This window comes from Amblyomma maculatum, chromosome 8 (genome assembly GCF_055883805.1).
Source record: "Amblyomma maculatum isolate TAMU_Amacu chromosome 8, ASM5588380v1, whole genome shotgun sequence".
Classification (NCBI taxonomy): Eukaryota; Metazoa; Arthropoda; class Arachnida; order Ixodida; family Ixodidae; genus Amblyomma; species Amblyomma maculatum.
In genome coordinates this window covers 81,798,582-81,942,760 of record NC_139351.1, presented here as the reverse complement: position 1 = coordinate 81,942,760, position 144,179 = coordinate 81,798,582, and the positions used below count along the sequence as shown (strand labels likewise).

General features: G+C 43.5%; 6 protein-coding genes and 1 pseudogene across 6 annotated transcripts; 1 reads left to right on the top strand and 6 right to left on the bottom strand.

Moving 5' to 3' along the window:
- Positions 1–69: 69 nt before the first annotated feature.
- LOC146181627 (uncharacterized) lies at positions 70–11,454 on the bottom strand. The gene is made up of 5 exons (XM_084575821.1): positions 11,420–11,454; positions 9,782–9,882; positions 7,912–8,499; positions 4,773–4,803; positions 70–3,740 (listed from the first exon to the last, which is right to left on the bottom strand). Exons 1-5 carry the CDS (start codon positions 11,452–11,454, stop codon positions 2,999–3,001), a joined length of 1,497 nt encoding a protein of 498 aa, XP_084431947.1. The 3' UTR covers positions 70–2,998.
- Positions 11,455–22,991: 11,537 nt separating this feature from the next.
- LOC146181626 (uncharacterized) lies at positions 22,992–46,426 on the bottom strand. Its single transcript, XM_084575820.1, has 4 exons — positions 41,502–46,426; positions 39,058–39,127; positions 28,202–28,208; positions 22,992–24,996 (listed from the first exon to the last, which is right to left on the bottom strand). Exons 1-4 carry the CDS (start codon positions 41,995–41,997, stop codon positions 24,199–24,201), a joined length of 1,371 nt encoding a protein of 456 aa, XP_084431946.1. The 5' UTR covers positions 41,998–46,426; the 3' UTR covers positions 22,992–24,198.
- A 593-nt stretch (positions 46,427–47,019) lies between these two features.
- On the bottom strand, positions 47,020–59,539 carry LOC146181625 (uncharacterized). The gene is made up of 4 exons (XM_084575819.1): positions 59,432–59,539; positions 56,340–56,432; positions 51,693–51,721; positions 47,020–47,192 (listed from the first exon to the last, which is right to left on the bottom strand). Exons 1-4 carry the CDS (start codon positions 59,537–59,539, stop codon positions 47,060–47,062), a joined length of 363 nt encoding a protein of 120 aa, XP_084431945.1. The 3' UTR covers positions 47,020–47,059.
- A 2,796-nt stretch (positions 59,540–62,335) lies between these two features.
- On the bottom strand, positions 62,336–81,720 carry LOC146181624 (uncharacterized). The gene is made up of 3 exons (XM_084575818.1): positions 79,288–81,720; positions 67,301–73,605; positions 62,336–64,889 (listed from the first exon to the last, which is right to left on the bottom strand). The coding sequence occupies exons 2-3, from the start codon at positions 67,971–67,973 to the stop codon at positions 64,183–64,185; spliced, it is 1,380 nt and encodes a 459-aa protein (XP_084431944.1). The 5' UTR covers positions 67,974–73,605; positions 79,288–81,720; the 3' UTR covers positions 62,336–64,182.
- Positions 81,721–85,131: 3,411 nt separating this feature from the next.
- Positions 85,132–110,132, bottom strand: LOC146181623 (DNA polymerase eta-like). Its single transcript, XM_084576626.1, has 11 exons — positions 109,944–110,132; positions 106,397–106,556; positions 105,223–105,357; positions 101,687–101,889; positions 99,896–100,047; positions 97,847–97,950; positions 93,864–93,983; positions 92,684–92,807; positions 92,353–92,418; positions 90,805–90,974; positions 85,132–87,255 (listed from the first exon to the last, which is right to left on the bottom strand). The coding sequence occupies exons 1-11, from the start codon at positions 109,969–109,971 to the stop codon at positions 86,157–86,159; spliced, it is 2,361 nt and encodes a 786-aa protein (XP_084432752.1). The 5' UTR covers positions 109,972–110,132; the 3' UTR covers positions 85,132–86,156.
- Positions 110,133–110,487: 355 nt separating this feature from the next.
- On the top strand, positions 110,488–133,772 carry LOC146181622 (uncharacterized). Its single transcript, XM_084576625.1, has 4 exons — positions 110,488–110,732; positions 123,793–123,954; positions 124,133–124,322; positions 129,200–133,772. The coding sequence occupies exons 1-4, from the start codon at positions 110,554–110,556 to the stop codon at positions 129,278–129,280; spliced, it is 612 nt and encodes a 203-aa protein (XP_084432751.1). The 5' UTR covers positions 110,488–110,553; the 3' UTR covers positions 129,281–133,772.
- A 6,392-nt stretch (positions 133,773–140,164) lies between these two features.
- On the bottom strand, positions 140,165–141,138 carry LOC146181621 (uncharacterized; annotated as a pseudogene).
- Between the last annotated feature and the right edge of the window lie 3,041 nt (positions 141,139–144,179).

Genomic DNA, 144,179 nt, shown 5'->3' with positions numbered 1-144,179 from the left:
AGCGTGGCTCTCCGCGAGCGCGGAAAAAAAAAAAAAAACGGTCGAGGGAGCGCGCACCGCTGGATTCAGTCTGGCCGTGGCGAGGGAAAAGCGCGCTGCGAGCAGTAGACACCCATCCTTTTCCCGTCAGTCAGCGAGACGGACCAATGGACGTCGTTCGCGGTACGTACGTCATTATCGGGGCCCGTCGGGCCAGCGCAGGAAACGGTGAAGCTGGCTTCTCAAAGGAGAGCATGAGGGAGCTTTGAATTGTATTTTCGATGCTTTGCGGCGCGCATGTCGCCGTAGAATTTTGCACAGACTATCTCCGGTACCTGATCGAAACACTGGGCTCCTTTTCTTAAAAGGGCCTTCCCTGGACAGTGGCCCTTTAAGAGACATTGCAACGGGCAAGGGTATTCCCTTTCACTCTGGCTCTGTCATTTTATATCAACAGCAAAATTGCACACCACATCTAGCTTTCATTCAACAGCAGCCAAGCACCACACATCAAAGCACCTCAGTACATCAGGCAGAAGAGCAAGAAAAGACAAAGCAACTTCTTTTACAGAGCAACTGTTATCAGAAAGTGGCAGGTACAATATGGGAAAAAAAATTAAGAGTTGCAACGCTAAAGCATCACAGCTAGACATTTAAAATGAGTGTAGGCATAATAGCACAAGATATACCATCATAGAAAAAGCAGCAATGGGCAGGCTAATAATTAATGCGTGCTTTTTTTCTAGAGCGTCCAGTGAAACTTATTACGCTTATTGCTTGATGTGCAGACAAACTGCCCCTAAGAGCACCACCAGTGTCTGTCAGGAGAAGACAAGCAAATGTTTCTGATGACAACTCATTCAGAACTAATTATTATTTTGGCAGTTTCTAACAAGCCATGTGCAGGCAAAGTTTAGATGACGGAGGTTTAACGTTCCTAAACGGCTCAGGCTACAAGGCGCTGTAGTAGAGGGCTCCAAATAATTCGGCTACCTGGGATTTTCTAAAGTGAACTCGCATCGCACAGCATACACGCACCTAGCTTTTCGTCTCCACTACAGCCTCTTGTAGCCTCAGTCGCTTAGGGGCGGCTGAGATTCGATCCCACATCCCTGCGCACAGCAGTCACGGACACAAACCACTGCATCACCTTGGTGGGGCCCATGCACGGCCAAAAGTTGCGGAGTACCTGCCACTGTCAATAGTCGCATGAGCTGCGATACCTGCCGCCCAGCTCACACAAAGTATTATCACACTTTGTGACCAACCATTCTTAAACCCTGCAGTGCATCTTATAATGCTGCGATGACATCAGATCACCATGCACGTTAATGTGCCACTCTGGTTACATTCATGTCCAATCTGTCAGCCAAACTACTACAAATGTCACATCCGTCTGTGATATGACAGAGAAGTGGTATTCTACCAAAGCATTTCTATGCTCGACTAAAATACGCCTGTTGTCACAGTTCCAAGGTTTTGCATCTCAACGCAAAATGAGACAGATCAGTGCTCATTCTACCAGAGATCAGCCAAAGCAAAGCATTCATTTTAAACAATGTTGCCAATGGAAAAGTGGCCACAAAGGTGCAAGAAGCATATGGAGTGGGAGTGTCTAAACTTTTTGTTAGTGGTAACTGCGACCAAGCCAGCAAGATATGAAAATAGAAAAATTGGCGTTATTTTATTTAGTTTACTCAGAAGTTTCCACTTCTTTCATGATATATATAGAAAAAAAAAAAATGGCAAGTCTAAGTTGATGAGGAAATGTGCTAAATTTATTTCGTAAATAAAAAAAAATTCTCACTCATCATTTTGACATCAGCAAAAGAATTCCACCGCAAAGAATACATTTATATTGTGCAATGCAACACCAAGTACTGAAAACACAAATGGCAAGAAATCTAATTTTTGGATGCAGCTGTCTTTGGTTTCAAGACATAGGTGGCAAGACTAATGGAGACAAGACATAGTATTGGTGATGTATAACAAAAGTGATGAAACAATCACAAAAACCAGATTGTTAAAATATACTAAAAAAATGCAATGTGGTCAAATGAACTAACAATTTGACAAGACAGCAGAAAATGAAAAGAAAACAAGAATGCACTAAAGATATTCGACATTGCATTGCAGTGAATGCATTAGCAAGAAGGCTGAAAAGACACAATCTTTTATAACCCACAGCAATAAATGTATAATTCATTGCAGCTCTCGCAGCCCTAAAAACCATTATCTAGACAGGATCTGAAGTATGAGGTATCCATTCAAGAACTTGCTTATAACCTCGTAACCCCTCCCCCCACCACACAAAATACGAAATTCAACTCCAGCACACTGGCAGTTCTTTGGTAATGCACACAAGTGAACACTCAAATTGTGTTTTGCTAAAATTACATTTAAAGCAACAGGTTACTCACAAAAGATCCAAAATAGGCAAGAAATATTTGCATCAGAAAACTTTTTCACAACAAATACTTCAGCTAACACATAACATGATTAAAAACATAAATGCAGCAGGTCTCCTCCATTGTCTGCATACAACTAGAGGTGATGCCATATTTCCATAACTGATATAAAATGTATCTAATACACTCAAAATACAAAAATAAAACGTTACGTCCAACCTCACCATTTTTCCCGTAACTCTAAAAAGGAGCACGCTCTGAAACAACATCAGTATTAAATAATATTTCATTGTCAAAAAGTAGTTAACAAAAGTAATTCCAAAATGAATGCCACTAAATAATTTACAATTAAGGAAGAATGACAGCTCAGTTTGCTCCTAAACTACAACGCTTAAAAAGCAATATGTTCTATGTTATTTGATGTTCTCTAAATACTTTTTAAGAAGGTTAGTGCCCATAAAAAAAATCCTGCAAATTGAACACATTTCACGTAGGTTAAGTAGTTACACTTGTTACAAGTAGTTAGCACATTGCTCGCTCGTAAAGCCACGAAAGCTAGCAAACCATTTTCCTGATGGGCTTCACTGAAAACTGCTCTGGCCCTAATGTTTTTACCGTTTGTGACCTCTTAAAGTATACAATCTTGCGAATGACTTTGAGCACAATTCACACCGATATGGCTTTTCCCGCTTGTGGCATTTCACGTGTCGCACGAGAGAATTATTAGCGACAAAGGCCATTGGGCACAGCTGGCACCGATAAGGCTTGTCACCAGTGTGGGTACGGACGTGTGTGACAAGGTCAGTTTTTTGTGCAAAGGTTCTTCCGCAGTGATCGCAACAGTATGGACGCTCACCTGTGTGAGTCCTCATGTGGACAATCAGGGTTGTTTTTAGAGCAAATTTACAGCTGCAATGTTCACAACGAAATGGACGTTCTCCCATGTGAGTTATGATGTGTCGTTTCAGGTGGCTTTTTCGCTTAAACCTGCTATTGCAAAAGTCACAATGGAATGGACGCTCGCCCGTGTGGGAACGGAAGTGCATATCCAACAAGGTTTTGGAGGTGAAGCTCTTGCTGCATTGGCTGCATTTGTGCAGCTTCTTGGGTGCGCGTTTGCCCTGATGAGAACTGGTAGAGCTGGTGCATTGGCTTGTTGGAGGCTTCTGATCTGGTGAACCTTGCCCAGGAAGGGTGGTGAAGGCTGTGGCAACTGGATCTGCATTTGAAACCGAAAATGGTTTCAATAAGAGGAGAGAACATTGCAACATTTCATTTGACATTGGGCAGAAATGGTAATGCGTGTTAAAATCCATCTCAAAAGCTATGGAAATCAGTTTGATGCAGAATTTCCTTCATTCTTGAAAACAGTGCAAAACAGAGAAGGATGACATAGAACCAGACTTGTCTCTTTGTACAATATTTACATTGATATTAATCGAATTAGCCAAAGCCACAATTCTGCTTCAAGAATGTTAAATTCAAAAGGTTATTAAAAACATTAGCTGGCTGAAGCAACAAATTGTCTTTTTGAACTGTGGATGCAGGTTTAGGCTTTAATATCTCATTGAAAATATCACATAAAAGTTCTGAACTACAAGAATCTTATTGTTCCTGAAAAAGGCATGGATATTTAACATTGCGAAATTCATGTAGGAAAAACAATGATGGCAGCACAAACAAATTGACCAAGTCTAGATAATATTTGGCTTAGGATAAAAAAATCTGCAAGTACCCTGGCACATGCCACAAACCCAGAGCAGAAGTCAATACTTCACCTGTAGCATTACGTTATGACCAGATAGTTTTCATGCTGTTTTGCCACAAAGGTTATTACTAAATGAATTTCTAGTTTAGGATTCCTGCACAGCCACTAAATATTTCTAGGACAGTTACCCCAAATGTGCTAAATATTCAAGAACTATGCCACCAAATAAAAAATTGTTTGTGGTTTTATGCTCTGGATCACATTTCACACCCTGGTGATGTGAGGTTGAGCTTATGAAGGCCACGATAAACAAAAATCGAGTACCTGCAAAAACTCTGCAAAATACTAGCCTCAAAACACACAAATAAATAAATAAATATGCACAATTACCGGCTAAATCACAGATTCAAGTTGAAGCAGACTTAAGCAATAATTAGTGGCCGTAAGTTATGCTTAGCGATGAAGCTCAACAAAAACTTCAGAAAGCTACTTTTTTAAAATGTTTTCAAAAGAAAGCTAAACACACATAGAAGCCATTCAAGGTACATATCACTGTCCTTGCCCCTAATGAAGGATACATTTCCAAAGAGAAGTTTGCACTTTAAGAACAGCAGATGAAAAAAAAAAAAAAAAAAAAAAAAAAAACAATTTTGCAAGTCAATGCTTCCAAATTTCACCTAGCAAATTGCCCCAGCTGTGAATCAAAGTCTGAAAATGGAATGAAAGGGTTCAAGGTGCAAGATAAATGCCCAAAGCAACAAATAGCTTGAGAGCTTGAAAGAGTAATTAATGTTATGTACCTACATAATGAAAAGATCAGTTACTTCCAGCCAACCACAAGGAACGAGAATACTGGGTGCATAGGAAAAAGCATCATGAAAGGGAACAGAGGTGCTTTAGGTAATAGAAGGACTGCTACCTGCGGCCGTTCTAGGCAATAAGGCATGCTTTCTCATGCTTTTAAATGATCGCCTTTAGAGTAATGGTGCAGTAACTATGGAAGTCAAAGTGCCTGTTAAGTCCAGATTCTGCTTTAAAAATGACAGTGCTGCAAAAAAAAATTTACCATTCCCAATCTCAAGGTACATCTTACCATGCCCGAGACTGGGAACGCCTCCAATTTTTCGGGCAGGTAAAAGCACATTAAGAGACACTGCCATGGGCAAGGATATTCCCTTTCACACTGGCTCTGTCATTTTATATCAACAGCAAAATTGCACACCACATCTAGCTTTCATTCAACAGCAGCCAAGCACCACACATCAAAGCACCTCAGTACATCAGGCAGAAGAGCAAGAAAAAACAAAGCAACTTCTTTTACAGAGCAACTGTTATCAGAAAGTGGCAGGTACAATATGGGAAAAGAAATTAAGAATTGCAGCTCTAAAGACTCACAGCTAGACATTTAAAATCAGTGTAGGCATAATAGCACAAGACATACCATTATAGAAAAAGCAGCAATCGGCAGGAAAATAATTTATGCTTGCTTTTTTTCTAGAGCCTCCAGTGATACTTATTATGCTTATTGCTGATGTGCAGACAAACTGCCCCTAAGAGCACCACCAGTGTTTGTCAGGAGAAGACAAGCAAATGTTTCCGATGACAACTCATTCAGAACTACCAATTATTTTGGCAGTTTCTAACAAGCCATGTGCAGGCAAAGTGTAGATGACGGAGGTTTAACGTTCCTAAACGGCTCAAGCTACAAGGCGCTGTAGTAGAGGGCGCCGAATAATTCGGCTACCTGGGACTTCCTAGAGTGAACTCGCATTGTACAGCATACACGCACCTAGCTTTTTGTCTCCACTGAAAAGCAGCAGAGGTAGCCAAAATTTCCACAAGCCTCCACTACAGCATCTTGTAGCCTGAGTCGCTTAGGGACGGCTGGGATTCGATCCCACATCCCTGCGCACAGCAGTCACGGACACAAACCACTGCCTCACCATGGTGAGGCCCATGCACGGCCAAAAGTTGTGGAGTACCTGCCACTACCAATAGTCGCATGAGCTGCGATACCTGCCGCCCAGCTCACACAAAGTATTATCACACTTTGTGACCAACCATTCTAAAACCCTGCAGTGTATCTTATAATGCTGCGATGACTTCAGATCACCATGCATGTTGATGTACCACTCTGGTTACATTCATGTCCAATCTGTCAGCCAAACTACTACAAATGTCACATCCGTCTGTGATATGACAGAGAAGTGGTATTCTACCAAGGCATTTCTATGCTCGACTAAAATACGCCTGTTGTCACAGTTCCAAGGTTTTGCATCTCAATGCAAAATGAGACAGATCAGTGCCCATTCTACCAGAGATCAGCCAAAGCAAAGCATTCATTTTAAACAATGTTACCAAAGGAAAAGTGGCCACAAAGGTGCAAGAAGCATAAGGAGTGGGAGTGTCTAAACTTTTTGTTAGTGGTAACTGTGACCAAGCCAGTGAGATATGAAAATAGAAAAATTGCCGTTATTTCATTTAGTTTACTCAGAAGTTTTCTCTTCTTTCATGACATATATAGAAAAAAAAAAATGGCATGTCTACGTTGAAGAGGAAATGTGCTAAATTTATTTCGTAAATAAAAAAAATATTCTCATTCAACATTTTGACATTAGCAAAAGAATTCCACCGCAAAGAATACATTTATATTGTGCGATGCAACACCAAGCACTCAAAACACAAATGGCAAGAAATCTAACTTTTGGATGCAGCTGTCTTTGGTTTCAAGACATAGGTGTCAAGACCAATAGAGACAAGACATGGTATTGATGATATATAACAAAAGTGATGAAACAATCACAAAAACCAGATTGTTAAAATATACTAAAAAAATGCAATGTGCTCAAATGAACTAACAATTTGACAAGACAGCAGAAAATGAAAAGAAAACAAGAATGCACTAAAGATATTCGACATTGCACTGAAATGAATGCATGAGCAAGAAGGCTGAAAAGACACAATCTTTTATAACCCACAGCAATAAAAGTATAATACATTGCAGCTGTCTCAAGCCTAAAAACCATTATCTAGACAGGATCTGATGTATGAGGTATCCATTCAAGAACTTGCTTATAACATCGTAACAGCACAAAAAATATGAAATTACCTTCCAGCACACTGGCAGTTCTTTGGTAATGCACACAAGTGAACACTGGAAATTTTTTTTGCTAAAATTACATTTAAAGCAACAGGTTACTCACAAAAGCTCCAAAATAGGCAAGAAATGTTTGCATGAGAGAACTTTTTCACTACAAATACTCCAGCTAACACATAACATAATTAAAAACATAAATGGAGCAGGTCTCCTCCATTGTCTGCATACGAGAGGTGATGTGATATTTCCATAACTGATATAAAATGTATCTAATACACTCAAAATACAAAAATAAAATGTTACGTCCAACCTCACCATTTTTCCCGTAACTCTAAAAAGAAGCACGCTCTGAAACAACATCATTATTAAATAATATTTCACTCTCAAAGTAGTTAACAAAACAAGTTCCAAAATGAATGCCACGACATAATTTAGAATTACGGAAGAATGACAGCTCGGTGTGCTCCTGCACCTAGAACACTTAAAAAGCAATATGTTCTATGTTATTTGATGTTACCTAAATACTTTTTAAGCACGTTAGTGCCCAAAAAAAATCCTGCAAATTGAACACATTTGACGTAGGTTAAGTAGTTACACTTGTTACAAGTAGTTAGCACATTGCTTGCTCGTAAAGCCACGAAAGCTAGCAAACCATTTTCCTGATGGGCTTCACTGAAAACTGCTCTGGCCCTAATGTTTTTTTCCTTTTGTGACCTCTTAAAGTACACAATCTTGAGATTGACTCTGAGCACAATTTACACTGATATGGCTTTTCCGCTTGTGGTATTTCACATGTCGCACGAGACCCGTATTAGCAGCAAAGGTCATTGGGCACAGCTGGCACTGATACGGCTTGTCACCAGTGTGGGTACGGACGTGTCTGACAAGGTCAATTTTTTGTGCAAAGGTTCTTCCGCAGTGATCGCAACAGTATGGACGCTCACCTGTGTGAGTCCTCATGTGGACAATCAGGGTTGCTTTTAGAGCAAAATTACAGCTGCAATGTTCACAACGAAATGGACGCTCTCCCGTGTGAGTTATGATGTGTCGTTTCAGGTGGCTTTTTCGCGTAAACCTGCTATTGCAAGAGTCACAATGGAATGGACGCTCGCCCGTGTGGGTACGGAGGTGCCTATCCAACAAGCTTTTGAAGATGAAGCTCTTGCTGCATTGGTTACATTTGTGCAGCTTCTTGCGTGCGCGTTTGCGCTGATGAGAAATGGTAGAGCTGGTGCATTGGCTCGCTGAAGGCTTCTGATCTGGTGAACCTTGCCCAGGAAGGGTGGTGAAGGCTGTAGCAACTGGATCTGCATTTGAAACCGAAAATGCTTTCAAAAAGAGGAGAAAACATTGCAACATTTCATTTGACGTTGGGCAGAAATGGTAATGCACGTTAAAATCCATCTCAAAAGCTTTGGCAATCAGTTTGATGCGGAATTTTCTTCATTCTTGCACACAGTGCAAAACAGACAAGGATGACATAGAACTGGACTTGTCTCTTTATATACAATGTTTACAAGAATATTAATCAAATTAGCCAAAGCCACAATTCTGCTTCAAGAAAGCTAATTTCAAGAGGTAATTAAAAAAATTAGCTGGCTGAAGCAAAAAATTGCCCTTTTGAACTGTGCATTCCGATTTAACTTTTTATATCTCATTGAAAACATCACAAAGAAGTTCTAACTTCAAGGATATTATACCTTATTGTTCCTCAAAAAGGCATGGATATTTAACATTGCGAAGTTCATGTAGGAAAAAAATGATAGCAGCACACATAAATTGACCAAGTCTAGATAATTTTTGGCTTAGGATAAAAAAATCTGCAAGTACCCTGGCACATGCTACAAACCCAGAGCAGAAGTCAATACTTCTTCACCTGAAGCATTACATTATGACCAGATAGTTTGCATGCTGTTTTGCCACAAAGGTTATTACTAAATGAATTTCTAGTTTAGGATTCCTGCACAGCCAATAAATGTTTCGAGGACAGTTACCCCAAATGTGCTAAATATTCATGTACTAGTATGTCACCAAATAAAAAATTGTTCCCATTTTTATGCTCTGCCTTACATGTCACACCCTGGTGATGTGAGGTTGAGATTATGAAGGCCAGCAATAACGAAAATCGAGTACCTGTAAGAAGTCGGTAAAAAACTAGCCTCAATCCACACAAATAAATAATTGTGCACAATTACCGGCTAAATCAGAGATTCAAATTAGAGCAGACCTAAGCACTAATTAGGGGCAGTAAGTTATGCTCAGCAATGAAGCTCAACAAAAAACTTCAGAAAGCTACTATTTTAAAAAGTTTTCAAAAAAAGCTACACACACATAGAAGCCATTCAAGGTAAATATTACTGTCCTTGCCTCTAATGAATGATACATTTCCTAACACAGAAGTTTTCACTTTGGGGACAGATGATGAAAAAAAAAAAAATTTCCAAGTCAATGCTTGCCATATTTCATTTAGCAAAATGTCCCAGCTGTGAATCAAAGTCTGAAAATGGAATGTAATGATTCAAGGTGCAATATAAATGCCCAAAGCAACAAATATCTTGAGAGCTCGAAAGAGTCGTTAATTTTATGTACCGTCTTTGCCAAAAGTAACCGAGCAGCCCAGCTGGCCAGCGGAGCAAGCGCAGGCCCGATCGGTGGCATGGCAGTCGCCGTCGGTGGCCGCTGCTGGCCGGCTGCGAATGTAAGCTTGCTGACATAAGGCTGCTCCCTCGCTATCTTATCTGGGATGATAAAATGAAAGCGGGTACCATGTGCCGCGTCTGATTTCATTTCTTTAGAACGCTGGGCTAGTCACAGAATGCGCTGTGCACAGCAAAATTTGCTCAACGCTGATTTTTGGCTGGCGTCGTGAAGTTGGGCTCTTCGTTAGAACGCCTTGCATGTTGAATCCCAGAACACAGATCCCGTAGATGAAGTGATTCGAAAAGTAGTTATTTTTGTGTCGTTTGGAATATTAGCACTGTCTGACAGGACATGATAGAAACCTGAGTTTGGATTTTCCCGCGATTTCTAGCCTGCGATGATGACACTTCGCCGGGCTAGCGAGAATTGAAAGAAATTAAAACAAGGCAATATTTTCCGCTGTTTCTAGTGCGGCTATTCGTGTTCACATAATGAGGCGAATCCGTTAATGTCGCATTTGCCGCCGCTTGTTAATGCACAGAAGTGCGCAATGGTTTTCACGATTGCAATGCCAAACTAATGTTGAAAATCTGAGCAGAGGTTGCAACTGCTTGAAACAATATTTGGCGATACCGAATGAGTGATGTAAATGCTCCCTAGCATATGATCCCCCAAGAAAGCCTTGCTATTGAGAAGGATGCCTACGAAGGCGTTTTTTTTCATTTCCATTTGAAATTCGGTCTGAATTAAGCTTCCCCTTTTTTGCAGCCAGGGAGTTCCGTAAAGACGGGAGTCAAAGGATTGCAAGTTTCATCTTGTGTTGCAGTTGGAGGTTCTATTGCAGTAGCTTATTTATCGAATCACCGAAGTACCACTCTACCAGCGGGCACTAAACAACCAAACAAGTCGCTAGCTAATATAGACAGTAACGCAAAAGTATTTCGCAGTCCAAATCAAATGCTGCGTGTCCGGATTTCTTTTCACTTCAGAACATATCCCTGTTCGGCTTGTCACATTGTTTTTCCTCGTAAAAGAAACAAGCAAAAAAAAAAAAAAAAATGCCACACTTCTTGAGAAAATGGGCGACATATGTTATGCTATGTTAGAATGATTGTTATGCAGTTCACTCATTGAACGAAGAGATTAGCAGCAGGCTAACACATGCACGTAATTACCACCGCGGAAAACACTACGCGCATTTTGTTTGTTACCAAATAGCGGGAAAGAAGGTATGCAGCAAGAGGGGCATATGAAACAGTTGGAAGTCTTATTTTTCTCTCAACTTAGCGTCACAGCAAATCCGGTAGTAGTCACAACAGACGACTAGGAACCGCCGGAAAAGGGCATAGAGTTTTCCAATCCAATTCCTCGCCATGCTTTCCGGACAATCCAAATGCGTAGAAAAGCATATATTTGTCCATTCGTTGCAACTACGGGAGCGGGAAAAGGCATTCTAACGAAGAGAGCAGCTTCACAGCGCCAGGCAAAAAAGAGCATTGAGCGAGTGATGCTATGTGGAGCGCCCTTTTTCAGTAGCGCAGCGTTCTGAAGGCGCCAAATTAGGCACCGCTCATGACGCTCGCTTACTTTTCATCATCCCAAGAAGGAGAGTGAGGGGGCATGTTTACGTCAGTCAGCTAACACTCACCACCGGAGAGCAGCAGTCAGCAACGGCGATCGTAGCGCCACAGCTCGGCCCCGTGCCTGCTCCGCCGGCCGGCTGGGCTGCTCGGTTACTTTTGGCAAAGACGGTACATAATGAAAAGATCAGTTACTTCCAACCAAGCACAAGGAACGAGAATACTGAGTGCATAGGTAAAAGCATCATGAAAGGGAACAGAGGTGCTTGAGGTAATAGAAGTTAGACTGCTGCCTGCAGCCATTCTAAGCAATAAGGCATGCTTTCTCATGCTTTTCAATGATCGCCTTAATGGTGCAGCAACTATGGAAGCCAGAGTGCCTGTTGAGTCCAGATTCTGCTTTTAAAGTGACAGTGCTGCAAAAAAAATTTCACGATTACAAGTCTCAAGGTACACCTCATCATGCCCGAGGCTGGGCACGCCTCCAATTTTTCAGGCAGGTAAAAGCACATCAAGAGACATTGCCATTGGGCAAGGATATTCCCTTCCACACTGCCTCTGTCATTTTCTATCAACAGAAGCTTTCATTCAACAGCAGCCAACCACTTAAGATCAAATCATCTCAGTACATCAGGCAGAATAGCAAGAAAAGACAAAGCAACTTCTTTTACAGAGCAACTGCTACCAGAAAGTGGCAGGTACAATATGGAACAAAAAATTAAAGAGCCACAGCACTAAAGCCTCACAGCTAGACATTTAAATTGAGTGTAAGCATAATAGCACAAGACATACCATCATAGAAAAAGCAACAATGGGCAGGCTAATAATTTGTGTTTTTATCCAGAGCCTCCAGTGAAACTTTAGAAAATTATGGCTTTACTAGCACAGTTCTACAAATAGCAAATGTTTAGTACAGTGACATTCTTGTATAACATGTCATGATGCCACACACAAAATCTCCAACAGTAACTATCACTCGACCTTTATAGCTCCTCAATTATCTTCAGGTGCACAACTTCACATCAGAAGGAAATGCCTCAAGACAAAGCTTTCAGCACAGGCAATAAAAGAACCAGAAATACCAAAGGTATAAGAGGAATAATTCAAATGCACATAATAGACAGCCTCTGTCAAAAGTGTAGAGCCCATGCAGCCTGCTTATGAGTCATGTAGTGGCACTCCTTCCCACTGGAGTGGATGGCACAAAAAAATCTTACCATCAAGATTCGGAGCACTGGAAAAGCAATGACAATCTGCACAATGTGGCTCAGAAGCAAACCCCCTGAGCTCTACACTTTTTGACCCTCTACCTGCCCCCACACTATAAAAGGTGCAACAGTAATTGTCATCATCCCCACCTTAGACTCCCAACCCTTAAAACCTGTCACTTTCTTTAGCTTCTTAATAAAACTCAGGCAGGTAGGTAATGTCCAGAAGCATTCAATGTCCAGCCATGTGCATAATCGCCTAGCATCGAGATCAGAGGACATGCTGTTTGCTGTGCTTTGAACATGAAGCAACTGAATAAGGAAAGGTTGGCAGGTGTGGTACGGAAGTCTTCTTCCCATGAAATCTTTCACTCCTTGGCTTAGCAGTAAGAGCCTGCAAAATAAACCAGAGAAAAGGGGTGTCAATATCAAGAATCGTCATGAGTAGCATTGCTAACCTGCTAGAATCAATAAATATGACAAAGGACATTGCTCCTGACGAGTCATTTTCCACGAGGCAAAAAAATTGCTACAGAACATAAACACACTAGTAACATTGTGCTCTGTAATATTGTTATGGGGCAGCAAGCCAGTGAACACAGGAGAAAGAACTTTTGAGAGAAGATGTCCATTGGCGACGATAAATGATGTTTAATGAACGTTGGTGGGCCTAGGACAGGCACGCCTGCCCGTGCCACTGCCCGCTTCTTCCTCGTCCGTAACAATATGACTGCACACACTAAAAAACAATTCTTGTATATGCTTAAAACACAATGCAGCAAAATGGTATCTTATCTTAGTTTTACTTTTTTTTTTTTGGCCAACCTAAAGGGAGCAAAAAAAGGATATAACGCTCCCCGCATTCTGATCAGCAGCCGCACAGGTTGACAGCAGTCTCTTGTTCATTGTTCTTGTTCAAGTTGTTCATTGGGCAAGCTGTGTGCTGTCCACTCAAAACCTGCTGCCTACAAAACAGAACACAGCAAAATTAGACAAAGCTCCAGGAAAACACAAAAGCTGCAAAAAAATTCTGCATATACGCTAGGTTTTATAACACATATGAGGGCAACGGGCTACCATGTGCCAAACACAGGGTTGGAAAGTCTGAAATATTGTGCAGAAGGCGGTGTTAAAATTCAATTATTAATTTATGTAAAGCATATAAATTGGATAACGTACCAGTTACTGTGAGCCCTTAGCCACACAGTTCGCAAACAGGATTTTTTTAGTTTGTGAAAATAAGCTTCTGCTGCATCCCATGAACAGCGTCATTTTGATGTCATACTCGATCAATCTGCACCAGCATCGAGAGCAACAACAGACTTTTCCTGTTATGCCACCGACGATACCTGCTTCATTAAGTAAGACAGCACTGCTACCATGTGGCCACAAAGTAATATGTTCTACATAGTGCAGAAAGTCTTCCTATGCTCAGTTCAAAATGAGTTTCTGCTGCTTGGTGGTGCAACCTTGTGTAGTGGCTCTTTTAAAGCGTTGAGTGCATCGATATCCTGTGCACGTGTGTACTTCTCGTTACGGGTGATACAGAATTAAATCCAGGCCCAAATACTTTTAACGTTCAGGTGCTGCTGACTGAACAAAAAGCGATAATGGAATAGACTGAGTTAGTTATTGCAAAGTATGTTCACATCATGTAAACATGCAACCAAGAGTACCTAGCACACGAAATGAAAACTTAAAATTGGGCAGCACTTCTAGCTGGAGTGCGCGAAGGTAAGTTCATACATGCATCAAGAGAATGCACACCTCACCGATCTAACTGCTGGGTTTTTGGTGCTCACCAATTTCAAACAGGCGGGAGCAAAATTTTACGTTTGTTATGATCATGCTGTTTGTAACAGAACATGGAGAACAGACTACTAATATATTGTGCTCTATAATATGATTGCAGATATTCAAATGTGATTATTATTGATGCACAGAAAAAAATGCTACAAAATGACATCTCTTATAATGCTTGCCATCTTAGTTCTATTTCTCTGGCTGGCCCTCAGAGCACCAATGGATGGATATAACTCTGTAAAAATTCAGATCACCAGATGTGTAGTTTGACAGTATTGGTTTGGTTTGTGGGGTTTAACGTCCCAAAGCAAGTCAGGCTATGAGAAATGCTGTAATGGAGGACTCCAGAAACTTCGAGCACCTGGCTTTCCTTAACGTGCGCTGACATCGCACAGAACATGAATGCCACTCCATTTCACCTCCATTGAAACACAGCCACCAGCGGTCAGGTTAGAACCCTGGTACTCTGGCACTGTAGTCGGGCATCTTAACCACTGCACCACTGAAGCAGAGGCACAGTTTGACAGTAGTTGCTTAAATACAACGTTCATTAGGCAAGCAGTATTCTGTCTGCTCAATAACAGTTGATGCCTGCACAAGAGAACAAAGCAAAATTAGTCAAAGACCTTGAAAAACACTAAAGCTGCAAAAGAATTTTGCATGAATGGTCAGTTTTATGAAGCATATGTGGACTACCAAAAAGCATTTGACACTGTATGTCACTGAAACCTGTTAAAAAAAACTTGGTAGCCTAAACATCAATATTTACATGAAAAATGGATCAGACTACCTAATGTAGAAAAAACACTGGGTATTAGTAAATGAAAAGTGCTCTATTCTTGTGAAGAGTGCCCCAGGGTTCTCTCTTGAGTCCACTGTTTATTTTAATAAATGACATGAATGATGGGATTAGGTCACAAGTGCGGTTGTTTACAGATAATTGTGCTTTGTCATGTTAAAAAAGATTACAACCAGCTTATGGATGATCTCAGACATACTGAGACCTTGTGTTATGCCAACAGAACGTCTCTAAATGCCAAAATATATGTGCACCTAGGCTTCACCCGAAAAAATTAAAAACATTTGCTTTATCACTATTCCCTCTACGGAGAAATTATCCAACCAGAAACTACATGTAAGTACCTAGGTGTAATTTTTTCCCAGCAGAATACATGGTCAATGCATGTGAGTAATCTACCAAGAGAGGCAGGTAGATCCCTCAGTATTTAATTTAAAACATGCCCACAGGGAGGCAAGAGTGATGCCCTACGAAACATACGTCAGGGTCACCTTGGAGTATGCCTACCCTGTGTGCGATACAGGTTATAATATACATCTACAAATCTTGAGTGCATACAACCTGCTGTTATGCAATCTCTCCTTGACATGTACGATCGCTTCCTTAGCACAAGCAAAATGAAAAGCTTGATTTTTGGACCAAATCTGGCACCAGTAATAAAGTGGAGATCCTCTTTTGCCCGAGACTCATTTTTTCAACCTGATATAGGTGAGGGCAGCCATATATTTGTTGCAAACAATCGGTTTTGCGCGGCCATGAAAACTAGGTGAAGCACAGTCTGGACTAGAGATGGGCAAAGTGGCTCACTTTAGTGAGCGGCTCAGAACGGCTCAACTCACTGAAGTGAGACAACTCATTTGAATGGCTCACCGGCTCATTTGAGTCTGGGTTGTTCAGGAGTGAGCAGTGATTCTATTGAAGAGAGAGAAAGCCAGTTCTGTCTCTCACTCTCTCGTTTACTGATCCGCGCCCATTTGAAATCCCGAACCGTTCCGTTGAAGCCGGTGGCTAGGCGTGACTTCCCCGCTTCTGTTAGCGATGCGACAAAGCAACTGCTCTCCCGCCCTTCCCCGTAACAGTCACAGCACTCTCTCACTGGAGCACTGTACCCTCCTCGCCTTCGGCTGTCTTTTCAACCGCTCTTATTAAAGAACAAGTGAGCAGAAGTTAAGTAAAAATGAGAGGTGGTTCTTTTTGACTTTGGGGAGCCGGTTTGCCTCTCCGTTCAGTGAGCCATGCCTGGCATGTACCTATTTTTTTAAATAACCACTTTGTAGTGCAAGGCATGCTATCACGTACACACACACACACACACACACACACACACACACACACACACACACACACACACACACACACACACACACACACACACACACACACACACACACACACACACACACACACACACACACACACACACACACACACACACACACACACACACACACACACACACACAAAAGAAAAAAAGACTGAGCCATAAAATCGAGGAGGTTAATTTTTCAAACATCAGGGTGTGATTAAAAATTTTATAAAAAAAAAAGCTTGAGAATATGTTTTTTTTTCCTGTAGTCACGTGGGATCTTGCGCGTAGATTCAAAAGTAAACACAGAAAAAGAGACAGAAAGAAAAGAAAAACAGCGACCAATCGGAGAAAGGGCAAATGCCGAAAGCAGGTAAGAAAGTAAATAATCAATTAGAACTGACGAGCAAGCATATCTTCAGCCCATGATTTCTAGGGGCTGGCTATGACTCAAGGTATTAGGTTATATATTTCATGCACATTTCATAATACGTTTGTGTTTTGGCTGTGCTTACCACCCTGCCGCAGCCTAACACACGCAGACCTGTCATGGACCTATCATGATGCCGTCACGTAGTCTATCGCCTGATGCTGATGCGGCCATTCCTCTTTGCGCCACTGTACTATTTTACGCAGTTTCACGTTGCACTACCGTATCAACTTCGATTTGGCCACATCTGTCTACTGCTACGACAAATACGACACCGCATGGCTTCGCGTGCTGCTAGTAACGTTGTCGTAGTGAACATGCATCTAACGTACACTGTGCAACTTTGCACGAACGGTAATTGGTCCTACGCATCAACGGAAGATATTTCGCGCATCCGTGCGGCTTTTCCGGTGTATACCGGTGAAAAACACACGGGTCCGTCCGACGAACTTTTTGAGTGACGATCAAGCATATCAACGACGGCTCCGGTATAATGTTCAGGGAACGTTTCTCATCGGATTGTTCGTGATATCTGCGTCACGAGTATCGCGATGCATGTGGTGAAGTGGTGTAATGTGTAAGGTCTTTTCCCTGCAGAATAGCTTCCAGTTCCACCCTGCTGTCAAACAATGAAGTTAGGCCCGCACATGGATACAAGGGCCCGAACCACCGTGTCTGCGCACAAGACGCTTCGCGAGCCGCACGTAATAGCTTCTCGGCTAGATTTTCCGCTCTTAACCTTTGCAAAGAAAAATAAAAAAAGTAGAAAATGCCAAGCATGCATTTGCATAGCGCACGACAAACATACCACTTGCCGCCAACGACGTTCTGTTTTTCCTCGTGATTTTCAACGTGACACCTATTGATGCGCCCCGCAATGATGTTTGCTATACTGTTACAGTTTCCAATTTCCGTAACATTTTGCTCAGAACAATCAATGAAACGCCTGTATAAACCATGGAGCTAATATTTTGCGCCACAATTAACAAATTTGTAGCTGCGCACAACCTAAAAATTCTGAAAACTGCTGTTTAGTTGGTTGCAACCATCCAACAGTTCAGCACAATCAAAACCGAAACGCTTGCTTTGCTGATTTCGTTCCGGTTTCGTTATAGCTTCCAGACGCGTTGGTGTTAATTTAGACAGTGCGTGGCGTTGTGGTCATGATCGTTTTCGCAAATACGAGCGTGTACTGCGCAAAGGGCAATTAGGGGGAGGCATTTCTTGTCTCTTTAAACAAATAATTAGAGGGTCTCTAAGATGTCTCTTTCGAGGAGAATGACGAAAGCCCGACCTTCCTATCCTATAATTTGCCTCCCATCGTTAGCCTCTTGTCGACATTCGTTGCAGTGCTGCATGTAATTATAATTGGTTTACAGGAAAGGAAAGGCGCAGTATCTATCACACTTTCTCCGGCAAGAGTGAGTTTGGACGGCACACCATCGCTCCTGTCGCATGGCGTTCCTTGGCGCGTGTTCAAATGTGGCATTGCAGATGGCAAGGACCCATATTCCGCATCGGCCAATCAGAACGCCGCAAAAGCGGGACACACTTTGTCCACGACAGCATGAGCCATTAAAGGCTTTCGCATTAAAATTTAGCAGATACGTCAGGCAGATTTGCTTCATACGCAACTGTACACATGCGCTCTGGAGCTCGATCATTCGACTGAGACACGCGCAATCTCATATCAGTGGTCGCTGCTTTCGCACTCCGCAGCGGCAGCTAGGTGTAAAGTGTCAAAATCTGCCACATATTCACCGAAAACGTTGGTTTTTCCTGCAAAAAGCCACGCACAATATCCCAGTTCAAATTCACAGCGTCCTTCCAGTTTACAACCTCGATTATAAGTGGAACAGAATTTTCTAGCTGGAACATGGTGTGTCTTTAAACTTGAATTAATGTGCAGCGTGAACCCATGTAAATAATGTTGCACCGTTTTCACTGCTACACGAAACAGACAATGAACCGCACTGTACCGTGCGTGTGACACGCAGGCTTTGTGCAGACATGCAGGACTGTGCAGATATGTCTGGTTCGGTTTGGTTTTGTCTGTGGGGTTTAACGTCTCAAAGCGACTGAGGGAGAGACGCCGTAGTGGAGGACTCCAAAAATTTAGACTACCTGGGGTTCTTTAACGTGCACTGACATCGCACAGCACACGGGCGCCTTGCTTTTCGCCCCCATCGAAAAGCGGCCTGCCGAGGCCGGGATTCGATCCCGCATCCTTGGAAACAGTAGTCGAGCACCGTAACCACTGTGCCACATAGGATGCGTATTTGCTTTCAACGTTTAAAGCATACGAACGTTCCTGCGGTCATATTCATTCATAACCGAAATACAAGTGGATACATTCTTCAATTGAGCAGCTAAAATTCACAATTACAGAGTGCAAGTGAACTTGAGAAACAAAAGGATTGTGAGCTCATATAATAGTTTCTATGTATGACTGTGGCAAGTGTCCTGAAAAAAACAAAAAAAAAAAACAAAAAAAGACAAGGAAAAAAAACACTACACAAGCTACAATTTCTTGCCGCCTGCCCGTACGATGTCACTCCTACAGCGATCAGCTTTAGGCTTGCAAGTGCACGGAGAGGCAGCTGCCTCGGTAGATGCGATTGAGGCTACGAAGAGACGGTTGGAGTTTTTGTGGCGAGCAGCAGGGAGTAACATCCCTGTACGTGGCCGCAACTACAGCAATTTTTTGTGTGCTTTTCTTTTTTTTTTCTTTTTCTGGCCACGCCTTCAGCTTCGTCAAGTTAAACCAGAGACCCGCTATAAAGGGTGGGCCACCATCATCATCATTAATGGCAACAAAATTCACTGCAGCGATTCACTTAACAGTATGAGGCAAGCATGCATTCGAGCATCCACTCAGGTTCACACTTTTCCAGTGCAAAATTGTGCGCTCTGGACAGTGCACCATGAAAACAACTCATTTCTTAGCTTAGAATTATAATATTCAATTATACAATACCAATTCACTAGGAGGTGACAAAAATAAACATGGAAGAACATAATTACGTGTTATTTTCGTTCGTGAAGCATTACCAAACTTTGAACCTTTAACGTCTCAAAAGGTAAAAATGCCTAAATGGAGGCTCCAAAGCAATGAGTATGCAGTTCACTGCTCTAAATTTTCCCTAGTTACTAAGAATAAGATATTTCTATTTGCATAATTTGACAAAGTAAATAGTGAGTAATTTTTACAATAAAGAAAAATAATCTTTAAAGAAGAATGGCAAAAAAACAACTTGAGCACACTGCATTCCCCAGTGGATAGTTGTTTGGTTTATAAGTTTTTGTCCCGAAGCGGTTAGGAGAATGAGATACAGTATAGTGGAGGGCAAATATTCATATCGCTATCTTTCACATTGAGCCAGTTGGTAAAGCAATTACTCCATATATATATATATTTGCACTCAATACATTGTATACATTCATTTACTTTCCTTGATTCATCATGAAGGGTACAGAACAGTGGACTCGGTCTGTATTCCAAGTCTGCGTCGTTATCTAAAGTGTCACTACTTCCCCAACCTCGAGTCATCCGATATGTGCAAACACCAAAATCGGAAGTGGTATTGATATCCAGTTCCCATGTTTCCACCAATCAGACGATTCGATGCTGGGAGAGATAGCGACATTTTCGATAACATCACAAATATGGAATGTGTATTTTTGTCTACAGATTCGAGGAAAATACGCAAACATCTGATGAGGGCAAAAAAGGTTTGCTTTAGTTTGTGGGGTTTAACGTCCCATACTGACTAGGACAAGAAAGACGAGTGAAAATGTATCGTTCTTCCAATGCAATAGGGGTGCATTTAATTACGCTGATAATAAATGTATCATGTAGTAAGCCTGCAGGCAAAGCATTTCACTCTACACAAGAAATGCACTTTTTGGCTGCAGATGAGGGCCACTAGCTTTGACAGTCAAGACTCGAGAGATTAAAAAAATTAAATATTCCAGCCAGACTGAATGATGTTAGTACACTGTAAGCTAGAGTAAACTGGCAGTCTAAATTGAACACTGAAGTAAATAATAAGTTACACCTAGTAAAGCCTGTCATAACAGAATGGGAGTCATGCTCACATCAAGAACGATTCATCAAAATCATTTTATGTTGTCTTCGCATATTGGACATACACACCTAGCTCACTCACGGTTTTATTATTGCAAAACACACTAAAATATCTGTGTGGTGAACTACTTACTAATTCACATATTATTTGCAAGCATAACACTAGTCAAAATATGGAAAAAACACTTTCCACTGCTTTATTCTGAGTACATACCATTTCACCCTTATTTGCACTTTGAGCAAATTTACTCGTGGAAATATCTTGTGTGTTTACATTTTTATAAGAAGCATGCACAACAAGCTCTAAGATTTTAAGCATAATTTAAACATTTCTTATGAAGCAAATGATTTCTACCTCGCATTTAGCGCATGATAGCCTCAGTTGCTTAAGCACCATAAAATACAACACAGCACAAGATGCCAGACCTCACATATGCTGCTCAACATTGAGCTGGGGTGAATCCTTTTGCTATGTGTGCAAGGCAATGTTGAATGACAGAATTTACTCAGTGATGGCTTCTCGGACACGACTGCAGAAGTATATGTAACTACTAAATTTATAGTTTCACATTTTGTCCACTGCACTTGAAGCGCAGTATGAAATAATGCAAATCAACATTGCAAATTAGGTCCCTACTTTCCACTAGCAGAGGCAATATTCTCTAAAAGAAACCACTATTGCACCTTTGGTGTATAGGCAAATGTCAATCTCGATACTGTAGGTGAAGGTGGTGTGCAGAAACTGATAGCTATAAGGAGTAATGCCTAAATAATGAAAAATAACTCAATAACAAATTAAAAAAACATCCACTTATGTATCTCACCTGGTTTAGTATAGTATTTCTTCCATGAGTTTTTCAAAGTGTGCAGAAGCATTCACAGTTGCTTTCTCTAATGTAGGCCCATTGGATGAATGCTTATGTCTGACATGCAGACAAATCGTCACTAAGAACACCACCAGTGTCTGTCACGAGAAATGAAACAAATAAACGCAGCGATGACAACTTGAGCTGAAGCGCCCACCATTTTGGCAGCTTCTTACCAGCTGTCCGTGTGGTCAAAAGTTGCATACTTGCTGCCACTGCTAACGATTGCATGAGGAGCTGCAATGCCTGCAGCCCAACTCACACTGAGAGTCACACTTTGTACACAGCCCTTCTTTGTACAGTCTGCAAGCCAAGCTGATACAAATGCCACAGCTGGCTGCGATATTACGTAATCAGATAAGTGGCCCCACAGCAAGGCCTGCACTATTTTTCTAGTGCAACTAGATGAAACTACCAGCAAGCTACAAAACCAATTTGCCACGTTTATAATGCCTTTTCATTAACGACTGCTAGAAACCAAAGATTTCATTTGGGGCCATGAAGTTTGAAATTCTTAAAAATACACCTTTTGTAACGGCTCAACAGGTTTTGCACCTCAAGGCAAAATGAGACGGGTCTGTGCCAGATTTTTGAAAGGTCGGCCAAAATAAAGCATCATCCACTTGAAATATTGTAGCCAGAGGAAAAGTTTAATTTATGGGGTTTAATGTTTCAAGCTGTCTCAGGCTATGAGAGATGACCCAGTGGAAGACTGCGGAAATTTTGACCACCTGCAGTTCTTTACCGTAAACTGTAATTGATTTATTTTATTTTCAATACTCTCAAGTCCCGGAGGCATTACAGAGAGAAGGGGCATACAAAATCAGCCGTAGCCTTCTTAAAATTTTCGACATCGGTGATGGCAGTGACGTGGTTCCAGTCATTCGCAGTTCGAGGAATCACTGAATTCAAACAAAGTATGGTTCGGCAGTGCGGGATCCCTACCTTGAGGCTGTGTTTAATGCGCGAGGATATACAAAAAGGAGGAAGAAATAACTGATCTTTGAGAATAAGATTAGTATAATAAATTCGGTGAAAAAGACAAGCGAAAATATTTGCGACGCAGAGAAAGCACAGTAAGACCAAGGGTTGATTTTATTGCAGATACGCCTGCAGTTCGTGAAAAATTGCACAGCACATGGGCGCCCTGCTTTTCGCCAGAATGGAAAAGCACCCTGTGACCGGGATTCAAACTCTCATCTTTGGTCAAAGCAGTCAACAGCCACAACCACTGCACCACCTCGGTGGGGCGCCAATGAAAAAATGGCTACAAAGGGGCATGTGCATATTATATTAGTGCTAAATGTGCACAAGCAAGCATGATGCAAAAATAGAAAAGTCGGCATCATTTCATTTAGTTTGCTCAGACTTTTCCTCCTCATTAAGAGATTGAAAAATGAAATGGCATGCCTAAGTAAACATGTGGTGATATAGAAAACCAAACGTGCAAAATTTGTTCCCAAACAAAACATTTCCTGTGCACTGTTGTGCCATCAATAGAATTTCACTGCAAATAATAGCTTTACTGTGAGATGCAGCAGCGACAAAGGATCGCAGAAAATTTCTAATTGGCAGAGGCAGCCATGTTTTTATGACCAAAAGGAACATGGGGAGCTTAGCCTATGGACTAACTTAGAGAAGACAGCATTGGTTTTAAATTACACACAGAACAAAAGTGATGAAAATGAGAATCACAAGACCAACATGTTGCAATTAACTACAAGATACACAAAATAAACTAAAATGACCAAAGCATTGACATGTAAAACAGACAAAGAATGAAGGATAAAAATGGATAAAATATATTCGGCACAGCACATTGAAATGAACACATCAGCAAAGAGCTTAGAAGAATACAACCATGCCTGACTGGGCACGCCGCCAATATTAAAGGCAGGCATGATCAAGAGACATCGCCACAGTCTAGGACGTTTTTTTGCCTCTGCCATATATATCAACGGCAAAAACATCCGTACCACGTCTAGATTCATTTAATAGCAGGCGATCACTACATATCAAAACACCTCAGTATATCAGGCAGAAAAGCAAGAAATGGTAAAGAGCGACTGTTATCAAAAATTGGTAGGTGAAATAAACAAAAAATAGAAACAAAAAAACTTCGTCACAGGTTTAAATTTGACAGTGGCAATGAAAAAATTCTACAAATTGAAAACCTTTGATGTAGGTTAAGTTGCTAAACTTGTATATTAGTTTGTATGTTGCTGGTTCGCAAAGAACAGGATAACTAGCAAACCATTTGAGGGCTTCACAGAAGACTGCTGTTCCCCTAATGTTCTCTCTCTTTGTGCTTTTTTAAACTGCGCATTTCTGTAAACGCCTTTGGGCACAAGTCGCAATGAAATGGCTTTTCACCCTTGTGGGATCTCACATGTCTCAGGAGATCTGCTTTCCTCGCAAAGGCAAATGGGCACAGCTGGCACTGATATGGTTTTTCACCTGTGTGGGTACGCATGTGCAACACCAGCACACATTTTTTTGCAAATCTCTTTTGACAGTAATGACAAAGATAGGGACGTTCACCCGTGTGAGTCTTCATGTGGTCAAGCAGATTATATTTTGCAGCAAATTTACAGCTACATTGGTCACAATGAAATGGACGCTCTCCCGTGTGAGTCCTGAGGTGGGCATTCAGGCGGCCTTTATGATAAAACTTCCTAGTGCAACAGTCACAATGGAATGGACGCTTGCCCATGTGAGTCGTGATGTGCATCTTCTGGTCGCTCTTGTGTACAAACTTGCTATCACCGTAGGCACAATGGAATGGATGCTCGTCCGTGTGTGTGCAGAGGTGATTATCGAACAGTGATTTGAAGCTGAAGCTCTTGTTGCATTGACTACACTTGTGCAGCTCGTTGCCCAAGGCTATGCCCTGATGAGAGCCGGTAGGGGAAGTATCCATGCAGTGGCTCATCAGATGATTTTGATCTCGTGAATTTTCTCCATAAAATGTGCTGTACATGATGGCAACTGGATCTGCACGTGAAATTCCAAATGTTTTTATTAAGAGGTGAGAACACTGCAACATTTCATTTGGTATTAGCAAGAAAAGAATGCACACGAAAATCTATCTCACCAGTGTGGCAGCTAGTTTGAGGTAAATTGATTTTCTTAATTTTTGTAGCAGTACAAAACGAATACAAGAACGGCACAGAACTGTATTGGACCTGTATTCCTCTCTGTCCAAAGTTTATTGGAAATGTCAGCCAATAAGCCACAACTCAGCTTTTGCAACAGCCAAATTCAATAGGTATTTTCACCTCATAGTGGCAAGAGTGAAAGTGTCATACTCTTGAAGCTGCATCTTTCAGTCTTTTTCTTCTTTTAACAAAAGTTCAGACGACGTCTTTACCCTACTAAGCTTTGAAGATTTCAGAGCACACGGGAGATGGCACGGTCGCTCCGGTGAGGTTGCTGACTTAATGGCATGCAGATGAGATGGAAAGCTGAGGCTGACTACTCTTTAAGCCAGATGACACGCTGCACACAAGCTCCTTTATCTCTTTTTGACAACCATCTGTTCAATAATCTCACCTAGATCTTCGGCAAAAAAAAAAAAAAGATATGGCTTGAAAAAAAAAGCACACAATAAAAGGCAAAAAGTAGACACCACCTTCTTCCACAATGGGTGTTTCAAAGACCCGAGACAGACGTAGACCCAGGAAAAAAACAAAAATACTTCACTATTGGAGCTATGTTGAAGATGTGACGAAAAAAACGAGCTTTATGATTTTTGTTTGTTTAAGGTACAGCTACTAATGTTAACCTGGGGACTATATTCAGCTGTGTAGGGAGATTATGCGTGTTAGCCCGATAACTTTCCAAGCACTGCCAAGAAAAGTTGTCGTGGAGTATATATAATCTTCGGCCATTCAAGGGCAGCAAAATCCACAAGTACCCAGGCCCATGCAGCAGACCTAGAGAAAACTTCCACATAATCTATCTGTGACTGCAGCAATTATGACCAGATAATTTTCATGCTGTTTTTCCACGAGGGCTATCTTTTGAAAATCTATTCAGGGCTCCTGCATTGTCAGTAGCTCGCAACTTGGCTTGCAGACATTGCTAGGACTATTACTTCAAGTGCGCAATATATTAAGTACTATGTGAGCCAAATAGAAAATAATTCACATTTTTATGCTCTGCATCGCATTTCAATCTTTAGGTGTTGTGGGTTGGGCTTGAGGACAGGCCATGACTATAAACAAAAACTGATAGCACCTGTTAGAGCTCAGTAGCGCTATAGCACCGATCTGTGCATATGCATGATCACCGGCTTAATGACGAAGACTCAATTTTATGCAGACTTAAATAACTAGTGGCAGCTAGGTATTTTAGCAATGGGCCTCTACAAAACTTGGGGACAATTACTTTTTTTTTAAACAGTTTCACAAGAAATTTAAGCACATTCGAAAATCATTACATCTATATTACTGTACTTGGGCCCAGTGAAAATATAATTTCTAAACTACATAGAAGCTTTCAGTGTTGCTGACAGATGCTAAAAAAAAGAAAGCCTCACATCAATGCTACCACATTTCATACGGCAAAACGTCTCCAGCCATGAACCAATGCCTGAAACTAGAATGTGATAATTCGAGGTGCAAGCTAAATGAACAATGCAATAAATATCTTGAAAACTTGACAGAGTTAGCAACTTTACACACGTAAAGAAAATACTAGTCGCTTTTAACCAACCACAAGGAACCAGAATACTGGACACATATAGCTAAAAGCATCATGTAAAGGAACAGAGGTACCTGAGGTAATGTGAGGCTGTGTGCCTGTGGCCATTATAAGCACTCAAGGCATGCCTTCTCATACTTTTGAATGATGGCAGCAGCTATGGAAGCAAAAGTGTCTGTTCAGTTCAGATTCTCCTTTTAAAATGACAGTGCAGCAAACAAAATTTCACCATTCCAAACCTCAAGGTACATCTTACCATGCCTGACTGGGCACAGCGCCAATATTAACGGCAGGCATGATCAAGAGACATCGCCACAGTCTAGGACGTTTTTTTGCCTCTGCCATATATATCAACGGCAAAAAAATCCGCACTACGTCTAGATTCATTCAATAGCAGGCAATCACTACATATCAAGACACCTCAGTATATCAGGCAGAAAAGCAAGAAATGGCAAAGAGCGACTGTTATCAGAAAGTGGCAGGTGAAATAAACAAAAAATAGAAACAAAAAGACTTCGTCACAGGGCTAAAGCATTACAGCAAGACATTTAAAAAGCATGTAGACATAACAGTACAAGTCATGGCATCATGAAAAATGAATCAAGGATGCAGCTACTCATTTATGATTGCTTTTCCTCTACAGCCTCCAGTGCAACTCTGGAAATATTATGGCTTTAACAGTACAATTCTAAAGACAATAAATGTTTTGTACAGTCCCATTATTCTACAACATTGATATCACACACTGAAGCTCTCATAGTAACAATCACTCGAACTTTAGACCTTATAGACCTTTTTCTTCATCTTTGGGAGCGACCTTTTACATGAGGAGGAAATGCTTCAAGAGAAAGCCTTCAGCACAGGAAAAGGAGAACCGAACATGCCTGAGGTATCAGTAAAATACTATGCTTCCATTCAAATGCATATAATGTACCTGCCCTCACACAATAAAAACTGCAACAGTAGTTGCCGTCACCACCATCTTAAACACTCCGAACCATCAAACACCTCACTTTCTTTAGCTCTCTTTGATCATAATAAACATCATCAAGGAAGAGACATCGGTGCCATGAGGCAGGTAAGTAATCTCCTTGAAGCATTCAATGTAGAACCATAAACCCCAGCACTGAAATCACGTGACATGCTTTTTCCTATGCTTTGAACTTGAAGCCACTAGACCAGTGGAGGTTGGCAGATGTAGTATTGAAGTTTTCTTTGCATGAGACCTTTCACTCCTTGGCTTGGATTAGCAGTAATAGCCTTGTAAAATACTGTCAGTACAAAGAATCAATGTCATGAGCAGCATTGCTAATGTGCTTGAATCATTAACTATGCTCAAAGGCAAATAATTTTACCTAAGGTGAAAAATTCCTACTGAACATGAAGAACACACTGCACATATTCAAAAATGATTATTGTATATGCCCAAAGCGCAATGATGCAAAATGGTATCTTAGTCCTTTTTCGGCCAGCCCAGAATGCACCAATATAACTCTGCATGCAGTCTGATCATCAGGCACACAGGTTGATAGCAGACGCTTCAATACGTTGTTCATTGGGCAAGTTGTGTTCTGTCCGCTCAATACCTGTTGCCTGCAAAACAGAGCACAGCAAAATTAGCCAAAGCAACAGGAAAACAAAAAAGCTGCCAGCAAATTCCGTATGTATGTTTGGTTTTATGACCCATATGTGGGCAAGGGGCTACCACATGCCGAAAATGGGGTTGGAAAATCAAGCACTTTGCGGAAGGTTGGTGTTTAAATTCTGTTATCAATTTACTAAAAAATAATTTATGTACGACCCTAACAAAGCACAACAAATTTATTGTTGCATTCTCTCCTAGGAGTAAGTTAGATGGAAAAGAATGTGTCAGGTAAAATTACTAAGAAAAACTTTTTTCTCATTCCAAAAGCTCTCAAATCAGATAAAGTACAGTTACTATCAGCCCTTGGCAGCACAATTCACAAACAGGCTTTTTTTGGTTTATGAGTAAGGTCATGTGTAAGATGTGTATGTCCTATGAAAAGGCAGCACAGTTCAGTTCTTAAAGCATATCTGGTGGTGAAGTGCCATTAATCAAGGAATGGTTTCACCGGATGCATTTTATAGCGGGAGAGTGTGCATCCTCACTGAATAACAATGAGACGGCCCATTCGGCGGCGTGAGCGCTTACCTCCCATGCCCCCGAGAGTGACCGTTCCAAGTGGTGGTTCGAAACAAAAGACCGCATGACCAGTTACGAGGAAGTGACTAAGGGTTACCACCTAGCTGGAGGAACAATGCCGCCACCTCACCCGGCACTTAGTTGGGAGGAGGCGGTCATCCTAAGGCAAATACAAACCGGGTCACTCCTCGCCTTGATATGTGCAGTGTATGTCAAGTGGGTCCGGCGGACAAATGGCACATCATGTGGGACTGTGCGCCAAGATATACCGACCCGAACTTTAAAGTGCTGTGCAAAGTACAGACAAGGACATTCAACTATGGGCCTTCCAGCAGGCCCAGGGCACGCTCGAAAAGCACAAGCTTCACAGCCCACCACAGTCTAACCAAAATAAGTTAATGCAGAGTAGGGCACAACCTCGGGTTGACGGTTGGCCAGCGTCACGACGCATTACACCGTCATTCATTATTCAAGCTGTATTCTGTCTGCTCAATAACAGTTGATGCCTGCACAAGAGAACAAAGCAAAATTAGCCAAAGACCTTTAAAAAAATTAAAGCTGCAAAAGAATTTTGCATGAATGTTTGGTTTTATGAAGCATATGTAGACTACCAAAAAGCATTTGACACTGTATGTCACTGAAACCTGTTAAAAAAAACTTGGTACCCTAAACATCAATATTTACATGAAAAATGGATCAGACTACCTAATGTAGAAAAAACACTGGGTATTAGTAAATGAAAAGTGCTCTATTCATGTCAAGAGCGCCCCAGGGTTCTCTCATGAGGCCACTGTTTATTTTAATAAATGATATGAATGATGGCATTAGGTAGTTTGCAGATGATTGTGCTTAGTCATGTGAAAAGGATTACACGCAGCTTATGGATGATCTCAGACATACTGAGACCTTGTGTTATGCCAACAGAACGTCTCTAAATGCCAAAATATATGTGCACCTAGGCTTAACCCGAAAAACATAAAAACATTTGCTTTATCACTATTCCCTCCACGGAGAAATTATCCAACCAGAAACTACATGTAAGTACCTAGGAGTAATTTTTTCCCAGCAGAATACATGGTCAACACATGTGAGTAATCTAGCAAGAAAGGCAGGTAGATCCCTCAGTATTTAATTTAAAACATGCCCACAGGGAGGCAAGAGACATGATGCCCTACGAAACATATGTTAGGGTCACCTTGGAGTATGCCTACCCTGTGTGCGATTCAGGTTATAATATACACCTACAAATCTTGAGTGCATACAACCTGCTGTTATGCAATCTCTCCTTGGCCTGTACGATCGCTTCCTTAGCACAAGCAAAATGAAAAGTTTGATTTTTGGACCAAATCTGGCACCAGCAATAAAGTGAAGATCCTCTTTAGCCCGAGGCTCATTTTTTCAGCCTGATATAGGTGAGGGCAGCCATATATTTGTTGCAAACAATCGGTTTTGCGCGGCCATGAAAACTAGGTGAAGCACAGTCTATCTACGGACTAGAGATGGGCAAAGTTGAGCCGTTCACAACGGCTCAACTCACTGAAGTGAGCCGGCTCATTTGAATGGCTCACCGGCTTATTTAAGTCTGGGTCGCTCAGGAGTGAGCAATGATTTTATTAAGAGAGAAAGCCAGTTCTGTCTCTCTCTCTCGTTCACTGATCCGCGCCCATTTGAAATCCCGAACCGTTCCGTTGAAGCCGGGTGGCTGGGCGCGACTTCCCCGCTTCTGTTAGCGATGCGACAAAGCAACTGCTCACCCCCCCTTTCCCGTAACAGTCGCAGCCACTCTCTCACTAGAGCACCGCACCCTCCTCGCCTTCGGCTGTCTTTTCAACAGCTCTTATTAAAGAACAAGTAAAAATGAGCAGTGGTTCTTTTTGACTTTGGAAAGCCGGTTTGCCTCTTCGTTCAGTGAGCCATGCCTGGCATGTACCTATTTTTTTAAATAACCACTTTGTAGTGCAAGGCATGCTATCACGTACACACACACACACAGACAAAAGAAAAAAAGACTGAGCCATAAAATCGAGGGTAAGTTTTCAAAAATCAGGGTCTGAATAAAAATTAAAAAAAAAAGCTTGAGAATAGGCTTTTTTTTTTCTTTTTTTCTTTTTTTTTTTTTCTGTAGTCCCGTGGGATCTTGCGCGCAAGACTTCTAAAACCATGTTTTGCTGTCTACGAAATACACAGCTGCCATGCCGGGCAGCTCCAGAAGAGCCCAATTCGAAGCCGTGACTGTGCCTGTGCCCAAAAGCGACCGCAGTACAAAAACAAAACTGATTTATTTATTGGAAGGGAAAGGCGCGGTAACTGTCTCGCTTTCTGTGGACACCTCAACCGCGCCGTAAGGTAAGGGAGGAAGTTGGCAGCTAAAGTGGAAAGGGAGAAGCCGTAGTGGAGGGCTACGGAGTAATTTCGACCACTTGGGGATCTTTAACGTGCGCTGACATCGCACAGCACACGGACGCCTTTTCGTTGCGCCTCCATCGAAACGCAGCCACAAAAACAAAACAAAACGTTGATTCAAAAGTAAACACAGAAAAAGAGACGGAAAGAAAAGAAAAACAGCGACCAATCGGAGAAAGGGCAAATAGAACTGACGAGCAAGCATATCTATAGCATATCTTCAGCCCATGATTTCTAGGGGCTGCAGCTATGGCTCAAGGTATTAGGTTATACAGGGTTTTGAATATTTGGGGGCTGGGATTTAAAACATTCCTATGCAAAATCTACTACCCCATTCGAGCTGAAATAACCTTCACAAAGTAGCAAAATATCGTCTACGTTATCTGGTAAGTGATTCAACATTGGTACTTGCCTAGATTTTCCGAAATCGAGAAAAATCTGCTCTCGGTGGCGTGCACAATTTTCGCAGAAGAGAGTCGAAAAGCTATTTTGACATGGTGCGTCATCTGTCGGGCAGCGAGGCAAGCGCGCCAACGGCCGGGATGGAGCTTGCCTCACTGCTCGACAGATGACGCACCATGTCAAAGCAGCGTTTCGACTCTATTCGGCGAAAATTGTGCACGCCGCCAAGAGCAGTTTTTCCTCGATTTCGGAAAATCTAGGCAAGTACCGATGTTGAATCACTTACCAGATAACGTAGACGATATTTTGCTACTTTGTGAACGTTATTTCAGCTCGAATGGGGAAGTAGATTTTGCATAGGAATTTTTTAAATCCCAGCCCCCAAATATTCAAGACCTTGTATATTTCACGCACATTTCATAATGCGTTTGCGTTTTGGCTGTGCTTACCACCATGCCGCAGCCCAACACACCCATACCTATCATGATGCCGTCACATAGTCTATCGCCTGACGCTGATGCGGCCATTCCTCTGTACTATACTATACTGTACTATTTTACGCAATTTCACGTTGCACCACCGTATCAACTTCGATTTGGCCACATCTGTCTACTGCTACGTCAAATACGACACCGCATGGCTTCGCGTGCTGCTAGTAACGTTGTCGTAGTGAACATGCATCTAACGTACTCTGTGCAACAGTTTGCACGCACGGTAATTGGTCCTACGCATCAAAGAATGATATGTCCCGTGTCTGTGTGGCTTTTCCGGTGTATACCGGTGAAAAACACACAGGGTCCGTCCGACGAACTTTTTGAGTGACGACACACCAACGGCGGCTCCGGTATAATATGTTCAGGGAACGTTTCTCATCGGATTGTTCGTGATATCTGCGTCACGAGTATTGCGATGCATGTGGTGAAGTGTGTAAGGTCTTTTCCCTGCAGAATAGCTTTCAGTTCCACCCTGCTGTCAAACTAAGGAGTATACGCCCGCACATGGATACAAAGGCCCGAACCGCCGTTGCCCAAACCACCGTGTCTGCGCACAAGACGCTTCGCGAGACGCACGTAACATCTTCTCGGCTAGGTTTTTCGCTCTTATGCTTTGGCAAAGAAAGATAAATAAAGTAGAAAATGTCAAGCATACATTGCGCACGACAAACATACCACTCGCCGCCAACGACGCTCCGTTTTTCGATGCGATTTTCAACGTGACACTATTGATGCTCCCCGCAATGCTATTTGCTATACTGGTTATAGTGGTTTGGTTATAGGGCTATAGTGCTATAGTTTCCAATTTCCTTAACGTAACATTTTGTTCAGAACAATCAATGAAACCCCTGTATCAACTATGTAGCTTATGTTTTGCGCCACATCAGCAAAGTTGTAGCTGCGCACAACGGAAAAGTTCTGAAAACTGCTGTTTAGTTTCAACCATCCAACAGTTCAGCACAGTCAAAACCGAAATACTTTGCTGATTTCGTTCCCGTTTCGTTATCGCTTCCAGACGCGTTGGCGTCAATTTGGGCAGTGCGTGGCGTTGTGGTCATGATGCTTTTCGCAAATACGAGCGTGTACTGCGCAAAGGGCAATTAAGGGGAGGCATTTCTTGTCTCTTTAAACAAAAAATTAGAGGGACTCTTAGATGTCTCTTTAGAGGAGAATGGCGAAAGCCTGACCTTCCTATCCTATAATTTGCCTCCCATCGTTAGCCTCTTGTCGGCATTCGTTGCAGTGCTACATGTAATTATAATTGGTTTACAGGCAAGGAAATGCGCAGTATCTATCACACTTTCTCCGGCAAGTGTGAGTTTGGACGGTACACCATCGGTCCTGTCGCGTGGCGTTCCTTGGCGCGCGTTCAAATGTGGCATTGCTTCATACGCAAATGTACGCATGTGCTCTGGAGCTCGTTCGATTGAGCAACGCGCAATTTCATATAGTGGTCGCAGCTTTCGTCCTCCGCAGTGGCAGCTAGGTGTAAAGTGTCAAAATCTGCCACATAATCACCGAAAGTGTTAGGTTTTCCTGCAGAAAGCCACACAATATCCTAGTTCAAACACAGTGTCCTTCCAGTTTACAACCTCGATTAATTATAAGTGGAATAGAAGTTATTTTCTAGCTGGAACATATGGTATGTTTTTAAACTTGAATTATTGTGCAGCGTGAACCCATGTAAAAAAAAAAAAAAATGTTGAGCCGTTTTCACTGCTACACAAAACAGACAATGAACCGCACTACCGTTGACCCTATTGACCATGTCACGCCACGCTTTCCGGTCTCTCACTATCTTCCTAACATCACATAACTTAATCTGCAGTGCCTCGAGGATGCCATCTAACCATCGCGTTCGCTGCCTACCCCTTCTCCGGCAACCCTCAACCTTTCCCAACATCAAATCTTTCTCCAGCGACTCCTCTCTTCTCATCAGATGACCAAAGTAGTTGAGCTTTAACTTTAGAATTTGACCCTCCAATGAGCAGTCAGGGTTTATGGTCGACAATATTGACTGATTTGATCTTCTGGCAGTCCAGGGAACTCTCAAGAGTCTTCGCCAGCACCACAATTCAAACGCGTCAATTCTTCGGCGGTCAGCCTTTTTCACAGTCCAACTCTCGCATCCATACATCACAACTGGAAAGACCATAGCACGAGTTATACGGATCTTGGTTGGCAGACAAATGTCTCTGCTCTTTACTAGGCGGTCAAGGCTAACCATTGCTCTCTTTCCCAGAAGCAGGCGTCTCCTAATTTCATGGCTGCAGTCTCCTTCCGAGGTAATCTTGAAGCCCAAGAAGAGAAAATCTGTCACTGCTTCCACTTCTTGTCCCTTGATGCTCCAGGACTTGATAGGGCAAGATGCCATGATCTTTGTCTTTTTAATGTTCAGTTTAAGCCCAAACTTCTCACTCTCTTCTTGTACGCGCATCAGAAGTCTCTTGAGTTCCGTTTCACTTTCTGCAATTAAAGTGGTATCATCCGCATATCTAAGGTTGTTGATACGTTTTCCAGCAATCTTCACTCCAGCTGAAGACTCGTCCAGACCGGCCTTCCTCATGATGCACTCTGCATATAGGTTAAATAGGCAGGGCGACAGTATGCAGCCTTGCCTCACTCCTTTCTCAATCGGAAACCAATCAGTAAGACCATGCCCAGTTCTGACTGTGGCCTCTTGCCCTTCATACAGGTTCCTGAGGAGACAGATGAGGTGAATTGGAACTCCCATCTCTTGAACAGCTTGCCACAATCTGCTGTGATCTACGCAGTCAAACGCTTTCGCATAATCAATAAAGCAGAAGTAGATGGGTTTCTGGAACTCTCTTGCTTTTTCCATGATCCAGCGAAGGTTGGCAACTTGGTCTCTAGTTCCTCTGCCCTTGCGAAACCCAGCTTGCACGTCCGGAAGCTCCCGATCCACATACTGCTGCAGCCTACCTTGGAGGATTTTCAACATCACCTTGCTAGCATGCGAAATAAGCGCGATCGTGCGGTAGTTGGAACAATCCTTGGCACTGCCTTTCTTTGGAATGGGGATGTAAACTGACCTCCTCCAATCCTGTGGCCACTGCAGGGTTGTCCAAATCTTCTGACATAATGTATGCAGAATGTTAACAGCGTCATGGTTGAGGTTTTGAAGCAACTCAGCTGGAATGCTATCAATTCCGCTAGCTTTGTTCTTAGCAAGGCTGGCTAAGGCCCATTCAACTTCACTCTTCAGGATGCCCGGCTCAAGATCAGTTATCACAACCGTCTTATGTTGGGTTTGCACATTCGAGTCCTTCTTGTACAGTTCTTCTGTGTATTCCTGCCACCTCTTCTTTATCTCTGTGGCTTCAGTGAGGTCCTTGCCTTGTTTGTCCTTTATCACGCCCATCTTAGCACAGGAGCTTCCTTTGATATCTTTGATTGTCTTATACAGAGCTCTTGTGTTCCTTAATTGGCTGTTGTCCTCAACTGCTTGGCACTGTATGTTCAGGAAGGCATTCTTATCTCTCCTTGCTATTTTCTGAAAATCCGCATTGAGAACCTTGTATCTTTCTCTTTACCCCATAACTTTTGCCATCCTCCTTTCCTCAGCTATTTGCAAAGCCTCTTCAGATAACCAGTTTGCTTTCTTGCATTTCTTTTGCTTTGGAACTACCTTAGTAGCAACTTCTTGTATTATATCACGAACATCAGACCACATCTCTTCGGGCTCTTTGTCTTCTAGATCTAATTCTTGAAATCGATTCCTCACTTCCACAGCGTATTCTAATGGAACTTGATCCAGATTATACCTGAAAGGCCTTCTAGTTTTCTGCGTTTTCCTCAATCGAAGCTTAATCTTGCAACAAGAAGCTGATGATCGGTGCCACAATCGGCCCCAGGCCTTGTTTTTACTGCTTGTATAGCGCTTCTCCATCTCTGCCGGCAAATAATATAATCGATCTGATTCCTGTACAGACCGTCCGGTGAAGTCCATGTGTACAGGCGCCTCTTGTGCTGTTGAAAATGAGTATTTGCTATGGTCAGGTTGTTTTCTTGACAAAACTTTACTAGCCTCTGCCCAGCTTCATTTGGCTCACCAAGACCGAACTTGCCTGTAATTCCGGATATTTCTTCACTCCCTACCTTGGCATTCCAATCTCCTATGAGAAAAACGACGTCTGATGATGGGGTGCGGTCTAAAAGGCATTGTAGGTCCGTATAAAATCTCTCAATGTCAGCTTCTTCAGCAGTAGTGGTCGGTGCATATACTTGGATAACTGTTATGTTGAAAGGGTGACCTTGGATCCGAAGTGAAATCATTCGGTCGTTTTTGGGGTTGTACCCTAGCACTGCTTTGCCCATTCTTCTGTTTACTATGAGAGCGACCCCATTCCTTCTCTTGGATTCGTGCCCACAATAAAAGACATAATGGTCGCCGGAGTTAAATTCTCCCATTCCGGTCCACTTGAGCTCGCTGATACCCAAGATATCAGTGTTCAATCTGTCCATTTCTCGCTTGACGATATCCAGCTTACCTTGCGTCATAGATCTTACATTCCATGTTGCTATGTGATACATCTCCTTGCAACATCGGACTTTCCGGTCGCTTCCCGACACATGCACAACTGAGCGTCCTTTTGGCTTTAGCCCAGCCGCTTCATTCGTCCTGGAACTACTAGGAATCGCCCTTTGTTCATCCCCAGTAACATGTGGGACGCCTTCCAACCTGGGGGGCTCATCTTCCGGCGCCATATCATTAATGGTATTGTGACTGGCCATAGGGTTTTCTTGGCAGGAAATACTGGAGTGGGTTGCCATTACCTTCTCCAGTGAATCACATTTTGTCAGAACTCTCTGCCGTGACCTGTCTATCTTGGGTGGCCCTACACAGCAGAGCTCACGACTTCATCGAGTTTCGCAAGCCCCTAGAGCAGGAATATTCAAGTTTCGGGCGGACAAGAGATAAATAGGGGGAACGTTTTACGGAATCAGAAATAAAAGGCACCTTTCATTTTGAATAACAAACTAGACGGCTAGCTTCTATTGTGACATTCAGAATATGGGTGGTTCAGTGAAGACACTGTGTTCAGCTGATACCTAAGTATTTGTATGTAAATGCGTGGATCTCGTGGCGCCACAAACAGTACAGTTTAAAGTAGGATATCATTGACGGCAATGACATGAGAATAAAGGGATATTTTTTACACTTAAAATATTAGCCAGTTATCCCCCCACTTTTCCACAAGTCATATGCAACATTGCGAATAGTAAGCGTCTCTGCTGATACTGATACTCCGGTAAATAAAGCAGTTGTCTGCGAATACACGGGTACAGAACGGTGGACTCGGTCTGTATTCCAAGTCTGCGTCGATATCGAAAATGTCACTACGTCCCTGACCTCGAGTCATCCGATATGTGCAAACACCAAAATCGGAAGTGGTATTGATATCCAGTTCCCATGTTTCCACCAATCAGACGACTCGATGCTGGGGGAGATAGGGACATTTTCGATAACTACACAAATATGGAATGTGTATTTTGGTCTACAGATTCGAGGAAAATACGCAAACATCTGATGAGGGCAAAAAAGGTTTGCTTTAGTTAATGGGGTTTAAAGTCTCAGACTAAGTAGGACTAGAAAGACGAGTGAAAATTTATCGTTCTTCCCATGCAATGGGGGGCATTTAATTACGCTGATAATAAATGTATCATGTAGTAAGCCTGCAGGCAAAGTATTTCACTCTGCACAAGAAATGCATTTTTTTGCTGCAGATGAGGGCATTAAAAAAAGAAGGGCACTAGCTTTGACAGCCAAGACTCGAGAGATTAAAAAAATTAAACATTCCAGCCAGACTGAATGATGTTAGTACACTGTAAGCTAAGAGTAAACTGGCAGTCTAAATTGAACCCTGCAGTAAATAAGTTACACCTAGTAAAGCCTGTCATAACAGAATGGGAGTCATGCTCACATCAAGAACGATTCATCAAAATCATTTTATGTTGTCTTCGCATATTGGACATACACACCTAGCTCACTCACGGTTTTATTATTGCAAAAGCACCAAAATATCTGTGTGGTGAACTACTTACTAATTCACATATTATTTTCAAGCATAAGACTAGTCAAAATATGGAAAAAACACTTTCCACTGCTTTATTCTGACTACATACCTTTTCACCCTTATTTGCACTTTGAGAAAATTCACTCGTGGAAATATCTTCTGTGTTTACATTTTTATAAGAAGCCAACATGCACAACAAGCTCTAAGATTTTAAGCATAATTTAAACATTTCTTATGAAGCAAATGATTTCTACCTCGCATTTAGCGCATGATAGCCTCAGTTGCTTAAGCACCATAAAATACAACACAGCACAAGATGCCAGACCTCACATATGCTGCTCAACATTGAGCTGGGGTGAACCATTTTTCTATGTGTGCAAGGCAGTGTTGAATGACAGAATTTACCCAGTGATGGCTTCTCGGACACGACTGCAGAAGTATATGTAACTATTAAATTTATAGTTTCACATTTTGTCCACTGCACTTGAAGCGCAGTATGAAATAATGCAAATCAATATTGCAAATTAGGTCCCTACTTTCCACTAACAGAGGCAACATTCTCTAAAAGAAACCATTATTGCACCTTTGGTGTATAGGCAAATGTCAATCTCGATAGATTAGGTGAAGGTGGTGTGCAGAAACTGATAGCTATAAGGTGTAATGCCTAAATAATGCAAAATAACTCAATAACAAATTAAAAAAGCAGCCACTTATGTATCTCACCTGGTTTAGTATAGTATTTTTTCCATGAGTTTTTCAAAGTGTGCAGAAGCATTCACAGTTGCTTTCTCTAATGTAGGCCCATTGGATGAATGCTTATGTCTGACATGCAGACAAATCGTCACCAAGAACACCACCAGTGTCTGTCACGAGAAATGAAACAAATAAACGTTGCAATGACAACTTGGCCTGAAGTGCCCACCATTTTGGCAGCTTCTTACCAGCTGTCCATGTGGTCAAGAGTTGCATACTTGCTGCCACTGCTAACGATTGCATGAGGAGCTGCAATGCCTGCAGCCCAACTCACACAGAGGAGAGTCACACTTTGTACACAGCCCTTCTTTGTACAGTCTGCAAGCCAAGCCGATAAAATGCCACAGCTGGCTGCAATATCACGTAATCAGATAAGTGGCCCCACAGCAAGGCCTGCACTATTTTTCTGGTGCAACTAGATGAAACTGCCAGCAAGCTACAAAACCAATTTGCCACGTTTATAATGCCTTTTCATTAACGACTGCTAGAAACCAAAGATTTCATTTGGGGCCATGAAGTTTGAAATTCTTAAATATACACCTTTTGTAACGGCTCAACAGGTTTTGCACCTCAAGGCAAAATGAGACGGGTCTGTGCCAGTTTCTTCAAAGGTCGGCCAAAACAAAGCATCCACTTGAAATATTGTGGCCAGAGGAAAAGTTTAATTTATGGGGTTTAATGTCTCAAGCTGTCTCGGCCTATGAGAGATGCCCCAGTGGAAGACCGTGGAAATTTTGACCACCTGCAGTTCTTTACCGTAAACTGAAATTTATTTATTTTATTTTCAATACTCTCAAGTCCCGGAGGTATTACAGAGAGAAGGGGCATACAAAATCAGCCGTAGCCTTCTTAAAATTTTCGACATCGGTGATGGCAGGGAGGTGGTTCCAGTCATTCGCAGTTCGAGGAATAAATGAATTCAAACAAAGTATGGTTCGGCAGTGCGGGATCCCTACCTTGAGGCTGTGTTTAATGCGTGAGGATATACAAGAAGGAGGAAGAAATAACTGATCTTTGAGAATAATATTAGTATAATAAATTCGGTGAAAAAGGCAAGCGAAAATATTTACGACGCAGAGAAAACACAGGAAGACCAAGGGTTGATTTTATTGCAGATACACTTGCAGTTCGTGAAAAATTGCACAGCACATGGGCGCCCTGCTTTTCGCCGGAATGGAGAAGCACCCTGTGACCGGGATTCAATCTCTCATCTTTGGTCAAAGCAGTCAACAGCCACAACCACTGCACCACCTCGGTGGGGCGCCAATGAAAAAATGGCTACAAAGGGGCATGTGCATATTATATTAGTGCTAAATGTGCACAAGCAAGCATGATGCAAAAATAGAAAAGTCGGCATCATATCATTTAGTTTGCTCAGACTTTTCCTCCTCATTAAGAGATTGAAAAATAAAATGGCACGCCTAAGTAAACATATGGTGATATAGAAAAACAAATGTGCAAAATTTGTTCCCAAACAAAACATTTCCTGTGCACTGTTGTGCCATTAATAGAATTCCACAGCTGTCTTTGGATGCAGCTGTCTTTGGTTTCAAGACATAGGTGGCAAGACTAATGGAGACAAGACACTGTATTGGTGATGTATAACAAAAGTGATGAAACAATCACAAAAACCAGATTGTTAAAATATACTAAAAAAATGCAATGTGGTCAAATGAACTAACAATTTGACAACACAGCAGAAAATGAAAAGAAAACAAGAATGCACTAAAGATATTCGACATTGCATTGCAGTGAATGCATTAGCAAGAAGGCTGAAAAGAAACAATCTTTTATAACCCACAGCAATAAATGTATAATTCATTGCAGCTCTCGCAGCCCTAAATACCATTATCTAGACAGGATCTGATGTATGAGGTATCCATTCAAGAACTTGCTTATAACATCGTAACCCCTCCCCCCACCACACAAAATACGAAATTCAACTCCAGCACATTGGCAGTTCATTGGTAATGCACACAAGTGAACACTCAAAATGTGTTTTGCTAAAATTACATTTAAAGCAACAGGTTACTCACAAAAGTTCCAAAATAGGCAAGAAATATTTGCATCAGAAAACTTTTTCACTACAAATACTTCAGCTAAAACATAACATGATTAAAAACATAAATGTAGCAGGTCTCCTCCATTGTCAGCATACAACTAGAGGTGATGCCATATTTCCATAACTGATATAAAATGTATCTAATACACTCAAAATACAAAAATAAAACGTTACGTCCAACCTCACCATTTTTCCTGAAACTCTAAAAAGAAGCCCGCTCTGAAATAACAACAGTATTAAATAAGATTTCACTGTCAAAAAGTAGTTAACAAAAGTAATTCCAAAATGAATGCCACGAAATAATTTACAATTAAGGAAGAATGACAGCTCAGTTTGCTCCTACACCTACAACACTTAAAAGGCAATATGTTCTATGTTATTTGATGTTCTCTAAATACTTCTTAAGCAAGTTAGTGCCCATAAAAAAAATCCTGCAAATTGAACACATTTCACGTAGGTTCAGTAGTTACACTTGTTACAAGAAGTTAGCCCATTGCTCGCTCGTAAAGCCACGAGAGCTAGCAAATCATTTTCCTGATAGGCTTCACTGAAAACTGCTCTGGCCCTAATGTTTTTTCCGTTTGTGACCTCTTAAAGTATACAATCTTGCGAATGACTTTGAGCACAATTCACACCGATATGGCTTTTCCCGCTTGTGGCATTTCACGTGTCGCACGAGAGAATTATTAGCGACAAAGGCCATTGGGCACAGCTGGCACCGATAAGGCTTGTCACCAGTGTGGGTACGGACGTGAGTGACAAGGTCAGTTTTTTGTGCAAAGGTTCTTCCGCAGTGATCGCAACAGTATGGACGCTCACCTGTGTGAGTCCTCATGTGGACAATCAGGGTTGTTTTTAGAGCAAATTTACAGCTGCAATGTTCACAACGAAATGGACGTTCTCCCGTGTGAGTTATGATGTGTCGTTTCAGGTGGCTTTTTCGCGTAAACCTCCTATTGCAAGAGTCACAATGGAATGGACGCTCGCCCGTGTGGGAACGGAAGTGCATATCCAACAAGGTTTTGGAGGTGAAGCTCTTGCTGCATTGGCTGCATTTGTGCAGCATATTGCGTGCGCGTTTGCCCTGATGAGAACTGGTAGAGCTGGTGCATTGGCTTGTTGGAGGCTTCTGATCTGGTGAACCTTGCCCAGGAAGGGTGGTGAAGGCTGTGGCAACTGGATCTGCATTTCAAACCGAAAATGCTTTCAATAAGAGGAGAGAACATTGCAACATTTCATTTGACATTGGGCAGAAATGGTAATGCGCGTTAAAATCCATCTCAAAAGCTATGGAAATCAGTTTGATGCAGAATTTCCTTCATTCTTGAAAACAGTGCAAAACAGACAAGGATGACATAGAACCGGACTTGTCTCTTTGTACAATATTTACATTGATATTAATCGAATTAGCCAAAGCCACAATTCTGCTTCAAGAATGTTAAATTCAAAAGGTTAATAAAAACATTAGCTGGCTGAGGCAAAATATTGTCTTTTTGAACTGTGCATGCAGGTTTAGGCTTTAATATCTCATTGAAAATATCATATAAATGTTCTGAACTACAAGAATATTACACCTTATTGTTCCTCAAAAAGGCATGGATATTTAACACTGCGAAATTCATGTAGGAAAAACAATGATGGCAGCACAAATAAATTGACCAAGTCTAGATAATATTTGGCTTAGGATAAAAAAAATCTGCAAGTACCCTGGCACATGCTACAAACCCAGAGCAGAAGTCAATACTTCACCTGTAGCATTACGTTATGACCAGATAGTTTTCATGCTGTTTTGCCACAAAGGTTATTACTAAATGAATTTCTAGTTTAGGATTCCTGCACAGCTACTAAATATTTCTAGGACAGTTACCCCAAATGTGCTAAATATTCAAGAACTATGCCACCAAATAAAAAATTGTTTGTGGTTTTATGCTCTGGATCACATTTCACACCCTGGTGATGTGAGGTTGAGCTTATGAAGGCCACGATAAACAAAAATCGAGTACCTGCAAAAACTCTGCAAAATACTAGCCTCAAAACACACAAATAAATAAATAAATATGCACAATTACCGGCTAAATCACAGATGTTACGCTTAGCGATGAAGCTCAACAAAAACTTCAGAAAGCTACTTTTATAAAAGGTTTTCAAAAGAAAGCTAAACACACAAAGAAGCCATTCAAAATATATATCACTGTCCTTGCCCCTAATGAAGGATACATTTCCAAACAGAAGTTTTCACTTTGGGGACAGAAGATGAAAAAAAAAAAAAGACAATTTTGCAAGTCAATGCTTCCAAATTTCACCTCGCAAAATGTCCCAGCTGTGAATCAAAGTCTGAAAATGGGAAAGGTGCAAGATAAATGCCAAAAGCAACAAATAGCTTGAGAGCTTGAAAGAGTAATTAATTTTATGTACCTACATAATGAAAAGATCAGTTACTTCCAGCCAACCACAAGGAACGAGCATACTGGGTGCATAGGAAAAAGCATCATGAAAGGGAACAGAGGTGCTTTAGGTAATAGACGGACTGCTACCTGCGGCCATTCTAGGCAATAAGGCATGCTTTCTCATGCTTTTAAATGATCGCCTTTAGAGTAATGGTGCAGTAACTATGGAAGCCAAAGTGCCTGTTCAGTCCAGATTCTGCTTTAAAAATGACAGTGCTGCAAAAAAAATTTTACCATTCCCAATCTCAAAGTACATCTTACCATGCCCGAGACTGGGAACGCCTCCAATTTTTCGGGCAGGTAAAAGCACATTAAGAGACACTGCCATGGGCAAGGATATTCCCTTTCACACTGGCTCTGTCATTTTATATCAACAGCAAAATTGCACACCACATCTAGCTTTCATTCAACAGCAGCCAAGCACCACACATCAAAGCACCTCAGTACATCAGGCAGAAGAGCAAGAAAAAACAAAGCAACTTCTTTTACAGAGCAACTGTAATCAGAAAGTGGCAGGTACAATATGGGAAAAGAATTTAAGAGTTGCAGCTCTAAAGCCTCACAGCTAGACATTTAAAATCAGTGTAGGCATAATACCACAAGACATACCATTATAGAAAAAGCAGCAATCGGCAGGATAATAATTTATGCTTGCTTTTTTTCTAGAGCCTCCAGTGATACTTATTATGCTTATTGCTTGATGTGCAGACAAACTGCCCCTAAGAGCACCACCAGTGTTTGTCAGGAGAAGACAAGCAAATGTTTCCGATGACAACTCATTCAGAACTACCCATTATTTTGGCAGTTTCTAACAAGCCATGTGCAGGCAAAGTTTAGATGACGGAGGTTTAACGTTCCTAAACGGCTCAAGCTACAAGGCGCTGTAGTAGAGGGCGCCGAATAATTCGGCTACCTGGGATTTTCTAGAGTGAACTCGCATTGCACAGCATACACGCACCTAGCTTTTTGTCTCCACTGAAAAGCAGCAGAGGTAGCCAAAATTTCCAGAGGCCTCCACTACAGCATCTTGTAGCCTGAGTCGCTTAGGGGCGGCTGGGATTCGATCCCACATCCCTGCGCACAGCAGTCACGGACACAAACCACTGTCTCACCATGGTGAGGCCCATGCACGGCCAAAAGTTGTGGAGTACCTGCCACTACCAATAGTCGCATGAGCTGCGATACCTGCCGCCCAGCTCACACAAAGTATTATCACACTTTGTGACCAACCATTCTAAAACCCTGCAGTGCATCTTATAATGCTGCAATGACATCAGATCACCATGCACGTTGATGTGCCACTCTGGTTACACTCATGTCCAATCTGTCAGCCAAACTACTACAAATGTCCCATCCGTCTGTGATATGACAGAGAAGTGGTATTCTACCAAAGTATTTCTATGCTCGACTAAAATACGCCTGTTGTCACAGTTCCAAGGTTTTGCATCTCAATGCAAAATGAGACAGATCAGTGCCCATTCTACCAGAGATCAGCCAAAGCAAAGCATTCATTTTAAACAATGTTGCCAAAGGAAAAGTGGCCACAAAGGTGCAAGAAGCATAAGGAGTGGGAGTGTCTAAACTTTTTGTTAGTGGTAACTGTGACCAAGCCAGTGAGATATGAAAATAGAAAAATTGCCGCTATTTCATTTAGTTTACTCAGAAGTTTTCTCTTCTTTCATGATATATATAGAAAAAAAAATGGCGTGTCTAAGTTGAAGAGGAAATGCGCTAAATTTATTTCGTAAATAAAAAAATATTCTCATTCATCATTTTGACATTAGCAAAAGAATTCCACCACAAAGAATACATTTATATTGTGTGTTGCCACACCAAGTACTCAAAACACAAATGGCAAGAAATCTAACTTTTGGATGGAGCTGTCTTTGGTTTCAAGACATAGGTGTCAAGACCAATAGAGACAAGACATGGTATTGATGATGTATAACGAAAGTGATGAAACAATCACAAAAACCAGATTGTTAAAATATACTAAAAAAATGCAATGTGCTCAAATGAACTAACAATTTCACAAGACAGATCACAAAAACCAGATTGTTAAAATATACTAAAAAAATGCAATGTGCTCAAATGAACTAACAATTTGACAAGACAGCAGAAAATGAAAAGAAAACAAGAATGCACTAAAGATATTCGACATTTCACTGAAATGAATGCATGAGCAAGAAGGCTGAAAAGACACAATCCTTTATAACCCACAGCAATAAAAGTATAATTCATTCCAGCTGTCTCAAGCCTAAAAATCATTATCTAGACAGGATCTGATGTATGAGGTATCCATTCAAGAACTTGCTTATAACATCGTAACAGCACACAAAATATGAAATTACCTTCCAGCACACTGGCAGTTCTTTGGTAATGCACACAAGTGAACACTGGAAATTTTTTTTGCTAAAATTACATTTAAAGCAACAGGTTACTCACAAAAGCTCCAAAATAGGCAAGAAATGTTTGCATGAGAGAACTTTTTCACTACAAATACTCCAGCTAACACATAACATAATTGAAAACATAAATGGAGCAGGTCTCCTCCATTGTCTGCATACGAGAGGTGATGTGATATTTTCATAACTGATATAACATGCATCTAATACACTCAAAATACAAAAATAAAACGTTACGTCCAACCTCACCATTTTTCCCGTAACTCTAAAAAGAAGCACGCTCTGAAACAACATCCGTATTAAATAATATTTCACTGTCAAAGTAGTTAACAAAAGAAGTTCCAAAATGAATGCCACGACATAATTTAGAATTAAGGAAGAATGACAGCTCAGTGTGCTCCTGCACCTAGAACACTTAAAAAGCAATATGTTCTATGTTATTTGATGTTACCTAAATACTTTTTAAGCAAGTTAGTGCCAAAAAAAAAATCCTGCAAATTGAACACATCTGACGTGGGTTAAGTAGTTACACTTGTTACAAGTAGTTAGCACATTGTTTGCTCGTAAAGCCACGAAAGCTAGCAAACCATTTTCCTGATGGGCTTCACTGAAAACTGCTCTGGCCCTAATGTTTTTCCCTTTTGTGACCTCTTAAAGTACACAATCTTGAGGATGACTCTGAGCACAATTTACACTGATATGGCTTTTCCGCTTGTGGTATTTCACATGTCGCACGAGACCCGTATTAGCAGCAAAGGTCATTGGGCACAGCTGGCACTGATACGGCTTGTCACCAGTGTGGGTACGGACGTGTCTGACAAGGTCAATTTTTTGTGCAAAGGTTCTTTTGCAGTGATCGCAACAGTATGGACGCTCACCTGTGTGAGTCCTCATGTGGACAATCAGGGTTGTTTTTCGTGCAAATTTACAGCTGCAATGTTCACAACGGAATGGGCGCTCTCCCGTGTGAGTTATAATATGTCGTTTCAGGTCGCTTTTTAGCTTAAACCTGCTACTGCAAGAGTCACAATGGAATGGACGCTCACCTGTGTGAGTCCTCATGTGGGCAATCAGGGTTGTTTTTCGTGCAAATTTACAGCTGCAATGTTCACAACAAAATGGGCGCTCTCCCGTGTGAGTTATACTATGTCGTTTCAGGTCGCTTTTTACCTTAAACCTGCTATTGCAAGAGTCACAATGGAATGGACGCTCGCTCGTGTGGGTAAGGAAGTGCATATCCAACAAGCTTTTGAAGATGAAGCTCTTGCTGCATTGGTTACATTTGTGCAGCTTCTTGCGTGCGCGTTTGCGCTGATGAGAAATGGCAGAGCTGGTGCATTGGCTCGCTGAAGGCTTCTGATCTGGTGAACCTTGCCCAGGAAGGGTGGTGAAGGCTGTAGCAACTGGATCTGCATTTGAAACCGAAAATGCTTTCAATAAGAGGAGAGAACATTGCAACATTTCATTTGACATTGGGCAGAAACGATAATGTACGTTAAAATCCATATCAAAAGCTGTGGAAATCAGTTTGATGTGGAATTTTCTTCATTCTTGCAAACAGTGCAAAACAGACAAGGATGACTTAGAACCGGACTTATCTCTTTGTACAACATTTACAAGAATATTAATCGAATTAGCCAAAGCCACAATTCTGCTTCAAGAATGTTAAATTCAAAAGGTTATTAAAAATATTAGCTGGCTGAAGCAAAATACTATTGTCTTTTTGAACTGTGCATGCAGGTTTAGGCTTTAATATATCATTGAAAATATCACATAAAAGTTCTGAACTACAAGGATATTATATCTTATTGTTCCTGAAAAAGGCATGGATATTTAACATTGCGAAATTCATGTAGGAAAAAAATGATAGCAGCACACATAAATTGACCAAGTCTAGATAATTTTTGGCTTAGGATAAAAAAATCTGCAAGTACCCTGGCACATGCTACAAACCCAGAGCAGAAGTCAATACTTCTTCACCTGAAGCATTACATTATGACCAGATAGTTTTCATGCTGTTTTGCCACAAAGGTTATTACTAAATGAATTTCTAGTTTAGGATTCCTGCACAGCCAGTAAATGTTTCGAGGACAGTTACCCCAAATGTGCTAAATATTCATGTACTAGTATGTCACCAAATAAAAAATTGTTCCCATTTTTATGCTCTGCATTACATGTCACACCCTGGTGATGTGAGGTTGAGATTATGAAGGCCAGCATTAACGAAAATCGAGTACCTGTAAGATGTCGGTAAAAAACTAGCCTCAATCCACACAAATAAATAATTGTGCACAATTACCGGCTAAATCACAGATTCAAATTAGAGCAGACCTAAGCACTAATTAGGGGCAGTAAGTTATGCCCAGCAATGAAGCTCAACAAAAACTTCAGAAAGCTACTATTTTAAAAAGTTTTCAAAAAAAGCTACACACACATAGAAGCCATTCAAGGTAAATATTACTGTCCTTGCCTCTAATGAATGATACATTTCCTAACACAGAAGTTTTCACTTTGGGGACAGATGATGAAAAAAATTTCCAAGTCAATGCTTGCCATATTTCATTTAGCAAAATGTCCCAGCTGTGAATCAAAGTCTGAAAATGGAATGTAATGATTCAAGGTGCAATATAAATGCCCAAAGCAACAAATATCTTGAGAGCTCGAAAGAGTCGTTAATTTTATGTACCGTCTTTGCCAAAAGTAACCGAGCAGCCCAGCTGGCCGGCGGAGCAAGCGCAGGCCCGATCGGTGGCATGGCAGTCGCCGTCGGTGGCCGCTGCTGGCCGGCTGCGAATGTAAGCTTGCTGACATAAGGCTGCTCCCTCGCTATCTTTTCTAGGATGATAAAATGAAAGCGGTACCATGTGCCGCGTCTGATTTTATTTGTTTAGAACGCTGGGCTAGTCACGGAATGCGCTGTGCACAGCAAAATTTGCTCAACGCTGATTTTTGGCTGGCGTCGTGAAGTTGCGCTCTTCGTTAGAACGCCTTGCATGTTGAATCCCAGAACACAGATCCCGTAGATGAAGTGATTCGAAAAGTAGTTATTTTTGTATCGTTTGGAATATTAGCACTGTCTGACAGGACATGATAGAAACCTGAGTTTGGATTTTCCCGCGATTTCTAGCCTGCGATGATGACACTTCGCCGGGCTAGAGAGAATTGAAAGAAATTAAAACAAGGCGATATTTTCCGCTGTTTCTAGTGCGGCTATTCGTGTTCACATAATGAGGCGAATCCGTTAATGTCGCATTTGCCGCCGCTTGTTAATGCACAGAAGTGCGCAATGGTTTTCACGATTGCAATGCCAAACTAATGTTGAAAATCTGAGCAGAGGTTGCAACTGCTTGAAACAATATTTGGCGATACCGAATGAGTGATGTAAATGCTCCCTAGCATATGATCCCCCAAGAAAGCCTTGCTATTGAGAAGGATGCCTACGAAGGCGTTTTTTTTTTTCATTTCCAATTGAAATTCGGTCTGAATTAAGCTTCCCCTTTTTTGCAGCCAGGGAGTTCCGTAAAGACGGGAGTCAAAGGATTGCAAGTTTCATCTTGTGTTGCAGTTGGAGGTTCTATTGCAGTAGCTTATTTATCGAATCACCGAAGTACCACTCTACCAGTGGGCACTAAACAACCAAACAAGTCGCTAGCTAATATAGACAGTAACGCAAAAGTATTTCGCAGTTCAAATCAAATGCTGCGTGTCCGGATTTCTTTTCACTTCAGAACATAGTCCTGTTCGGCTTGTCACATTGTTTTTCCTCGTAAAAGAAACAAGCAAAAAAAAAAAAAAAATGCCACACTTGTTGAGAAAATGGGCGACATATGTTATGCTATGTTAGAATGACATTGTTATGCAGTTCACTCATTGAACGAAGAGATTAGCAGCAGGCTAACGCATGCACGTAATTACCACCGCGGAAAACACTACGCGCATTTTGTTTGTTACCAAATAGCGGGAAAGAAGGTATGCAGCAAGAACGGCATATGAAACAGTTGGAAGTCTTATTTTTCTCTCAACTTAGCGTCACAGCAAATCCGGTAGTAGTCACAACAGACGACTAGGATCCGCCGGAAAAGGGCATAGAGTTTTCCAAACCAATTCCTCGCCATGCTTTCCAGACAATCCAAATGCGTAGAAAAGCATATATTTGTCCATTCGTTGCAACTACGGGAGCGGGAAAAGGCATTCTAACGAAGAGAGCAGCTTCACAGCGCCAGGCAAAAAAGAGCATTGAGCGAGTGATGCTATGTGGAGCGCCCTTTTTCAGTAGCGCAGCGTTCTGAAGGCGCCAAAAGGCACCGCTCATGACGCTCGCTTACTTTTCATCATCCCAAGAAGGAGAGTGAGGGGGCATGTTTACGTCAGTCAGCTAACACTCACCGCCGGAGAGCAGCAGTCAGCGACGGCGATCGTAGCGCCACAGCTCGGCCCCGTGCCTGCTCCGCCGGCCGGCTGGGCTGCTCGGTTACTTTTGGCAAAGACGGTACATAATGAAAAGATCAGTTACTTCCAACCAACCACAAGGAACGAGAATACTGGGTGCATAGGTAAAAGCATCATGAAAGGGAACAGAGGTGCTTGAGGTAATAGAAGTCAGACTGCTGCCTGCAGCCATTCTAAGCAATAAGGCATGCTTTCTCATGCTTTTCAATGATCGCCTTAATGGTGCAGCAACTATGGAGGCCAGAGTGCCCGTTGAGTCCAGATTCTGCTTTTAAAATGACAGTGCTGCAAAAAAAATTTCACCATTACAAGTCTCAAGGTACACTTCATCATGCCCGAGGCTGGGCACGCCTCCAATTTTTCAGGCAGGTAAAAGCACATCAAGAGACATTGCCATTGGGCAAGGATATTCCCTTTCACTCTGCCTCTGTCATTTTCTATCAACAGAAGCTTTCATTCAACAGCAGCCAACCACTTAAGATCAAATCATCTCAGTACATCAGGCAGAAGAGCAAGAAAAGACAAAGCAACTTCTTTTACAGAGCAACTGCTACCAGAAAGTGGCAGGTACAATATGGAACAAAAAATTAAAGAGCCACAGCACTAAAGCCTCACAGCTAGACATTTAAATTGAGTGTAAGCATAATAGCACAAGACATACCATCATAGAAAAAGCAACAATGGGCAGGCTAATAATTTGTGTTTTTATCCAGAGCCTCCAGTGAAACTTTAGAAAATTATGGCTTTACTAGCACAGTTCTACAAATAGCAAATGTTTAGTACAGTGACATTCTTGTACAACATGTCATGATGCCACACACAAAATCTCCAACAGTAATTATCACTCGACCTTTACAGCTCCTCAATTATCTTCAGGTGCACAACTTCACATCAGAAGGAAATGCTTCAAGACAAAGCTTTCAGCACAGGAAATAAAAGAACCAGAAATACCAAAGGTATAAGAAGAATATGGTGCTTCCATTCAAATGCACATAATAGACAGCCTCTGTCAAAAGTGTAGAGCCCATGCAGCCTGCTTATGAGTCATGTAGTGGCACTCCTTCCCACTGGAGTGGATGGGACAAAAAAATCTCACCATCAAGATTCGGAGCACTGGAAAATCAATTACAATCGGCACAATGTGGCTCAGAAGCAGACCCCCTGAGCTCTACACTTTTTGACCCTCTGCCTGCCACCACACTATAAAAGGTGCAACAGTAATTGTCACCATTCCCACCTCAGACTCCCAACCCTTAAAACCTGTCACTTTCTTTAGCTTCTTGAGAATAATAAAACTCAGGTGGGTAGGTAATGTCTAGAAGCATTCAACGTCCAACCATGTGCATAATCGCCTAGCATCGAAATCAGAGGACATGCTGTTTGCTGTGCTTTGAACATGAAGCAACTGAATAAGGAAAGGTTGGCAGGTGTGGTATGTACGGAAGTCTTCTATGGGAAACCTTTCACTCCTTGGCTTAGCAGTAACAGCCTGCAAAATAAACCAGAGAAAAGGGGTGTCAATACCAAGAATCGTCATGAGTAGCATTGCTAATCTGCTAGAATCAATAACTAAGACAAAGGACATTGCTCCTGACGAGTCATTTTCCACGAGGCAAAAAAATTGCTACAGAACATAAACACACTAGTAACATTGTGCTCTGTAATATTGTTATGGGGCAGCAAGCCAGTGAAGACAGAAAGAACTTTTGAGAGAAGATGTCAATTGGCGACGATAAATAATGTTTAATGAACGTTGGTGGGCCTAGGACGAGCGCGCCTGCCCGCGCCACTGCCCGCTTCTTCCTCGTCCGTAACAATATGACTGCAGACACTAAAAAAACAATTCTTGTATATGCTTAAAACACAATGCAGCAAAATGGTATCTTATCTTAGTTTCACTTTTTTTTTTTGGCCAGCCCTTAAGGGAGCAAAAAAAGGATATAACGCTCCCCGCATTCTGATCAGCAGCCGCACAGGTTGACAGCAGTCTCTTGTTCATTGTTCTTGTTCAAGTTGTTCATTGCGCAAGCTGTATGCTGTCCACTCAAAACCTACTGCCTACAAAACAGAACACAGCAAAATTAGACAAAGCCCCAAGAAAACACAAAAGCTGCAAAAAAATTCTGCGTATACGCTAGGTTTTATAACACATATGAGGGCAACGGGCTACCATGTGCCAAACACAGGGTTGGAAAGTCTCAAATATTGTGCAGAAGGTGGTGTTAAAATTCAATTATTAATTTATGTAAAGCATATAAATTGGATAACGTACAGTTACTGTCAGCGCTTAGCCACACAGTTCGCAAACAGGATTTTTTCAGGTTGTGAATACAGCTTCTGTTGCATCCCATGAACAGCGTCATTTTGATGTCATACTCGATGAATCTGCACCGGCATCGAGAGCAACAACAGACGTTTCCTGTTATGCCACCGATGATACCTGCTTCATTGGGTACGACAGCACTGCTACCATGTGGCCACAAAGTAATATGTTCTACATAGTGCAGAAAGTCTTCCTATGCTCAGTTCAAAATGAGTTTCTGCTGCTTGGTGGTGCAACCTTGTGTAGAGGCTCTTTTAAAGCGTTGAGTGCATCGATATCCTGTGCACGTGTGTACTTCTCGTTACGGGTTATACAGAATTAAATCCAGGCCCAAATACTTTTAACGTTCAGGTGCTGCTGGCTGAACAAAAAGCGATAATAGAATAGACTGAGTTAGTTATTGCAAAGTATGTTCACATCATGTAAACATGCAACCAAGAATACCTAGCACACGAAATGAAAACTTAAAATTGGGCAGCACTTCTAGCTGGAGTGCGCGAAGGTAAGTTCATACATGCATCAAGAGAATGCACACCTCACCGATCTAACTGCTGGGTTTTTGGTGCTCACCAATTTCAAACAGGTGGGAGCAAAATTTTACGTTTGTTATGATCATGCTGTTTGTAACAGAACATTGAGAACAGACTACTAATATATTGTGCTCTATAATATGATTGCAGATATTCAAATGTGATTATTATTGATGCACAGAAAAAAATGCTACAAAATGACATCTCTTATAATGCTTGCCATCTTAGTTCTATTTCTCTGGCTGGCCCTCAGAGCACCAATGGATGGATATAACTCTGTAAAAATTCAGATCACCAGATGTGTAGTTTGACAGTATTGGTTTGGTTTGTGGGGTTTAACGTCCCAAAGCAAGTCAGGCTATGAGAAATGCTGTAATGGAGGACTCCAGAAACTTCGAGCACCTGGCTTTCCTTAACGTGCGCTGACATCGCACAGCACATGAATGCCACTCCATTTCACCTCCATTGAAACACAGCCACCAGCGGTCAGGTTAGAACCCTGGTACTCTGGCACTGTAGTCGGGCATCTTAACCACTGCACCACTGCAGCAGGGGCACAGTTTGACAGTAGTTGCTTAAATACAACGTTCATTAGGCAAGCAGTATTCTGTCTGCTCAATAACAGTTGATGCCTGCACAAGAGAACAAAGCAAAATTAGTCAAAGACCTTGAAAAACACTAAAGCTGCAAAAGAATTTTGCATGAATGGTCAGTTTTATGAAGCATATGTGGACTACCAAAAAGCATTTGACACTGTATGTCACTGAAACCTGTTAAAAAAAACTTGGTAGCCTAAACATCAATATTTACATGAAAAATGGATCAGACTACCTAATGTAGAAAAAACACTGGGCATTAGTAAATGAAAAGTGCTCTATTCTTGTGAAGAGTGCCCCAGGGTTCTCTCTTGAGTCCACTGTTTATTTTAATAAATGACATGAATGATGGGATTAGGTCACAAGTGCGGTTGTTTACAGATAATTGTGCTTTGTCATGTTAAAAAAGATTACAACCAGCTTATGGATGATCTCAGACATACTGAGACCTTGTGTTATGCCAACAGAACGTCTCTAAATGCCAAAATATATGTGCACCTAGGCTTCACCCGAAAAAATTAAAAACATTTGCTTTATCACTATTCCCTCCACGGAGAAATTATCCAACCAGAAACTACATGTAAGTACCTAGGTGTAATTTTTTCCCAGCAGAATACATGGTTAATGCATGTGAGTAATCTACCAAGAGAGGCAGGTAGATCCCTCAGTATTTAACTTAAAACATGCCCACAGGGAGGCAAGAGTGATGCCCTACGAAACATACGTCAGGGTCACCTTGGAGTATGCCTACCCTGTGTGCGATACAGGTTATAATATACATCTACAAATCTTGAGTGCATACAACCTGCTGTTATGCAATCTCTCCTTGACATGTACGATCGCTTCCTTAGCACAAGCAAAATGAAAAGCTTGATTTTTGGACCAAATCTGGCACCAGTAATAAAGTGGAGATCCTCTTTTGCCCGAGACTCATTTTTTCAACCTGATATAGGTGAGGGCAGCCATATATTTGTTGCAAACAATCGGTTTTGCGCGGCCATGAAAACTAGGTGAAGCACAGTCTGGACTAGAGATGGGCAAAGTGGCTCACTTTAGTGAGCGGCTCAGAACGGCTCAACTCACTGAAGTGAGACAACTCATTTGAATGGCTCACCGGCTCATTTGAGTCTGGGTTGTTCAGGAGTGAGCAGTGATTCTATTGAAGAGAGAGAAAGCCAGTTCTGTCTCTCACTCTCTCGTTTACTGATCCGCGCCCATTTGAAATCCCGAACCGTTCCGTTGAAGCCGGGTGGCTGGGCGTGACTTCCCCGCTTCTGTTAGCGGTGCGACAAAGCAACTGCTCTCCCGCCCTTCCCCGTAACAGTCACAGCCACTCTCTCACTGGAGCACTGTACCCTCCTCGCCTTCGGCTGTCTTTTCAACCGCTCTTATTAAAGAACAAGTGAGCAGAAGTTAAGTAAAAATGAGAGGTGGTTCTTTTTGACTTTGGGGAGTCGGTTTGCCTCTTCGTTCAGTGAGCCATGCCTGGCATGTACCTATTTTTTTAAATAACCACTTTGTAGAGCAAGGCATGCTATCACGTACACACACACACACACGCACACACACACACACACACAAAAGAAAAAAAGACTGAGTCATAAAATCGAGGAGGTTAATTTTTCAAACATCAGGGTCTGAATAAAAATTTTATAAAAAGAAAAGCTTGAGAATATGTTTTTTTTTCTTTCTGTAGTCACGTGGGATCTTGCGCGTGGATTCAAAAGTAAACACAGAAAAAGAAAACAGAAAGAAGAGAAAAACAGCGACCAATCGGAGAAAGGGCAAATGCCGAAAGCAGGTAAGAAAGTAAGTCATAATCAATTAGAACTGACGAGCAAGCATATCTTCAGCCCATGATTTCTAGGGGCTGGCTATGACTCAAGGTATTAGGTTATATATTTCATGCACATTTCATAATACGTTTGTGTTTTGGCTGTGCTTACCACCCTGCCGCAGCCCAACACACGCAGACCTGTCATGGACCTATCATGATGCCGTCACGTAGTCTGTCTCCTGATGCTGATGCGGCCATTCCTCTTTGCGCCACTGTACTATTTTACGCAGTTTCACGTTGCACCACCGTATCAACTTCGATTTGGCCACATCTGTCTACTGCTACGACAAATACGACACCGCATGACCTCGCGTAGTGGTAGTAACGTTGTCACCTAACGTATACTGTGGAACAGTTTGCACGCACGGTAATTGATCCTACGCATCAACGGAAGATATTTCGCGCATCCGTGCGGTTTTTCCAGTGTATACCGGTGAAAAACACACGGGTCCGTCCGACGAACTTTTTGAGTGACGATCAAGCATATCAACGACGGCTCCGGTATAATGTTCAGGGAACGTTTCTCATCGGATTGTTCGTGATATCTGCGTCACGAGTATCGCGATGCATGTGGTGAAGTGGTGTAATGTGTAAGGTCTTTTCCCTGCAGAATAGCTTCCAGTTCCACCCTGCTGTCAAACAATGAAGTTAGGCCCGCACATGGATACAAGGGCCCGAACCACCGTGTCTGCGCACAAGACGCTTCGCGAGCCGCACGTAACATCTTCTCAGCTAGATTTTCCGCTCTTAATCTTTGCAAAGAAAAATAAACAAAGTAGAAAATGTCAAGCATGCATTTGCATAGCGCACGACAAACGTACCACTTGCCGCGTTGCCGCCAACGACGTTCTGTTTTTCCACGTGATTTTCAACGGATGGATGATGGATGGATGATGGATGAGAGTGGCTCTGCCCTTTGAATCGGGCGGCAGCTTGCGCCGCCTAGCCAAAAAATTAAAAGAAATATATTTATCTCTTCCCCATTTTTAGCTTCTAATTCGCCCGTATCTGCCCCCTCACTTTTTTTCCTCTCTTTATTCTCTTGACTTTTTCCACCAATCCTCTAACCTCTCTTTTGTTATCAGAACGCGTTCCTCGTCCATTCGTCCATCTTCCCCAGCAAATCCCAGCGCTCTCTCCAGATCTGCCGCTTTTTCCGCGGGAAGGGCAGGACGAAGTTTTTGGCACCTTAGAACATGTTCCGTTGTTTCCTCCTCAGTTCCGCACGCCGCGCATAATATATCTACTTCCTGAAATTTTTTCCTGTACGTTTTTGTTCTGAGGGCCCCTGTCCTAGCCTCAAACAGCAATGAGCTCCCTCGTGAGTTGTCGAATAAACTTTCTTTCTTTATATCCTGTTTTCGAGTTCTATACATACCCAATGCTGATTTTCTTTGCATTCTTTCCTCCCACATTTTCCTTTCTGCCTCCTTTACCTGCTTTTCAATGCTGCTGTTTTGCTGCGGTGTATCTCCAAACTCTAGGTACTTAAATCTGAGCTTTCGGGTTCTGTTAGTCCATTTCGTATTCAGGCTTTTCATGAAGAGGTGCTTGTACATTTTTCGTGCCCACCTTGATTCCTCCATTTCGGTTAGTCTCTGATCATATTTTAGTTTGCTAATTGCCTCTCTAACCTCAAATGATGCCCAGCCCATATCTCCCTGGACTCCTTCATTAGGTGTGTTGCCATGTGCTCCCAATGCCAATCTACCTACCTTTCTCTGTCTGATTTCAAGGCCTGACTGTACTTCTGATTTCATGCACAGGACTGCATTTCCAAAAGTGAGTCCTGGTACCATAACACCCTTCCATACCCCTCTAACAACCTCATACCTGTTATAATTCCAGAGGGCCCGTGTTTCATAATATCCGAACTCCTTTTCCCTTTGTCTATCGTAATTCCTTCATGCTTTTCTAGGTAATTTTTTCCTTCGTTGATCCATATGCCCAGGTATTTATAGCTCTCCACATGTTCAACCTTGGTGCCTTGTATTTCCAGCACGTCCCCCCTTTCATCATTAAATACCATTATTCCTGATTTTTCACTGCTAAATTGCAGTCCCAGCTTTTCGCCCTCTTCTCCACAGATTTTAAGCAGCTCCTGCAACCCATCCCTCTTATCTGCCAGCAGTACAATGTCATCCGCGTACATCAATCCTGGTACTTTCTGTCCTCCCTGCATATAGCTTGCATCGAATCCCTTCCTCCAGGCGCCTTTCCATTTGGCTCATCTATTGATGCGCCCCGCAATGATGTTTGCTTTACAGTTTCCAATTTCCTTAACGTAACATTTTGTTCAGAAAAATCAATGAAACGCCTGTATAAACTATGGAGCTAATATTCTGCGCCACAATTAACAAATTTGTAGCTGCGCACAACCTAAAAATTCTGAAAACTGCTGTTTAGTTGCAACCATCCAACAGTTCAGCACAATCAAAACCGAAACGCTTGCTTTGCTGATTTCGTTCCGGTTTCGTTATAGCTTCCAGACGCGTTGGTGTTAATTTAGGCAGTGCGTGGCGTTGTGGTCATGATGCTTTTCGCAAATACGAGCGTGTACTGCGCAAAGGGCAATTAGGGGGAGGCATTTCTTGTCTCTTTAAACAAATAATTAGAGGGTCTCTAAGATGTCTCTTTAGAGGAGAATGACGAAAGCCTGACCTTCCTATCCTATAATCTGCCTCCCATCGTTAGCCTCTTGTCGGCATTCGTTGCAGTGCTGCATGTAATTATAATTAGTTTACAGGAAAGGAAAGGCGCAGTATCTATCACACTTTCTCCGGCAAGTGTGAGTTTGGACGGCACACCATCGCTCCTGTCGCGTGGCGTTCCTTGGCGCGTGTTCAAATGTGGCATTGCAGATGGCAAGGACCCATTCCGCATCGGCCAATCAGAACGCCGCAAAAGCGGAACACACTTTGTCCAAGACAGCATGAGCCATTAAAGGCTTTCGCATTAAAATTTAGCAGATACGTCAGGCAGATTTGCTTCATACGCAACTGTACGCATGCGCTCTGGAGCTCGATCATTCGACTGAGACACGCGCAATCTCATATCAGTGGTCGCTGCTTTCGCCCTCCGCAGCGGCAGCTAGGTGTAAAGTGTCAAAATCTGCCACATATTCACCGAAAACGTTGGTTTTTCCTGCAAAAAGCCACGTACAATATCCCAGTTCAAATTCACAGCGTCCTTCCAGTTTACAACCTCGATTATAAGTGGAACAGAATTTTCTAGCTGGAACATGGTATGTCTTTAAACTTGAATTAATGTGCAGCGTGAACCCATGTAAATAATGTTGCACCGTTTTCACTGCTACACGAAACAGACAATGAACCGCACTGTACCGTGCGTGTGACACGCAGGCTTTGTGCAGACATGCAGGACTGTGCAGATATGTCTGGTTCGGTTTGGTTTTGTTTGTGGGGTTTAACGTCCCAAAGCGACTGAGGGAGAGACGCCGTAGTGGAGGACTCCAAAAATTTAGACTACCTGGGGTTCTTTAACGTGCACTGACATCGCACAGCACACGGGCGCCTTGCTTTTCGCCCCCATCGAAAAGCGGCCTGCCGAGGCCGGGATTCGATCCCGCATCCTTGGAAACAGTAGTCGAGCACCGTAATCACTGTGCCACATAGGATGCGTATTTGCTTTCAATGTTTAAAGCATACGAACGTTCCTGCGGTCATATTCATTCATAACCAAAATACAAGTGGATACATTCTTCAGTTGAGCAGCTAAAATTCACAATTACAGAGTGCAAGTGAACTTGAGAAACAAAAGGATTGTGAGCGCATATAATAGTTTCTATGTATGACTGTGGCAAGTGCCCTGAAAAAAAAAAAAAAAAAAGACAAGAAAAAAAAACACTATGCTACAATTTCTTGCCGCCTGCCCGTACGATGTCACTACCTACAGCGATCAGCTTTAGGCTTGCAAATGGAGAGGCAGCTGCCTCGGTAGATGCGATCGAGGCTACGAAGAGACGGTTGGAGTTTTTGTGGCGAGCAGCAGGGAGAAACATCCCTGTACGTGGCCGCAACTACAGCAATTTTTTGTCTGCTTTTCTTTTCTTTTTTTTCCTTTTTCTGGCCACGCCTTCAGCTTCGTCAAGTTAAACCAGAGACCCGCTATAAAGGGTGGGCCACCATCATCATCATTAATGGCAACAAAATTCTCTGCAGCGATTCACTTAACAGTATGAGGCAAGCATGCATTCGAGCATCCACTCAGGTTAATTCACACTTTTCCAGTGCAAAATTGTGCACTCTGGACAGTGCACCATGAAAACAAGTCATTTCCTAGCTTAGAATTATAATATTCAATTATACAATACCAATTCACTAGGAGGCAACAAAAATAAACATGGAAGAACATAATTACGTGTTATTTTCGTTCGTGAAGCATTACCAAACTTTGAACCTTTAACGTCTCAAAAGGTAAAAATGCCTAAATGGAGGCTCCAAAGCAATGAGTATGCAGTTCACTGCTCTAAATTTTCCCTAGTTACTAAGAGTAAGATATTTCTATTTGCCTATTTTGACAAAGTAAATAGCAAGTAATTTTTACAATAAAGAAAAATAATTTTTAAAGAAGAATGGCAAAAAAACTAAACTTGAGCGCACTGCATTCCCCAGTGGATAGTTGTTTGGTTTATAAGTATTTGTCCCGAAGCGGTTCGGAGAATGAGATACAGTATAGTGGAGGGCAAATATTCCCATCGCTATCTTTCACATTGAGCCAGTTGGTAAAGCAATTACTCCATATATATATATATATATATATATATATATATATATATATATATATATATATATATATATATATGTATATATATATATATTTGCACTCAATACATTGTATACATTCATTTACTTTCCTTGATTCATCATGAAGGGTACAGAACAGTGGACTCGGTCTGTATTCCAAGTCTGCGTCGTTATCTAAAGTGTCACTACTTCCCCAACATCGAGTCATCCGATATGTGCAAACACCAAAATCGGAAGTGGTATTGATATCCAGTTCCCATGTTTCCACCAATCAGAGGACTCGATGCTGGGGGAGATAGCGACATTTTCGATAACATCACAAATATGGAATGTGTATTTTTGTCTACAGATTCGAGGAAAATACGCAAACATCTGATGAGGGCAAAAAAGGTTTGCTTTAGTTTGTGGGGTTTAACGTCCCAGACTGACTAGGACAAGAAAGACGAGTGAAAATGTATCGTTCTTCCAATGCTATGGGGGGCATTTAATTACGCTGATAATAAATGTATCATGTAGTAAGCCTGCAGGCAAAGCATTTCACTCTACACAAGAAATGCACTTTTTGGCTGCAGATGAGGGCCACTAGCTTTGACAGTCAAGACTCGAGAGATTAAAAAAATTAAATATTCCAGCCAGACTGAATGATGTTAGTACACTGTAAGCTAGAGTAAACTGGCAGTCTAAATTGAACCCTGCAGTAAATAAGTTACACCTGGTAAAGCCTGTCATAACAGAATGGGAGTCATACTCACATTGAGAACGATTCATCAAAATCATTTTATATTGTCTTCGCATATTGGACATACACACCTAGCTCACTCACGGTTTTATTATTGCAAAACACACTAAAATATCTGTGTGGTGAACTACTTACTAATTCACATATTATTTGCAAGCATAAGACTAGGTAAAATATGGAAAAAATACTTTCCACTGCTTTATTCTGAGTACATACCATTTCACCCTTATTTGCACTTTGAGAAAATTTACTCGTGGAAATATCTTGTGTGTTTAGATTTTTATAAGAAGCCAACATTCTCAACAAGCTATAAGATTTTAAGCATAATTTAAACATTTCTTATGAAGCAAATGATTTCTACTTCGCATTTGGCACATGATAGCCTCAGTTGCTTAAGCACCATAAAATACAACACAGCACAAGATACCAGACCTCACATATGCTGCTCAACATTGAGCTGGGGTGAACCCTTTTGCTGTGTGTGCAAGGCAGTGTTGAGCAACGCTTTTGAGTGACAGAATTTACCCAATGATGGCTTCTAAGACACGACTGTAGAAGTATACCTACAAAATTTCTAGTTTCACATTTTGTCCACTGCACTTGATGCACAGTATGAAATAATGCAAATCAACATTGCAAATTAGGTCCCTACTTTCCACTTACAGAGGCAATATTCTCTAAAAAAAACCATTATTGCACCTTTGGTGTATAGGCAAATGTCAATCTCGATAGGGTAGGTGAAGGTGGTGTGCAGAAACTGATAGCTATAAGGAGTAATGCCTAAATAATGCAAAATAACTCAATAAGTTAAAAAAACAGCCACTTATATAAATCACCTGGTTTAGTATATTTCTTCCATGAGTTTTTCAAAGTGTGCAGAAGCATTCACAGTTGCTTTCTCTAATGTAGGCGTATTGTATGAATGCTTATGTCTGACATGCAGACAAATCGTCACTAAGAACACCACCAGTGTCTGTCACGAGAAATGAAACAAATAAACGCAGCGATGACAACTTGAGCTGAAGCGCCCACCATTTTGGCAGCTTCTTACCAGCTGTCCGTGTGGTCAAGAGTTGCATACTTGCTGCCACTGCTAATGATTGCATGAGGAGCTGCAATGCCTGCAGCCCAACTCACACAGAGAGTCACACTTTGTACACAGCCCTTCTTTGTAGTCTGCAAGCCAAGCTGATACAAATTCCACAGCTGGCTGCGATATTACGTAATCAGATAAGTGCCCCCACAGCAAGGCCTGCACTATTTTTCTAGTGCAACTAGATGAAACTACCAGCAAGCTACAAAACCAATTTGCCACGTTTATAATGCCTTTTCATTAACGACTGCTAGAAACCAAAGATTTCATTTGGGGCCATGAAGTTTGAAATTCTTAAAAATACACCTTTTGTAATGGCTCAACAGGTTTTGCACCTCAAGGCAAAATGAGACGGGTCTGTGCCAGTTTTTTGAAAGGTCGGCCAAAATAAAGCATCATCCACTTGAAATATTGTGGCCAGAGGAAAACTTTAATTTATGGGGTTTAATGTTTCAAGCTGTCTCGGGCTATGAGAGATGACCCAGTGGAAGACTGCGGAAATTTTGACCACCTGCAGTTCTTTACCGTAAACTGTAATTTATTTATTTTATTTTCAATACTCTCAAGTCCCGGAGGCATTACAGAGAGAAGGGGCATAAAAAATCAGCCGTAGCCTTCTTAAAATTTTCGACATCGGTGATGGCAGTGACGTGGTTCCAGTCATTCACAGTTCGAGGAATCAATGAATTCAAACAAAGTATGGTTCGGCAGTGCGGGATCCCTACCTTGAGGCTGTGTTTAATGCACGAGGATATACAAAAAGGAGGAAGAAATAACTGATCTTTGAGAATAAGATTAGTATAATTAATTCGGTGAAAAAGACAAGCGAAAATATTTACGACGCAGAGAAAGCACAGTAAGACCACGGTTTGATTTTATTGCAGATACGATTGCAGTTCGTGAAAAATTGCACAGCACATGGGCGCCCTGCTTTTCGCCAGAATGGAAAAGCACCCTGTGACCGGGATTCAAACTCTCATCTTTGGTGAAAGCAGTCAACAGCCACAACCACTGCACCACCTCGATGGGGCGCCAATGAAAAAATGGCTACAAAGGGGCATGTGCATATTATATTAGTGCTAAATGTGCACAAGCAAGCATGATGCAAAAATAGAAATTCGGCATCATTTCATTTAGTTTGCTCAGACTTTTCCTCCTCATTAAGAGATTGAAAAATGAAATGGCATGCCTAAGTAAACATATGGTGATATAGAAAACCAAACGTGCAAAATTCGTTCCCAAACAAAACATTTCCTGTGCACTGTTGTGCCATCAATAAAATTTCACTGCAAATAATAGCTTTATTGTGAGATGCAGCGGCGACAAAGGATCGCAGAAAATTTCTAATTGGCAGAGGCAGCCATGTTTTTATGACCAAAAGGAATATGGGGAGCTTAGCCTATGGACTAACTTAGAGAAGACAGCATTGGTTTTAAATTACACACAGAACAAAAGTGATGAAAATGAGAATCACAAGACCAACATGTTGCAATTAACTACAAAATACACAAAATAAACTAAAATGACCTAAGCATTGACATGGAAAACAGACAAAGAATGAAGGATAAAAATGGATAAAATATATTCGGAACAGCACATTGAAATGAACACATCAGCAAAGAGCTTAGAAGAATACAACCATGCCTGACTGGGCACACCGCCAATATTAAAGACAGGCATGATCAAGAGACATCGCCAGAGTCTAGGACGTTTTTTTGCCTCTGCCATATATATCAACGGCAAAAACATCCGCACCACATCTAGATTCATTTAATAGCAGGCGATCACTACATATCAAAACACCTCAGTATATCAGGCAGAAAAGCAAGAAATGGTAAAGAGCGACTGTTATCAAAAATTGGTAGGTGAAATACACAAAAAATAGAAACAAAAAGACTTCGTCACACGTTTAAATTTGACAGTGGCAATGAAAAAATTCTACAAATTGAAAACCTTTGATGTAGGTTAAGTTGCTAAACTTGTATATTAGTTTGTATGTTGCTGGTTCGCAAAGAACAGGATAACTAGCAAACCATTTGAGGGCTTCACAGAAGACTGCTGTTCCCCTAATGTTCTCTCTCCTTGTGCTTTTTTAAACTGCGCATTTCTGTAAATGCCTTTGGGCACAAGTCGCAATGAAATGGCTTTTCACCCTTGTGGGATCTCACATGTCTCAGGAGATCCGCTTTCCTCGCAAAGGCAAATGGGCACAGCTGGCACTGATATGGTTTTTCACCTGTGTGGGTACGCATGTGCAACACCAGCACACATTTTTTTGCAAATCTCTTTTGACAGTAATGACAAAGATACGGACGTTCACCCGTGTGAGTCTTCATGTGGTCAAGCAGATTATATTTTGCAGCAAATTTACAGCTACATTGGTCACAATGAAATGGACGCTCTCCCGTGTGAGTCCTGAGGTGGGCATTCAGGCGGCCTTTATGATAAAACTTCCTAGTGCAATAGTCACAATGGAATGGACGCTTGCCCATGTGAGTCGTGATGTGCACCTTCTGGTCGCTCTTGTGTAAAAACTTGCTATCACCGTAGTCACAACGGAATGGATGCTCGTCCGTGTGGGTGCAGAGGTGATTATCGAACAGTGATTTGAAGCTGAAGCTCTTGTTGCATTGACTACACTTGTGCAGCTCGTTGCCCAAGGGTATGCGCTGGTGAGAGCCGGTAGGGGAAGTATCCATGCAGTGGCTCATCAGATGATTTTGATCTCGTGAATTTTCTCCATAAAATGTGCTGTACATTATGGCAACTGGATCTGCACGTGAAATTCCAAATGTTTACATTAAGAGGTGAGAACACTGCAACATTTCATTTGGTATTAGCAAGAAAAGAATGCACACGAAAATCTATCTCACCAGTGTGGCAGCTAGTTTGAGGTAAATTGATTTTCTTAATTTTTGTAACAGTACAAAACGAATACAAGAATGGCACAGAACTGTATTGGACCTGTATTCCTCTCTGTCCAAAGTTTATTGGAAATGTCAGCCAATAAGCCACAACTCAGCTTTTGCAACAACAGCCAAATTCAATAGGTTTTTTCACCTCATAGTGGCAAGAGTGAAAGTGTCATACTCTTGAAGCTGCATCTTCCAGTCTTTTTCTTTTTTTAACGAAAGTTCAGACGACGTCTTTACCCTACTAAGCTTTGAAGATTTCAGAGCACACGGGAGATGGCACGGTCGCTCCGGTGAGGTTGCCAACTTAATGGCATGCAGATGAGATGAAAAGCTGAGGCTGACTACTCTTTAAGCCAGATGACACGCTGCACACAAGCTCCTTTATCTCTTTTTTTAGTCTTCTTAAAATTTTCAACATCGGTGATGGCAGGGAGGTGGTTCCAGTCATTCGCAGTTCGAGGAATAAATGAATTCAAACAAAGTATGGTTTGGCAGTGAGGGATCCCTACCTTGAGGCTGTGTTTAATGCGTGAGGATATACAAGAAGGAGGAAGAAATAACTGATCTTTGAGAATAAGATTAGTATAATAAATTCGGTGAAAAAGGCAAGCGAAAATATTTACGACGCAGAGAAAACACAGGAAGACCAAGGGTTGATTTTATTACAGATACACTTGCAGTTCGTGAAAAATTGCACAGCACATGGGCGCCCTGCTTTTCGCCGGAATGGAAAAGCACCCTGTGACCGGGATTCAATCTCTCATCTTTGGTCAAAGCAGTCAACAGCCACAACCACTGCACCACCTCGGTGGGGCGCCAATGAAAAAATGGCTACAAAGGGGCATGTGCATATTATATTAGTGCTAAATGTGCACAAGCAAGCATGATGCAAAAATAGAAAAGTCGGCATCATATCATTTAGTTTGCTCAGACTTTTCCTCCTCGTTAAGAGATTGAAAAATAAAATGGCATGCCTAAGTAAACATATGGTGATATAGAAAAACAAATGTGCAAAATTTATTCCCAAACAAAACATTTCCTGTGCACTGTTGTGCCATTAATAGAATTCCACAGCAAATAATAGTTTTATTCTGAGATGCGGCGCCGACAAACGACAGCAGAAAATTGCTCATTGGCAGAGGCAGTCATGTTTTTTATGAGCAAAACGTTTGGCTGTGAGGAATATAGGGAGCTTAGCCTATGGACTAACTTAGAGAAGACAGCATTGGTTTTAATTTACACACAGAACAAAAGTGATGAAAATGAGAATCACAAAACCAACATGTTGCAATTAACTACAAAATACACAAAATAAACTAAAATGACCTAAGCAATGACATAGAAAACAGACAAAGAATGAAGGATAAGGATGGATAAAATATATTCGGCACAGCACATTGAAATGAACACATCAGCAAGAAGCTTAGAAGAATACAATGTTTCGTCACCCACAGCAATGCAAGCATAATTTGCTGCAGTGTCCACAAGCCTAACAACCCATTATGTATCTACACAGCAGCTGATGCGAATGAGACGGGCCAATTAGAGTTTATCGCAACATCATAACATCACCAAAAAATATGAAATTCAAATCCAACACAGGGTCAGTTCTTTGAGGAATGGTAATATTGAAAACTGAAGACTCAAGATTTTTTTGCTAATTCCATTTACAGCAACAGGTTTCTTGCAAAGGGTCCAAATTAAGTAAAAATATTTTCATGGCGTGATTTTTTCATCCCTGTTAACACGGACCATAATGAGTAGAAAGCATGAAACGAGCATGTCTCTTCCATTGTCATGCCTACGACTAGACATGTGATATTTCCAGATTTAAAATGTAAAATCAAAATGCAAAAAAAAAAATTTAAAAAAATGCTACAACCTCCTTAGCTTCTCTGAAACTCTCAAGGGAAGCATCCACTGAAATACAAGTTGCATCCGCAATAAATAATAGGTCATTGTTAAGAGTAGTGTATCATAGGACATTCCAAATAAAAATGTCATGATATAATTTAAAATGGAAGTTTGAGGGCTCAATAGTCTCCTACATTTTGAAAAACATGTAGAAGGCGGTCTGTGACGTGTTGTCTGATATTATGCAAATACCTTTTTAAATTTGTCAGTGGCGATGAAAAAATTCTACAAATTGAAAATCTTTGATGTAGGTCAAGTTGCTGAACTTGTATAGTAGTTTGTATGTTGCTAGTTCGCAAAGAACAGGATAACTAGCAAACCATTTGAGGGCTTCAAAGAAGAGTGCTGTTCCCTTAATGTTCTCTCTGTTTGTGCTTTTTTAAACTGCGCATTTCTGTAAATGCCTTTGGGCACAAGTCACAATGAAATGGCTTTTCACCTTTGTGGGATCTCACATGTCTCAGGAGATCCGATTTCCTCGCAAAGGCAAATGGGCACAGCTGGCACTGATATGGTTTTTCACCTGTGTGGATACGCATGTGCAACACCAGCACACTTTTTTTTGCAAATCTCCTTTGACAGTAATGACAAAGATACGGACGTTCACCCGTGTGAGTCCTGAGGTGAGCATTCAGGTGGCCTTTATGATAAAACTTGCTAGTGCAATAGTTACAATGGAATAGAAGCTTGCCCATGTGAGTCGTGATGTGTATCTTCTGGTCGCTCTTGTGTATAAACTTGCTATCACCGTAGTCACAATGGAATGGATGCTCGTCCGTGTGGGTGCAGAGGTGATTATCGAACAGTGATTTGAAGCTGAAGCTCTTGTTGCATTGACTACACTTGTGCAGCTCGTTGCCCAAGGGTATGCCCTGATGAGAGCCGGTAGAGGAAGTATCCATGCAGTGGCTCATCAGATGTTTTTGATCTCGTGAATTTTCTCCATGATGTGTGCTGTACATGATGGCAACTGGATCTGCACGTGAAATTCCAAATGCTTTCATTAAGAGGTGAGAACACTGCAACATTTCATTTGGTATTAGCAAGAAAAGAATGCACACGAAAATCTATCTCACCAGTTGTGGCAGCTAGTTTGAGGTAAATTGATTTTCTTAATTTTTGTAACAGTACAAAACGAATACAAGAACGGCACAGAACTGTATTGGACCTGTATTCCTCTCTGTCCAAAGTTTATTGAAAATGTCAGCCAATAAATAAGCCATAACTCAGCTTTTGCAACAACAGCCAAATTCAATAGGTATTTTCTTCTCATAGTGGCAAGAGTGAAAGTGTCATACTCTTGAAGCTGCATCTTCCAGTCTTTTTCTTTTTTTAACAAAAGTTCAGACGACGTCTTTACCCAACTAAGCTTTGAAGATTTCAGAGCACACGGGAGATGGCACGGTCGTTCCGGTGAGACTTCTGACTTAATAGCATGCAGATGAGATGGAAAGCTGAGGCTGACTACTCTTTAAGCCAGATGACAGGCTGCACACAAGCTCCTTTATCTCTTTTTGACAACCATCTGTTCAATAATCTCACTTAGATCTTCGGCAAAAAAAAAAGAGATATGGCTTTAAAAAAAGCACACGACAAAAGACAAAAAGTAGACGCCACTTTCTTCCACAATGGGTGTTTCAAAGACCTGAGACAGACGTGGACCCAGGAAAAAAACAAAAATACTTCACTATTGGAGCTATGTTGAAGATGTGATGAAAAAAACAAGCTTTATGATTTTTGTTTGTTTAAGGTGCAGCTACTAATGTTAACCTAGGGACTATATTCAGCTGTGTCGGGAGATTATGCATTTTGGCCCGATAACTTTCAAAGCGCTGCCAAGAAAAGCTGTTGTGGAGTATATATAATCTTTCGCCATTCAAGGGCAGCAAAATCCACAAGTACCTAGGCCCATGCAGCAGACCTAGAGAAAACTTCCACACAATCTATCTGTGACTGCAGCGTTATGACCAGATAATTTTCATGCTGTTTTTCCACAAGGGCTATCTTTTGAAAATCTACTCAGGGCTCCTGCATTGTCAGTAGCTCGCGATTTGGCTTGCAGACATTGCTAGGACTATTACTTCAAGTGTGCAATATATTAAGTACTATGTGAGCCAAATAGAAAATAATTCACATTTTTATGCTCTGCATCACATTTCAATATCCAGGTGTTGTGGGTTGGGCTTGAGGACAGGCCATGATTATAAACAAAAACTGACTGCACCTGTTAGAGCTCCGTAGTGTTATAGCATCGATCTGTGCATAAGCATAATTACCGGCTTTATGACCGAGACTCAATTCTATGCAGACTTAAATAACTAGTGGCAGCTAGGTATTTTAGCAATGGGCCTCTACAAAACTTGGGGACAATTACGTTTTTTTAAACAGTTTCACAAGGAATTTAAACACATCCGAAAATCATTCAGTCTATATGTCCTTGGTCCCAGTGAAAATATAATTTCTAAACTACATAGAAGCTTTGTGTTGCTGACAGAGGCTAAAAAAAGAAAGCCTCACATCAATGCTACCACATTTCATACGGCAAAACGTCTCCAGCCATGAACCAATGCCTGAAACTGGAATGTGATAATTCGAGGTGCAAGCTAAATGAACAATGTAACAAATATCTTGAAAACTTGACAGAGTTAGCAACTTTACACACGTAAAGAAAATATTAGTTGCTTTTAACCAACCACAAGGAACCAGAATACTGGACACATATAGCTAAAAGTATCATGTAAAGGAACAGAGGTGCCTGAGGTAATGTGAGGCTGTGTGCCTGTGGCCATTATAAGCACTCAAGGCATGCCTTCTCATGCTTTTGAATGATCGCAGCAGCTATGGAAGCAAAAGTGTCTGTTCAGTCCAGATTCTGCTTTTAAAATGACAGAACAAAATTTCACCATTCCAAACCTCAAGGTACATCTTACCATGCCTGACTGGGCATGCCGCCAATATTAAAGGCAGGCATGATCAAGAGACATCGCCACAGGCTAGGACGTTTTTTTGCCTCTGCCATATATATCAACTGCGAAAAAATCCACACCACGTCTAGATTCATTCAATAGCAGGCAATCACTACATATCAAAACACCTCAGTATATCAGGCAGAAAAGCAAGAAATGGCAAAGAGCGACTGTTATCAGAAATTGGCAGGTGAAATAAACAAAAAATAGAAACAAAAAGACTTTGTCACAGGGCTAAAGCATTACAGCAAGACATTTAAAAAGCATGTAGACATAACAGTACAAGTCATGGCATCTTGAAAAATGAATCAAGGATGCAGCTACTCATTTATGATTGCTTTTCCTCTACAGCCTCCATTGCAACTCTGGAAATATTATGGCTTTAACAGTACAATTCTAAAGACAATAAATGTTTTGTACAGTGCCATTATTCTACAACATGTTATGATGTCACACAGAAGCTCTCATAGAAACAATCACTCGAGCTTTAGACCTTATAGACCTTTTTCTTCATCTTTGGGAGCGACCTTTTACATAAGGAGGAAATGCTTCAAGAGAAAGCCTTCAGCACAGGAAAAGGAGAACCGAACATGCCTGAGGTATCAGTAAAATACTATGCTTCCATTAAAATGCATATAATGTACCTGCCCTCACACAATAAAAGCTGCAACAGTAGTTGCCGTCACCACCATCTTAAACACTCCCAACCCTCAAACACCTCACTTTCTTTAGCTCTCTTTGAGCATAATAAAGAAACATCATTAAGGAAGAGACATCGGTGCCATGAGGCAGGTAAGGAATCTCCTTGAAGCATTCAATGTAGAACCATAAACCCCAGCACTGAAATCACTGGACATGCTTTTTCCTATGCTTTGAACTTGAAGCCACTAGACCAGTGGAAGTTGCCAGATGTAGTATTGAAGTTTTCTTTGCATGAGACCTTTCACTTCTTGGCTTGGATTAGCAGTAATAGCTTGCAAAATACTGTCAGTACAAAGAATCAATGTCATGAGCAGCATTGCTAATGTGCTTGAATCATTAACTATGCTCAAAGCAAATAATTTTACCTAAGGTGAAAAATTCCTACTGAACATGAAGAACACACTGCACATATTCAAAAATGATTATTGTATATGCCAAAAGTGCAATGATGCAAAATGGTATCTTAGTCCTTTTTCGGCCAGCTCAGAAGGCATCAATATAACTCTGCACGCAGTCTGATCATCAGGCACACAGGTTGATAGCAGATGCTTCAATACGTTGTTCATTGGGCAAGTTGTGTTCTGTCCGCTCAATACCTGTTGCCTGCAAAACAGAGCATAGCAAAATTAGCCAAAGCAACAGGAAAACAAAGAAGCTGCCAGCGAATTCCGTATGCATGTTTTGGTTTTATGACCCATATGTGGGCAAGGGGCTACCACATGCCGAAAACAGGGTTGGAAAATCAAGTACTTTGCGGAAGGTTGGTGTTTAAATTCTGTTATCAATTTACTGAAAAAATACTTTATGTACGACCCTAACAAAGCACAACAAATTTATTGTTGCATTCTCTCCTAGGAGTAAGTTAGATGGAAAAGAATGTGTCTGGTAAAATTACTAAGACACACTTTTTTCTCATTCCAAAAGCTCTCAAATCAGATAAAGTACAGTTACTATCAGCCCTTGGCCGCACAATTCACAAACAGGCTTTTCTTGGTTTATGAGTAAGGCCATGTGTAAGATGTGTATGTCCTATGAAAAGGCAGCACAGGTCAGTTATTAAAGCATATCTGGTGGTGACAAAAGTGCCATTAATCAAGGAATGGTTTCACCAGATGCCTTTTATAGCGGGAGAGTGTGCATCCTCACCGAATAACAACGAGACGGCCCATTCAGCGGCGGGAGCACTTACCTTGCGTGCCCCCGAGAGTGACCGTTCCAAGTGGTGGTTCGAAACAAAGGACCGAATGACCAGTTACGAGGAAGTGACTAAGTGTTACTGCCTAGCTCAACGGACAATGCTGCCACCTCACCCGGCACCTAGTCGGGAGGAGGCGGTCATCCTAAGGCAAATACAAACCGGGTCACTCCTCGCCCTGATATGTGCAGTGTATGTCAAGTGGGTCAGGTGGACCAATGGCACATCATGTGGGACTGTGCCCCGAACTTTAAAGTGCTGTGCAAAGTACAGACAAGGACATTCAACTAAGGGCCGTCCAGCAGGCCCAGGGTGCGCTCGAAAAGCACAAGCTTCACGGCCCACCACAGACCAACCAAAATAAGGTAATGCAGAGTAGGGCATAACCCCGGGTCGAGGGTTGGCCAGTGTCATGACACATTAAACCGTCGTTTGCCGGCATCTCAATAAAGTTATACATACATACATACATAGCTGACTTTAATAATCCAAGAAGCTTGGTGCTTTTCATTTAGTTATAAAACAGCCATGTACACCTGCGGTTTTCTGGAAAGCCTTTCTATGCTCAGTTCAAAATTATTTTTTGCTGTTTGTTGGTGCTACCTTGCACATAGTCTTTTTTAAAATGTTGAGTGCACTCATGCCCTGTGCACATGTGTACCGCTTCTTAGAGTTGATACACAAATAAATCCAGGCCCAGACACATCCAACACACAGGCGTTACTAGATGAACAAAAAGCGATACTAGAATAGATAGAGTTGATTATCGCAAAATACATTCACGTCATGTAGACATGCAAACAATAATACTTAGTACAGAAAATGAAAAGCTAAATTGGGCAGCACTTATAGTTAGAGTGCATGAAGGTAAGTTGACGCATGCATTAACAAGATGTACAGTTCACCAATACAACTGCTGGGCTTTTGGTGCTCACCAATTTCAAAAAGGTGGCGACAAAATTTTGCATTTGTTGTAGTCATGTTACATAACGTGATTAACAGACCATTATTATTGTGCTCTGATTATAATATGACCGCAATTATTTAAAAGTGAACATTTATTATGCTCAGAGAAAAGGCTAAAAACAATTTGGATGGGAGGTCATCAGCCACCCACCCTACAGTCTGGACATGACACCGAGTGACTACCACTTGTTTCCAAAGCTAAAAGGACATCTTGCTGGAAAGCACTTCACTCATCAAGACAAAGTGAAAGATGCGGTCAAACGCTACCTCAATGGCATGGCGGCAAGCTTGTATGATATGGGCATACAAAAACTGCCCCAGCGTCTGCAAAAATGCATATACCACGACGACAATTGTGTGTAAACGTAGAGGAATCACCTTACATTTAAGTGATTTGTAAATTGCTTCAAGTAAACATTTCTTTTCATTCACAAAAGAACTGGTGACCTTAATTTCGGGATGACCATCAAAAAGTTAAGGAATAAAGAAATTGGCTCCTTATTCCTTCTTCTTTGAATTTAAACAAAGCAAATATTTCAACTCTCACTGCGATCTATGTTGTGACCACAAATTTTCCAACATGTTCTGTGCTCCCAAAGAATGCCTGGAATTGCATCTTTTACATTAATTTGTGCTCAAACCCTTGCAATCTGGCCGTTGGCTTAATGCAAAAGGGTTCTGCCATGTCTCATTTCCAGCACAGCCACCTGGCGATCAGGCCGCTGGATTTGCAAGGATATGAGCCGAGGATATGTGTCATCTAGCAGCAGTCCTTTTGGAAAGTTGTTCTGTAAATTTGCACTCTTGTCCAGTCAACACCAATTCCGATGCCTGCGAAAAGAAACAGAAAAACATACTTTTGGCATAAGAACAAAAGGACAAATAAGCTTTGCAGTAGGCCTGTAGCCACTGTCACAAGGAAAGGCAACATAAAGAAGAAGCAAAGAAAGGGCAACAAAGGCCTCTAATGATTTGAGGCTGGCAAATAACAACTGAACACATTTAGTCTTTACAAGAAACCAGAGAAACAATTTCAATGTACAAAAGCTAAACTATACTTCTTGTCACAAATCTTCATTGCTAACTCATGGTTGCTGTAGGTTGTAACACAACCTTCAATTTGACCTTCAAGGAGCAGGAGGACAAACTTGCTATGTTCTCCAAAATACATCGCGAACAAACGGGGACGAAAGGAAGAAACCACAGGAACAAGCGCTGACTCTCAACTAAAGTTTAACGCAGGAAGCACGCTTATCCGCCCTTGCATTTTACTGACATTTTTTGCAAACACCCGACCAGTTGACCAGGGAAATCATCAAGGCGTATAATATGGCTAAGAAAGAAAGATTGAGTGTCAGCAAACCTTCCCTGTTCATGCGTGACTGTGAGGTTGCATATCTGGATATCACATAGTAACACGTGCGTTCTGGTTTTGGTGTTTTATTGCTTCTTAAATAAACGTGCTTCCTGCGATTAAACTTTAGTTGAGAGTCAGCGCTTTTTCCTGTGGTTTCTTCCTTTCGTCCCCGTTTGTTCGCGCTGTTTTTTGGATGATGTATCACCAACTCGCCCGCTTAACTATCCTGTTGCTATGTTCCTCAGGTATAAAAAAAAAAACTATGCCAGATACTCTGCATTTATTTTCCTATAAACCAACACACAATGTCAGCGTGGGCTAGCCGATGACCTTCTAGCAGCTACAGGACAAAGTAGAGCATCGCATGAGCTCGGGCCAGGCCGAAAGCCCGGGCCCAACACGGCCCGCAGACCGGGCCTGAAATTTGCTGTTTTGCCGGGTCCGGGCTGGGCTTCAAGTTGCGGGCCTGGCTCAGATACGGATTTGAAGGTGCAGGCCCAGGCCAGGCTTTGGCTAGCTGTGTACTGCTTCTCATGGAAATGAAGAAATCCCGACGCTAAAATCATTAAAGTGGTTTAAAAGCACATTTTTTAATAGCGAATGAAAGAAAGCTGATTTGTAGACCGAGTTTAATCACCTGCACTCGGTGGTTTGTCCAAGTAACTTTGGCTGCGTGCGCCTCTCGGCATTCAACGACACAGGCAATAAAAATGGCTAGCTTGGGATTTCTCAGCTATCCGTGAGCACTCTTGTATCATTTCGTTTTAATGTTACCGCCAACGTCTGGACATATGAAGCTTCATAAGGGCCACTCGAGAAGGATCTTCAATCAACTGCTCTGCAGTTGATTGAAGCCACATAATGGGCCACATAATGGGGTGAGGGCCACATAATGGGCTGTTGCCGCGCAAGGCGGACTTATGGTTGTCCGATGGCGGAACGAATCACTGCCACATCGGCGCAACTATTTGGGCCGTGACCCCTTTTCCCAAGCATTTCACCCCAGAGGAGCCGAGCACCAGGCCGGGAGATAGCTTGTACCCATTTTATAACCGGTGGGTACCCGGCGGCACCAGGGATCGAACCCGGTACCTCCCGAATGCGAGGCGGATGCTCTACCACAAGGCCACCGCTTCCCAAACGCACACCCCTGGAAAAGCCGAGCGCCAGGCCGGGGGACGCTTGTACCCATTTTTACCGGTGGGTGTCCGGCGGTGGGTTTCGAACTAACCACCTCCCGCAGCCGAGTTAGAGCGCCCCCTTCCCGAAGAAAAGATATCTATGCTATGAAAAATTCCATTGAATAAGAGCGTATTACATTAGGAATCTTCGGTTACTCAAACATATATTTATGCAAAATAAACAGGCGTTTCTTTCTGTGGAGAGCGGCCATGAGTGCTTCAAGAAAATATCGTTGCAGAAGAATCTGTAGATTTTTCTTTTTTCCTGTCCTTGATCACACAGGTTACTGTGGAATAGTTGCCAGGAGCAGTCTCTTTGTGCGTGATTAAGCAAATAACTTGCCTCAAGAGTTAATTGATAATAAGGAGGCATATTTAAAATCCCTGCAATCCATAGCTCTTAAACGTGCATGAGCACAATAGCTTTAACTAAACTGGCATGCCAGAAATTTCTTGACCAAGCATTTGCTTCTGCCAGTACTTTAACAGCGCCCTCCTCTGCTCAGAATATTTTGTCACACTTTTCTCCCATCTTGATTTGTTATTATGTACTATTTAAGCAGTAATATTTAATTTAACAGCACCATCAGTCCTATGCATGGCTAAGAGAGGAGTGCTTTGCATAGATCAAAAGTACACTCATAGTACAAAATTTAAAATAAAAATATTGCACATGAAATACAGTCATGACCAAAGGAAAAAAGATGTGAACAGCATACCTACCATCGCTAATCCAGCAATAGAGACAACAGAGAGCATCAATCACGGCCCTTAGCATATACAATATTATTAGTAAGTTTATTACAATCGCGCTTCGGACATAGCGGCTAGTACACATAGAAGACGCATACAGAAGGTAGGTGAACACTTCCTCGTGCGATAGCCCCTACATCCAATTCTAGCATCCAACTTGCCTAAATAAGAAAATCTTTTTTCTTCTATGTGTTGGAATGTTTATCCCGTGTTATTCGTGATGTGGACTCTGTTATATAGGCAAACGTCATGTTTGTAACCAAAGGTGGCGCTGCGATCGGCGGCGACAAGGGGCGTAGGCAAAAGGCCGAGGTTGGAGTCATGCCCGTGGCAGCAGCCGACCCCACACACATTTCACCTGCTGCCACGCACGGAAATACGTCACACTCACGTTAGGCAAAAACGCAGCGTGCCTACACTGCGCCGAGCGACGCCACCTTCGAAACCAGTTCGCGTGTGCAAATATTCTGAACCGTAAGCTTTGCTTGTGCATAGAATTAGTTTGGTCTATGCCTGGAGAGTAGTTCAGCAGTTTACTAGCCGATTACTGCTGGAATTACCTGGCAAAGAGCGCTGCATTGGCTTCCTTCTCCGTGGGCTCAACAGCGTGCGGCTACGGTGGGCGAATGTAGCAACGTTGGACTGCAGTGACTGATTAAATTAAATGAAAATGAGAAATCCCAATGTATAAGAAAAACTAATGTATAGTGAACACTGCCCAACTTCCGGGCCTATTGTTAGCGCATGCAAGGACGATGATATGAATGATTGTGTGTTTTTCACATGACTATTTTGATGGGTAGGTTTTCTACTGCTCCAAACACCTTCACTCTAAAGTACAATATTACCGGCAACTATACTGAACTAGAAATCATATTTCTAGCTCAATGTACTAGCAATTTAAGTCACAGTATTTCACTGAATGAGAAGAACTCAATCTTCCAGTCCTTTGTAAGAATCACTTAGTTCGCACCGCTAAGATTTTTATTCAAACGCGCGCAATCTTATTGTACTTACTTTTCATCCCTCATAGCCAATTTCACTCACGGACATTAAATTTATTGTACCATATATACCATAATTAAATATCTTGCTCAATCAGAGCTTAGTGTACGTGGTTAATTTGTTCATCATAATCTTAATGACCTTCACAAAAAAATATTAATATTCTGAGAAATAGTGCTGCTTGACTTTGTCTGGTTCCTAACGATGTTCACTCGATTTCTAGGACCGTTGATGAAGAGTCACTCATTGAAATCTAGAAAAGTGAAAACAGAGAAAAGCTACTTCACAACTATGGGCCTGTTTCGGCAATATCGTGCTGGAGCTACCGCTCAAGGTAACTGCAACTACCTTCGCAGAAGGTTTTGTGTCCTTTTCTGTAAGAAAATATGCACGGGCAGTACTGCAGATGAATGGAACTCACATTGCGGTTTTCTAGCTGCGTTCAATTAAGATCATACGCACACGGAATACCACGTCTAACCTTTTTGTGGCCGGGTAGTATATACTACACCAAAACGTGCACGAGCTGCAGGCATTTGTTACTGCGCTATTCGCCGAAAAAACGAATAGCGCAATAACAAATGCCGAAAAGGAGACTGAGCAGGGTAATTTCCAAAGAAGACTTACCCTCAACAAGCGCATGCAGGCCGGGCTACTATGTATTTGACATGGCGTTTTTTTTATAAACTAAAGATGCAACTGCGTCTATATCTATGCTGTTTTCAAGATGCTGCAGTGCTCTGTCAGCCCTGCCGAAGCGGTCCCCAAGCCTGAGTCCAAACCGCTTTCGCGAGTAAATTTCTTCAGAGTTGGTCAGTCTATGAGGAACCAGTGTAAAACCTTAGCCTCCACTAGCGTGGCCTCCGATTGGAGACTTGCCCTGCCCAAAGGGCGACATGAAAACAGTGCTAAAACGCGCCCACTAGGCCTATGCTGGGTAGTAGGAATTCCCGACGTCTGCATCCGAATGCATGGAGTCGGTATGAAGCCACCGCTTTAATTTTTTGTTGAAGGATGGGGGGATATTTTGCTAGAAAAACTGGCCACCCTGTATACGTAGTGTCTGGTGTCATCGACGGTACCGGAACCATGGAAGAATGCAAACATTATCCTCATTCATAAGAAAGGGGACGCTAAGGACCTTATTACAGACCAATCAGCTTACTGTCTGTTACGTATAGACCAACACCGATCTGTGATGTAAGCATGATGCGGTGGCGCTTCTGTCGCCAGGCTGGGCCGACTGGGGGTGAAAAGTAGTGTTAGCGCCCTTTGAAATACATGGAACCGAAAGGTTTCAAAGCAGTTTTCTCATTTTACAGGGCATATATGCTGTCGTTATTTAGCACAGAGCAACTATGAACATCCTAGAACAAATCGTGAAAGTATGAAATCTCATTACCGAGGCCAAGTATTTTTAAAACACCGCGAAACGTATGAGGGTGCGGGTTGAGAGGGCGACCCATAGAAGTACATGTAAACACAACAATTACTGCAACATTTTGCTCAGTTCAGTAGAGTTGAACCCTTCTCATTTTTTGATGAACGTCTTGTATGACGCCCCGACGTCCTGTTGTATGACACACTACATTCTCTTGCAAGTAATGCAAGTCTGACGACTTGCGAGATCATTCACAGCACGATAAACTGACCGTGCACAGTCGCAGACGACTATGAACCACCGGTGCTGTCGCTAGCAGACGCTCCGGAGCTGCAGGCGGCTGCTCCGGAGCGCCAGCTGCGCTGTCGTCTGCTACAATGGGTGAATCTCGTTCGGTCCATATTGTCGTATGGTGTTTTACAACTGCTTTTTAAATGTAATTTTGTCTAGGACGTATCGCTGGAGCGACAGTATATTATCAAGCTTATTTACCCTATGCGGCAGCATATCAGACTGTAAGCAAAGCTGCGCGATTCGCTACACCCAGTTTGCTTGGTGGGTGGAGGTTGGTTGGAGCTTGTCTTCTCCACATTGTCGTTTGGTGTTCTAGGGGAGTGTTTGGGCATGGAGGAGGAATCATTTTCTTTTAGAGGAATGACAGTGGGTACTGCAGTGTTTTTAGGAGTGTGGATTTCCTGTCTGAGTGTTTGCATCTCCTGCTTGAGTGACTGAATGACGTCTTTGAGCTCTTTGACTGTACCTCTGAGTTCACGATTTTCTCTCTCTAGTTTTTGAGTATACTGTGTAGGCTGGGAATCCCTTCTGTCAAAGCTCACCTTTTTGTCGGCTTCTGCTTTTTTCTTAAGGCCCCATGGATCGTCCGGCGCTAGCTTGGCCTTGTCACCCAGATAGTTCGCATGGTCTGCTGCCCTTCCTGTGGATGTCGACCTCGAGCGGCACCTGCGAACAGGGGACGGGGAGGAGGCAGAGAGGGGTGGGAATGAGGATTTGCTTTTGCTTCTCGGTCTTCTTTTCTGTAAGGGGGTCTTGAGGATCAGTAATATTTCGTGTTCTTCTTGGCTATCAAGTGCTTCTTCCAGCGTCTTCTTCTCCCAGTAATTTTTCTTGACCTGATATAGGTTCCGAAACATAGCTGAGCCTGCATTTCTTGTCCTCTAGCGGGTGCTCCTTGCCGCATAGGATGCATTGAATTTCTTTGCAGTTGTGATCCTTCTTGGAGTCTCTCTCTCCGCAGTTTCTGCACCTTCGGATTGCACTGGGGTTTGGGCAGACGTCTGCCCTGTGTCCGAGCTCGCCGCACTGGTAGCACACTTCGTATCTTTTCTTGTACAAAAGACATCTTTCATAAAAGCCAAAAAGCTTGATTGTCCTTGGTACACGTTCTTCGAAGACAAGTGGGATCGTCAAGTCTTGGATAATATCTTCATCTGAGATGCTTAGCTGAACGTTGTGGATCACTCCTTTACCTCTCCGTTCGGGGATTGCTATGAACGCCTTTACTTCCTTTTTGTCGCCTGTTTCCGTGGTGATAAATGCAATTCCTTGATATTTCGACGCTCTCTCTCTGCTTTCGGTGGCAACGAGCAGGGTTTACTGTTTAAAGGCACCTATGCATGCATGGAGGGGACCGTTACTTTCCATTTGTCAGAACTGAAACGCATGATCCACATCATTTCTGTAATTCAACTGCCTGCTATTTGAACTGTCCAGCATTGATGCAAGTTTCAAAGAACTGCAATTAGCAAATTAATCCAAGCAGGAATCCATGCCAAGAACTGCTTCGGTTTCATCTTTAACAGCTATCTGAGAACTAAAATTAGCCAAATGTTGCAAGACATAGATGAGAGGTTACAAAATCTAAAAAACAACGCATCCTACCTGTGGCATGTAGGGTTTTACATTCCTAAGTGACATATGCAGCTATGAAGAATACTGTAGTGGAGAGCTCCAGACTAATTTGACTGCCTGGGCATTGTACTTTGCGTTAACATTTTGCAGGAAACAGAAGCATTTGCATTTCACCTGCACCAAAGTGCGACTGCCATTACTGGCATTAAACATCACGACCTTGGGGCAAGTAGCCGAACGTGCCGCTAAGATGTCGGATCGTGTACATACATTGCTATACACGTCAACCTTTCTAGCATTAAAGCTGTCACATGCATGGCAGATATTTATGTTCAGCTTTGGACTGACAAGTTTAAAAGTGTACCATTTGTGTTTGTCTAGCATGAAAAACAAAGGAAACTAAGGAAAAACGAAAAAAAAAAAATGAACATAATATGTTGAAAAAGCACTAGTCATTAACACATAAAGCATATTCGTTCCTTTATTAATGATAAAGAGGCCTTCAACAAAAGTACAAAGCCTGAACATTTAGGAAGGTGCTGTGCCAGGCAGCTATTTTGCAGAAACCTGAACCATTTCACCTGTAGTAATGCCCATATCGGCGGTGTGGGCTGGGTACTTTTTTTCGGTCCACTCGAACATGCGAAAACTGCATCATGTGCATTCCCATTTTCCGAGTTCTGAGCTCTGCAGTGCAGTCTAACAAATTGCCGATGACTTATTTTCGTTTGATTGTTGTACAGCGCGTGTAAATAAATTACCACTGCACTTAATAAACACTGACATGCACGTGCAATATCGCCGATCATAAACGGACACAGTGATGTCCGTCCAGACATCGGCGCACTCATCACAGCACTCTTCGTAGTCTCACACAGCACTCTCGTAGGACGTAATCCGTACATCACAGCATCTCACGGTAAGCACAAACCACACCTCCAGTTGTACAACAAACACGAATGACGGGCTTGGGCTAGAGACACGCCGGCGGTACCCAGCTTTTTCAGCGCCGCTTGTATATGTACTACGTAGAACTTGCAGCACCAAACCTCAATGCGAGCAGAAAGCGATGCGTTACGTGACGCATCTCATCACAGATGGAAATGAGGAAACTTTGAAGAATCAAAACTACATAACGATTGTCGGAAACGTTAATCCACATAACGAGGACCAAATGAGCGGGCGTGCGGGCCGCGGGCTGGCCGTCAACACCGCGATTACATGCGCTTGCACTCTGGTCGTGCTTGCCACCCTGCCGCGGTCCAACTCACGTAAACCTATCATCATGCCATCACGTAGTATATCACCCATTCTAGGCACTATTCTTGCCACTGTACTATTCTTTGCAATTTCACATTTCTCGCATGCAGTATGCAGTAGATGCTTCTTGCACCTCGCACATATATATATCGCACACTTCATACCAACTTCGATTTGGCTACATATGGCTACCATGTTGTTGCTACAACCACATCTGGGGATCTCGGACTCGGATCCGTCCGGCTTTCCCGACGAATCCCAAGGCTAATGTCGGAGAAAAATGCGTTGGGTCCGTCCGCCGTACCCCTCCAGGATCCGTCCGGCTTTCCTGACGACGTAAACACCTGATCGGGTCCGTCCGACGTATCCCGAAGAAAAACGCACCAGGTTCGTCGGACGTACCTTTAAGACCATTGATCGAGCCCGTCCGACGTACTACCTTTAGCCACAGTTATACTAGCCACAGCCATAATTATCCGATCTGGTGACATTGCTTCTCAGGAACCAATGGGTAACCATGAAGGGCCGACCTTTTCCCTGATGATGCTTCCAATGAGAACACAACTTTTCTTCTTTTAATGAAGTGCAAGACATTTCTGTATATGGATCACCACATGGTTTTTGACTATGACTACTAAATAATTTATAATCCAACTTACTTTTTCTCATCATTTTCATTTCAGCAGCCAAGAGATGGCTGTGATGTTACGATCAAATCTAGACTATGCACAGCATGAAAAAACAGCGGTATAATTGGAGACTCATCACTTGGTGTAATTCACATTCATGACACAGGCTGGCTTTAGCATTGTAGTGAATTCAAACAAATGATTATATGGCTGTTTTTTTTTTTTTTTTTTTCACTGCCATTGCTTGGCAGTTGCAACCGAAACAGATGAGAAAAGGCCGCTGATGTCTCGAAAACGTTCAAAACAGCGTTTTCATTGCGGCCACATACTTGGGCTTGTGAAGCTGAATTCCTCAGGAAGCTTGCACTGGAAGTGGGATGTGGCCATCTCAGTCTGAAATGCGGACCCTCTGTTGGTGCTGCTTTCAGGGTTCATTCGTGCGCTGCCACCATGTAGTGTGTGCGTGCAATATGCCGAGGTAATGACCGCCACATTCGGTGTATAGGCAACAAAAGCCCTTTATTTTTCAGGCTCCCTTCTGACGTCTCACCATGTTGTATCGCCCTAAGTGCAATGTCTATATCCCGCCGTCGGATGCTTATTCAGCCGAATGCCGGAGCGTCACCTCCTCCCCCATCGTTGTTGGCACCGCAGCTACTTGAGCGCAACCTACAGCACAGTAACCGCACTTAATCCTGCAGCTACAGTTGCCAGTCAATGCATGCACTGTCATGTGACCACTTCACGAATAGTCTATGCTTCGCCCTAACCTTACCAAAGCAGCAACAGAACAGTCACATATTCATGCATGATGAATACCGCACTTTCAAAAGCCCAAAAAGGCCCAGGTTATCATTGACAATCCGCATTGCTACGTGTAATAACCATCAAATTTTTGCATTTTATCTTTCCGTACCGAAAAAATACGAAACTTGTGCATGCCTGTTTCACTAAACACCATTAGTAGTAGTGCTTCTTTGCTGCCTCATAAACACACTAAGATGAGAACTGCTCCTATTCGTAATATGTCACACTGTGCTGGAGTTACGCACAAAGTACAAGGACAATCTGCATTCACAACTCAAAAGGTTTTGAACTACAAAAATCATACAGAAATCACTCATAAATTTGTTCATCATTTTGGAGCAAATCACAGCTGTATCTGTGATCTGATTCTCTGAGAGAAATGCAATGGTTCAGAAAGTCACTAATGCACCACTCTGAAAAACTGTTACATCATGCAAGACTGCACAAATACCCTCATTCCTGTGTCAAGCTAACAAAGTTTCCTTATCAAATTTTCACAGGCAACACTAAGATGACTCAGCAATATTTTATAAACTTTTGCGCAAATCTAACATTCAAATAAACAATTCTGCATATTTCAAACAGAAACTTAATAACACACAAGGCAAACTACCATATTTACTCAAATGTAACGCAGAGGTTGAATTAGAAGGTTTACTACAACGAAAAAGAATTAAAAAAAAAGTTCGAAAGTGTCCAGAAAATACCCCATCAGTTTCAAGACAGCTGTACAAAACTATCAGGTAAGACAAATACAAACGTAACCCCGGTGTCCCACTATGTTTTCACTCGGCCCCATTGTAGAAACAAAACTTCTCCCAAACACTTTGCAGCATGAGCCAAGCCTCCTGAGTGTTGATGGCAGTTCTTGGCAGCATTTAAACGAGCAGTCACCCAGCACGTGAAATTTAGAAAACTGTGGCACCATGGGAGTCCAATGTGAGCAAAAAAAATGTGTCCAATACCAACACCCAGGAAAGCAGCTTGTGCACACAAAGCAGGTAACTGCCATTAACACGCGGCATAGCAGCACCACAGACGTTGAGGGAGTTTGCTGAACTTTAGAACAAAATAAAACCCTATACGCCTCGCATATTCTGGCGCATTTAGGATGATATATCAAATTCGAGCTCACCATACATATGCAGCATCTTTGGTTATAAGTTTCTCACTACACTACAGCCCTAACCTTACATGATGGTGATACATGATGCACTCTGCAACCTTAGCAGTATTATATGTGCCTTAAAGCCTTCATTGCTCTAACAACACAGCCTTTTGCCCATATTTTCATGTTTGTTTCTTGAAGTTAGGGGCTGACTAACATGACAAATTAAGCAGACACAGCTTAGTTTGCTTTTGTCACTTGGTAATGCACTCACACCTCGTTAGTACAAACACTACAGTTCCAGAGTAAAACTGTCCATATAGCATATCGTCACTAATTACTGGCCATGAAGATAAACATGATAAGGAGAAAAACATATCTTTAAGGTCTCATTATATGCATAACGATTGGCCATGAAGGCATAATTAGAAAAACGTCTGCCACGAATTTCAAAATAATAAGGTGCAATTTCAAGCATCTATATTCTCACTCACAAGCTGTTGGCAGCACTGCGGAAGCTGTGGGCAGTCTGGGCCAACCAGAACAGCGTGCACTATAGACTTTCTCAAAAGTGGTTGAAGGGCGCTGCCATATTGGAGATTGGGCAGCGTTCGTAGCACATGAAAGAACTACCCCACGCCCACACCGCAGCCCACTTCAACCACTTTCTCGGAGGGTCGTGAAAAGGTCTAGATAACTGCCCCTTCAAACGTCTCCCGTGTCAACTGTCAAGTGGCTTCACCTATGTGTTAAAAGATGTATTAATGGTGTACAGACAGCCCACTGGCAACACAACCAACTTGGCAAACAATATGTTGACGAATGGTTGGTGCATCACTACCTCACCACAGGCCTCCACATATCTTTGCCCATGTGGGCCTTGTCTCTTGATTTGACCAGTGGTGAATGCTCTGTGTACATACATTATAAATACACATCAAAACTATGTTTTCAATTGTTCTTCTTGGTTCAAAAAATATACCTTGACTGTTGAAATATTTGAGGGACAATCTTCAGAGTTCCTGCAGACCTGGTTAGATGAAAGAGCTGTCTTCCAAAGTCTTGCAAACAGCTTGTGAGACGGAGTATAGTGGCCCATGAGACGCATCATGCAGTCTCATACTGCGACGTCGCATCTTGTCCTATGACTGCTCACTTCCCAAGAACCATGTATTATAGTATTTTTACCCAGTTGGCTGATGGCTGCTGAAGGCAGTTTTGAATGCAGCGCAGCCTACCGAGTTTTTACATGGTCCTTCATGTAATACGGCAAATAAGACTCATCAACCGGGTACCTTGGCTAAGTAAAGCACAAAACCACAAAAAAAGCCCATCGCTAAGACACTGCACTTTACACTGCATTTCGCTAGTGTCCTGCACTCAAAATAGAGGAACAGAAACATCTGGGTTAGTCAGTTGAGACTTTGCTCTAATCCAGACAAAAATACATTGAACTCAATGGGCTCTAGATTTTCCCTCCATGCATTGTCTGGACAGCAAATTTTTATATTAAACGAGCATAAACAGAAAAAATTTGGTCCCGAGAAAAGTTGTTCATTATCCATTAATTAGTTACAACTGTATTCAATTATAGCAAGAAGGGTCATTTTTCCTTTCTACTTTCAGTAAAAACTCGTTACATTCAAATGAATATGGTATATATGCCTGCGTGTAAAAATATATATAACGTATAACAATGCTATATAGCATTGTAAGTATTCAGCAACAAACATCTAAAACCTTGTCCAAACACTACACAAACATTTGAGCAACTCAAAAGCCGTTCATAATTCTTGCATGCTCACTCGGAGATAAAAATTGTTAACTTCACTGAAAAGAGGGCCATTTCGACATGCCACTAGACCGACATAAAAATTGTAAAAAATTTCTTTAAATAATTTAACAAATGCTCATAGCATTTCACTGTCGAATCAAAAGCAACGCTGAGCAAATATGCTTCCAAGTGACAATCAATAAATAAGAAAAAAACAGCTAACTCGCACAATGCATGTACAACATTTCACAATGGTTATCAGGTGAAAAAATCCTTCAATGTTTTTGTTTTCTCGGCACATGCTTTCTTAGTCCGCGTCACTCTTTTCACAGAGGTCGATGAAGCCCGTTTTCGAGCGACAGGCACGGGTTTAGTCACTGGCTTGACTGCGCGTTCTTCACGACTGAGGTTCAAAGCGACGTGGTAGTCATCATGCTCTTCTTTCCTCCAGACCACTACTGTCTTACCGCACTGGTCACATTTGTGCAACAAGCTTGGGTCTATCGATAAAGCATTCGCTCCTTCATCGCTATTACTGTCAGCAACACAAACACCATCTGCAGCAAAGGATGAGCCAGGTCTCTCAGTGACGTCAGTGTTTTCAGTGCTGATATTAGGCCTCTCCTCTTCAACATGCGGAAGCCGTGAGCTACTGGGTGTTGGTAAAGCATCACTGTTGAAAGGATCCGTACACGATACGTTAGATGCATCACCAATACTATTTACACGAATATTGCCGTCTAAGCTCTGGGCCTTCACTGCAACATCAGTAGAGGGTGCAGCTGTTGCGCCCGCCTCACTTTTCGCCCACATCTTTTCAAAGTAGCTCACTTTTGCAATATCAACAGCTGTCGCTTTTTTAGAGCTCTTTTTGGAGGTTGTCTTTTTTGCTTTCGACGCTGTTGCTGTTGTTGCCTTGTCCGTCTTCTTAGGAGATGTTGATGGGGCTATAGCTGACAAGGCACATTTCACCCCTTCGACGCGACTCTGTTCGACTGTGGCCTGCGGCACTACGCTGTCCTCTTTGCTACGTTGCCGAGGGCTTGCCAAAATCAGTGCCAGCTTCTCTGAAAATGGCAGGTCGTCCCCTTGGACCACTTTCTTTGGCGTTTCCGAAGAATGCGAGGATGTTGTTGGTGCATCAGCACTTGCAGAGTGTTTATCGTCACTCACTGCGTTGAAGGATTCGTCAGCTTTCAGCGGGGTTACTGGAGGCGGCGGTGATGACTCCTGTTTCTTCTTGGATGTGCTGGATTTGGATTGCTGCACGAGGAACTTGGAGATTTCCTGAGAGCCATCTTCTAGGCTGTCTCGAAACTTGGTCGCTGCTATGGACAGGTTGATTAATGGTGGATTCCTGAGAAAAAGGACAAGAGACATATCTCTACAGAAAGCCACAGGGCAGTCACAGACAAAGCAAAAGTAGCTCCATGTTTCAGATTCTATGTCACTACAGGAAAACAGTGTGACCCCTTCCAGGCTCCTGTTGAGCTAACAGGTGAAAGGAACTGTGTTGCTTTACAAGAGTTATAACACTGCAAAGATCAACAATGCAATTATTTTGGCTTACACAAGCTATGATAAAACGGCTTTTTGAGCCAGATGACTACTTGATGACTGCAACATAACACTAACCCTGGACTTTATAATAGTTTCCTAGTGACTATGGTTGTGTTTTAGCTCTCATTCTCCAATTGCTAGCCCAAAGTGTGCCCATCTCGGGATAAATTTCTGATTTGAAGGAAGCTTCAGTCCTGTTCACATTTACTTCTCCAAACATAAATTAGTCTATCTAATTGAACCAAAATCCAACCAAACAAGTCAAGAGACCATAGTGGAAGTGAACACAGGTTGTCCCATAGTTCGTGATCTGGGCGCTGAAGATACAATGATTTATAATTTTCATAGCAAACTCCATACAGCAGTCAAACCTTTCTGTTATCCGTGCAGCCAACCCTGTAAACACAGTGGATTGTTAGGCGAGTTGGCTGGACATTATGTTTGTCTTGCTATCTGTCTGTGTTTCCAGCGCTGTTTTAACAGCTGTAAAACACTGCTCATGTCTTTTTAAAAGGCAATTGAAGTGGATTTAGTATCAAACTAAATTAAATGAGTTGAATGTGGAAAGGCTAAGGTTAAATCATAGCAATCCGTATTGCGGTAGCATTTCGATTGCTGAAGTAATCGCTGATAAATCTATTTCGACATTCAGTCTGCTCCGCAGTGCATGGTGACGAGTAGGGACACCGATGATGTCATCTGTAGAGGTGATGCATTTCCAGCGGATGTTTCCACTGAGGAAGAAAACTAACGTCAATGAAGCTAGGTCGTGAGGTGGCATCGGGCAACTCAGAGAAAGGATTCGGCGAAAGCAGTTGAAATTTTAATCGGCACTAGTAATGACGTCATTGTTTATTTTCTCCAGACTGATACAATGTCTTGAGAAAAAACCTGAAGATCGTCACGGTTTTACCAGTCGATTACATCAGAACTTTAAATGGCAGCGCAAAACCACTTGGCGAGTTTAATAGACAAGTTTCGTACATTCTAATGCGTGTATCTTAGAAAACTGCCAAAAAAAGCATTTCAGATTCCCTTTAAGGGCATCTTTTCCCTTTCTGAAGTGTTCATCATGTTATGCTATAATTTAAGCTCTCTACAGCACATCACTCGATGAAAAGCAATGCTTCCTTCCAATCAGCCATGAAGCACTTTCAGCTTTTGTCCACAGATGGCAGCACAGTGTTTTGCATTTCTTGGCTGAAACCAGCAACCACTGTAATCAGCAAACACTACCATAACTGCTTTAAACATGGAAACTCAAATTGACGCTATGTGATAACCAACTACCACTGGGCATCTTGAACCACGTTATAGTGATCTGCTCATCTCTTTTGCTGGTGTACATTTTATACTATGCTGATTCAACATGATTTCCAATACTGGAATAAAACGAGTGGAGTGCATGTGCTGATCAAGAAATTTAGAAGTCAAAGTAGAAATCTCCTGTTGCATTTATAAAACAACCAATGCAGAATCCCCTTGAGCACAGAGTTTTCCCCTTTCAAAGTTCACTTGTCAGTCCCCTTAGTTGCTAAACTAAAGGTGCAATAGCGTGATTTTTTATGTTACAACAAACCGATACATTTGCAGTCCGACTGTAAACACACAAACTGTGAGCAATTCTGGAAGGCACTTCTTATCACCGGGCTACAAAAAGTTTCGAGAATCTGAAATTTTGGTTTTTATAGGGCTTCGGTCAACTTTACCTCGGAAGTGTAGAATTTTGGCTACTTAAGTTTTATGAGGTTTCAACAACAAATTATTAGCTGGTGGTTCAACTTTGATTAACCCTGGAGGGAAGCGAAAGTTTCATGTGCACGGCTGCTCTCATTGCCAAGCTTGGATTAAACACATTGTGTATTTCTCCAAACATAAAGCCCGTTCTTCACCGTTCTCTATGGCACGCCGCCTTTTCAGGGCCTCTTTTGGACATGCCTTTGCATTCCGATGCGCTACTGTAGCAGGGTATTCGTCCTATCTCGGGCATAGTTGTAACCTAGGCAGGAGCCTGGGGGCTCCTATTTATACACATATCGCCGCTCTAGCACCCTCTACTTCCACATCACACTATCACCTCATGTGTCTCTGACCTTGACAGTGGTCACGGGCCACTTGGTGGCCTACGTGACTATTGCCCAGTCATATGGCGACCACCAGGCTTAATACAGAAGTTTGACCTCTAAATCTCCCTCAAGCTGAAAACCGTGCACACCCGACGACACCTCACGTGACCTTGACAGCAGTCACGGGCCACCTGGTGGCCTATGTAACTATGCCCCAAAGTCACATGGTGACTACCAGGTCACGTGACCTTGACAGTGGTCACGGGTCACTTGGTGGCCTACGTGACTATGCCCAAAAGTCACATGGCGACCACCAGGCTTAACATAGAAGTTTGAGCTCTAAATTTCTCTTAAGGTGAAAACCGTGCATACCAGACGGCTCGAAATATGTGGCGCAGTGAAGCTTCCGCTTCAAAAACGCAAGATATTCCCTGAGACTAGCGCTAAGTTGCCAATGAAGGGCTTTCTCTGTCATTCTTTCCTTTTTCGATGTGCTTCAAAAGGGAAAGCAGCTACAAGGTATCAAACTTAATGGATTAGCTCAATCAAAAGTGTAGTTGGACTAACTAGGCCCATGTCCATGATGAATATGCAACACAAAACATATATATATAAAGAAGCAGTGTCTAATAAGTCCTAATTGTAAACATCCTAAACATAAGTAAAAGCAGCAACAGCAATAATTAGAGGTGTGCGTCAAAACGTCGGCGCGCCACTGTCGAGTGTTCTCATTACGTTTATGCAGCCAACACAAACTGATCGGTGCGGCGTCATTGGCACAATGATGCCGCACCGATGAACTATCCGATGGCCACAGTGAACTATCATGCCATCATCAGGCAGAGAGCAGCTCAGTAGCATGAAGCCAAACGCGACACAGGAAGAGATGGCATGACGTTTGGGCAAAGCTGTGGCAACATCCCTTCAATGCCACGCTCACTAAAAGCGAAGGCAAAGCCAGTGAAGCTTTTATATCTACTATGGCTGCACTGGCCGCATGCTGCCACCATCTGCCAGTGACAAATTTGCCACCGCCTACAAGAAACGACCACCACGCTGTCACCGGTCAAAACTGGCACGGCATTCTTACATAGGAAGAGGCCACTTATTGAGAGATTTCAGGGCAGTGATCGTAAATCAGAACAATAAAAAATAGAAAGTCTTACGGGCAAATTTTTGCTGCGGAGATTTCACAATCTGGGGGGGTTGGCTTATAATCGGAGTCAACAATCAGCAATATACGACAATAGTTCAGCTAGAACCTGCTCTCTTCCACTCACCAGGTGTCGGAAGACGCAGATGGAGATGTCTTCAGCTTCATGACCACAGCCAGTGCATCCTTTGCCACCCTGGCAACGTCGTAGGTGACTAGTTGGCAAGACCGCGATGTGCCCCCTTCATGGCCCGCCTTACGCACACTGACCACCAGCAACTGAGCAATGCGCTGGTTCTGCGCACAAGTAAAAGGTTACACACAGCACTCACTTCACTGGCGCATTTGAGCATGCACTGCAAGCTTTTCTCCTAATGAGACGAACAGGGTGGCATCGTCACCATTGTCCAAATATCCCTCCACTTTAACCTCGTCCTGAACCAACCATGGCCACCTGATTTCCGCGAACTTCACGATCTCAGCTGCCCACCTAACCCCCCTCTGATGACCTCTGCTTAGCATGCTGCATTTTGGAGTCTGCTCCATTACCATCCATGACCCGTGGTTATCTTGCCTTTGCATCGCATGCCCTGGTCACTCCATTTCTTCTCCCCAATTTTGACTGAAGCACAGACTCTCTGAACTGCGCTCCGCAGGCTCCTTTTAGGGGTTCCGCAAACTGCGATTGGACTACCATTCGTCTTGAGTAATTGTAGTTTTCTGCTTCTTTGATCTTAATTTAGAAGCCTGAGCATGAGTGAGAAGACGGTATTCAATATATAATGCCGATCGCAAACTAAAAAAAAAAAAAAAGAAAAAAAAAAAAAGAAAAAAAAAAAAAGAAAAAAGAAAAAAAAAAAGAATTAAAAGAGAAAATGCCAGGACAGGTCTATGTACAAGCCATATCGGCTGATTGTGGTGGCAGGGGGAATTCCTTCGCACATACTGATAGCTGTTGGATATGATAGCTGAGAGAAGAAAGTTTCAGAACTCCTAGACTAGAGCATGACTGCCTCACATTTGTTCCTTGACCCCTCATGCTTTCTTTCCATCTCACAACACTACTGCAATTGCATTGCTCTCCAAAGCTTGCTGTGCTGTTTTCAGCTTCGATTACAGGCATCCTCTCTCCACCAAGTTTCTGCCACGTTAGTGAGGCTGGCAAGTGGACCCAGTTAAAAGCAATGGCATTCATAACAACACAAAGTACTGACCTGAACCTACTTTGCATGACGGAAAACGAGCAAAAGGGAATACTTTGTATTTTCGTTTGTTGATAACACTTTAGGGTAGTCAGGCATAAATTAAAGGGATGGCACTTGCAAGAGCAAATGGTCCGAAAGTGATGTAACATGAGAACATACTTTGTCAAAATTAAAGAGCCCAAGGGGTTTGTTCCTAAGCCAAGTAGTTGGTCGTGTGCGACATTTATACGCCAATGTCGCACATTTTACGGCATCACCACTAATGACCGAGAAATGCTACTGCGACAAAAATTTCTCACTGACTGCTGACTCAGTTATTCTACAGCAGAACTTTGGTAAGTGCCAATTAGGCACCCTGAATATAAAGCTTTCACTCGTATGTTAGCGCATGCCACTCTCTTGCATCGCCACCTGTTTTTTTTTTTTTTTTTACCATTGAGTACTGCACCACTACTCCGAATCAGGCTCACCTGCTCTCGGTCTCTGAGAAGCCGCTCAACCAGCTCTTCGCACAGCTGATCCAGCCAGTGCTTCACCTAGAAGAAAAAGACCACCAGAAAAGGGAACATACCACTAAGCATCAGAAACAACAGAAATTGATGAAGCACTGGAGTGCTTAGAATGGTGCTACTTATCAAATAAGATTCCACAGAGTCCTCTGTATCAATATGAGTGCTCAATTTGTTCTTATAGCAGATAGATTTTTACCACGAGCCAAGTAAGCATTTTGCCTTAAATAGGCGTTTCCTTTGACACTGCTTCCACTAGCATATGCATGATCATTTTACCACACACACTCACCTTGCTCGTAGTGTCGAGGGCAAGCTTCCCCCGGAAGTTTTTGCCACACCCAATGGACTGTGCCAGCTTGCGTGGAGTCACTGCTTCGTAGTCTATGCCACGGACAAGATGGTACAGCCACGTCCTGGAACAAACAGCCACGTATCACTTAAATAGGACCTTAGCTTAGCGAAAGGCTGTAGTTAATCTTAGGTGTATCGATAACCACAATTAGCCTTGGCACGTGGTACAAACAAGATGAATTAATGTGATGACGGCTGTTGTCGTGAACCGAGATCACACCACCTTTTAATAATAACAATAAAAAAAAAAAGGATAATTGTCGCCAAATGTTGCAGCAGTCGGACTTTTGACCTTATTCAACCCCAGCATCAGAGCAAAAGTTGTGCATGCACACAGCCAGAAATTGTGGACCTACGCTGATTACTTGAGCAGCCTGTGCACCTTGTGGTGATTTGAAGTGCGTGTTCTGTACGCTACAGCCATCCAAGGCCACTCAACAAGAAAAGCCACCACAATGTGAGGATGGCCGAGAAGCATGCCATCAGGCTCTTTTCAGAAAGTATACAAAGACTGCGTCCCACAGAAACTCGGCCACCAAACCACTGGCCAAGGGAAGCACTCCATAAACTTCACTCAACAGTGCGGGAGGAGCAACATATGGATTTTCCAAGTTTTGTGTTTGCAGCCAGAAGCGCAACATACTTCTCTCCTAGCTATGAAGGATCGCTTTTAAAAATTTCACAGCAAAATCTGAAAATGCTAGGTTCTACATGCTCTATGGGGATTGTAACAGCGAATCCCCCAAAGGCACTGCTTTATTAATTTGTGGAAAGCAAGGCACACGTCCAAATTGAAAGGCTGTCATTGAGGTGCAGTTTGCACAGGCAGTACAGTCAATTGTATTCAGTGCAGTTTGTTGTAATAACAAAAGGAACACTTTTATTGAATTCGAAATTTTCCTCAAAATATGACAGGTGCTGTGCAAGTGCGAACTGAAATCTGCTGCACAGGTGTGCCATGCGCAAACATCGATGCGTGAATTGGCAAAATTGACCAGACATGGGAGACAGGACGTAAGCAAATCAAGGTAGTGCTATATAATGCACTCGGTGAATTAGAAATTCACGCAAGCTTTCTCCTGCTCCAAAGTGGTGGAAAGCGCACTCTTGGGGCTCACCCTGTTTTCTGTCCAAAGTGGGAGGCGAGCTGGTCCTGGGAGAAATGCAGCATGTCTGCCACCACCTCCACCTGCAGCAGCTCTTGGATGTCCTGGCCCAACTTCCCACCCAGCTTGCGCCTTTTTTCCCCAACACAAGAAAAAAGCGGGGGAAAAAAAAAGGAAACAAAATGTTACTGAACTAATGATGCTTCCAATAAGACAGTTATGTCTTTCCTTTCCCTCTCCTCCAACTTGTCCTTATATTTATAATCATTATCAGTAGACCTTTTGCAGCCCAAGCCCAGCAGGATATTCTCATTAGCCAAGCGTTATTCGCATTTGGTGGCCATCTGAGGATACCATTTATTGCAGACTATACACCCCCATTATACTCCCACCTGGACAACTTTTTCTGGTTATACAGTGAAAGCTCGTTAATTCGAACCTCGATAATTCGAATTTTCGGATAATTCGAACTAGACTACTTGGTCCGGCCAAGCTCCATAGAGATCTGTATATAAAAAAGCCCATTAATTCGAACGCGAGTCGGTTCCGCTACGGATAATTCGAACTACGCACCGCCGCGTCTGGGTGGCTTGGCGCACATCACGCGGAAAAAAAAATAAAAAGAAAAAAAAAAATAAAGAAACACTTCCGCGATCGGAAGGCATAGTTAAAGGCTGCGCACGTCCAAAACGGGGACAGAAGATGGAACCAGGTAAAACCAAGGAAAAGGGGGTAAAACTTAAATGACGCCATGACCGGCGCGGCGGGTGGCGGCGTTGGAGGGAGGGGACGGCGGCCGCGGCAAGGTCAGTGCATGGCCGCGACGGCGACGGCTGCCTGCTCTCTCTTCTGCGCAACGTAGCTCAGAACTAAATACTCGTTAATTCCAACCCTGTTAATTTGGAAATAGGGATAAGTACTCTCGGCGCGGTCCCAGCCAACGCCCATGAAAGGCTATGATCTCGGACGGGCACTACGGGTTAAACTTTTCTTTTCTTTTTTTTTTTTTTTTTGCGATAGCCATCTGTCCTTCCAACCATCAGTTGTCAACGGAAGCACGCAAGTCAGCTGCGATCATAACGCTGCTTCAAAAGCCGCTTGCTGCTATCGCGCGTTCCGATTATTGGAGTGGTGGTAGACGCGCCCGCCCCAGTCGCTCATAGCATGATAAAGCGAACGTACTGAAAAAGGAGGCTTACACAACCGGACAAGCGCTGGCACTTTGCCAAGTTCGCTTCCCCCCCACCCTGCTGGAGCTAAAGTCAAAAGATAAACACACCGTTATCACTGCGCAGCATCTTGGCCCACTGCCAAGAAATGTTTTGTGGACCGCGACGGCGCACGGAAGGACGCTAACGACTGATGGTTTTTTTTTTATTCGTTGCCACAAATCGGGGCTGGGTGGGTTCATTATGCGAGCGGGTTCGTTACGCGACGACTACATACGGTGCATTTACAGTAATACAAATGGTTCTTGTCAGTTTTTTCGAGGCCATTCGATAATTCGAACATCGGATAATTCGAACTTTTTTCCGGGTCCCATGAAGTTCGAATTAACGAGCTTTTACTGTATAGCTAAGGCTTTTCCAGGTTTAACATGTCTAACCAACTCGTCCAAACGCAGCCATTATTAGCTAAGGCTACAGGGGCGGAGATTCCGCCTTGGTGTTACTACACAATGCAGTGCCGGCACATGTGGCCCCAGTCACAGTTTCGGTTCTACCTTTACTTGTTGTAGTTTTCGAGCCTCCAACGATGCAGAACTGCCTTTATTTAGACTACCTGAGACCCAAGTGAACGTAAATTCCCGGTTAATGGATATTGCGTGCTGCTTACATTGCCGAAAGAAGCGCGTTGCGAAAGTGTACAGAAACCGGTGGGTAGACGAAGCGGAAGCAGCTGACATACTCCTCGCAAGTCTTCCGACAAATGACGCAACCATCCAGTTTGCTCTGCGTAGTGTACCGATTTGAAAACGGACCTCACTAACATTGTACTGGCTTGTGTAGTAAATCGTGATGTAATAACGTAAACATTTCCGTAATGGTATAACAATCCCGAGCGCGATCCAGGAAATTTATGAGGGGAATATATGTTGCTGCGTTGTGAGCTGATATATTTCTGCTCTGTAGCGTAGCGTTGGCTGCATAGCCAGGAAAAAACGAGCTTCGACTTTGCGTCCTCACTACAAAATGGCGGCAAGCCATCCCTTTCAGTAAGGACATCAAAAGTGTGAGCAGACTGGCAGGAATAATATTTACGTTCAATTTTCGTGGCTATGAATGCATCGTCCACTGCCAAACAAATATGTCAGCAAACCGGAAAGACCGAGAGAATCACATTTTCATTCGCAACTATAAACGCATGAGGTTGTCCTCGGTGCCCGTTTATGAAGACAATATATAAGGACAAGCAGAGAGGAATGCCTCTCACACTTACTATACTATACTATAATTATAGTACTCTACTACTCTTGCGTCCGTAAATCAATGTCACGTCCGTAAAGCCGTTACGGAGATGTCTCAAACTTACATTGCAAAGTGAGCTAAGGCAGTGCTGCAAAGAAGTAGCCAGAACAGAAAACAGAAAAATGGAAGACAGAGAGTTAAACTCTGCGTACAAGTAGCAGAGAAGCACAGGCAGCAAAGCCACTGGGTGGAACAACACTGTCAAATGGTCTTTTCATGCGAGAAATGTAGCTCTGTCACACAGGCGACCTCAATGCCCACTGAGTCAATGGCCATCTAGATACACCACTGCCACACGGCAAATTTCAATAACCATTGAGTAGCGAGCATGTCATTCGACAGGTGGCGCCACAGGTAACAATATCCAGTAAAAATAAGTGAAGCAGGACAGTACAAGGCGGACATTGTTCTGAGAGCTATTGCTAAATAAAAAATTTGTTTGGAAAAGGGTATTCAAACGCCTCGCAGCCCGGCATAACCCACAGACAGCAACGGTGGAACGATGATGGGCTATTTTGTGCCAGTGATGCTGCCTTAGCTCGGCGGTCATCTTTGCCGTGTTAGTGGTTGGTATCGTTAGCATTTGTGGGGTCTACTTGATCTCGGTTGTCGCAAGGTGTGCTAAGAGGCGAACATGAGTGACATACTGTGGCATGCTGCTCAATATTCTTCGGCTCAATGGGCATTGAAACTGCCCGTGTGACCAGGGTATAAGGCATTCGTAACGGGCACCTAATGCAAGCACAATGCATGCAACACAGCTACGAATCATACACCAAGGGAGGCTTTTTTGTTTGTACCTATAATAATGAAAAAAAAAGAGCTACCTACAAGCCTTCGCATGTGCTGTGGCAAAACAACAACAACAACAACAAAAAAAAAAAAAAAAAAAACGTCATGCAATAAACGCAACAATCATCTTCCAAAAAAAAAAAAAAAAAAGCAGCGGAAGAGATGACATCAGAAGAAAGAGGCTTGAGAAATGAGACATGGAAGACAACCCTGAAGCTAAAACCTGATCAATCGAGAGTGGACGACTTTTATTTGCTATCAGCGTACCTTTAGCAAATGTGATGCCAACCCATCATCACAACTAAACCCTGGCAAAGGTTCATCATCGTGCAAATCGCTTTGAAAACCATAACTGCCAGTGTTCCTCCAATAGGCACAAACAAACACCTGTCCATGCCCTAGGCAACTTTTTGCCTCTCGGAACTTAATGTTGTTTTCCCCATAAAGCTGCCTCAAAGCCACATCTCCTGCCAGAAATACACCTCCGTAGAACTGGAGAAATGGATAAACACCACCTATCTGCAGCAGTTGCATCAAAATGCCACCCCAAGGTGAACTATGGCTCTATGACATTGTGCACCCCGTAGCACATATCAAAGTCCAGCTCAACGATGCAACACAACTGGACACCATAAAACTATCCATGCCGCAACTTCTGCAGCACAAGCTCGATTTCCGCACCACAGAAAGTTATAAAATGACAAGCCCAGCTGTGTGCACACAGTAATAGCTTACAGCTTGTGCACGGGCAGTGTGGAGAACAGTATAGGCACCCCAGTCTCAGTCAGGACCGTCTGCTTGTTGGGCTTGTTCAGACCACAGGCAAGCTTGGCCAGCACCTGCACATAACCAGCCGACACCATGTCTTTTTTAAGGTGAACGCCTTTAATGGCTCATACTGTCGTACGTTCGGGAGAAGTGTCACACTTCTTTGCGAGATTCCGTGGGATATCGCAAAGTTGGGACGTCATGACCTGATGGTATCTAGCCATACTTAGCATAATCTCATAACATATTTCGGCCAATGTTCTGTCCCTTTGACACGTGCTATCTTTATCAGCACCCAGTAACTAAGTTTGGAAAAAAAAAAGAAAAAAAAAAGCCATATAAAGTAGAATACCCAGTAACTAAGTTAGAAAAAAAGAAGAAAAGCTATATAAAGTAAGAAAAAAAAATTGTTACGAATGAGTAGAACCACATAGCCTAGCCACAACCACCACATCTAGCCTAGCTTGTCGAGCTATATTCCATATTCTCTATATATTCTCAAAAATTGAGACCTTGGAATATCATTCGTCTTGCTTTGTGAGCGTCCCACTAACTTGCTCATGCATGACACTACCTAGGAGGCAAAGGAGAATTCAATTAGTGAACTGTTGGATGTGCACTGCAGAATTGGAGCGGGGCAAAAGGGGTGCTAGTTTGATGGAAGTGAAAGAATATTCCAGGACTGGTGTCCAAAAGAAAAAAAAAGGCAAACTGCAGGAGGAAAAAGGTGGTCACAACCCTAGAACGGTATGCGCATGAAAGCCGTTGAGAGTGCATTTTCGCAACACTCTATGGCAAAGGAATTGCAAGCCTATTCCTGCAGCCCTTACCCAATGAACAGTTGCGTCCTCCTATGCACTGGTGCAAGTGTGATTTTTAAATTCATGTCTGCAAAAAATCCACTTGCCACCAAAACCCCTTTGGTTACGTCTGGCTCGACAGCCCTAAAATGTATACTTCAAATTAAATGTTTATGCCAAAACACCAACTCTCATTGGCTGAATTTCGGTTTGCATGTACTAATACTAGCAAGGTAGATTCCAACGGCTACTGTGGCGCCCAGAGGAAAATTATCGCACTTCACAGACTTTTAGCCTCGATTAAAAAAAAAAAAGGATATTGAGGTGGCATGCGCATTCAACAAGATTCATCTTCATCAGTACTCTATATGATTTTGTAAAAATTCACCGCTTCCATAAAAGCAAGCATCTGGAATGACAGACACAAAAGGGGCCAGCAACTTCCCCGGCAGCTGCTGCAAATACTTCCGCCAGAGTGCTAAGACAGTTCATGAGGCGATAGTACAGTAGTGGGCTCAGGCTAACTTTGCAGCTAATCTTTCAATGATGCACTTTTTCCTGTTCTTTCGTGGCCTCAAATACACAGCTTCCAGATTCTAATGATCTTCACCCGTTCCATTATTATCCTGTGCAAGGTGAGCTGCTTCTGTAAGTGCCACATCTCTCATTTTAGTGTACGAAGACAAAGGAAGGGTCGCTGCCAGGCAGGCTCAGGGCCAATTATTTGTGAACTTGTAAACCCAACTGCACCGTGTCACGGTTGAGTGAGACACTATGTGGTGCTGGGCTTTGTTTTACACCCAACAAGTGCACAACAAAGCAGCTCCGCAGCAGTTCTAATTCCTGTCAGCCCCTTAGTTTTATGCAATGCCTTGGATTACCACGAGGCAGTCGATGCTATTAGGAAAGAGCAAAATATCTTGTGTGAAGTACTAGACAGTCCCATCGTTTGGGAACTCCGCAATGTTTCACTTCAAATTGAGATGGACGTTTAGGACTATGTGACTGCTAAGGAGATTCGAACAGTTTGGACAATGAAAGTGCAGCACGAATCGGACAGCAAAAAATACCATTCTCAAACTACTGGTAACACCGACTGCTTTGGTACTCCCTACATTGTGAACATCTGAGCCTTCCTCAAACAGACTCTTCTTTCAAAGTCATTTTAACCATGCAGCTTGCACATAATGCAAAATGGTCCGATGCAGAAGCAGACCTTGTTGTGTGCAATTCCAGCTGAACAACGGAACCCCGTCTGGGTGAAGACGGCTGCCCGTATCTGCTCCGTTAGCGCGGCGGCCCTTGCCAGGAGTGCATCCGGGCAGTCGGGATCTTCGATTTCAGACAGCCAAGCGGCAAGCTCAGCTTCTGCATTTTGAGACATAGCACTTAAATTTACACTTCGCCTTCTACCTTTGCCAAGTGTGAAATGTCTACAACTAAGTAATGCTTTAAACCTCTCAAGCGAGGGAAATGAGAGGTTTCCTTGATTTCTTAACATTTTAGTGAAACTTTGAAGGCTTCCACAGCACAGAGTCCAGACCTCACCACGCAGCTTCGCATTTCATAGGTAACAAATCTTTTTAGCACAGAGGAATCCTGTTGATGTATTTCTCACAGGAATTGAAAACTAAAATGCACTATCTAAAAATCGGATCATCCAAATCAGGCATCAAAACGTTGCGAATGAAACATACTTGGCACAGAACTTGCATTTATCACCGCACTTTGAATAACCTGTCATTCTAGGCTGGACTTCTTGTTTCTTAATGTCCGGAAGCAAGCTTTTTTGTTACTTGTAGAAATGAGACGCAGTTTCATAGCTTAGCTCTGCACTGTCGACAAAGAGAAAGCCACGCAGAGCATCTACAATATGGCACTCCACAAATGCTGCCATGAGTGCCGCGGAGATGTTATTGGCGCATAGCATCTTGGCAGGCTGCCAATGTCAGTGCTGCGACAGCGGCACCGAGGGCGCGAAGCTGTGGGACCTGCTACAAAAAAATTTGGAAAAAGAAAGTAAATTCTCAATTATAAAAAGAAAGGGGCGCGGAGAGCTCCTTACGTGAGCAAATAGTAGCAAAACATTGGCTACAAGCGTTACCATTACAGTGGCTACTATCCCCCCCATAGCAGTTTTTCTTCGCCTCTGTAGGAAATCCGAAACCCCACGAGTTTTTCATATATTTTTGTGATTGTATTATCCAACCCACCAAGAAAATAAGAAAATGCACTGCCTCTAACAGGCGTTGGCCGGGAAAGTTAAAAAACAAACAAACATTGCATTATGTTAAAAATGTATTAAGCCAGATCAAAAAATAAGAGAATTCACTGTATTAATTTCCCTTCTATTCTGACCAGTCTCCTTGGCACTGGCCTGTCTAGTTCACTCACTAACAATACCACAGCTTTCCAAACCTCACATAAGAGTAATGCACCTGTGCAAAGTCAAAGCGTGCGCAACGAAGTGGCTTAGCAGAGACTCTGCACTGCAGATAGGATGAACAGCGAAAGCTGGTCTCTCTCCGAAGTGCCAAGGTTGTTGAAAAGTGCGAAAGAAGTAGAAACATAGATCCCTTGACGCTTCACATTCGCCTGAACTGCAGCCACTGATCAGCCACATCATAGGACTGAGACACTGGTAATGCGTGGTTAAACTTGCAAACATTACAGGCGAGAGCAGCTTCATGGTCTTCCCAATTTTAGATGAATGCATTGGATCAAAACAATTTCATACAAGATGCAGAGTCCAACAGAAACTATGTTGGCGGTTGTGTACGGTTAAGCACAGTAACTTTTTCAAGTTCTGACCCCACATAGAAGGCAATGCATGGCAGTTTTCCTTGCATACAATTCTTATTTTGGTTTACGTTTTGCATTCTGCTTTCCTGCCTTTACGTGAAAGCTGTATATGACAAAAACCTGGGTGTAAAGAAGAATCGCTAACTTTCGGCAATTTCATTAGTATAACCAGGTTTGAGTGAACAGTTATGAAAGGGGCACGTACTGGGGTCAGTCCCACCCTGTGAAGCCGACGCCTTGGGTCGCTGACCGAGGTATGTGTTGGGCACAGCATCGACGCTGCTCGGTATCGGCACTGCTTTGCACGCCTCTGTCAGGTCCAGGTATGCCTCGTCAATGCTGGCACGCTCCACCACGTCGCTGAACTGGCACAGCACCGAAAGGACCTCAGCCCCTGCCTCTCGGTACCTGCGTGGAATGAAGCCACGCACGAGAAGCATGAAGCTGGGAGCACGCAGCTATCTCTGGCAATAGTTCAAACTGTGCTGACTTCCAGCCTGCATTCAATGTTCTGAGGGAGGTTTTCCTCCAAACATTCAGGCAGTGACCTTGCAGTAGCAAGCTTTGCTAGCTTCCAAGAACTGCCAGAGTAGCTTTTTGCATAAAGCATCGCCCAGACTGATGGTCCTTCAACAGTACACATTGACGGGTTGTGTGGCACATTGTTGAGCAGAATTCACTTTGGTAATTCCAGTTTCACATCACCTTTGCAGCTGTGAGACACGCTGACATTGCATCCGAACACTGAGTGAAATGCAAAATATCAGTCTTTTCTCGATGTCATGAAACACAGAAATTCAGACGTTTAAGATTGTAAAGATTCCGACAAGTATGTATCTCGTTTTGGGTTTTGATATCAAATGACTTCAAGCACATGAGGATTAGCCTGGCTTTGGCTCGGCTCGGCTTTGATCGGGCGCCTAGCCGATGGTGTCGACGGTGCTAGTGTGGTCGCTGATGGTAACGCTGATACTAATTACGACATAGCTGCAGGTTCTGTAGAGCCAGTTTTGCAAAAACTATCCTTGCATGCACAGAGGTAACTTTTCGGGAGATATATAGGCCAGTAGTCATAGAGTTGGAAATTTCTGTAAAAAATTGGGAGACCGGTATATAAATTAGTACGTCTCTGGCATGCTAATCTTTCTAATATGAAAAATGACCCATACAGCTGACAACTAATTAGACAATCTTCTCAAGCTTATGCAACGACCCTCTTGCACGCGCACAACTCATTTTAAAAATTATCATATGCACACTTCCAAAATTTATTTATTTATTTTTTGCTTCCGTACCAACATGCATCCCTGAAGGGCAACAATACTTTTGCGTTTCCAAGGCTATCCCCATCAGTGATCAGCAGCTCCACAAAAGAGAGGAAGCTTCATAGCACCATTAAGATGACTCTCGACTTGGAACTCATTTCTCTGCCACTGCTACATCTACATGGTTACAGTTACATGCAAGTGTCGCCAATAAAACCAAAGAACTGCTAATTAGCTAGGCCAAACGGGCCTTTTTTCATAATCGGCTCCCAAAGTGATCTGACACAAGCCTAGCACGCTTTGTCCTTGGTTAGCCATCACTGTTACTGGGATACGTGCAAGTATAATTTAAAAGGCTTGTAGCAATATTTTTAATTACCTTTTACTTCACTTTGAGTACAAATGCTGCTATGTAAATTATTTTCAGCAAAGCACGTCACCTTCCACCACAAGAGAAGAGAAACACAGCCATGGTTCCACTTTAAAATAACATGATTAATAATCACAGTACATTGCTTGAACGCAGTTTTGTTGTGCAAGTCATTTAGTGCTGTTCCCCAGAAGCCTAGTACCAACAAGTAGGGCCAGCAGAAGCAGTGTCCACTAGAAAAACAATACAACTTCCAAAATTCAAATGAAGTCTGTCTGCTGAGGGGTGAAGTAGGTCACGTGGCACTCACAGCACGAAGTGATGTTCGCTGGTAAGTGATCGCCACTTAGCACACTCCGGAAGCATGTTAATTTCAAACTGGGCAAGAAATGACCGAAATTTATTGAGCCACAGCACAGAGAGCAACCAAGTTTTTAACATTCTAAACAGCAGACATGGCTATCAATGATGGTGAGCTTATATATTTCTATTTGCATCCACCTGCAGAGTTACAAAGCCAACTACTATCGGAATTTACCTACTGTCAGACAAGTAACGCGATTCACCTCTTTTCTAGTGTCTGCCAACAAAAGTATTATTCTGGTGAAACCTTTGGTCTTAAAAGACCGATTTTTAAAAAAATTAGTGGCAGGGTTCTCTCAAAAACCGGTTTGTTATAGTAACCACCAAGGAGAGGGTAGGCCTCATTCAAAGTTTCAACATTCTGAGGAGGGTGGGGAGTAAGGGCAACTTTTAAGCAGTGTCAAATGAGTCCCAGTCTAAAAACTTAAACACACAAGCACCAACAGTGAAGCATGAAATGTGACTAGAGGTGCGCGCTGGGACATCTGCGCCGCAGACAAGAGTTCTCACTATGTCTCTGCAGCGACATAAACTGATTGGCATGTCATTTCTTTTTTTTTTTGATGCCGATTTGTTCATAATAAAATTTTCTTGGTGGTGACATTTCTTTGTTACTTTTCCTTTTTCAGCCATATTTGTGATCCGTGCATGTTTTGCTTGTGATTTTAACATGTACACTGGAATGGAAAAAAAAAAAAAAAATGGTGATTTTTGTCTTATGCTAATGCACAGACATGCTTTGTATGCTGCTGCCTTGTACGGGCCCCATGCACCCTCAAGCTGGTTCTCAACAGCTTTTTCGTCTGGGGACCCCCAACAACATGTTGGAAATAAATGATGATGATGATGATGACGATTTAAGTTTTTAATGCAAAACTATAACTAGCCCTATCAGGGGCAATTTCGTCCGCGGCCATTGGCCGCAATGATTCCAAAAGATGAGCCATCATGCCATCATCGGGCATAGCAAAGCTCGGTAACATGAGGCACGAGGCTGAGCGCGATACAAGAGGGTCAGATGGCATGACATTTGGGCAAAGCCACAGCAACGACCCTGCAAGGCCAAGCGTGCTGGAAGGCTGCTGATGCCGATGCTGCTAGTGTGGCCTGTGATGGTTGTGACGCTGGCAGTTATGATCCGGCTGCAAATTCCTCGATGCCGGTTTTGCAGAAATCCTTCTTACGCAGGCAGAGGCCACTTATCGGGAGATTTAGGGCAGTAATTGTAAAATAGGAAAGTTTGGTCATAAATAGAAAGTCTCCCGGGGAAAGTGGGAAAGTATGATACTACTGTCATAAAAGCCTCCCCAACAGGACAGTGTGCTTTTGCAAGATGGCTTTTCAGCAGTTTTGCACAAAGGTGCGTGGAAGCCGCCCTTCTGGGTAGCACTTCCTTGACAAAAAAAAAATATTGATATATTTTTTCTTTCGTTCGACAATGCTGCACAGCCACCATGCTTTGCGGTCAGTTTAAAAGTTTTTCTTATACGAAGGACACATGAAACTGTTTGCCTTGAGCAATTTTTTTTTTTCATAATCAGTCTTACAGAAAACCAACTACCTAAATTTTCTCACATTTGTTCATGTTATCCAGTGCTAGTCTTAGCGCAGTTCGTCTTATCAGTTGTCTACTGTTACTGGAAGGTGATGAGAAGCTAAAGAAAGCACACGTTATGTGCCGACTAACATACAACTTACACATGCTTTACATGAGAATAAGAAAAAGGCGTTTTCACCACCCACCTGGTGAGGTCGGCCTTGCCCCTGACCTCTGGAACTCGGAACAGGTGCAGGCCCTTGGCCAGCTTGTCAGCCTGCTGGCCTCGCATGCCACGTTTGACCCCAAACGCCCGAGCTTCATAGTTCACCGCTATCAGCCTGCAAAGTCACAGCCATCTGTACATGAGACAGTGTTCTCGCTGTCAGCCTCGCCCATGATGACTCCACACAAATAACGGACAGAGGAGAGGAGCCATGTTTCACATTTCCCTGCATTTTATTTTCTTTTCGTCCTCTGTCGCTCGTGACAGCCTGTGTCACTCGCAAGCCACTGCTGAGTATATTTAAGCAGTTTTATTGTTAGTGGGCATTCAGAAGCTACGAGAATTTGCTGCCTAATTATGCAGCAATCATCATTCTCCTGGTAAGTCTCCAAGGTCTTTACATTTCTCTAATTACAAGCTACCACACACGAAGTACTAGAAGCTCGTAACTTTTATAAGACGCTTTTGTTACTTGCCCCTCACCCACTCATCTTTCTGTTTCGCTCCATCCTGCGACAGCTACTAAACGGTCGAACATTTCATAGCAGCGTCATCGCACAAATAGCATGGGGTAATCTCTCTACAGGGTCTTGAATATCTGAGGCCCGGGATTTAAAAAAAAATCCTATGTGAGGTCTACTGCACTATTCGAGCTGAAATAACGTTCACAGATCAGCAAAATATGGTCTACATTATTTGATAAGTGATTCAACATCGATACTTTCCTAGATTTTCCAGAATTGATGAAAAACTGCCCTTAGCGGCGTGCACAATTTCCGCACAAGAGTGTCGAAAAGCTGCTTTGACATGGTGCGCCATCTGTCGAGCAGTGAGGCAAGCGTCATCCTGGCTGTTGGAGAGCTTGCCTCACTGCTAGACAGATGGTGCACCATGTCAAAGCAGCTTTTTGACTCTCTTCTGCGAAAATTGTGCACGCCGCTGAGAGCAGTTTTTTGGCGATTCCGGAACATCTAGAAAGTATCAATGTTGAATCACTTATCAAATCACATAGACCATATCTTGCTACTCTGTGAACGTTATTTCAGCTCGAATAGTGCAGTAGATTTCGCATAGGATTTTTTTAAAACCCGGGCCTCAAATATTCAAGACCCTGTAGATCTCCTCATAAATTTGCTATATGGTTACTCACTCACCCTCCCCCTTGGAACGTGTTGTACTGTGCCACGGCGCAGGGCTTGCCATTCCACTCGGGCGCCAGCCGCTGCTCCACTTGCACATAGAAGCAGTCCATGTCGACCAGCACAATCGCCCGGTGCCGAGGCGAGGCTGCCGTGGTCGCCATCGCTTTTGCAGCTGCAAAACCCAGCACAGCACGCACATCAGTAGCTTTAAAGGAAAAGTCTATGCCCGAGACAAGTATAAAAATATTGGCATGCTCTGGTAGATCTTACCACTTGGTGGTAGTAACGGGGGGCGAAATCAAGGTTTAACCAGGAATTTTTATTTTAATTTAATCGCGAAATTCAGGCTTTAGCAGGTGTAGCGCCATACTGTGTCCTTTCGTTTCTACTAAAACTTCATCTGCTTGGAGCACCTAAAGTGAATATACTACATTTTATGACTACGCCACAGCGCCATACAGACAGGTATTTATTTATTTATAAATAAATTAACTTTAACTTTAACTTCAACAAATTACAACTACTTTCATTATTTATTGCTCCTTGATTCGCTCCTAAAATACATTCAAAACTGAAAACCAAACTAAGGACGCCGCCATACTTATGGCAGTGCTGCTATAAGCAAAAATAGTTCTCTACATCTGCAGTAGATGTCATCGGGCTTATTTAGTTTATCTATTCATTTCAGTCCATTTCAAGCTATTTTAGTACTTTCAGTTATTATAGCTTTAACAAAATCTGTGCATATTACACATTCTGCCCACAACAAGTATAGCAGCATGGCAAACCATAATATTACTAATAGTAACAGCTTTCTCTCCCTATTTAAGGCACATTTTTTCTTTGTGACTTCAACTAAGGAATTGGCCTGTAGGTCATCTTTCAAAGATCTCCCCCTCCTATGCCCAAACCAAGCTTGTCACAATGTGATACTTGCATATGTAGATGTTCCGTCTGTTTCCTTTGTGTGTGCATACTTGCCAGTGTGTGAATCTGCCTTATGCTGAAACAAGTGGCCTTCAATTCAGCATGATGTGTGCGGTATAAAGGAAGCAAGCCACATGCATGCAACATCGTAATGACATCTGTCTGTTGATCACACTTGGGGCTTAATGGTCACTTCTTGCAGGAATAAGATGACTCTTTAGCCAGAGTAGAGGGAAGAATAAGAAACTGTCCTAGATATTTCCTTTTCCACTATTCACCCAAAAATATAAAACCAACATGCTCAGCATGCTGTTGTGACATTGAAGGGCTTTTAACAGTTCAAAAAAAAAAAAAAAAGTCATATAGAGGATTTCCAAAATTCAGGCTTTTTGGATATTTCACGGAGTCTGTGGCGAAATCCCTGTGACAAGAGCCGAAAAGTGTCATATTTTGACTGCACAGGCTGGGAGCTTCGATCACATTCATAAGCGACCTGTGACTAATGAGCAATCTTTAATTTCACCTGGCAAAACTTGCACAGTCGTTTTCTTCTTTTACTTGCTTATGCTTGTAACTGTAGGCAATTCCCTACATACTGCATTTAATAGCCTCTTCAAACAGTTTTCTACTACACCCTTTTTTTCCCCCTTTCATCATCAGTCTATGTGCATATTTCATTCGAGTAACTGCCCTTTAGATGTCTGTTCTGAAAACAGCGGTTTCAGCTCAGGGTGCCAACCTTTTCCTTATTTCTTTCAAAACAAAATAGATCGCCAACCACAACACTGCAAGCTTCGCAACACTGCAAAGCTGTCATTGTAAGACGCTGCATATGCAGTCCCGTTCCTGATAACAAAAACTACTCTAAGGGATAGTTAAGGTCCAGCTCCTAACATTGCTTCACTTTCACCGGTTTTATTACCAAATTTGTCTGCAAAATTCAACAGCTGTCTCATACCTTAAGCACATCAAAAAAAGCATCTAGCCCTGCAAACTCACGACCACTCAGCCAGACATAGATGAAGGGTAAAAGCTGTTCTTGTCTCTTCTCTTATACTTTTTTTTTATTACTACTTTCATCACACAAGTATGTGATTTACACTATCTGAACTCAATATGACAGATTAGAAAGGAAGAAAGAATTGTGAACAATATGCGAATGTTTACAGCCCTCTGTTAAGTAAGACTTCAGTATTGACAACTTAGGAACTGACACATCAAACTTGGAACACAGGAAAGATTTCACATCAGCAGACAGCAAGGATTACAAATACTTTCTGGGCAGCGCACACATCCAGTCACGCAATCACAGTGATTCTCAAGTCACAAGAGAAGTGATAAGAGATTTAAAAAGTAAATGCAATGTGACGGATGCAGCCCATCGCCTCACTAACCAGCGCACCCCCTGCTCGTGAAATTAGGTACAATATGTGTTAAGAAGCATAGTGATAAACATATCTGTTAGTTAGTCAAACAAGGAATAACTTCAACAGGAGCTAGCCACTCAGGAAGACACAATATGTATATTCCTAAGGATTTGCTTCTAAGCCCTGTGACAGAACTTGTTGCGCTTCTCCAGCATTTGCAATCTCGCAGGCAATGAGAAATTTTGTCCAAACCCTTCTTGAGCACTGCTGTTCCTGGAGTGCTTCCAGAGGGTGCGTTACATGGCTCAAAAGCAATCCCCTTGGGCTGCAACTTTTTGACAAAAAGACTGCACAAAAATGATTCTTATGTAAATGTTCAAAAGTTACAGCGATACATGCTATGGGGCACCAATTGCTTTCCAAAAATGGCTGCTACCAATTGACTAAATGGCACCAGCAATGTTAACCAAGGCAAGGACGATCAAACCTCACAAGTCAGCAAAAGAGTGTGTTGCAGTTGGAACCTGAGGAAGACAATGTTTTCTGCACAGCATGAGTGTTGCAGTTTTACACGAGGCGTGATCGGCTACGGCGATAGTGCTCTCATGTGCGAACAGGGGAAACTATCTGTTCGTTCCAGCGCGGCTTCGAAACCCAGTCGCAGCAATGTTTTCCGCAGCGTAGTTGTGGCGAAGTGCAGATGATATTGGCGCAAGTAACGCTTAGCTCTAAAAATAAGAACAGATCGAACGGCCAAATGCAATAACACTACAACTGTGCGCCCCTTAAGTGATTTTGGAGCGTACTGCCTTGAACCATTTGGAGCTTTCCATACAGTAGAAAATGAAAATTTCTCTACCTTGAAGAGCCTGAAACGCGACGAGTTGGATAGGCTCGCGACCTCGTCAGAGTATATATATGTAATGAGCAAGCGGAACATTTAACGCCCCTTCACTGCTATCAGAACGCATGTGCAGTGCGAAATTAAGCGAAACGTCTGCGTGGTGAAACATGAGCAAATCGCTGTGTTCAAGCTCATTTCTCAAACGTCAAAAAGCAAACTACCTCCGTTTAAATTAGAAAAATGGTGCGAAAACCGTCGAACCCCGGATAAGGTGAGATGAGTTATCTCGGAACATGCCAAACAAGGGACGATCGATCTCTGAGGAGCAAGCGAAATCACAAGCAGCTAGGACACACACGCGAGTTTCTGCCGCCCTCAGCCAAACATCGCACAGTTTCTTTGAAACTACGGTTTGGCGTACCTTGAAACAGGAGTGTCAGCCTTTTCATGGGCTAGTGGATGCTTGTAGAGGCCGCCGACATGTTCCTGTGTGTCACGAATGATTCAATTTTTGTCAGTCGGACAGCTTGCGACAGCGAGCACACCACCTGTTTTACGCGCGCTGCGCGTTAGAACATGTTTTGTACACTGTTGCTGACTTCTGAACTGTTTTCTGTTTTCTACAGATTCCACTAAGAAGCCAGGAAGCAGCCCAAAAAGAACCATTGAAAAGCCGATGGGAAATCATGCTACAGAAAAAAAAAATGCCATTGAAGTTAGCGCAATAGACTTAAGTGCTTACTAGACTAAAGTGCACTTAGACTAGCACTTAAAATCGACGCTCTGTCTAGTTAACGCCATCGAACCGTAGGACGTTTTGAAACGTTCTTTCTAATGTTTTTTTCTTTTACTTTACTTTTAATTATTTGTTGGCTGTGGATCTGTAAAAGTTCGCTAGAATATTTTTTTAAACTAATTTCGTTGCCAGGTTGTTATGGCTATGCCGCTATCCGCAGGTGCCGCGGGCGTCGCCACCATCAAAAAGCGGGTTCCATGGTTTTATACTTCCCGCATGTGCACATGTATTTACTATGGCATCCGTTGCCTCATCTTCGCGAAAAACAGGCAGTTACTGTTGTGTCGTGGAGTGCCACAACAGTTCGCGCAACACGAAGAACCGGGAACCACCTGTGCGATTTTACCGCTTCCCAGGCAAGTGGTACGAGAAGCAGAGGCGCCAAGCGTGGACAGCTGCGGTCCGCAGGATCAAGTAGGTGTCTTTGTGGAAATGTGCCTCTGGCTGGATTTTTAAAGCTTTTGTTCATGTATGTTTTCGCGCCTTTTACTGGAGAAGCGTTCCAAGCTGTCATGGACCAAATACTCCATGGTATGCCGGGTACGGCCTGCTACTTGGATGCCTAATCATCACAGGCGAGAACTATAGGCAGGCTTACGAAAGAGTGAAACGTTCCTACAGCGTCTGAGTGAACACGGTGTACGTGTGAATAGTGAGATTTAGCTTACCGTGATCCGCGATCCGTCACCGTGACTCTCTACCGCGCGTGGGCGGGGCGCTCAAGCTGATTGGTCCCGACGCGGCAGGTCTGTGTGCCGACATCTAGGGTGCCTCGATGTAGCGCGCCGCCGTACAGGGTGGAGACACCGCCGTCAACGGCGCCATGTTGGGGCAAGCGTAGACACGGCGGGCTATGGAGCGTCGGCCCGATTTCTTGTTCAGCACGCTCTTGCGCTAGCAGGTTCAGCTGGTTAACGTTTTTACACACATACTCGCAATCCTGAGCGCTTTCTTGCCCGAAAAAAAAAAAATGTGAAAGCAACTACTGCTTGCTAGCATGCGTAGTTCTAAGAGGAAATAATCAAATTGCAGATGGTAAGCATTTACTCGTTCGTCGTCTCGGATGCTCAAATGCGGTTATTTTGAAGACTGGCTGTTTTATAAAGCAATGCACTTTGCTCTGCCGGACATGAATGAGTTTATGAGGTGCATAACATTCAGTTACGTCTATTGCTATAGATCAACAACGATGTCTACGTTTCAGTCAGCCGTATACCGAAAATTATTTGTATCGCAATGGCCCATCGTGAACCGTAGAAAGACACAGCAAAAAAACGATGCGTAAATCAACCTTTGACACGTGTCGCACGCTGATGTACACGGCATTTTATTCCAAAACAATCCCCATCAAGACTTCGAAGCAGATTTTGGATGCACGCCTAGGACAAATCTTTTAATCAAGGTTGGCGCCAGCTACAGTTTTGCTGCCATACATATCATTCGATTTTTCTGGCTGACTTAGCCAATTCAAGTAAATGTGCAAGCGCATCGTCCCAAACCGCTCTAACAGTCTGTTTATCAGCATTGGGTGTTCCGCGCTATCAAGCACTGGAATCGGAACGGTTTGTTCGATAAGGCATTAAACGGAGTTTGCTAGACTCTTCAAATGGCAGATATTTTATTCTGATAAATTTTTACACGCAATCAAACGATGTCGGGACAACCGTTGACTTGAGGAGCCGCCGTCCATACACTGTGTTTGCCCTCGAACTTGCGCTGAAATGAGATAGGCGACGAAACAGTCATTTTGCGTCTTTTGTAGTGTGCACGCAAATGAATGAAATAATAAAAACATTATGAAAGCAATGCGATATTTACATGTGCGATCGGACAATTTTTCTATGGATGCCAAGCAAGCGACAGCACCAATTCGGGTGACAGGCGGTCAAATTTAGCTTCACCTAAATTTGGCTTAACCTCAGACGAGTGCGGGGACAACAGGGTGTGCATATCGCCTCGCGATGCGTAATTAATAACACAGGGAAGGAAAAGCTGCATTCGGGATGAACTTTTGTCCTGCGCAAGCACCTTGCTTCCTCACGACCGCTTTCACAAGGTGATGCCGCTACACCATTCCAGCTCACGGGATCAGTTTCTTTGTGACTTGTCGAGCTACCAATCGTATACTTAAAACGAACTAATTATCATGAGAGCCCAATTTTTTATATTATTGCGAAGCTCAGAAACCTCGCGAAAAACTGCTTCTGTGTATAATTAAAAAGAAAAACAGCTTCAGAGGACCTGTTATCTCTGTTTCGCGAAATGTACTAGCGATATGCCGGGCACACTTGCCAAATTCCGGCGGGCCCACTCACGAGTTTTTTTTTTTCGACCAAAATAATTGTTACAAACTGCGTTTCACTTCCTACTCTGTCGCGAGGTGACACGCCATTCGTCGCTCTCCCTTGTATTATTTCCCGAGAAGGAGAGAGAGAATGTAATCCGTGTGAATCTGAAGCCTCGGCGGTTGACACTAGCTTTCAAGATCGAGTGTAAAGGGGAGCGATCAAAAGGGCGCAATGGTGCATTCCTTTGCCAAATACCAGGCTCGACCTTCTCCGCATGTTCTTGGTGCGGCTATGAACACAGAAAGGGAGGAGATCCTCATCAACAGATATTATTGTGTGACACTACGCGAATGATACTAAAGTCGAGTGTCACTCACTGAAAGTTACACTAAATTTTTCCGAGTGACTACAACATAGCAGACGCAATTGTCCATATATTTAGCTTATAAGCCCTCACGTACGCTGAAAATTCAAAATTTAGACTTAAAAACACACCGCGCTAATCCCGATGCCAGGCAATGAGATGCTTCAACCTGCTTCAACGTTAAGAAGGCAGACCAAAATTGGTTGCGCAAAACGCTAGAGTGTGAAGCCAAAACTCGCACAAAGCTCGTGCTTACAAGCAGGTGTAGCGGCGTGAGGTAATGTCATTCCAAACAGAAGTGGGTAACTGCAATAGAGAAGTACAAAAATATATCGTAAAACGCTTTCGTATAAACAGATACAGACCGCAAGAAAGACGACACGCGCACGTACGCAGGCGCTTGTATGTGTCATCTTTCTAGTGGTCTGTGTCTGCGCTAGACCTTTTTTTACACAATCGAAATGCACCTATTCGCTCAAAAGAAATTTTATGGATGCATAAAAGCAGCACAGGTATTGTGGCTTACCTCGCAGATCTTCGCGTTGCCATTCGCCGTTCAGTCTTCACGCTTCACTTTCGCCTCCCATACATTTCTCCGTCTCTTATCCCGTGGAAAACAAAATCATCTGGCTTCTTTTTTTTTTGGTTGTTTTTGCTGAGCCAGCACAGAATGGAACCCAAGAGCCTGGCATGCTAGTTTCCGTGACTGAACACAGTACAATCTCCCAGCGCACAGCACAACCGCTTCGGACACACCGCAGCAACTGCACGAAGCGACTTGCCCCAAGATGGCGAGCGCGGAGAATGCGGCAGCGCGGGGCATGCTAAAGGGTGTCACCACCCTGTACGGCGGCGCTGGTATCGAGGCACCCTACCGACATCCAGTATGTGGCGCCATCTGTCGGCGTCAAGGGGGGTCTGGGCATGCGCAGTGGAACGCGCGGTGGCGGATCACGGTAGCGGATCGCGGTAAGCTAAAACTCGCTAATGAGAAAAAGTGTGCTTTGTTTCAGCACACTTTTTCATGGATCACTGCCTTGTCGTGGCGGAGGGGCTTGCGAAACTCGATGAAGTCGTGAGCTCTGCTGTGTAGGGCCACCCAAGATAGACAGGTCACGGCAGAGAGTTCTGACAAAATGTGATTCACTGGAGAAGGTAATGGCAACCCACTCCAGTATTTCCTGCCAAGAAAACCCTATGGCCAGTAATACCATTAATGATATGGCGCCGGAAGATGAGCCCCCCAGGTTGGAAGGCTTCCCACATGTTACTGGGGATGAACAAAGGGCGATTCCTAGTAGCTCCAGGACGAATGAAGCGGCTGGGCTGAAGCCAAAAGGATGCTTAGTTGTGGATGTGTCGGGAAGCGACCGGAAAGTCCGATGTTGCAAGGAGATATATCACATAGCAACATGGAATGTAAGATCTATGACGCAAGGTAAACTGGATGTCGTCAAGCGAGAAATGGACAGATTGAACATTGATATCTTGGGTATCAGCGAGCTCAAGTGGACCGGAATGGGAGAATTTAACTCCGGCGACCATTATGTTTTTTATTGTGGGCACGAATCCAAGAGAAGGAATGGGGTCGCTCTCATAGTAAACAGAAGAATGGGCAAAGCAGTGGTAGGGTACGACCCCAAAAACGACCGAATGATTTCACTTCGGATCCAAGGTCATCCTTTCAACATAACAGGTATCCAAGTCTATGCACCGACCACTGCTGCTGAAGAAGCGGACGTTGAGAGATTTTATGCGGACCTGCAATGCCTTTTAGACCGCACCCCATCATCTGACGTCGTTTTTCTCATAGGAGACTGGAATGCTAAGGTCGGGAGTGACGAAATATCCGGAATTATAGGCAAGTTCGGTCTTGGTGAGCCAAATGAAGCTGGGCAGAGGCTAGTAGAGTTTTGTCAAGAAAACAACCTGACCATAGCGAATGCTCATTTTCAACAGCACAAGAGGCGCCTGTACACATGGACTTCACCGGACGGTCTGTACAGGAATCAGATCGATTATATTCTTTGCCGGCAGAGATGGAGAAGCGCTATACAAGCAGTAAAAACAAGGCCTGGGGCCGATTGTGGCACCGATCACCAGCTTCTTGTTGCCAAAATTAAGCTTCGATTGAGGAAAACGCAGAAAACTAGAAGGCCTTTCAGGTATGATCTGGATCAAATTTCATTAGAATATGCTGTGGAAGTGAGGAATCGATTTCAAGAATTAGATCTAGAAGACAGAGAGCCCGGAGATGTGGACTGATGTTCGTGATATAATACAAGAAGTTGCTACTAAGGTAGTTCCAAAGCAAAAGAAATGCAAGGAAGCAAACTGGTTATCGGAAGAACCTTTGCAAATAGCTGAGTAAAGGAGGATGGCAAAAGTTATGGGGGAAAGAGAAAGATACAAGGTACTCAATGCGGATTTTCAGAAAATAGCAAGGAGAGATAAGAATGCCTTCCTGAACATACAGTGACAAGCAGTTGAGGATAACAGCCAATTAAGGAACACAAGAGCTCTGTATAAGACAATCAAAGATATCAAAGGAAGCTTCTGTGCTAAGCTGGGCGTGATAAAGGACAAACGAGGCAAGGACCTCACTGAAGCCTCAGAGATAAAGAAGAGGTGGCAGGAATACACAGAAGAACTGTACAAGAAGGACCCGAATGTGCAAACCCAACATAAGACGGTTGTGATTACTGATCTCGAGCCGGGCATCCTGAAGAGTGAAGTTGAATGGGCCTTAGCCAGCCTTGCTAAGAACAAAGCTAGCGGAATTGATGGCATTCCAGCTGAGTTGCTTCAAAACCTCAACCATGATGCTGTTAACATTCTGCATACATTATGTCAGAAGATTTGGACAACCCTGCAGTGGCCACAGGATTGGAGGAGGTCAGTTTACATCCCCATTCCAAAGAAAGGCAGTGCCAAAGATTGTTCCAACTACCGCACGATCGCGCTTATTTCGCATGCTAGCAAGGTGATGTTGAAAATCCTCCAAGGTAGGCTGCAGCAGTATGTGGATCGGGAGCTTCCGGACGTGCAAGCTGGGTTTCGCAAGGGCAGAGGAACTAGAGACCAAATTGCTAACCTTCGCTGGATCATGGAAAAAGCAAGAGAGTTCCAGAGACCTATCTACTTCTGCTTTATCGATTATGCGAAAGCGTTTGACTGCGTAGATCACAGCAGATTGTGGCAAGCTCTCCAAGAGATGGGAGTTCCAATTCACCTCATCTGTCTCCTCAGGAACCTGTATGAAGGGCAAGAGGCCACAGTCAGAACTAGGCATGGTCTTACTGATTGGTTTCCGATTGAGAAAGGGGTGAGGCAAGGCTGCATACTGTCGCCCTGCCTATTTAACCTATATGCAGAGTGCATCATGAGGAAGGCCGGTCTGGACGAGTCTTCAGCTGGAGTGAAGATTGCTGGAAAACGTATCAACAACCTTAGATATGCGGATGATACCACTTTAATGGCAGAAAGTGAAGTGGAACTCAAGAGACTTCTGATGCGCGTACAAGAAGAGAGTGAGAAGTTTGGACTTAAACTGAACATTAAAAAGACAAAGATCATGGCGTCTTGCCCTATCAAGTCCTGGAGCATCAATGGACAAGAAGTGGAAGCCGTGACAGATTTTCTGTTCTTGGGCTCCAAGATGACCCCGGAAGGAGACTGCAGCCATGAAATTAGGAGACGCCTGCTTCTGGGAAAGGGAGCCATGGCTAGCCTTGACCGCCTAGTAAAGAGCAGAGACATTACACTGCCAAACAATATTCGTATAACTCTACTACGGTCTTTCCAGTTGTGATGTATGGATGCGAGAGTTGGACTGTGAAGAAGGCTGACCGCCGAAGAATTTACGCGTTTGAATTGTGGTGCTGGCGGAGACTCTTGAGAGTTGGACTGCCAGAAGATCAAATCAGTCGATATTGTCGACCATAAACCCTGACTGCTCATTGGAGGGTCAAATTCTAAAGTTAAAGCTCAGATACTTTGGTCATCTGATGAGAAGAGAGGAGTCGCTGGAGAAAGATTTGATGTTGGGAAAGGTTGAGGGTCGCCGGAGAAGTGGTAGGCAGCGAACGCGATGGTTAGATGGCATCCTCGAGGCACTGCAGATGAAGTTATGTGATGTTAGGAAGATAGTGAGAGACCGGAAAGCGTGGCGTGACATGGTCCATGGGGTCACGAAGAGTCGGACACGACTGAACGACTGAACTGAACTGTTTCAGCAACACATAACATACTTGGGGCATGAAATTGATAAGGATGGCCTGCATCCGACGCCGGAAATGGTGGTGGCCATAAAAAAAGCACCCCTGCCGACCAACGTGACCCAGTTGAAGGCTTTTTTGGGCATGATAAACTTTTATGCCAAACTTTTGCCAAATTTGGCGACGGTCCTTGAACCAGTTCATGACTTGCTCCGCAAAGAAAGCAAATGGCACTGGTCGCATCAGTGTGACGAGGCTTTCACATTAGCCAAAAACATGTTGTCTGATAAAAGTGTCTTGACGCTTTAAGATGTAAAAAAAGAAATTCAGATCACATGTGATGCCTGCGAGTACGGACTCGGTGCAGTATTGTCGCACGCCGAAAACGGCAATGAAAAACCCACAGCGTTTGTGTCTCGGTCATTGTCGTCATCCGAAAGGAAGTACGGACAAATAGAAAAAGAAGCCCTAAGGATTGTGTTCGCTGTGAAAAACTTTTACAAGTACTTGTACGAACGGGTGTTTAACATTTTGACTGACCATTAGCCACTCACTATTCTGTTTGATCCGAAAAGGCAGAGCAGCGCAGTAGCCACTGCAAGAGTGCATCGGTGGCTCGCATTTTTGGCTATCGCTACCAGATAAAGCATAAGCCGGGATCTGCTATTAGTCATGCGGATGCATTGTCTCGCTTGCCACTACCCAACTCGGGGGACCAGTGTGAGGAAATCTTTTATTTTTCGTCTCAGAATGGAGTTGCCTGTGACGGCAAAGGATGTGGAACGCGAAAATAGGCGAGATAGACTGCTCAGCACGGTTCGGGGCATGATAGGGCATGGCTGGCCGAGAACTATGTCCGATCAGTTAAAACCATTTTTCATTCGCCGATTTGGGCACTGTATAGACAATGGATGCCTGATATGGACAAACAGAGTGGTCATTCCTGAGTCACTCCAGAATCAGGTGCTGGATGTATTGCATGAACAACATCTGGGCATAACCAGAATGAAAGCTGTAGCAAGATCCATGGTGTGGTTGCCTGGCATTGATCATGCCCTCGAGCAATATGTGCAGAATTGTAGGATATGCCAGTCTGTTCTCCCCTCCGCACAACCTGTACCTTTGGCCCCCTGGCGACTATGCCAAAACCCATGGGAGCGGGTTCATTTGGATTTCGCGGAAGTAAAAGGGAAGTTGTTCCTTGTCGTGATTGATGCATACTCCAAATGGTTAGAAATCAAAGCGATGACAGTGACAACTGCTGCCAAAACGGTTGAAGGTGTTCGTTCCCGGTTTGCTTCACATGGGTTGCCGGCAGAAGTAGTAACCGATAACGGTCCGCAGTTTTGAGCAGCTGAATTTAAAGGATTTCTTAAAGCAAACGGAGTTAAGCATACGCTCACGCCACCCTACGACCTACAATCTAATGGAGTGGCAGAGCGTGCAGTGCAAACAGTCAAGAAAGCATTGCTCAAGTAGCTGCTGAAAGCACAGAATTGACAACTTCGTTTTCTCTTATAGAACTACACCGCACACTTACACCCCACACTTTCACAGGAATAACACCCGCCAAATTATTTCTGCGAAGGAAACTGCGGACTCATTTGTCGTTACTAAAACCGAGAACTATGGATACAATGAGTGCGAAGGCTTACTAAGTAAAAGCATCTGCTGATAAACGCAGAGGTGTGCAGACGTTGTTTGCTGTTGGTGATTGTGTGTGGGCTCGCTCGGTGCGTGATGACGTGGTGAAATGGTGGCCTGGACAAATTGCGAGAGTGAAATCGCCGACAATGGATTTGGTGCGTGTGAGAAAGTGCGGTTTGTGCACGCTGACCACCTGCGATGATCCTGCATCACGCCGAGTGCAAGGTCAGTTCCTGAGGTGGAACTGCTCCATGCATCAGAAGTAGGGTTTCATTCATCCGCTGAATCAACCCCGTCACCGTTGCCAGCACAGCAAACAAGCGGCGACCAGCCGGTGCCACTGCGAAGGAGCACCAGACAGTAACGTCCGCCGGATCGTTTAGAACTGTAAAAGGAAGGGAGTGTTATAGCATTTGGGTTGTATCGCAAGAAGGACGCTTGCTATGTATTGTCCTGGCTGATCGCGTTCTTCATGTCTGCGCATGCACCAGCAGCTCACGCAGGTATAAGACAGCGCGCATTCTCCATGTACGGGAGTTGTTGGTTTGACGCTGCGAGCTTGCACCTCGTAACAAAGCCTCCAGTTCCTTGGCCTGGCGTCTGGATACAACAAGATGCAGAAGAGAAACGCTTCCAGTTTTGCTGGGCATTGCTTCTCGTGTTTTTTTGCTCTGCTTTCCCATTGACTGAGACACTTTGCAACAGTTTTCTGCTGTCGTCACAGATTCTCCTCAGTTTGCTCATTTGTGCCAAATTTCGCAGATGTTTGATGCTTTGTTGCAGCGCAAATAAGTTTTAAAAATTCTCATTTCATAGTCTCAGCAGTTTCGGCTGGGGAGATTTCTGTGGCTAACATAGAATGCACGGGATGTCACTGGATGCACGACCGTTTGTATTTGCTCTGCATTTACTGCAGGACAAAAAGTTGAGCTTCTGTTTGGCATTTTCAGGCAAATAAAGACTCCGGCCATAACGCTAGTTAGGCTAATCAATGCGTGTACGATAAGGATTTTGGCCATACATGGGATGCCATAGACATGTTGGTAGTGGAGTCGCTAGCGGCCTTTTGTTCTGTTTCTTTCTTTTTTTTAGTTCTGAAGTGAAAGCTTCACTATGCTAGGTAAAGCAGTTGTCGCACAAGCCTGTTTGACCTTCAAAGTAACCTTGACAGACTGTGCCTTTCCTTTATTACAAACCAATTTACCATTGAAGCAAAACCTTTACTACACCTGACCTTTATCCTTCAATTGACCTTGACCTAATTAAGTGTCGGTGTCCACCGGAAAGCATATTGCACCTTCCTTCCCCCAAAACCTAACTTGAAAAATTATGAAAAATTGCGGATTGAAAACGCAGTGTTAGGCTATTGCTGCAAAAACACAGCTTTCATTCTATCATTAAGGTCGAGCCATGCTTAAACCCCCACAATATTTTTACAGGTGCAGACAGAAGTAAACGGAGCGCCCAGCCCAAGAAAAAATTGAGTGTCAGCGCGACCTAGACGAGCCAGCCGAAAGCAAGAAATCGTCATGCGCATCTGCACTCCCCCTGCCGGCGCTACCCTTCCTTTGCTCCGCATGCCTTGTCACCATGCTTGCCACTGTCATGGCGTTACTGTCGCGATAATGATGATATGATCGGATAGTCGCGCTCTTCAAAGCGCATTTTAGATGCGCGGACCGCTGCCTTCATTCAGCACAGTCCGCGGGGGCGTCGCTACAGTTCACTTGCTTCTTTGAGGAAGTGGTAGACGCATTTCCGCTGGAGATGGCCCGCATATTTTGAACTTTTGTTGGCGCTGGGACTCATTTGTATTTACTGTCCACCTGCTCAAAATACTCGAGCGGCCGCCGCAAATTGGATTCGTTCATACAATTACTGTTAATGCTTGGACATTAATACACTCATTGAGTGGAAGGCTTGCAGAATATTTTCGCATAAGGTGTCCGCATACCAATAAGTTTGATAGACTCAATTGGCTACTACTAAATGCCATATTATTAGATATGGCCAACTCCGTGATGACTCCCATAAGGTGGCCACTTCTAAAAATTTGGCTAACTGGAGCCTAAAAATTTGACATGGTTGGAACTTCACCAAATGTGGTGTCCAACATGATTTGGCAATGACAAAATCAGTGGTGCCCTCGCCGCAAATATGGTCTAACGGTCCCTCAAATTTTGACGTCATCTGAATTTGGTGACAATTTGTGTGCAACATAATGTGACTTCGTGTGACATTCCTTTAACAGAAAGGTGGATGATTTGCCGCTTCCCATGCAATAACTCTCTGCCCGTAACGCCAATTGTGAAAATTTTGGTACCACTGGAAAGCTTGTTTCACCGCAGTACTCCTCCCATCGGAGCCACGTGTCTGGGATAAAAAATAACTGCACAAACATAAAAAATGTGAAGGCTCATTCGCACATGCTTTCGTAAACTGCTCGGTAGTTTGTGAATCCGCAGCAGCCATTCTGTATTTTTCGTCACCCCCACTCTTGTGTGAGGCTTCGTCCGTGTGCCAGCGATGCAGTGGTGCACAGTGCAGAAGTATAGGACGAAGTATATGTGCGAGAAGCGCGAATGCAAGCCTCCTATCCTGGATGAAAAGCGGTCGGCGGTAAATAAATCGGACGAAGCGAGAACCAGGTCGGAATGAACACTTCTCTAAAAATATCAGCCCACCATGTGCTCTATCGAAAAGCGGTGACGAAAGCGGCAAGGATATCGCACATTCGTTCCGACGCAGTACAGTTCCAACGAACGGAAGCCTCTAGGCGTGTGGAAAGCTTGGCTGATCACGCAGCCGCACGAATATGCCGATGCACTCTGTGAAGGTCATGGAGATGTGCCGCGGAAGACCGACCCGCCCTTAGAATCAATGCTACGAAGTGAATCCAACGACTTGGTGACGTCAACCAATGTCGCGGTGCAGTGCTGACACAAGGAAAGCTCTGTTTTCGCAACGGTGGGTGACGCTGCTGCAGCGCGAGTTCTCGAGTGTGACAGCGAACGGTTATGTAACCGGAATAGCACCATGCCGCGGCACCTGCACCCGATATCAATTCCCAGCAGTGAATTCGAGGTCCCGGCTCCATCACCTAGCCGCGACATAGCGATTTGCGATGCAGTTTCGATAAGGAAAAACTTCCATTTTCGCTATGGCGAGTGATGCGCTGCCAGGTGCTCGGCAAATATTTGCTTTACCCGATTCCCATCGTTCAGGTTCCTGGAACCATATTCTGGGGCTTCGGGAACAACTCAGAAGGAAGTGTGCAGCGTAGCAATACAGTATTTCAATCCAGAGACGTTTTGATGGGTGAAAAGTGGCTGTGCAACTTTAATGTCAGTTTTCTCAAAAGCGCTTTTTGACCCGACTGTCCTGCTTGCAGAAAGCGTAGCACGGCAATGGCTTGATGGAATTTCATGAAGTTTGTTGCATTATATTCCTTGGTAAATTTTTTATGCAGTGGCATTCCCATATTTTTAAAATATGCTATCAATTTTTTTTACTTTTAGATATTTTTAAATGGTGAAAATGAGTGCGTTATGCAAGCATGGATGTAACATTCTGTGTAAAAAAAATGATAAAAATATTTACAGAATGTCACTGCATGAACCATTCATATGGCTAAAATATAAGACCAACTATAGGCCTCTACCATATTTTTTGTCACATCAGGCTTTCTGCAAGTTTGGTAAACAATGATGCAAATATAAATTTCTAATTTCAAAACTACTGGAAATATCCTAATGAAACACTGCAATTAGCCATTCAGCACACTTTCCAGTAAGCATGCCAAGTTTCATTGCTCTACTACAAAAATTAAAGAATGTCACTTCGATCCCCATGTCCCCCCTTAACTACCTATCGATCTAATTGGTATGCAGGCACCTTCTGCGGATCTATTCTGTAGACAGGTATTTTCTGTCCCATAGTCGTATTAATGTTTAAACATTAACAGTAACTGTATCATATGAACCCAGGACTGCGCCAGCACATCGAATTTGAGCACTATTGTTCGACAGTGAGGTACAAATGAGTCCCGGCGCCAACAAAGTTGAAAACATAAACGATGCGGGCGTCTCCGGCAGAGCTGCATCTACTGCTGTCTGAATGAAACGGCTTAAATGTAGTGCTGCCACGCGGGCTTTGCTATCAAGGCAACGGTCCGCGCATTTGAAATGCCCGCTCGTTTCGAAGAGTGTTACCATATGATCATAATTATCATTATTGCGACAGGGACGCTGGGACAGTGAGAAGGAAGCGGAGCAAAAGGAGGGTCGCGCCGGCAGGGAGAGAGCAAATATGCATCACAATTTCCTGATTATGGCCGCCTCGGCTAGGCGGCACTGACCCTCAGATTTTTCTTGGGCTGGGTGCTCCGTTTACTTCTGTCCGCACGTGTACCTCTTGAAGATGTCTTGAAAAATTTTTATTACTGGCTATATCAGCAACTCTGCGATTATTAGCTCAAAGTTCTTAAAAGAAAACTGTTGAGTCTCCCACTGAGGATGTCTTGACAACGATACATAAATTAGCAATCTATTATGATCATTTCAAAAGATTCTTCCGAACTAATTGTTTTTTTTTAGTGTTAGTGCCAATGTGACATGTTGGTTTAAGCTTTTTTATTATTACTTATTGCTTTAATTTTCTCATATTGTGAGCTGCATTTAGCTCCAGCAAGGTACTTTAATTTTCTATATTTAATATAGATGCAGACCGGCCTTAGCAGCATCGTTACTTCAGGATTGAGATCAGTAGTTGGGTTTTTCTGCACAGTTTGTTGTTGTAATTATATATGTTGCCTTTAATTATTATTTTCCAAATCCAGTAGAGCATGGCTGAGCTTTATTGATTTAAGAAATACAGCTTTGACTATTCTGAACTACCTTGCTCATATCCTGTTGCCTCATGTGCGATGCTTCCCTGTACCACATACTTTCGTCGTGCAGCCCTGACGGCACTGCGTGGGAGCCAAATTCTGCCTCAAGGATTTGCAGCGACCACTTCATGGGCAATCGTAAAATTAATGTCAGCGACCATCCCTCATATGTGCCGAGCATCTTTCCTCCGATCTACGGAAAACAAGAGCCAAACCACGAGAGGGCAGAGAGGTAGGCAAAATGTGATAGGTTTACCTAGTAATGAGTGGTAGTGCACACAATTCCTGAACAATGGTAGTGTGGGTAGCAACCTAGTTATGGAGAAATTGTGCAGAGCACATATTCATACAGCTTGCAGAGGGTGGAAGTCATGGTTAGTTTTCTTTTTTTTTTTTTTTATACAATACAGGTGGCTGAAGCGTTCCAACAAGCAAGCTTCACTGCCAGATGGCACTGAGAAGCTTAAGCAGCAGCAGCAAGTGGAAGGCAGGGACTGCACTCCAGCGCATGTTACTGACGCGGTGCAGAGCTCCATTGATGACCTGCTGCTTGTGTACAGCACAGTAGCTGAAGCTCCGCCCTTTACACATGCTGACATTGTAAGTATATCTCTTGGGGACCCTTTAATGTACTTAGCATCTTGATGGCACTGGGACGAATGTTTCACGAGCAGCTCAGTTCTAGAAAGAAAATGCAATGCTTGAAAGATGGACAGATGCGAACTGGACAGCACATGCATTGTACCTCCATGCAAGTTAGACTGTCAGTGCCACTCTGCCATTCAAAGAAAAAAAAAAAGTATTGGGAAGAGCTATGCTTAGTGGCTTAGCGCATTAAAGGCGGAGTCACACTGCGGAAACAGTTGGTCAACTCTGTCCGTCAACAGCGTGTTCGCGCAGTGTTGGCGGCCCTGTCACATCGCGCCAACACGAACTATTGGGAAACATGTCGTTGTCGCCCTCCAACAGCTGCCGCGAACTTGTTCTCCGACAGTTGGGCGACACCGTGTCACACCGCGGAAACTTGCTGCTCGTTGAGGCGCTGATGTCAGGAGCCGCCCATTTTGCTACTATTTCGCCCAAATTCATGCGCTATACACGTGCCTGTGAAAAATTCAATAGACAAAGAGGCTGTCCCAATTACTCTGAGCTTGCTTTAATGATGAACGAGGGCACTGTTATTGTGGGACCCTCGGTTCGGCTCTCACTCTGGTCGATCTCCTCAGGTCCCATCCTGAGAAATGATGAGCAGTTTGGAGGAATAGGCAGAGGCTTACGGCATCTCTGCCGTGATTTATCTACATACTTACAGGAGTACAGGGAAGTCACATGAGAGGCATTTGTGAAGCCTCGACCGTGAGAACGCGAATCCGACAGACCACCACCTTGGCTTGCAACACAACACGAGTGGAATTCCTCGTCCGGACGTCGAGTCGGCGTTCTGACCGCACAACCATACAGCTCGCCCACGCGAGCTTCGCTGATCCGATCACATCATACGCCTTATCAATAATTAACCACTCGATTACAAATACACTTCTTCGTTTCACACACGCACGTTCGCACACAGTTTTCAAACATCCGCTCTCCGTGCTGACGCACCACTCATTCCTTCGCCCATTTCTTCACATGCCCGCTCTCATTGTCGACGCACCACGCACTGCTGCTCGGTGTCCCGTGATCGCACTCTCTCGCATCAAAGCATGGACGCTGTATTTGCTGAGCACTAAGCCCATTTTAAAAAGAAAACACCACTACCAAAACAAGGTAAACACGGATGGCACGGCGCCAGCCACCGCGGCGCCGAATCGTCGGAGGGACGCTGCAGATGGGGGTTGTCAGTTTACATGTTCCCAGGCACACACACGGGACGCCCACGTTTGGTTCAAGGTTCACACAGCCGCCGCCAAGGCGGGAATTCCCGGCGCAATAAGTCAGCCGGCGACGTTACGGCTGGCAGGCAGCAGCGCACATCATCGCCACCCGCGGGAGGCGCCGTTGCCGAAGCTCCGCGCCCTTGCCAACGGGTGAATGCGCTGCCTGCAAGACGCCACAACGGGGGAAATGGTTTGCATGGAAACTCTGCAAAAAAAGAAAACCGTATCTGCAAGTAGGAAATTCGCAGGAATGAGTAATCAGCTCAAATATGAGTACTTTTGGTTGGTCTGTTGTCGTCCGGAAATTCGCCCGGCCAGCGAACAGGCCGAACACCGTTGACGGACACTGTTTCCTGCTTGTTTTGGTTGCCAAACACTGTCACACCGAGGTAACACTGCAGCAACCTGTTTGGCTTCCCGACTGTTCGTGCGGTGTGACATGCTGTTGGGGAACAAGTTGGTTCGGAAACTTGTTGACGGCTTGTTTGGCAAACTTGTTTGGTTGAACACTGTCACACCGAGGCAACACTGCAGCAACCTGTTCGGCTTCCCGGCTGTTTCTGCGGTGTGACATGCTGTTGGGCAACAAGTTGGTTCGGAAACTTGTTGGCGGCTTGTTTGGAGAACTTGTTCGGTTGGTGTCGCTGTTGTGTTTCCGCAGTGTGACTCCGCGGAGTCACACTGCAGAAACACAACAGCGACATCAACCGAACAAGTTCGCCAAACAAGCCGCCAACAAGTTTCCGAACCAACTTGTTGCCCAACAGCATGTCACACCGCAGAAACAGCAGGGAAGCCGAACAGGTTGCTGCAGTGTTGCCTCGGTGTGACAGTGTTCAACCAAACAAGTTAGCCAAACAAGCCGTCAACAAGTTTCCGAACCAACTTGTTCCCCAACAGCATGTCACACCGCACGAACAGTCGGGAAGCCAAACAGGTTGCTGCAGTGTTACCTCGGTGTGACAGTGTTTGGCAACCAAAACAAGCAGGAAACAGTGTCCGTCAACGGTGTTCGGCCTGTTCGCTGGCCGAGCGAATTTCCGGACGACAACAGACCAACCAAAGTACTCATATTTGAGCTGATTGACTCATTCCTGCGAATTTCCTACTTGGAGATACGGTTTTCTTTTTTTGCAGAGTTTCCATGCAAACCATTTTCCCCGTTGTGGCGTCTTGCAGGCAGCGCATTCACCCGTTGGCAAGGGCACGGACGGCGCCTCCCGCGGGTGGCGATGATATGCGCTGCTGCCTGCCAGCCGTAACGTCGGCGGCTGACTTATTGCGCCGGGAATTCCCGCCTTGGCGGCGGCTGTGTGAACCTTGAACCAAACGTGAGCGTCCCGTGTGTGTGCCTGGGAACATGTAAACTGACAACCCCCATCTGCAGCGTCCCTCCGACGATTCGGCGCCGCGGTGGCTGGCGCCGTGCCATCCGTGTTTACCTTGTTTTGGTAGTGGTGTTTTCTTTTTGGAATGGGCTTAGTGCGCAGCAAATACAGCGTCCATGCTTTGATGCGAGAGAGTGCGATCACGGGACACCGAGCAGCAGTGCGTGGTGCGTCGACAATGAGAGCGGGCACGTGAAGAAATGGGCAAAGGAGTGAGTGGTGCGTCAGCACGGAGAGCGGATGTTTGAAAACTGTGTGCGAACGTGCGAGTGTGAAACGAAGAAGTGTATTTGTAATCGAGTGGTTAATTATTGATAAGGCGTATGACGTGATCGGATCAGCGAAGCTCGCGTGGGCGAGCTGTATGGTTATGCGGTCAGAACGCCGACTCGACGTCCGGACGAGGAATTCCACTCGTGTTGTGTTGCAAGCCAAGGTGGTGGTCTGTCGGATTCGCGTTCTCACGGTCGAGACCTCACAAATTCCTCTCATGTGACTTTCCTGTACTTCTGTGAGTATGTAGATAAATCTCATGTAATGTCTTCTCTGCCGTAAGTCTCTGCCCATTCCTCCAAACAGCTCATCATTTCTCAGGACGGGACCTGAGGAGATCGACTAGAGTGAGAACCGAACCGAGGTTCCCACATATAACAGTGCCCTCGTTCATCATTAAAGCAAGTTCAGAGTAATTGGGACAACCTCTTTGTCTATTGAATTTTTCACAGGCCCGTGTATAGCGCATGAATTTGGGCGAAATAGTAGCAAAATGGGCGGCTCCTGACATAGCGTCTCAACGAGCAACAAGTTTCCGCGGTGTGACACGGTGTCGCCCAACTGTCTGAGAACAAGTTCGCGGCAGCTGTTGGCGGGCGGCAACGACATGTTTCCCAATAGTTCGTGTTGGCGCGATGTGACAGGGCCGCCAACACTGCGCGAACACGCTGTTGACGGACAGAGTTGACCAACTGTTTCCGCAGTGTGACTCCGCCTTAACAAGTGTGAACTGATAGAGAGCCCCCCTCCCTCTTCCCTCGCTGCTCTGCTGCCTTGCCAGACGGAGTTGCAGGAATGACGGGCTGGCAGCTCATGTAGTGGACATGCACATTGGCTTCCCGATGTTCATTTATTGGGTCAGCATATTCTAAAGCTCGCTGATATGGTGCCTAGACCCCCCTGTACACCATTGTGCTCACCAGCAGTCGGGCAGTCCATAGCCAATCCGGCAGCAAGCCTTGGTATGCGGCCGTCCAACACCTCATCGGGCGCATACCTAGGTGGTCGACCCGCACTTCTCCATCTGCCTTGTCGGATGGGATCAGTCATCAAATCTACGCAAGTTTACAATGCGCATCAATATGCCTGGGATGCCGCTTCTCGCATGCCAACTATTTTAACATGTCACATCAGGTGACAGCTTTTTTTCTCCGTTGCCGCCTCTGGATTAGGCTCTGCGCTTTTGTCACATTCCACATCTCAACCACTGCTCTCTTCTGTGACAAAGGTTCTTTGCCAGCTGGGAATGCCGATCGCCAGAAGATTTTGAAATTAATCATGTGATACTTAATGGCTGATTTGTTGTTTCATCCCCGAGACTTTATTCTTAAATCCTGCTATTTGACAGGTCGAGTGAAATATCTGGAGAGGTGATGTTTTGCTGCCAACGTGGGGTGGACTTTGCTGTACTTGTATTGGGACAGCTTAAGCTAGCTGTGCAGGCTGTGGCAACTGAGCTGGGCTGGTGTTTTTTATCTATAAAGTTATTAAATATGCTGCTCACCAACTGCTTTGCAAACCCTGGGAAGCCTCTTTCTTGTCTTTGCCGACTTTTTCTTGCATTTTTATACTCTGAGACAGATAAAACTTGTTCTGCGTGGCTCTGTGTTGAGGTTAGATCTTTGGAAAGAAGTGGTAGGAAAGACCTTACGGTATGTCTCATCATTGTGTTGGAAGGGGTGGCTGTTGGTTGTTTTAGTAGTAAATTGTAGTTTTATAAAAGAAAGTCTCCGTAAAAAAAAAGCAACAGGTTGACCACGGTATGCACACAAGTTGGCTATTCTCATTCAGTTGTTTAGTACCCGATTTCGGGATGTCGTGCACTGCTTGCACCAACTACGCACGGCTTTCTCCTATGAACTTGACTAGGGCAGCCGGACGCTAGTTAATTTACTTGATTAACCACTTGATGCGCATTGTGAGCCCCCCCCTCTTGCAGACTACCGGAGAGCTGTCCTCAAATTTGGCTGTCGTGCACACAGGAGCTGGCCTGCTTTCTTCAGGAGACCCACTGCAGTGACATTCTCGATTTCAAAACTTGTATGGATTTTTACCTTTTTTACTGTGGCGAATGATCTGAGCTTAGACTGTGGAAGTAATAAGTGAGCAATTGCTCATTAAATCTGTACTGCTTTCACAGCAGCATTTTTGTTGAAGAAAACTTAGTTTTCTTTTGGGGTGTGTGCGGATTAGTAACTACTCTCCTGTTATAAACTTGCTTCCCTTGGCTGCAGTTTTGCACTCGTGTAAGTCATGTGACAAGTGTGCATATAGCTTGGCAGTCAGTTTTGAGTTGACTGCCAAATTTTGTCTTGCTGGTTTAAAAGTGGATGCACAAGGGATTAGTGTACAAAAAGTGTGCTTTATTAGGTAATGTAGGCTTTTTTTTTTTTTCCTTGCACAGGCTACTAAACAAATTAAGAACTTTGTGTTTCCGATGGTGGTGTCTGAATTAAAATGGGAAGAACCAGCCAGAGGAATAAAACTGATTGGTGGGCTAGTTAGTGCGTTCTGTATAAAGAAAATGTTCCACAGGACAAAAAAAAAAAAAAATACGAGCACACAGATAGATAAGGGCAGGATGAGCACTGAACTCCAACTGTTTTTATTTCTTTGAAACGACTTGAACTCTCTGTGCATGCGTCAGAAATTGGTAAATGTACTCAAACAATTTCACTCCCTGGCAGAGATATGAACCTCACTTTTGAACATCCCTGTCTAATCGGACCTAGCAGACAACTTTCGCCACTAAATAGAGACACTGAGATGTCACTCGTGCGAGCCTAATACATCCTTTGATAAAAGAAGCTTTGAGCATTTCGTGAGCGAGCATGTCCTTGCTCCTGTTCACAATGCTTCTTTGTGTCAGCTTTGTCTCAGACTTCGGTTTGAAATTGCCAGGCGACGCCAGGTCTGAAACTCCAGTTATCGGCATCGGCCTTTGCAAGGGCACAAGTGGCCTGCAGTAGTAGCGTTTTATTAGGCTTAAGTATTTTTGTGTCTCAAGGCTGTTTCACATAATGCGATGTGCGCGAAAAATTTCGGTCCAGTCGCAGTGTCGTTGCGGCTCCAATTGCAACAGCCCTTTCATATGATTGTGGCACCTGCGATTTTCGTCGCTGCGACACAAGCGGCATGGGCATAATTTAAAAATAACAAATGTAGAACACGCTTATTATTCATGTGCATTTTATTGAAATATGAAGCTCTGTATGAAAAAAAAAAGTATATTTAAATTTTTTCTTATGTGCGCATAGTTTTATTGTGGCTAAGTGTCGTTTTAGCAAGCTTTTCGGCATTGCTTCAACTCGCCCACAATTGAATAGACGTAGGGTTATTCGTTTTCGGGTTTTATATTTTTTCAAATTCGGGGGGAAAAAATCGGGCGTTATTTTTCGGCTTGATAATAGGGGAGAAATCGGGTTTTTCGTGGGAAAATTCCGCAATTTGGGTTTTATCGGGTTAAATTTGCAAACTAATAATTTATTCGATTTGCTCTAACCGATGGGTAACAATTAGGGCTAGATTTTGGGCTGCTTTCAAGAAAATATTGCAAAATTTGGCGTTTCTTTGATAATTAATTATTACTCGCAGTGAGAGGCAATGGTCAGCTTTGAGAAAAGAAACATTTTATTCACGAGGGCTGGTCATCGACGTTCTACACCTCCTTATTAACATACATAATCATCTGCATGCGCAACATCTCTGTTTCCATACGAGACCTGTCTGGTCTCTGCAGGTACCTTAGCTGAGAGAATGTTCGCTCAACGTCACAGCTGCCATTAGCTAGGCACAACAATGATAACGCTGCATATGCTAGCCTTGGGTAACGCACAGTTGCGTCGTTCCAAAAGTCCATCACTTCAACACCTTCATTCGTGGGGCTTGCTTCCAGCAAGTACTGGTTGAACTCCTCGCGAAGCGAGCCTACATCGACCATCACGGAATTAAAGAGAGGTCGGTAGTCATCAAACGACTGACTCAGCAGCCGCTTCTGGAACGGATCGAGTACGGCTCCCAGTTTCCACAATGTCAACTGGTTTTCTTCTTTGTCTGAGACGTTCCGTTTCAAAGTGCAGTCCCATTTTGTGGATATTTTGGCGCAAAACTTTTCACAACAAGTTTTTACTAATATGGCACTGCTCTTAGGCAACATAGACAAAACACCTTTTGCCCGATCACTTTTACCGATTGTCGTGGAAAGCTCGTTGACAGTCTGCTGTAGCTTGACGTTTACAAGGTGATCGAAGCTTGGCATGAGGAGTTCTCCACTTTCAAGCGTTTTCTGGACATCTAAAAGAGGCTCCAGTGCATCTCTCATTAAGACTGCCTTTGCATAAAGAACCACTTTTTCAGAAAGTATCGCTCGAATAGCTTCCGCTTTGGTGCTATCATGCGAGCATTCAACAAGTTCTGTTAATGAGCTCCACATTTCTATGACGACAACAAGCGCTTTGTAGAAGCTTTGCCATCTGTTCGGAACTACAGAAGGAGGCTTCTTTGCATCAGCGCCAAACAGACTATTAGAGGCACATATTTCGATGTACTTTTGGTGCAGCTTGTTAGCGGGCTTAAATAATGCTCTAAACTTGATCACTGCGGATCGAACATCAGACACGCAAGGTGACGAAATCGCGTGGTCAACGCTCACATGGATCAAATGGGCTAAGTCCTTTACATGCAAGATGTGGATCGCTTCAGCTTCGCAGATCTCACGTACCATTTTTCGCATGTACTCCGCGGAATCTGTGGCTATGGCTACAACATCCTTCCACATCTTGCCCACAGTAAGGAGAGCCTTGCCGACTACCCGGGCCACTGTGTAGCTGTTCGAAGCATTAACTCTGTCGACGTCGACTAAACAAACCTGCTTCTTTTTTGCTTTTTGACTATAATAGCACATCAGAGTGTTAATGGTAGGCACTCCGGTTATGTCAGGGGATTCGTCGACGATAACACTCACTTTAATGGCTTGCATATAATCACGGATTTTCGCCATGTCCTTGTCAAAAGCTTCTTTCAGGTATTTAATCCGAAGTCGCTGTCCAGTCGGCATAGTTTTAGCGGCCTTGCAGTATTTGCGTACGAAATCCCCCAGAGGTCCGTCCGCCTGATGCATGCTGATTCCACTGTACGCCAGGGCACCAACAAAGTCGTGAATCACGCCATCCGCTTCATTTTCTTTCGCACGCTGCCTACAGGAAACATTGAAGAGCGTTAGCTGAGATGTTCCCACCTTTTCAGCTTCTTGGACCGCCATCTTCAACTTCTTATGACGCGATGACGCGAGATGCTCGCGAATTCGGTCGTAGGGCTTCTTCGCTGGATCGGTGACCATCTCGGTGTTGCAGTACTTGCACACCAGCGCGCGGCTGCCTTCAGAGCTTCTCGGTTGCGCACCAACTGGAGGCACAGCAATTCTGTGGGCACAGTTGTTTCAGAAATCGGGAAAAATCGGGTTTTACCCGATATTTTAGGAACACGCTCGGGGTGCAAAAATCGGGTAAAATCGGGTTTTACCCGAAAACAAACAATCCTAAATATACGCTAATACACACTTGCTCCTTAAGCTTCTTGATAAAAAAGAAAAAAGGGAGCAGTTGCTAGAAGCAAGGACTTGAGGGTGAGATGAGGGGAACGCTCAAGCGGACGCTTGGCTTCAGTCGGCGGTGGGTTGTGATCGGCGGCGCCTTCTGCTCTTGGAACAGTGTTACCTTCTTAAAGAAGAGAAACGCCGTAATGAATGCATCCACTTCGAGGCATTGGTGGATGCTCAATCGAAAACAGGAACTGGAATTTCACCTGGTGATGAGTTCGTATTGAACATGGCAGCAGAGCCTCCAAAATGCGGTGCTCCAAACCGAGGGAAAATTGCCTCCGATGCAGTTTCGGTGGTTTCTGCTACGTCGTTTCCTGTGATGTCACATCTCGGAATTCTATTGGCTGACTGCCACTTCGCCCGCAACAGTCACTGCGACACTGGTTTGTGACCAACTCGCTGGAAGTCGGCTGCCATCGCTCTGCAACGGGAGTGGCGTGCCCTTCTGTCGCTGCGCGGCTGCAATCACACTCCACTGCGGTGAGAATCTCATCGTGTGAAACAGCCTCATATGGAGACACTGGTCTTAAAGCCATTTTCTTTATTTTTTGTACTAAAGTTATGAAACTTGGGGCACACTTAAGCAGTTCCTGGTGCTGATTTAAAAAAAAAAATTACTTTTTCTGTGAACCAGTTAGGTTTTAGAATCATTAAGAACATGGCTGCATTGGCTGTGAGAACAATAGAGAAAAAAACAACTTCACAAAAACTTCTTATTAGCATATTACTATATACTAGAATGAATAAGAAACACAATGTTGCAAGCAGATTTTTAATTGAATGATTAATTTTCATTTTATTGCATATTGAAGTTAGTAGTCATAACATGGAAACACAGTGGTCACAAAAAGTGCCATTTTAGAAAATTTCAAAGCAATAATTAAAAAATCTGCTTGCAAATTGTGTGCTCCACATGTCATTATTATTATTATTATTATTTTATTTGACTTAATGCTGAAAAAAAAAATCATTGCTGTATCTGCAATATAGGTGTTGAAATATTGCATTCACAAACTGGCAGGAGACCAAAATTCACATCTTGAGAAAATGAGAAAAACAAACGGAAGTCATTTTTAATCACTAAAAGTAAAAAATATGTACATGTCCACTACCAGACATTGTTAATATGCCCCAGGGGTATAGTCATTTTGAGCACTACCTTTGTGGCACTTTTTCAGAGCACGCTGCACATTTTCTGCCGATGCGTGCTTGCTTGTAGATGTAACGGGCCGACGCTTGTCCTTTTCTGCTTTACGCCACATGCTTCTCTGGCCAGGATTCACACTCAGCTCGTTCACAATTCCTGCCGAGGTCCTTCAGTAGCCTACATTAAACTTCAGGACTGATTCCGCTACTGCGACCTTGACACTGAAGAGGGATGCGTGCCTTTCTTTTGGTGCCAGTGCCCATATGAGAGAGTGCAGGCTCTCATTGTTATTTTGGGTTTTCCCCCTTGCACATCGCTCAAGGAGCTTCTTGTCAGAGAGGCGCTCATAAATTGGTAGCAACACCTTGCATACATGACCAAGAAGGCTGTAGGCCTTTGCAAAAGTGTCAACGCGGTAACCATCAAATCTATGTTTGTGCTAGTTTACCAGCTGTAAAAGCTCGGCCTTCAGCTGGTCAAGTGAAAACGGGATGCCCTTTTCTGTTAGCCAGGACTGAATTTCCGTTTTCCGTGTCGACGAACAAGCCACCTTTTCAAGTTGCACACTATGATAAGGTGCATTGTCCATTACAATGACACTATGCGGTTCAATGCCGGGAAGAAACTGCTCCTTGAACCATGTCTCAAATACCGAGCCATCCATTTCGCTATGATAGTCAACGGCGCCTTTTTGGCCCGGAAAGCGAGACACGCTCCATCGACAAAACCTTTTTCACTGTCTGCGTGCACAATAATCAGGCAACCACCTTTTCCGCTTGGTGCCCGAAGACCAGTAGACAATCCCTGGCAGAAAGCATCTTCTCGAGGCGCCATTGCTGTGTCTTGCCAGACAAATTGTTTGGTGTGACCAGCATTTACTCAAGTTTTGTCCAGATAGTATATTGGCCTGAAAAAAAAAAGAAATATATAGGCTATTGCAGTATGCCGAAACGATGATGTACGAAGTTTCGCAAAAGAAATATTCTCACACTAAATCTCAGTTGAACATGCTATCGAGTAGGTATGTGTTTTCAAGATGTGTGGAATAAATATGCGTACCGTTTCTGCTTTCGCATTTCTCGGATGGTCCGTAAGTACTTGCGTTGCAATACGACAATATCTTCCCTTTCCAACGGAGCACTGTTTCGTCTTTGCTTCCGAAGCTTCCGAAACTGGAATCCTATGTCTTTGAGCAATCTACGCAGCGTGCAGACGCTCATGTTTGGAATATCCGTGTCAGGATCACTGACCACGTCACTCAATAACTTGGTAGCTGTGGGCACTTCATTACGTGTGAAATACTGGTGGACCTTTCGTCGCAATACAGCGAGGGTGAAACTGTCATACCACTGCAGCCTTGTCCTTTCCGTCTTCTTCCGATCAGCCCCGTCACGCTTTAGAAAACGCAGTATCTTTCGTTTCGGAGACGTTAGTGAAGTATTCAAAGCTTCTCACTTGTTGCGATGCATGGAGCGCTCGCTGACGCCGGCGATTCTGCTCACCAATGGACATGTTGCAACAATGGACAGTCTCGGCTGAGTCTCCCTGACATGTGCATAAATGTTGCAAATCAGTTGTTTCGCCTGCTTAGAAAACTTCTTGTTGCTGAACTTCACGCGAAGCCTTTGTGGAGAGAAAGGTGGGGATCGCAAAGACGATGAAGCAGCGGCCGGCATCGTGGCAGACATTTTCGCGAGAAACAGTAAAAACAGAGTCCTGCGCTGGAGTTGAAGTAGCAGTGCAGGCGATGCGCACACAGCTTTAGAGGTATTAGTATTACATTGAGACTGCTGGCAGGCTGAGGCATGCGTGCCGGTTTTCAGCTCATACTTGCCGAGCAGCAACTCTTCACGAATATGCGAAACTTCAGAATTCATGCACGGCACAATTCTGTTTATTTCTGACTCGCACACTGCATCGACGCTTCCCTTAACCCATATTCTCTTTGCCCATATTATATAATGTGAATGGGTTATCTTGGTGTTCTACTGTTTCAAGCATAACCTACGTTTCCTTCACTGTTATATGCATTGATGCATCGCAACTACCTTGACGCGTTGCATGCATATTCGTTACCCTTCAAGATGAGATCACAACAGGTTCAGACAGTTCAGGCTGTCATGACTCAAGAGCAATGTACGTCTGTCGTTTTTCGCGACGAAGGCGTGGGGAGGTCGCCGGAGTCGATGCTTGTTCAGCTTTAACAGTTTTTTTGGCTCCCACTAAGCAGCAACATGTTCTTTTACGTTGCTGCTGGCTTATGAAGATGTTAAGGTCGTGTCTAATTAACACCGCGCACGACGTACACTGTCAAAAACAGACACGCATTACGAACACCCGTCTGTCAAAAACACGCGTGTACGAATGCGCGCAGAAATAGGTGGAGAAAAGTGGCAGACGCATCGTATCCTGCCCTGCCTACGCTGCTCGCGCTTTGCGAGATTGTCGACAGGCCGCGCAGCCATCGACATGAGCACTGCGTATTAAGCTCCCACTGTAATGGCTAGTACTGTACTATAAGCCTGATACAATAATAAGGTTATTAGTTCCGTAATGGTATAACATTCCACAGCACCACCTGCGAAATTTCTATTCTTGTGCGGAGCGATCTGGTGCGTTTCGGTTCCGTAGCTCCCACCACATTGCCACAGAAAGTTGTCCCCGAGTATAGTTCAGTCTTCTCGGCAAGGCATTAAGAAATTATTCCTATATTGCTTTATCTAAAGAACTACTGCCCGAAGCAGTTTATCCCCATAATCTCTTTAGTTACTGGTGCCAGTTACTTGAAAGATGTTAGTAGATAGATTGAAATACCCTGATTGACTTTTCATGCTCCAGTTCGGTGTTTTTATTCATGTATTGTGCTGGCCTATTTACCTTCACCTGTATTCATGAGTAGTTAAATGTCCAGATCCTATTTAACACTTAACTACAAGAGCGTGGTCAATAGTTTAAATGAAAACCTCAGTTCTCATTTTCTAGTTAGGAACTGATTTTATTGTATCAGTGGTGTTATATGCTATTTATTCATGTCAGAAGTCATGAAAGTCTCCTAAAAGAGGAAATCTTGAATATTTATTTGAACTTCGAAGAATCCATAACATGCGTAGTACTTTCATGTCGTTCTTAGAAGTTTTAGTACGTTCTTAGAAGTTTCAGTAGCTTCTTCTCTCTCGTTGCTTTCCGAGCTTTGTTCAACGTTTTTGTATAGAAATGAAGCCTTGTCAAAATAAAAAACCTCAGTATTTTTCTTGTCAGTGCGTCTTTGTGATCGGCACAGCCAATAAGTGGCATATTCTGCAGGTAATGAGCCGTTTCTACAATGCTGTCTCTGTGCAGCTTATGCCAACTAAACCATATTGTGGAAGAATCTTCTGAGGCTTCCACAAGAGTAGAGCTGCCTTGAAGGGTACAGCAGCTCACCTTTGTCACAGAAAGCAGTAAAAGAAGATATGTCGTCAGCATTTTCAGCTGATGTGAGAAGTTTCTTGCAGGGATTGCACGGCGAAGCTCCGGAACAAGGCCAGTTGGTGACGGCTCCTTAACATATGGCTGCAGGGACAGTTGTCGCGCGACCTCCTGACGTACAAAATCCTTGATGTCTTCAGAGAGGCTAGATGACTCCCTCTCCGCGGCTAGTCCAGCAAGTGATGCTTGAGGCTGGTGAATCAAAACACGCTCCTTGCGGAGTTCATCGTAGCTTTGACAGAGGTCGTAGATTTCCTTGACCATAGTGGGACCTTTGGCGACGAGCATGTTGAAAGCGCCGTCATCAATTCCTGTGAGGACATGACGTATCTTAACGGCCTCGGTCATGGTAGGGTCAACGCGGCGACACAAATCAACAATGTCTTCAATGTAACTGGTGAACGTTTCACCGGGCAGCTGCAGTCGCGACCGAAGACGCTGTTCTGCGCGGAGTGTTCGGACGGCGGGGCGGCCAAAGACATCAGAAAATTTTGTTTTGAAATTCGCCCAGGTGGTAAAGTCCGATTCGTGGTTTCGAAACCACAGATTAGCAACGTCGCTCAAGTAAAAGATGACATTGTTGAGCTTACAATTGTCATCTTAGTTATTGTGACGGCTGACCTGCTCGTAAGTGGACAGCCAATCGTCGATGTCGTCATCGCTGCTTCCACTGAAGGAAGCGGGGTCCCGTTGACGAAGGGCACCTGTGCAGGCGACTGGCGGAGGTAGGTGCAATGAAGTAGGCTCCATCATTGGGGTAGTCAATGTTCTGCTGCGAAGTTCCAGGGCGAGATGGGTACAGGGAACCTCAGATTGACCTCCGCCAAGTGAAATGTGGATTTAATAGCTGGTTCGAAGGTCTAGCGCTGGCAGTAATTCGGGCACAGCAAGATCGAATCACCAGCCGCAGGGCACAGCTTCAGCGTGAGAGAGATGGGTGCCGGAGACAAGCGATCATGATGGTGATGCCGCAGCGTTGTTTGTTCTTTGTCTTCTTTACACTTGAAACACTCTTGGCATTTCGTTGTCAAGATTTTTTGCCATACCCTGCCAGGTAGTAAAGTAGTCTAGCATGGTCCCCGAGCAAAGATGATGTTTGAGGTACGCTGGAAGCTAATTCGATTTTCCAGCATCGAGCAGATTATCCAGATGACTGGGCACCTCTTTTGCCCCAACCAATGACACAAGTGTGCCACCTGCACAATTTCCTGTGTCTGGGGCTTTGACCAAATTGGGAAAGCTCAGACAGTTTACAGCTGTCAGAAACTGTGCCGACGTCGGATGATCATTGCAGCCCAAAAATTGACGAATTATACCAAATAGCTTATAAATTGAAATAGCTTATCAATTGGGTCTTGACTTGAGCGAGACGTTAGCAGATACTTTTTTGTAACCAACTTGCTGTGCAAGGTATGACAAAAGCTCGAGTGTTGCTTGTAGAGTCACTCTAAGGCCTTCCGCTGTGACAGGAAACCTGCTTTTGAGAGTCCTGTGTTTGCTTCCCACTTTTTGATGCATTCTAGGGCATCCTTCAGCATCACCTCTTCTTTCGAATTCAGCCTTAGTGCATCTGAGGGCACTGTAGATGTCATAATGACAATCAATTCATGCATGAAGTTGACAAACTTTCCTGTCTAGTCACCATAGGAGTAAGATTTATCAATCTGATTTTTGTAGGAAAAAAGACCCTGCAGCACGTCTGGGCTGAAAAGATGGAAAGCAAAATTAACTTTCATTTTTTCAAAATTGTTAGGATTAATATGCACCTCTGTGATTTTGGGAATCACCTTCAATGTTGTTGCACACTTGTCAAGTTCATGTGCAATTCTAATTGGCTTTACATCTACATCGCCTTCTGGTGTTTTGTACCCTAATTTCACAAAATCACTTCTGACACATTTCACAAGATGGGAAAAAGAGATGAAAAAAAGGCGTCGGTCATTTCCAGCTGAGTGGGGCACAGATGACTTGATAGCAGTTGCAGTTCCAGAAATTCTAAACTGTCGCCACATAGCACATTTCCAAAAGGCCCCATCACAAGTGACATAGTCAACTCGAAAGCCAGCATTTTCCGCAAGCAGTACGGATTCCAGGTTTATCTTTGACAGCAAAGGAGCCTTCACATTTCCTCTCGATGTGAACACTCCAAGAATTTGGTGCCACGATCCCGAGGGAGGCTGGAACATGATCACCATGCCATGATCACGTGTAACTCCTCTTTCACTTTCTGGAGTGAATGGGCCCAGGTCTACGAACCCGTCGATCTTTCCTGTGCCTCTTGCCACTGCAAAGTTCTCGGACAACTTCATCTCATCTATGATGAATCCACCGTGTCGCTGAAATTCAGTCATTTCTTTTGTTTTTTGTGCAATGCCTGAGAGGACGGTGGCATTAAATCCAAAAGCGCTTTCATACTGCCTCATATGTCTTCAGGCAAGTGCGGCTAGGGAGGACTAAGATTTTTTCTCTCCTGAAATGCTCGTACAGCCGTGGGCTTTTCATATGCATAATTATACACTCAAGTAGCCATTCAGGGCTGTACCGCATGTCTTTTGGGGACTTGCGGCTTGCAGCCTTGAAACACTGCATTATAGCAGCCTTCTGTTTAGAAGGTAGCTGATCAATCTTCTTCTGCAGGGAAGCCTCTTCAATTTTCTCGTTCTCTTCTGTCATCTGAGAGATCATCTGATCTAAGGTCTTGTCCTCAGGCGGCGAACTGTCTGCATTCTCGCTTTCAGCCTTGTTGTTGTGTTCTTTTTGTTTTTCTTCGGCTGCCTTGTTCGGCACCTGTGGTTTGATCAGCAGCCTCCTCAGATATTTGCATGAAACAACATTTCTCATCTTGGTTTGTCCCACTTTTGCACTTCTTGTAGTAAATTCTCTTTCCAAATGTGCAAGTTTACATTGGAGCAAGCAGGGGGAAATTCCTCTAACATCCCAGCTCCCAAGCAAACCTCCATGCTGTCAACAGTCTGCAGAAGCGATGCAGGATCACACGGCACTAGTAGCGTCAGCTCTACACCACGAACATACACTTCGTGTTTTACACAACAGTCCACACCACGGAACACCACTATCTTCTGTGCATGCAAAAAGCTAGTCTCTGCACCAGGTAGGCACAGGCTGTAGACTGCATGGAGCGGATTCTCGCTGAACACGTGCCTTCCCCACCCGTTTGTCGGAAGTGGCACGCTTATGCAGTCGACAGCAGGCCCCACTTGGTCGTCAAAAAGCGGGACGGATCTTCTGTGGTATCGCGAGACGACTCATCCATTCTGCGCTTTTTGTTGATCTCTGAAGGTTGTGAATCTGGCCTTTTCCGCGACTTCTTTTTCTTAGGGACTGGCTTCGACAGGTATTTCGGTACTTTGGGAAAGACTGTCGGAATCACGTCTGGTGAAAGAACAGGTCTGCTCCGATCATTGCGCACCAACTGTCCCTGAATGAGATGCTCAAAGTGCCGCGACACAAACTGGGCATTGAAATGCAGCTCACAGACAGCAGCGCTCCGTTGTAACGGCTTATCTGCCCTTGGAATGTTCCTCTGCTACTTGGGGATCCTCTCTTCATCTTTGGGCATGGCAAAAAGCGAGAGTTTTTTTTTGCACGATTTGTAGCCGGTCGTGCAGCCCGGCACAAAACAATGACTTTGCCATCGGCTCATGTTGCACCAAGATCTCCGTGGGTGTGGCCGTGGAACGAAGCTATACTTTTTTGAAAATGCGCTATTTTAGTGGAAACACCAGCTTGAAATGAGCCAGCCGATTTGTTATAAATTGATATTACGCCTCAAATATTGACAAGGGAGGTGAGAAACTTGGTGGAATCGGAGAATGATAGTTGTAGATCCTAATAATGCAGTTTTCCTAAAATTGATTTTTGGGAGATTTTTCTGTCTTCAAGATTCATGTCCTCCCAATACGAGGCATAACTTTGATGGTCGTGTCATGCTGTTCATCAAGGTTCCGGGTACATCAACATTGGCACAGCTTTCTGACGGCATGTGCTTCGGTAAGGTTCCCATGGTCAAGAGATCATCCAGTCTCCTTTGAGTGTTCTTGTCGTTACTGTTTTCAGCTGCCGGCATGTTCCTTGGCAGTCCTGAAGACACATTGCTTCCTGTCGGTGATATCCAGTCTGGAAACTTGAAGCACACACCGACATCAGGAATTAGGAAGGAGTTGGGTGGTCACTGTCGCAGCCATACTCCCATGCCTTTTTTCGAGGTTGTCATTATACAGGAACAGGCCTCTGAGTGTTTTGTCACTGAAAATCCTGAATGCGTAATCAACCCTCATTTTTTCGAAACAGGTCGGCAGCACGATCTATATGAGGCATGGCTTTGATGGTCGTGTCATGCTGTGCATCAAGGTTCCAGGTACAGTCGATATCAACATTGGCACAGCCTTCTGACAGCATGTGCTTCGGTGAGGTTTCCATGGTCGAGATCATCCAGTCTCCTTTGAGTTCTTGTCGTTACTGTTTTCAGCTGCCAGCATGTTCCTTGGCATTCCTGAAGACACATTGCTTCCTGTCGGTGATATTCAGTCTGGAAACTTGAAAGCACAAACTGACATCAGGAACTAGGAAGGAGTTGGGTGGTCACTGTCGCAGCCGTGCTCCCATGCCTTTCTTTGACGTTGTCATTATATACAAGAAAAGGCCTCTGAGTGTTTTGTTCACTGAAAACTCTGAATGTGTAATTAACCGTCATTTTCTTGAAACCGGTTGGCTGCACAACCTATTTATTAATATGGGGCATGGCTTTGATGGTCGTGTCATGCTGTTCATCAAGGTTCGGGGTACATCAACATTGACACAGCCTTCTGACGGCATAAAGCCTGTTCGAACAGAAGCATTCCCGACCCAATTCACGAGGTGTGGAAAGTCAGAGATATAAAGTACACGAAGCGTTCTGGGTCTGTAGGGCGCTGACTTTTACAGACCGTGTTTTCTTTTCTGCCGTGTATACCAAACGAGTGCGACATGCACCTGTTCTACACAGCTCTATCAATGGTGATGAAGTCTACGTGCAAGCTGGCATTTTCACACACGACCACAGCTTCGAGGATTATTTTGCCTAACGTGCCTGATTTCACATCGCTGCGGGATGCAAACACTCCAATAATCTGGTTCCATGTTCCGGTAAAAGGCGCAAACAATACGACAAGGCTGTGGTCGCCATGTCATGGAGTGCTCACTTCTATGGTGAAAAAGAAAAGTCTTCAGAGTTAAAAGGGAGCTGCACCTCGGAGAGGTTAGCTTCTCAAATTCATGGTATGACAATCACTTAGACCGCTACGAGCGTAGTGAAAACTACGTCGTCACATAGCCAAACTAGTTAAGGTCGCGGGCATCATAACGCCACCAAAAATACTGGGTCTTTGCTGGGTTCAGTGAAATGCCCAGTTTAAAAAAAAAAAAACGACCTGTAACGTCCAGCTTTTTTTGTAGCTTAGCGAGGCTGCTGGCGATGAGAACGACGTCGTCAGCATAGGCTAAAGCTGCACTGTTAGTGTGATCGATATGGAACCCCAACCAGATTTGTGTAACTCCTGCATCGAGGGATCAAGCACCAGATTGAATAGGTAGGGGTACAAAGGGTCACCCTGCTTGATTCCTTGCTGCATTAGCGCTTGCATCACGTCTGAGGTCCTGAATATGGGAATGTGGGGTGCTGCAAGAAGTAAAGACAGCAGCAATGCAAGACACTGGAGCATTAACGCTATGCTGTCCGGGATGTTTATCGCTGCAGGAATTCGCTGCACACAAATGTCGTAGAACACTTCTCACACATACTAGTAGGTGTCCGTGTTGACGGTGCACTGGATCGAGCATATCTGCATGGCAAGCACACTAAATAATCTAGGAATGGAATTGATAGATTTTAATCCTCTTAAATTTAAAGAACGCCAGATTTTTTCGGGATTTTGTCACATATTGGACAAAACAAAACATATGTACTTGAAATGAACCGGTACCTCCCTCGTTTTTTTCTGAAGAGCGTAAGTTTGCAAAAGTGAACATGACACATTCAGGGAAATACGAGACAAGATCCTCCATAATGTAGCCTCCATGACGATGTTCTGCTGGGATGGCGGCTGGTAGGAAGGTTGGTAGAACGGTGGCTGAGGAGCGGGCGGCAGCTGTGATTTGAAAAGAAGCTGTTGCGTGGGAGGCACTGCGGGCTGACGAAGAGTCGCTGCGTATCTGATAGAATGTGGTTCCGACAGCGACTCAGGCGCTGAAAATGCTTGGCGGACCTCTTCGCGCACGGTTTCAGTGACAGCAGCAGCAGTCGGATTAGGCGGTTCGAGGCTGAACTTGAGGAGCTCCTCGCGAACTACCTTGCGGATCAGCTTGCGCAGCTAGTGATGTTCAGTGGATCCGTACAAAGTGGCGACACTGCTGAAGGGCCGGCATCATTGCTGCAGGGTTCGCTCAATGAGGGTAGCTTCATTGATGGAAATTCGCGACGGTTTGAGGTGGACTGTGAACCAAACCAGCGAAGAGGGTTTCTTTTACGCCCTGCATCAGGTAGCGCAACTTCGCTGATTCCGTCATGTCGGGATCAACCCGCCGACTAATACTGGTCACGTCCTCAGCTAACATGGCCATGCCCTTGTTAGGCAATTGCACATGAGCTTCTAGGAGGCAGCGTGCGCGATCAAGACAGTCGAGGCTGGCTTAAGTATCCCGCAGCTT

What these genes read in the sequence shown, in the direction of transcription:
- LOC146181622 (XM_084576625.1), top strand. Translation starts at nt 110,554, where the DNA reads ATGGCATCCGTTGCCTCATCTTCGCGAAAAACAGGCAGTTACTGTTGT. An exon ending in AACCACGAGAGGGCAGAGAG is followed by an intron (nt 123,955 to 124,132) that starts GTAGGCAAAATG and finishes TATACAATACAG; the next exon opens with GTGGCTGAAGCGTTCCAACA. An exon ending in CCTTTACACATGCTGACATT is followed by an intron (nt 124,323 to 129,199) that starts GTAAGTATATCT and finishes CCCCTCTTGCAG; the next exon opens with ACTACCGGAGAGCTGTCCTC.
- LOC146181625 (XM_084575819.1), bottom strand. Translation starts at nt 59,539, where the DNA reads ATGTTTCTCCCTGCTGCTCGCCACAAAAACTCCAACCGTCTCTTCGTA. An exon ending in CAAGCCTAAAGCTGATCGCT is followed by an intron (nt 56,433 to 59,431) that starts GTAGGTAGTGAC and finishes CCCGATTCAAAG; the next exon opens with GGCAGAGCCACTCTCATCCA. An exon ending in TGGCGGCAACGCGGCAAGTG is followed by an intron (nt 51,722 to 56,339) that starts GTACGTTTGTCG and finishes TTTATTTTGCAG; the next exon opens with GCTGTTACTGCTAAGCCAAG.
- LOC146181627 (XM_084575821.1), bottom strand. Translation starts at nt 11,454, where the DNA reads ATGCCCCCTCACTCTCCTTCTTGGGATGATGAAAA. An exon ending in GGTTACTTTTGGCAAAGACG is followed by an intron (nt 8,500 to 9,781) that starts GTACATAAAATT and finishes TTTCAAATGCAG; the next exon opens with ATCCAGTTGCTACAGCCTTC. An exon ending in CAGCTGGGGCAATTTGCTAG is followed by an intron (nt 3,741 to 4,772) that starts GTGAAATTTGGA and finishes TCAAGAATGAAG; the next exon opens with GAAATTCTGCATCAAACTGA.
- LOC146181626 (XM_084575820.1), bottom strand. Translation starts at nt 41,997, where the DNA reads ATGCTGCACAAATGCAGCCAATGCAGCAAGAGCTTCACCTCCAAAACC. An exon ending in AGGTCACAAACGGAAAAAAC is followed by an intron (nt 39,128 to 41,501) that starts ATTAGGGCCAGA and finishes GTTGGGCTGCAG; the next exon opens with GCATTGCAGCTCCTCATGCA.
- LOC146181624 (XM_084575818.1), bottom strand. Translation starts at nt 67,973, where the DNA reads ATGTTGCAGTGTTCTCACCTCTTAATGAAAGCATTTGGAATTTCACGT. An exon ending in GCACAAACAGAGAGAACATT is followed by an intron (nt 64,890 to 67,300) that starts AAGGGAACAGCA and finishes TTTCACGTGCAG; the next exon opens with ATCCAGTTGCCATAATGTAC.
- LOC146181623 (XM_084576626.1), bottom strand. Translation starts at nt 109,971, where the DNA reads ATGAAAAGGCTGACACTCCTGTTTCAAG. An exon ending in CACTTTGGACAGAAAACAGG is followed by an intron (nt 92,808 to 93,863) that starts GTGAGCCCCAAG and finishes TGTTTGTTCCAG; the next exon opens with GACGTGGCTGTACCATCTTG. An exon ending in TCTGCGTCTTCCGACACCTG is followed by an intron (nt 87,256 to 90,804) that starts GTGAGTGGAAGA and finishes CCTTTTTCTCAG; the next exon opens with GAATCCACCATTAATCAACC.